Source organism: Bos mutus, chromosome 3, assembly GCF_027580195.1.
Source record: "Bos mutus isolate GX-2022 chromosome 3, NWIPB_WYAK_1.1, whole genome shotgun sequence".
Lineage (NCBI taxonomy): Eukaryota > Metazoa > Chordata > Mammalia > Artiodactyla > Bovidae > Bos > Bos mutus.
Window position 1 is genome coordinate 117,979,929 of NC_091619.1, and position 137,460 is coordinate 118,117,388.

General features: G+C 59.1%; 5 protein-coding genes across 11 annotated transcripts; 3 read left to right on the forward strand and 2 right to left on the reverse strand.

The window, feature by feature from the left end:
* The first annotated feature begins 2,091 nt into the window (after positions 1–2,091).
* D2HGDH (D-2-hydroxyglutarate dehydrogenase) lies at positions 2,092–28,562 on the forward strand. Of its 7 annotated transcripts, none has more exons than XM_070368687.1 (10): positions 2,092–2,273; positions 4,262–4,692; positions 9,704–9,761; positions 10,991–11,130; positions 11,808–12,001; positions 13,301–13,469; positions 15,449–15,592; positions 16,802–16,944; positions 18,685–18,850; positions 27,455–28,562. In XM_070368687.1, the coding sequence occupies exons 1-10, from the start codon at positions 2,200–2,202 to the stop codon at positions 27,712–27,714; spliced, it is 1,779 nt and encodes a 592-aa protein (XP_070224788.1). In that variant the 5' UTR covers positions 2,092–2,199; the 3' UTR covers positions 27,715–28,562. The 7 variants fall into 7 exon arrangements, with proteins under 7 accessions (XP_070224788.1, XP_070224789.1, XP_070224791.1 ...); XM_070368688.1 differs by having other exon boundaries at positions 2,093–2,273; positions 4,325–4,692; XM_070368690.1 differs by lacking the exon at positions 2,092–2,273 and adding an exon at positions 2,591–2,644 and having other exon boundaries at positions 4,325–4,692.
* Positions 28,563–37,482: 8,920 nt separating this feature from the next.
* Positions 37,483–58,861, forward strand: GAL3ST2 (galactose-3-O-sulfotransferase 2). Its single transcript, XM_070365592.1, is given in 5 exon segments — positions 37,483–37,581; positions 53,653–53,739; positions 54,832–55,096; positions 55,772–56,261; positions 56,264–58,861. Coding segments are annotated over 5 exon segments (1,197 nt in total). The 5' UTR covers positions 37,483–37,552; the 3' UTR covers positions 56,590–58,861.
* A 4,109-nt stretch (positions 58,862–62,970) lies between these two features.
* On the forward strand, positions 62,971–65,301 carry NEU4 (neuraminidase 4). Its single transcript, XM_070362595.1, has 3 exons — positions 62,971–63,171; positions 63,252–63,507; positions 64,334–65,301. The coding sequence occupies exons 1-3, from the start codon at positions 62,971–62,973 to the stop codon at positions 65,299–65,301; spliced, it is 1,425 nt and encodes a 474-aa protein (XP_070218696.1).
* An 8,327-nt stretch (positions 65,302–73,628) lies between these two features.
* PDCD1 (programmed cell death 1) lies at positions 73,629–86,430 on the reverse strand. Its single transcript, XM_070368693.1, is given in 6 exon segments — positions 73,629–76,566; positions 76,735–76,769; positions 77,378–77,539; positions 77,872–78,131; positions 78,133–78,229; positions 86,277–86,430. Coding segments are annotated over 6 exon segments (846 nt in total). The 5' UTR covers positions 86,353–86,430; the 3' UTR covers positions 73,629–76,350.
* A 33,055-nt stretch (positions 86,431–119,485) lies between these two features.
* Positions 119,486–132,624, reverse strand: FAM240C (family with sequence similarity 240 member C). Its single transcript, XM_070368694.1, has 8 exons — positions 132,382–132,624; positions 131,454–131,858; positions 131,130–131,233; positions 130,352–130,651; positions 125,099–125,242; positions 123,354–123,564; positions 121,752–121,900; positions 119,486–119,723 (listed from the first exon to the last, which is right to left on the reverse strand). Exons 7-8 carry the CDS (start codon positions 121,895–121,897, stop codon positions 119,594–119,596), a joined length of 276 nt encoding a protein of 91 aa, XP_070224795.1. The 5' UTR covers positions 121,898–121,900; positions 123,354–123,564; positions 125,099–125,242; positions 130,352–130,651; positions 131,130–131,233; positions 131,454–131,858; positions 132,382–132,624; the 3' UTR covers positions 119,486–119,593.
* Positions 132,625–137,460: the final 4,836 nt, after the last annotated feature.

The following is a 137,460-nucleotide window of genomic DNA, read 5'->3' on the forward strand; positions in this document are numbered from 1 at the left end:
AGAACTGTACAAAAAAGATCTTCATGACCCAGCTAATCACGATGGTGTGATCACTGACCTAGAGCCAGACATCCTGGAATGTGAAGTCAAGTGGGCCTTAGAAAGCATCACTACGAACAAAGCTAGTGGAGGTGATGGCATTCCAGTTGAGCTATTCCAAATCCTGAAAGATGATGCTGTGAAAGTGCTGCACTCAATATGCCAGCACATTTGGAAAACTCAGCAGTGGCCACAGGACTGGAAAAGGTCAGTTTTCATTCCAATCCCAAAGAAAGGCAATGCCAAAGAATGCTCAAACTACCGCACAATTGCACTCATCTCACACGCTAGTAAAGTAATGCTCAGAATTCTCCAAGCCAGGCTTCAGCAATATGTGAACTGTGAACCTCCTGATGTTCAAGCTGGATTTAGAAAAGGCAGAGGAACCAGAGATCAAATTGCCAACATCCACTGGATCATGGAAGAAGGAAGAGAGTTCCAGAAAAACATCTATTTCTGCTTTATTGACTATGCCAAAGCCTTTGTGTGAATCACAATAAACTGTGGAAAATTCTGAAAGAGATGGGAATACCAGACCACCTGACCTGCCTCTTGAGAAATCTGTATGCAGGTCAGGAAGCAACAGTTAGAACTGGACATGGAACAACAGACTGGTTCCAAATAGGAAAAGGAGTACGTCAAGGCTGTATATTGTCACCCTGCTTATTTAACTTCTATGCAGAGTACATCATGAGAAACGCTGGACTGGAAGAAACACAAGCTGGAATCAAGATTTCCGGGAGAAATATCAATCACCTCAGATATGCAGATGACACCACCCCTATGGCAGAAAGTGAAGAGGAACTAAAAAGCCTCTTGATGAAAGTGCAAGTGGAGAGTGAAAAAGTTGGCTTGAAGCTCAACATTCAGAAAACGAAGATCATGGCATCCAGTCCCATCACTTCATGGGAAATAGATGGGGAAACAGTGGAAACAGTGTCAGACTTTATTTTTCTGGGCTCCAAAATCACTGCAGATGGTGACTGCAGCCATGAAATTAAAAGACACTTATTCCTTGGAAGGAAAGTTATGACCAACCTAGATAGCATATTGAAAAGCAGAGACATTACTTTGCCAACAAAGGTCCGTCTAGTCAAGGCTATGGTTTTTCCTGTGGTCAGGTATGGATGTGAGAGTTGGACTGTGAAGAAGGCTGAGCGCCGAAGAATTGATGCTTTTGAACTGTGGTGTTGGAGAAGACTCTTGAGAGTGCCTTGGACTGCAAGGAGATCCAACCAGTCCATTCTGAAGGAGATCAACCCTGGGATTTCTTTGGAAGGAATGATGCTAAAGCTGAAACTGCAGTACTTTGGCCACCTCATGCGAAGAGTTGACTCATTGGAAAAGACTGATGCTGGTAGGGATTTGGGGCAGGAGGAGAAGGGGACGACAGAGGATGAGATGGCTGGAATGCATCACTGACTCGATGGACGTGAGTGGATTCTGGGTGAACTCTGGGAGTTGGTGATGGACAGGGAAGCCTGGCGTGCTGATTCATGGGGTCGCAAAGAGTCAGACACAACTTAGCAACTGAACTGACTGATGCAAGGGCTGAAGAAGCAAAAAGGGACATTGAGGTAGCAATAGTTGGAGGAAGCAAGTTGAGTCTGTGGATTTGACAGCTTGGAGGAGGTGGGCTGACTGGGATTCAGAGGAAGAGGAGGCCAGCTGGCTGCATGGTCACCTTGGGTACCTCAGTCCCAGGAGCCCTGGGAAGAGGAGCCCCACGGAGCTGGGGCTCAGATGTCTGCAGAGACCTGCTGCTCAGCCTCCGCTGGCACCCCCGGGGGAGGGGGAGGCGGCCGGGAGCTGGCCGCTGGGTGGCTGGGGCGGGGAACACCTGTCAGGCCGGGAGCCCCCCCAGCCTGGTGCCCTGGATGGCAGAGCCCAACGGGCCCACAGAGCAGATACCCTGGAGCCGTGGGTGGCAAACTGGCACCGAGCGGGCACAAACTGGAGGGGCTGGAGGAGGCGGCAGTCCCGAGAGGCGGACTCTGTGTCCTCCGGGGCGGGGCGGTGCTGGGGGGCGGGTCAGGGCCTTCCTGAAGTGGGATCGCCACCGAGCCCAGATCCTAGGCCCCCTCACTTGAGTCACTGGGGTTCTCAAGTGCTTCGGGGCGTCCTAGGGCTCTGCCTGCAGTGCATTCCTGACCCGCTGGGATGTCTGCCCTTCTGCCAGAGTTGGGGCCAGGGGACCCGGGCTCTGGGTGCCAGCGTTCCCCGAAGCTGAGAGGGTGAGTCACGGTCCTCTGGGGACCCCTTAGGAGGACAGAATTACGCTCTGGAGTGAGGCGGGATGTACACGTGGGCCAGTCCTCGTGGAAGGGGTGGGAGGGTGTGCAGGGGCCACGCTAGACGGTGCCAACGCGACTCAAGTCCAGCTGTCCTTGCGGGGGAAGCTGGGTGAAGCCGGACATCACGGGGAAAGGGGCGGGGCCGCTGATGGGCGGAGTCGGGCAGAGGGCGGGGCAGTGGGGTGGACGGAGCCAACAACAGGGGCCGGGCCTGGGTGGGCGGGGTCCCCGAGGGCTCCCGGCGCAAGCGCAGTCCCGCCAGCCCCGCCCACTTTCCGCGGCGGCGCGAAGCCTGCGGCGGGGACGCGGACGTGAGTGCGTGCGCGCGGCCGCTCGGGGTCTCGGTGGAGGGGCTGGGGGCGGCGGAGGCGCGCGGTCACGGGCGCCCATGGGGCCCTCGGATCCCACCGCCCGGGCCGATCCGGTCACGCGATCGCGCAGGCTGCGCGCCCCGGGCCCTCCGGGCGAGCCTGGGTCACTCTGCGTGCCTGGGGCGCCGGCGCTTGGTCGTCGGCCCCTGGCTGGGGCGGCCGCTCCTGGTTCCCCGTGGCCCCCGGTGGTCCCCTGACGGCCGTGACCCCAGGCGCCCGGCCCTCGGCGGGAGTCCGGCCCCGAGCTCGCTGCTTACCTGTCCTGCGCTGCCCTGAACAGGCGGGGTTGGCCTCCGCGCCTCCTTTAAGCCTCACCCCCACTGGTGCAGCGCCTGCTGCCTCCAGGCACCCAGGGGCTCTGATCGTGTCCTCAAGGTCATTCGGAGGTGTGACCCCGCCGAGGGCGCTGCCCCTCGAGCCCCCAGGTGGTCTGAGCGCCAGGTGAGCTGGAAGCAACCAGAACACCGGTGCGCGACACTGCTCCCCTCCCCGGGGGTTGCCTGGCGAGTTGCGCAGTCCCGGACCCCCAGGATGGGGGCCCAGAGGAGCTTCCCTCTGTCCCCCGGTTTTTGTGAACTTGTAGCATATCCACAAACATAAGACATATTATTTTAACCAGTTGTTCCCTGGTGGCTCTGTCTTAAAGATTCCACCTGTACATTCAGGAGACACTGGTTCACTCCGGGGGTCAGGAAGATTCCAGGGAGAAGGAAATGGCAACCCTCTGAAGTGTTCTTGCCTGGGCAATCCTAGGGACAGAGGAGCCTGGCTGGCTACAGTCATGGGGTCGCAGGGTCGGCGCCGCTGAGAGATTAAACCACCGTGTGTGTGTGTGTGTGTGTGTGTGTGTGTGTGTGTGTGTGTCTGTGTGTGTGTACAGTCATGGGGTCGCAGGGTCGGCGCCGCTGAGAGATTAAACCACCGTGTGTGTGTGTGTGTGTGTGTGTGTGTGTGTGTGTACGTACAGTCATGGGGTCGCAGGGTCGGGGCCACTGAGATTAAACCACCGTGTGTGTGTGTGTGTGTGTGTGTGCGCGCGCGCGCGCGCGCGCGCGCGCTCACTCGTGTCCGAGTCTGCGACCCCAGTCCATGAGCTGTATAGCCCACCGGGCTCTTCTGTCCAAGGAATTCCCCAGGCAAGAATACTGGAGCCAGTTGCCATTTCCTTCTCCAAAGGCTCTTCCTGACCCAGGGATTGAACCCACGTTTTTGCATCTCCTGCATTTGCAGGTGGGCTCTTTCCTAGCTGAGCCACCAGGGGAATGGCATCTGTCCCTCACAGCACCTTAACTGCTCGTTCCTTGTGAAGGAAGAGGGGCTGAGAGGGAGACATGGTTCTTGCAGATGTTAAAGCTAACACAGGTGGGGGTGGGGGTGGCCTCCGCCAGGGGTGTGCGTCTTGTGACTTCTCAGGGTGACTCCTGCCAGGGGCTGTGCTGCGGCAGCTGAAGGCCTCGTGTCCCTCGTGCCCACCTAGCCCGCTTCTTCCGGGTGGTCCAAACCTCACTGCCACCGCAGCCGTGGAAGCCACTGTGGGCCTGTCTCCCCACCCTGCAGGTGCTGCCTTTGTATCAGCTCCATGCTGTTCCAGAGTCATAGGTCCGACCACTTACTTTGTAGGGCAGGAATGATGATGCCCCGTCTGGTGCCCCGGTGGCCTGTGTGGCTTTTCTGCTGGCGGGCAGCCTGCATTCAGGGAGCCTCTGTGAGACAGAAGATGTGGGCAGGGCCGTCCAAGATCCCTGGGCTGGGCGGCCCGCGAGGGGCCTGGGGCACCAGCCCCCTGGTTCCACGAGGCAGCTGCTCAGCCTCCTCCCGCACTCCTGAGGTGACGCTGACCCCGGAGCGGTACCCTGTGCGGCGGCTGCCCTTCTCCGTGGTGTCTGAGGACGACCTGGCCGCCCTGGAGCGAGTCGTCCCTGGCAGGGTCATCACAGACCCGGAGGAGCTTGAGCCTCCCAACGTGGACTGGCTGAGGACAGTCCGAGGTGAGTGAGGGTCTGTTCACAGTTCATGCTTGGGGTGGGCAGGGTTGAGGAACAGCCTGGGATTCCATGTGGCCAGCGGTGAGCACTGGGTGCAGGAGCTCTGGGCGGCGTCACAGACGCTTTTCTGATGCAGGACATCTGCAAATTAAGATAAAACAGCTGACCGACCCCCTGACCCCCCAGCTGCTCTGAGGGCTGTGTGTGTGTTAACTACTACTCACTTCCTCGCAAGGCGTCAGTTCAGTTCAGTTCAGTCATGTCTGACTCTTTGCGACCCCATGGACTGCAGCACACCTGCCTCCCTGTCCATCACCAACTCCCAGAGTTTACTCAGACTTATGTCCGTTGAGTCGGTGATGCCATCCAACCATCTCATCCTCTGTCGTCCCCTTCTCTTCCCGCCTTCAATCTTTCCCAGCATCAGGGTCGTTTCCAATGAGTCAGTTCTTTGCATCAGGTGGCCAGAGTATCGGAGTTTCAGCTTCAGCATCAGTCCTTCCAATGAATATTCAGGACTGATCTCCTTTAGGATGGACTGGTTGATCTCCTTGCAGTTCAAGGGACTGTCAGGAGTCTTCTCCAACACCACAGTTCAAAAGCATCAATTCTTCTGTGCTCAGCTTTCTTTATAGTCCAACTTTCATATCCGTACATGACCACTGGAAAAACCATAGCCTTGACTAGACGGACCTTTGTTGGCAAAGTAATATTTGCTTTTTAATATGCTGTCTAGGTTGGTCATAGCTTTTCTCACAGGAAGCAAACGTCATTTAATTTCATGGCTGCAGCCCAACGCCTGGGCTAATATATAACAAAGAACCGCAAACTGGGCTCAATCGACTGGAGTGTCTGCTCTCTGTTCTCAGGTGTGGGTAGGGCTCCCTCTAGTGGAGGGTCCCTCCTGCCTCTTCCAGTTCCTGGGGCTCCAGGTGATCTTGGCTTGTGACAACATTTTCCAGTCCTTGTCCCTCCTCACACAGTCTCTCCCTGTGTTTCCCTCTCTGTTCTCTTATGAGGTCACCTGTCCTTGGATTGGGGTACCACCCTCATCAGGATGGTCTCAAGTTTAGATCCTTAATTACATCTGTAAGGACCCTTTCTCCAAGGAAGGTCACGTTCGTGGGTTCTGCAGGGTGGGGTGTCTATACGTCTTTTGGGGGGCCTGTTGTCCCCTCTGCAGCTCGCTTGGGCAGGATGTGGGCCCTGCAAGATGGCCTGGCTGCCCACACCCCCACAGCAGCTTGGAGATTCTCCTTCTGGACCCAGCTTGCCTTCCTGAGAGCAGGTTTCCTGAGGCCCTGTGTAGTCTTCCTGGTGCTCAGATGGTAAAGAATCTGCCTGCAATGCAGGAGACCCAGGTTCGATCCCTGGGTCAGGAAGATCCCCTGGAGAAGGGAATGGCAACCTACTCCAGTATTCTTGCCTGGAAAAGCCCATCATGGACAGAGGAGCCTGGCGGGCTACAGTCCATGGGGTCAGAAAGAGTCGGACACGACTGAGTGGCTAAGACTTTCAGTTTTGTGTTTTCTCTTGAAGTGATTTCAGAGGTAACATGACCTACTTAGTTATAAAAACCAACAGTGTCTTTGTTGCATATTAAGAAGATATGCAAAGAGTTCCATAAAAACATCTATTTCTGCTTTATTGACTATGCCAAAGCCTTTGACTGTGTGGATCACAATAAACTGTGGAAAATTCTGAAAGAGATGGGAATACCAGACCACCTGACCTGCCTCTTGAGAAACCTGTATGCAGGTCAGGAAGCAACATGGAACAGCAGACTGGTTCCAAATAGGAGAAGGAGTATGTCAAGGCTGTATATTGTCACCCTGCTTATTTAACTTATATGCTGAGTACATCATGAGAAACACTGGGCTGGAAGAAGCACAAGCTGGAATCAAGATTTCCGGGAGAAATATCAATCACCTCAGACATGCAGATGACACCACCCTTATGGCAGAAAGTGAAGAGGAACTAAAAAGCCTCTTGATGAAAGTGCAAGTGGAGAGTGAAAAAGTTGGCTTAAAGCTCAATATTCAGAAAACGAAGATCATGGCATCCGGTCCCATCACTTCATGGGAAATAGATGGGGAAACAGTGGAAATAGTGTCAGACTTTATTTTCTGGGCTCCAAAATCACTGCTGATGGTGAATGAAGCCATGAAATTAAAAGACGCTTACTCCTTGGAAGGAAAGTTATGACCAACCTAGATAGCATATTCAAAAGTAGAGACATTACTTTGCCAACAAAGGTCCGTCTAATTAAAGCTCTGGTTTTTCCTGTGGTCATGTATGGATGTGAGAGTTGGACTGTGAAGAAGGCTGAGCACCGAAGAATTGATGCTTTTGAACTGTGGTTTTGGAGAAGACTCTTGAGAGTCCCTTGGACTGCAAGGAGATCCAACCAGTCCATTCTGAAGGAGATCAGCCCTGGGATTTCTTTGGAAGGAATGATGCTGAAGCTGAAACTCCAGTACTTTGGCCACCTCATGTGAAGAGTTGACTCATTGGAAAAGACTCTGATGCTGGGAGGGATTGGGGGCAAGAGGAGAAGGGGACGACAGAGGATGAGATGGCTGGATGGCATCACTGACTCAATGGACGTGAGTCTGAGTGAACTCTGGGAGTTGGTGCTGGACAGGGAGGCCTGGCGTGCTGCAATTCATGGGGTTGCAAAGAGTCAGACACGACTGAGCAACTGAACTGAACTGAACTGAAGAAGATATGGAAGACAAGCTGTTTACAACATGATGACATGTTTAAGCCTGAAATGCCGGACACACTGTGTCCAGGTCCTCAGGCTGGGCCTGGAGCCAGCACAGTCCAGACTGAAGGCGAGCCCTGGAGGGTGTGCTGGGCTCTTGGCTCAGACACGGTGGGGGCCGTGCTGGTGGTAGGAAAGTTGAGTGAGGCTCCAGATCAGAGTGCAGCATCAGGAGCAAGTGGAATTGGGGCGTAGGCGCAGATAACTGGCCGGTCCTGACCTGTGGGGAGGGTGGAGGCGGTGGACGCCCTTCTGCTGGGCGTCTCTACCAGGTTGCCCTTGAGGAAGGTGCCCAGGCCTGTCCTGCCCTCAGAGGCAGCCCCGCCCCACCCAGAGCTCCCTGCCGAGCGCAAGGCAATGTGGTGTCTCTGATACCGAGATAGGAGGGAGGTCCCTGAGGAACGTGGGGGCCCACAGTCCCATGGGCAACGTGGATGCTGGGCACAGCTTGTTCTGCGGGCCACTTGGCTCGAGGAGGTGGCTCTGAGTCCTGGAGCAGAAAGTCTCTGTGGCCTGACCAGCAGGCTCCTGCCGAGGGCGGGGCAGGAGGTTTCAGCTCTGCAAGGTCCCGTGAAAGCAGACCCGAGGCCGTGTGTGCTGACCCTGAGGTGTGTGCGCTGACCCCGAGTGGTGTGTGCTGACCCCCAGGCGGTGTGCACTGACCCCGAGGCAGTGTGCGCTGACCCTGAGTGGTGTGTGCTGACCTTGAGATCTCTGGACATGGACTTGACTGGGGGACCAAGAGCCGGGAGCACTGCTGTGTTTGCGTGTGGGATGAGGGTGCCTGGATGAGGCACTGGGGTGAGGAGGGTGCCTCCCGTTCCTCAAGGCCAGAGGCGCCTTGAGTGAGAGAGGGGACTGCAGGGGAAGCAGAGCAGAGGCAGGAAGGCTCAGCAGCAGTGGGGGCAGCTGTTCCAGGGACAGTGGGCAGACGGTTGACAGAGAGGACAGGGGGCAGACAGCCTCGGGAGGGCCTGCAGGGGGAGGGTCCACTGAAGTTAGGCCCTTGGAGCCCTGGGGATGCTCCTGGCAGGTGGCGGGCAGGATGAGGAGGGCTGGATCAAGGGTGGCCCGCCTGTGAGCACAGCAGGGTGTTCAGAGGGGGAGGGAGGCTGCAGTGGGGGGTGATGGTGGCGGCGGTACCCCAACCCTGTGCGGCTGGCCCTTCTGCCTGTCCCCTTGCCAGCCTCTCCAGGCTGGACGTTCCTTCCCTCCCGTCCTGGGAGCTTCCCCAGAGTTGGCCTCTGATGACTTCTGCTCTGGGCTTTGCTCTCTTTGTAGCCTCCCCTTACTAACACACTGGACCATTTTCTTACCCTTTTCCCCATTAGAAAGGTGACTCCGCGGGGCGGGAGAACTTTGTTTTTCTCTCTGTGCCTGTGCCTGTACACACGGTGGGAGCTCAGGTGCTGAGAAACACGAGTGAATGAAACCGACAGGAGCCTCACGGGCGACCAGGGTCCCGGGACTGTGCTGCCCTGAAGGGCCTGGAGGCCTGACAGCCAACCGCCTGGCAGACACAGTTCATTTGATGAAAAGCAAGTGAGAAACGGCTTTCATAATAAGAAAATAAGCTAGAGACTACAGCCTGATCTCAGAGCACCGTAAAAGTCAGTGACGCAGCAGGAAGATGTGCGAGACAGCCTCCTGTCCTCCTGCAGCCTCTTAGCTGCTTAAAGCACTTTCCGCAAAACTGAGAGCGTAGAGAGAAACTTGATTGTCTTCGAGGCAGTGGTCAGGAATGCCAACAGATAAGGCTGTGACTGGGCATCAGATAACTTGTGATAACCAAGAACTGAGAGTGCACAGCCTGCACTGCTGTGGACAGATGGCCAAGATGATAAATACACGAGGTGGGGAAGGCCCCTTCCTGGAGCAGGAGATGGGTTCATGAGTGCGGGAGAATGCGTGCATTTGGAAGCATCCGCCCAGAGAACAGACTCGGGTGAGGATGATCCACAGACACTGAAGCTCATGGGCGTCGTCGGCTCGCAGGGCGCCAGATGTTCACGTGTCCTCAGGTGTCCCCACACGACACAGGTTCCTTCCCGGGGAAACCCAGTCACTTGCAGTGGAGAGGACTCCAGGCCCCTGCCGCTGAGGTCCCCGGGCCCAGCTCCAGCCCACGGGCTGCCCCGGGCGGGCCCTCCTCCTCAGGGAATCGGGCTCTAGGCCTGGAGGCTGGCGGGCTAGCTTCCTCGGGAGACGGGACGCCCCTCCTGGGTGACCGTGGCTTCTGTCCCACAGGTTCCAGCAAGGTGCTGCTGAGGCCGCGGACGACCCAGGAGGTGGCACACATCCTCAGGTAGGCGCCCTGCCCACCCCACTCCCTAGTCACCAGCGCGGGGCAGAGAGCACGAGGACCCCACGGCCACGCAGGAGGGCCCGGGAGGGCGGGCTGAGCAGGGGAGGGCGGGGCGACGGGAGGGAGGGCCGAGCGGGGGAGGGCGGGGCGACGGGAGGGCGGGCCGAGCAGGGGAGGGCGGGGCCGAGCAGGCTGAGCGGAGCCGCGGCCTCCAGGGGGCGCCGGGCAGCCTCGATGCCCACGGCAGCGGCGGGCACAGGCCTTTTCTTGAAAAACGCTTGCTTTGAGGTTTTCAATCCCTACACGCTCGTGTTTACTATAGAAAAATTGGAAAACATAGAAAGCCATAAAGAAGAAAAAATTGCAAAAGCAAAATTTTCCTCTCCAAGTGTAACCGCTGATGACATTTTGGTTTGTCAGCTCAGCGCTTTCCTGCATGTGTGTGGGTTGTTAAGCATCATCACATTATACCTCCCGCGTCACGGTCTTTCCCTTCCACGTGGCAATGCCCGCGGTCTGATTCCTATTCCACGCCACTGTCGATGCGTGGAAGGTGAGCGCCTGAGAGTGCTCTGTCCGCGCTGCCCTGTGGAGGTGTGTGCAGGGCCCCAGGAACCTGGCGCTGCTCCGTTTGAGCTTTGCTGGAGGCTGGCTGCCTGGCAGGTGGCTCACGTGACACAGGTGGGCAGCCTGCCCCTTGGGGTGGGCGCCCCAGCGTGCAGATCCTGACCCATCAGGGCTCGGTCCCTTCAGATCCTTGCTCGGTAGGAGGCTGGCTGGGGATGAGGTGCTGCTGGCGACTCTGACCTGGCTCTGAAGGGCAATGGGCAGGAGAGGGGTGGGCAGCCCAGGATAAGGGGGAGCAGAGACGTGGGGTGGGGGGCAGGAGGGGCCCTGAGTGCCCAGGGCTGCAGCTGTTGAGGTGAACAGGCAGGGCAGCAGTGGGCGCTCTGTCTGCGCTCGGAGGAGCAGCCTCGGGGTGGCCTTGGCCTCGTCCGTGACCTGGGAAGGCCATGGCCGCCTGCTCCCCCTGCGGTTTGTGGGGTCACTTGCCCCTCAGACTCCCGTCATGTGTGGGGATGGAGGGGACACCCCCTCGAGGCTGTGGCAGGAAGTGGCCTGGCTCAGTGGCGGGAGAGGCTGGGGTCTCACGGCCCTGATGGCGTCCCCCCAGGGTGCTGGCGTGGGAGTCGGAGAGGGCCCTGACCCTGGTCCTCGGTGTGTCCCAGGTACTGCCACGAGCGGAACCTGGCTGTGAACCCACAGGGGGGCAACACAGGCATGGTGGGCGGCAGCACACCCGTCTTCGACGAGATCATTCTGTCCACCGCCCTAATGAACCAGGTCCTCAGCTTTCATGACGTGTCGGGTAAGGCCGGCTGCCGCTGGGCTGGGCTGGGCTGGGGTGAGGGGGGCCTGGGTCCGGGGTGGGGGGACAAGCAGCCACCCCTCTGCCTTAGCCAGTCGCCCAGGCCCCTTGGCCCTTGGGGTGACTTACACCCTGGACTTGAGCTGTTCTGTGGCCCCTCCTGGCCACACCGACCCTTCCTGAGGCCTGCGGGGCATATAAGGGGCTCCACGGTTTTGAAGCTCCAGGCCCCACAACTGTGTAGGTGCCTCTCGGTCAGGACCCCTGGGCCGAGCATGCTCTCTGGCCAGGGCGCCTGGACACTGGGGGGGCTGGGCAGAGCCCCAGGCTCCACCCACTTGATGCCAGCAGCATCTCCAACCCAGATTGTCTCCAGACTTGTCACATGTCCCCTGGGGCAGAATCCCACCTGCACTTGAGGGCCCTAGCCTTGTAGGAGCCCCTCTTCACCGCTCCCTTTAGTGAGCCTGTGTGTGTGAGCCCTGTTCCCCCGACGTGGCCTCACTGGCCTTTCCTCTTTTCTCATAAAGGCATTTTCTGGGGGAGGGATGGGGCACACCCGTTTTCCTCCTCGCCCTGGTTCCTGGGCGGACGGATGCCCCTCTCGGGCTTTTTGGCCTGCTGGGCCCCCTGGGCTGAGCCTGAGGGCCCCTGCGGGGGCTCTGCTTGCTCGGCAGGGGTCCTGGTCTGCCAGGCGGGGTGTGTCTTGGAGGCGCTGAGCCGGTACGTGGAGGAGCGGGGCTTCATCATGCCTTTGGACCTCGGGGCGAAGGGCAGCTGCCACATCGGGGGGAATGTGGCCACCAACGCAGGCGGCCTGCGGCTCCTGCGATACGGCTCCCTGCGGGGGACGGTCCTGGGCCTGGAAGTGGTGAGCTGGGGACACTTGCCGCCGGGCGCTGGCCCTGCTTCCGGGGACCTGGCTGGACCTGCTCCGGTTCCTGGGTTGGTCCCAGGGGGCTGTCCTTTCCAATGGTCGTCATGCAAGGTCTCTGGTGAGACCCCCTGGCTCAGGGGTCAGGTGCACCCTTGCTGCCATGCACGGGCACCCGGGGTGCTGCAGGCCCAGCTCTGGTGCCACCCTCTTGGGCCTCAGGTGGGCAAGGAGGCCACCTCTGGGTGCGGCCTGGTCTCCACTGGGCCCCACCCGGGCCGTGGGGGTTACACGCAGCACCCCACTCTCCGGCTTTCCACGAGGCGATGACGCACCTCCTGCCCCCATGAAAGGCTGCTGTGGGAGCTGTGGCCCTGAGCAGGTTCCCGGACTGTGGCATTCCCCCTGCCAGCTTTCCTGGGGCTTGTGCCCAGAGGAGCCCGGTCAGGCCTCCGTCACGGCTCCAGGGGTTCTCTAAGGCCCAGACCCTATGTTTACCCAAGGAGGGGCCACTTCTGTCTGATGAATCGCACGGTTCCTGTGGCTTTGTTCTCTGGCTGCAGGTTGTTTTTTATTGCAAGTATCTTGCAGGCTTTTGCAAGTTGTTTCACTAAGCTTTTGACTAATTCACCAAACAAGAGTCAAACGGGATTAGAGAGCTTGACTGAGCTCCCTGGGGATGAGGAGTGCAGGGATGGGGACACTGGTGCACTGCCTTTCCCTGCCTTCCTGCGCCCCGGGTGCTCCCTGCTCCACCCAGGTGCTCTGTGCTCCACCTGAGGTGCTCTGGGCTCCGCCTGGGTGCTCCCTGCTCCACCCAGGTGCTCTGTGCTCCGCCTGGGTGCTCCCTGTTCCGCCCATGTGCTCCATGCTCCACCCTGGGTGCTCCCTGCTCCACCCAAGTGCTCTGTGTTCCACCCTGGGTGCTCCTGGCTCCACCCCAGGTGCTCCCTGCTCTACCTGAGGTGCTCTGTGCTCTGCTCAGGTGCTCCAGGCTCTACCCGAGGTGCTCCCCGCTCCATCTGGGTGTTCCCCACTCAACCCAAAGTGCTCCCCGCTCCACCCAAGGTGCTCCCCGCTCCTCAAGGTTCTCCCTGCTCCATCCCGGGTGCTCCCCACTCAACCCAGGTGTTCCCCCCTCTGTCCTGGGTGCTCCCTGCTCTGCCCTGGGTGCTCCCCACTCCACCCTGGGTGCTCCCTCATCCCCCTCCTCCGCCCTGGGGCTCGCTCTCAGGGTGCACAGGGTGGTTTGGCCTCCCCAGGGCAGCGTGGGGCCAGTGCTGATGCCGTCTCTAGGTGCTGGCCGACGGAACCGTCCTGAACTGCCTCACGTCTCTGCGAAAGGACAACACGGGCTACGACCTGAAGCAGCTCTTCATTGGGTCAGAGGGCACCCTGGGGGTCATCACGGCCGTGTCCATTCTGTGTCCGCCCAAGCCCAGCACTGTGAACGTGGCCTTCCTCGGTAGGCGCCCTCCACCAGCCTCCGGGGGAGTCTTGGGTGGCACTGCCTGCAGCCCCTCCCGTTCCTCCTGCCTCTCCCTCTCCCCATGGCCTGGGACCTGGCCTTGGTGCCAAGGTGGGGTCTGGGCTGGGCACACTTTATTCTGTAAAAGGACCGGGCTTCCTGTGTCTCATCCACCCGCTGTTTGTTATTCTTAAATAACAGCTTATGCTGTAGGGTAAAGACCAAAAGGAAGTAAAACCAAAAGAAGATAAATTAGGAGAGCCGGGTTTGATCCCTAGGTTGGGACGATCCGTTGGAGGAGGGCATGGCAACCCACTCCAGTGTTCTTGCCTGGAGGATCCCAGGGACAGAGGAGCCTGGCAGGCTGCAGTCCCTGGGGTCACACAGAGTTGGATGTGTGTGACTTTCAGTGAAAGACACTGAGTGACTTTCATTCCCTTTCACTCACTCATGCCGTAAGGTTCGCAGGGAAGCGGTGTTTGGTGCCAGGTCCAGGGCCGTGTCTGTTCATCTTGGGGCCGTTAGTCCACCTGGTGGGGCCAGCGGCTCGCCACCATCTCTGCAAGTGCGTCGGGGTCCCCTCCAGCTGCGTGGCTTCTCGGCTCCCCTGCCCCGGGGCACCCCGCCTCCAGCCGCTCAGCTTCTCGACTCCCCTGCCCCGGGGCCACCCCCTCCAGCGGCGCGGCTTCTCGACTCCCCTGCCCCAGGGCCACCCCTCCAGCCGCGTGGCTTCTCGACTCCCCTGCCCCAGGGCCCCCTCCCTCCAGCCGCTCGGCTGACTCCCCTGCCCCGAGGCCCGCATGCGTGCTCCCTGTGCCCCTCCTCCCCTGCCGCCGTCCACCCGCGCCAGGCTCTGGGCCCCGCAGCCTTGTCCTGATTCCGTCCTTCTGTCCCTTCCGTCGCGCTGGTCATCACTGTAATTCCACGTTTGCCCTCCTGCTTTGGGCTTTCCCGGCCCCGCGCTGTGAACACATCCTGGTTGCTCTGTCGTGGACGCCTGGGGCTGTGAGTCCCTGTTGAGTCCATGTGAGTCCATGCGAGTCTGTCTGGAACGTCTCCCTCCTCCCCTTTCCCGGAAGCTGGCCCCGGTGTCTGGTGTCTCCCATCCTGTGGGAGCGGCGCTCCTCACGGCTCCATGGTCACCGGTGGCGGGTTGGCGTCCCCTGCAGCCGCCATGAGCGGGTGTTTCTCTTTCTTTGGCCGACGTAGAGATTTCCTCTTTTCCTTTGGTCTTTTATGGGTCCCGGTGTGTCTCCTGTGAGAGTGCGTTTCTTTTTCTTTCTGAAACTTCCTAAACCCCTCACTTCCGGAAGCTTCCCTCCACCCCGTCCTCAGCAGCTGCCCAGCCCTCTCTCCCCCCAGCATGGTGGTCAGACACACGAGAGGACCTTTCAGGTGGTCGGTCTCCACGTGTCGTAACCGCGCGGGTTTCCCTCCAGTCCGGCTCTGTGTTGTGTTCTGGCAGCTTTCCTCCGATCTGTCGCCAGTTCGCTCAGCTCTCTTTGCTGGGGTTCACAGGCCACCCCCGGCTACTCCTTGGCCCCACAGAGTGGGTCCCACCCCATGACCCTCCTCCCTGCCCTCCCCGGGACCCCTCAGTGCCTCCTCATCCCTGCCGGGAAGGGCCGAGCACAACCCCGTGCCCACCAGGTCTTCTTGGCCTGCCCTGCCTGCCTGCACACCGACGTCCATGCTCCGCCTCAGGCGCCTGGCAGCCAGCCCCGGGTGCTGGGGCACCGTGGAGAGCTGGGGTCCGGGAAGTATGCCCTGAATGGCTTGCGGGGCCCAGGGTGTCATAGAGACACGGCCAAGTTGCTTCCCGAGGGGCCGGTTTCTGGCCACGTGTTTGTGACTTTCCAAGTGGCCGTTGGCTGGGCAGGTTGGTTTTGCTGCTTGAAGGGCGGGCTCGGGTGGCCTGTGGCGAGGCCTGGTGCCTGCATGCCAGTCTGCCTGTCCTCTCACCGCGCCCGTTGCAGGCTGTCCGGGCTTTGCTGAAGTTCTGCAGACCTTCCGCACCTGCAGGGCAATGCTGGGCGAGATCCTGTCTGCGTTTGAGTTCATGGACGCTGAGTGCATGAAGCTGGTCAGGCTCCACCTCGGTCTCTCCTGCCCCGTGCAAGGTACTGTCCCTGCCTGCCTGTGGGCAGCGCCCACCTCACCTTTGGCGCCGTTTGGCGTGTGGGCTGATGGAAGGTGCCAGGCCTCCAGCCCATCCGTGGAGTAGAGGTGGCAGGGAGTGCGGCGGTTCTGGTGTCCCCGTCGCTGTTGAGGGCAGGGTTCTCCCTGAGGGCCCTTCCCCTGCAGAGCTGGGTCAGATGCTGACAGTTGTGCTGGAGCCCCGGGGTCTCTGGAACAGCCAGACGCAGTCAGGACCCTCCACCGGCTCCTCAGCTGGGAGAAGTGTCCCCCTACAACGTGCCAGCCACCAGAGCTCAGCCAGCTTGTTCCGACTGAGCCGACGAGCTCGTCACACCTGGTTCTTGGGCCCGCACGCTGTGTGCATCTGTGTGAACCCGCACAGCTGCAGGTGCTGGCGCTCTCGCTCCTGAGACTGACCAGAGGAAGTGGGCCTGGTCTCCCCCCAGGCCGCCCCCACGGAGCCGCAGCCCTCGGCAAGGGCACCGATTTTCCCCTTTCTGGAGGCTGCAAGTCCAGGACCAGGGCTCCACGGGGGCTGGGTGCTGGTGAGGGCCCTACGTGGTGTCTTCTCTATGTGTGAGGGTCTGGAAAAGTGGAGGGTCCCTTGGGGTGGGGGTGGGGAGGCCCCTGGGTGGGTGGGGAGTCTCTAATGGGATGGAGGGCCCCTGGGGGGTGTGGAGGCCCCTGGGGGCGTGGAGGGCCCTGGTGGGGCATGGAGGGTCCCTGGAGGTATTGATGGCCCCTAGGGGGTATGGAGGGCCCCTGGGGGGCGTGGAGGGTCCCTGGATGGACAGAGGGCCCCAGGGGGCATGGAGGGCCCCTGGGGGGCATGGAGGGTCCCTGAGGGTATTGAGGGTCCCTGGGGGTGTTGAGGGCCCCTGGATGCACAGAGGGCCCCCTGGGAGTCATTGACCACGGCAGGCACCACACCTCCGCTCACCCTGCGGTTTGATGAGAGGAGCCCTGTCCTCCACTGCGCGATCCCAGCCCCAGCATTCCGGCTCTGCCGTGTCTCCGGGGGGCACTGTCTCTCTTAAGTGAAGGACCTGTCTTTTAGCCACAGTAGCCAGCGGCTGCTCTGTGGGTGACCCCAGTGCATCGGGAGGTGCTGGAGCCCCCTGGCCCCGGCTGTCCCGCCCTGGCCTTCCCCTGACCGCCGCCCCCTGTTCACCCTGCCTCTGCTCTTCCAGAAAGCCCCTTCTACGTCCTCATTGAGACGGCGGGCTCTGGGCCGGGGCACGATGCCGAAAAGCTGGGCTGCTTCCTGGAGCAGGTGCTGGATTCGGGGCTGGTGACCGATGGGACCCTGGGCAGCGACGAGAGGAGGATCAAGGTGGGTGATGCCCCGCCCCCACTGCTAAAGTGAGAGGGGCTGCAGCCGGGGACCTGCCTGCTGGCTGCCTCACTAAAACACACTTGGTGTCAGGGCCTGTGGATGGGGGGCGGCTGGGCAGGGCGTGGGGGGCTCCCTGGGAGGGGCTTCACCAGAGGGTGAGGAGAGTGGGCCTGGCATGGAGGAGGCCGCTGTCACCGTGCGGGCCTGGGAGCTGGGTAGCCACGGTCACCATCCAGGGACATGGGACCTTAGAGGCTGCAACCCATCCTGTTCCCACCTGGCCCTCTGGTCTGGGTTCCTGGGAGGCCCTCACCTCCTGACCCAGGATTTCAGTCCTGCTCCCCGTCCACCACCTTCCTGTCAGCCACTCTGTCCACTCCTTCCTGAGGCTGGGCTTGCTGGGCTGAGTCCTGGGGGGATGGGGAGATGGGGCCTGAGTCCCGGGGGGATGGGGCCTGTGTCCTGGGGGGATGGGGGCTGAGACCTGGGGGGATGGGGCCTGTGTCCTGGGGGGATGGGGCTGAGACCTGGGCTGCGTCCTCTCTCCATCAGGGCCCAGTACTGGGGCTTGCCTCCCACGCTTTCCTTGTTGCCCCTAAACGCACTCTGTCAGTTGCCTGGGAATGAGGAATCGTTGGGCCTCGGGCCTGAGAGCCGGGCCCTGCCCACTCCGGGCACACGGCCCGCGTCTTCTGATGGAGGGCCCGGCTCCAGCGGCCCGGGCTCCGTCTGGGTGCACCGAGCTCCAGGCTGCTGTGCGGGGCGGGCACGGCCAGAGCGGGGCTCCTGGGCCATCTGCCGGGGGAGGGGTCCCAGCCAGGGGCCACGCTGCCTGCCTCAGTGCCCTGTTCTCAAGCATTGGCGTCCAGGGGCCTGGCGGTGGCGCGGGGTGAGGGTCGGGGGCGCTTGGGCCTGGACGGGTTGGGGAGCAGCGTCAGCTGTGCAGGTGCACAGAGGGGTTGCAGACGGAACGTTCTAGAGAGGCTGGGTTTGGAGCAGTGGGCAAGGTGAGTGGATAAGGGGCCCGCAGCTCTGTGGCCGCGCCGGGACGTGAGGGCTTGAGGAGGCCGCACGGGGCAGGCAGGGCTGCCGGGCTCAGGCCAGGCATGTGGCCAGGCCCCGGGTACGGGAGGAGCATCAGGCCGGGGTGATGGTCAGGGAGCCCAGGCGCGGGAATGGCGCGACCCACAGTGCTGAGTGACTGGGGAAATGCACACACCCGCTGGGCGTCCCATGCTGGCGAGGAACTCAGGGGGGATTATTGCACCGTGGGCTTGTTTAAAAAGAAATGAAGAAAAGGATGTTTTCCCTTACCCAGAAAGCTGCCTCGCCTCGAGGTTTCCTGCGATGTGGAGGGGGGGATGGAGGATGGGGGGGACCAGACGGGACAAGCCTAGGGACGCCCTCCCGGGTTGTCTGTGACAGGACAGGACGTCATGGGGTGCTGGGAAGGGTGCGCAACCATGCTGAGGTCCCCGCCTGTGTCCCCGAGCTCCCCCGCCCGGCCAGTCCCAGGGTCACAGGGTCAGCGCTGATTGTCTCCGAGGGGCCCTGGGTGTCTGCCCTCAGGGGCCCGCCTGGCTACATCTGGGGCCCCCGTCCAGTGTGCGTTCTCAGACGGAAGCCCCGCCCTTGTCATGGCGTGGGACGTTTTTGTCACCCGGGGGTTTCCTCCTGACCCCGGGGTCATCCTGCAGCCCTGCCTGCTCTGGGTAACGGTGCCCGTCCCCCCTCCAGATGCTGTGGGCACTCAGGGAGAGGATCACTGAGGCCCTGAGCCGTGACGGCTACGTGTACAAGTACGACCTCTCGCTGCCCCTGGACCGGCTCTACGACCTCGTGGGCGACCTGCGTGCCCGGCTCGGCCCAAGCGCCAAGCACGTGGTGGGCTACGGCCACCTGGGTGAGCACAGCCCGCGGGGTGGGGGGCGTGCCTGGGGTGTCCCGGGAAGGCCCGCCCTGGGAGCGCGGGCTCGGGGCTTGGCAGGGGCGGGGGCCGGCCTGATCACGGGGGTCTCATGTTTGAGGATGAGCTCTGACCCTGCCCTCCCTCCAGATGAAAGGGTCTTAAAACCAGTTCCCGTCATTATTGTGTGCAGAAGAGTCACGCTTATAAGTTATTGACTCACATGAAGGAGCAATTTCATCCCCTTGATTTTCAGCAGCCTTTGGGACCGGGTGTCTCAAAGCCCCGTCTGTTCACAGGTGTGGGGGTGACCTCTGCCTGGGGCCTCCACTGTCCTTTTCATAAGGTGGGCTCAGTTCCACCTCCCGGGACTGTGTGGGGGGGCCCTGAACGCGTCACGTGGTGGAATTCCACTCTGGAAATTGAGCGTGATTGCTGATTTCTGAATGCTCTTTTTGCGTCTGCTCGGGTGCCGGGCTCCGGTTTCCCGTTGACCCCTGGGGCTCATCTCTCTGACCTGGGGGCGAGTGGGTCTGTGTGTCCGGGTCAGCCCAGCATGACGGGGACCCTTCTGTGTCTTGTCTGACCCCATTTACTGACCCCGCGGAGGAGCTCCTCTGTCCCGCCCTGTCTGGTTCCCTTTGTCTGTGCAGGCTGGAGGTTGGTCTCAGAGTCATAAAGCGACCTGGGGGTCATCTCTAGAAGCGTCTGGCAGGTTGGAATCACCTCCTCTTTGAACGTTTAGTAGCTTGCAGATGAAGGTGCTTGGGCCTGAAGTTTTCGTGGGTGATTTTTTTGAGGAGATTGACTACAACGCACTTTCTTTCGTAACTACAGGACTCTCCGGCTTGCCTTTTCTTCAGAATTGACTGCTCATCTTTTTCTGGCCTTTGTCTGTCTCTCCTAAGATCCTGAGTGTTCTGGCGTTGCGCTGTTCTTATCCTTCGTGCCGTGTCCAGCACTTGCGGAGGGGGACTGTCTAAGTCCGGATTCGGATTGTTTCTTATCTGTACAACCCGAAGGTTGTGAATTCAGTTTTATTTGGGACTGTACCGAGAGCTCTAGGTGGGGAGCGGGCTCTCGGACGGTGCAGAGGAGGGGAGGGGGCAGGGGAGCAGCCAGGATACGTCGGAGTGTCGTGCTGGGGCCAGAAAAGCCCGTGTGGTCAAACATCACAGTGTTGCTGCTCCTCACAAAGCCGGGCGTGCCAAGGCGGTGACCTCAGTGCTTTCTGTGCGCGGGGAGACGCGGGCACCTGGGCTGGAGATCATTCGTTCCGCGTGGCTCTTGCCGGTCCTGGGCCAGCGTGCGTCCTGGTTTCCGCGCAGGGCGGTGGGCGCAGGGGCTGACGGCCGGGTCCTCGTAACTGGAAGGGAGGGGACGGCCCCGTCCACACCTCCGTCTCTCTTGTTCAGGCGTTTATCGATTCCGCAGCCTCTCCAGAGAGTCAGCGCTGGGCTTGCTGGGCTTCTCCGTGTGGGTTTTCCGTTGGGCGCTTTTCTCGCTATTTCGTCTCCACCTTCCGGCATCACCGCTGCTCTTCTGACTTTATAATGAAGTACGTAGCTCACTGATTTTCAGCCTTTCTGCTCTTCTGTGTATTTAAGTTTCCCTCCGTGTAAGCACACAGGTGGTGTTTGCTGGTTTTAGAAAGTACCTGTTTCTTGCCTCCTCAGACTTGGCAGCATCCAGGAGCGCCCACAGGACTCACGAGGGCCAGACCCGGCTCCAGGCCCTTGTGTCCTGTGACCGAGGCGCTGGCCCTGCACGCCCGGTACTTCAGCTCGCTCTGGGCGTCTGCTGCCCTGGGCGCTCGATGCCACCCCTCTACAGAGGACTGGGTCGGGGACGGCCGGGTGCCTCCCTCTGTCCCGTCTCTGCCACTGCCCGGGTGCTTCCCGTGTCTGAGGGTGCTCTCGTCATCTTTAAGTTCTGAATGCTTTCTGATTTCCCTCATCATTGCTTCTTTGACCCGCGAGGTGGGCAGAACTGTGTATTTTAACTTCTAAACATGCAGGACTTTTCCATCCACTTGAAGGCCGTGGGCTTGCTGTTGACCATGCGGTGGATGGAGGACTGAGTGGAGCACGCCGCTGGTGGAAGTGTGGTCCCTGCCTGGGGCGCCGCCAGTCTCCCTAGCTGTTTGCCAGGTGCTGAGAGCAGACCCTCTGGATCCCGTCTGCCCTCTGTGCTGCCGGCGGCCCGAGTCCGCTTAACTGTCAGCTGCCGAGCGAGCCCCCACCCCTGCAGTAAGGGTGGGCCCCCTTCTCCTGGTGCCTTGGCTGCTTCTGAAGGTGGACACCTGGGTTGTCCGTTTGATGCCTAGAGCTCGGTCTCTGTGCGCCAATGCCAGATCAAATCTCAGAGGCAGAGTTTGGGGTGAAGGAATAAAAAGTAGATTTATTGCTTTGCCAGGCAGGGCTGACACAGTGGGCTCCTGCCCCCAGACTGTGTCCCACGCTGGGAGGGTCTGCTGAGGAGTTTATGGGGACGGTGCAGGGCAGGGTTGATGATTGATAAGGACCAGGGTGTGAGCCGGGCCTGCATTCCTTTAGCCTGGCGTCAGGTGTCTCCTGAGCTTCTCCAGATTAGCAAACTGGGATCCTCTGTGGAAGGAAGAACCTGACAGCTTCCACTTATAGGGGCGCTTAGTTCTGTAAAGCTCAAAGATACTGTCATATGCGTCCCTTGAGGTGCAGCTGAAACCACGTACCTCAGATTGGGACGTGAACCCATGTAGTGGGGGCAGGGACTCGAACCCAGTCAAAATCCATGGTCTTTTCTGTCTTGTTTTTTCAAGTTGTTTTCACGTGTGCTGTGTGACTTTTGGGTTTCCCCATTGGCTCAGCGGTAAAGAGCCCACCTGTAGTGCAGGAGCGGCAGGAGCCACAGGTTCGATCTCTGGGTCGGGAAGAGCCCCTGGAGGATGGCCTGGCAACCCACTCCAGTATTCTTGCCTGGAGAATCCCAGGGACAGAGGAGCAAACTAAATATAGTCCATGGAGTCACAAAGAGTCGGACCTGAGTGAGCAGCTAAGCGTGCAACATGCGTGTGATGTTTAAAAGCTATTGATTTACTTTGGGCTGTGCTAGGTCTTCACTGCCGTGTGGGCTTTCGCCAGGTGTGGGGAGTGGGCTGCTCACTGCAGTGGCTTCCTTGTTGCAGAGCACAGCTCCAAGGCTGCCTCTGGCGCGTACAGGCTCAGGAGCTGCGGCCCTTAGTTGCCCTGCGGTGTGCGGAGTCCTCTGGGACCGGGGACCAAGCCCACGTCCCCTGCGTTGGCAGGCAGAGTCTTAATCGCTGGAGCACCGGGAAGTCCACCTGTGGTCTTTTAATTAAGATCGCACACCTGGTCTCAGGACTTAATGACGCTCAGGTTCTTGATGCCTCGTTGCAGAAAGGATTCAGTGGGAGACAAAACGGTCGGTAAGAAGCGGGTTCATTTAGAGAGGGACACGCTGCAGTGTGGGCCACCTCAGAAGGGGAGAGCCAGTGTGTTTTAGGTGAGTAATTTCATAAGCTAACGAGTGGGAGGATTATTCCAGCTGTTTTGCGGGAGAGGCGGGTTTCCAGGAACTGGATCACGGCTGACCTGTTGGTCTCTGTGGGTCGCCCTTGGACCTGTTGTGCTGGTGGGCCAGTGCTGACGTGTTGCGATGACGTGTACTGAGGCCCAAGGTCAGGTGGAGGCTGACGCGTAGTCATTTTGGGCCCATCTGGCTCTGATCGTTCCAGGCCATCTCATTCTGTTAAAGGTCGTGCCCGCGCCCTGCCCCTGCCGCTCTATTGTTCTTGCCTGCTCCTCCCTGTCTCTGCACCCCTCCCCTCCCTGGTTAGCAACTGTTCCAGTCTTCCCTTTGGAGCTCAGGGAAGGTCATGGAGGCTGAACAGAGAGACCCCACAGGGTCCTGCTCAGTTTCAGGTAGTTAGACTTGTAGGGCATTTTAGCAAAGAACAGTACCTCTTTGGAGACAGCATGGATGAAGGAAGAGGATGGACGTTCAGGGGCAAAGCCTGGAGCTGTCCCGGGTGGCGACCCTGCCCTTGCCTGGGGCACCTTTACACGCTCTCGTCCTGCTTCCAGGTGGATGGAGGGCAGGGGGCTATTCTGTGTCTCTTTCTTCTCAGTTGCCTTCAGCTCAAAATAATCCTTATGCCAAAGTGGCCTGTTTTGAGGTGGCACGTTTTGCTGCCCTTCATTTATGGAGACTGTACAGTGACCTGGTTGGTCTCACTTTGGGCCTTCTATTTGTCCCCATTTCTTCTATTTTTTTTTACTCTGATTTGTTACCTTCTTTGCCAACAAAGGTCCATTTAATTAAAGCTATGGTTTTTCCAGTAGTCATGTATGGATGTGAAACTTGGAGTATAAAGAAAGCTGAGCACCAAAGAATTGATGCTTTTGAACTGTGATGCTGGAGAAGACTCTTACAAGTCCCTTGGACTGCAAGGAGATCCAACCAGTCCATCCTAAAGGAGACCAGTCCTGGGTGTTCTTTGGAAGGAATGATGCTAAAGCTGAAACTCCAGTACTTTGGCCACCTCATGCAAAGAGTTGACTCATTGGAAAAGACTCTGATGCTGGGAAAGACTGAGGGCAGGAGGAGAAGGGGACGACAGAGGATGAGATGGTTCGATGGTATCACCGACTCAATGGACATGAGTTTGAGTAAACTCTGGGAGTTGGTGAAGGACAGGGAGGCCTAGAGTTCTGCAGTCCATGGGATCGCAAAGAGTCGGACACGACTGAGCGACTGAACTGAACTGCTTTACCTTCTTTTGGTTGGTGTTTTATCTCATAGAGTTTGTTTCCATTTACTAACAGGAAACTGTGCCCCTCTGATCTCCCAGCAGTATCCCTAGAACTGTGTCTTTATCAGGGAGGTGGTGGTGCTGTTGTTGCTTAGTGGTGTCCGGCTCTTTGTGACCCCCTGGACTGTAGCATGCCAGACTTCTCTGTCCTCCACTGTTTTCTGGAGTTTGCTCAGATTTGTCGGGAGCCGCGTTAGGCGTTACTGACAAAATGGAGGCACGGCCCCACCCCCTCTCTTTGTCCCGCAGGCACGGACCCGGGATGAAGGAGTTAGGCCTTGTGATTCTGACTTGTCTTTTCCTCTCCTCGGCTGAGTTGACTGAAAAGAAGTACTAAGGTGCTTATTGTTCTTGAGAGGAGCATGAGAAGGCGCACACCGCCTTCTGCAGCTGTGCTCAGAAAATAATTCATTAAGTTAGTCATTGACATTTGTTTGAGGACTTTTACAAAAGAGTGTTCCAGGGTGAGCACGTAGGCCGCAGCTTGAGGCCACGGGAGGGATTGCTATCTGAAGCCTACTTGTGAGGAGAATGTTTATGGTAAAGGAGTTTACTGAATTTAGGGCTTAGAAATAATTACAATAGTTAGAAGTTAAAGATTTAAGGAATGTTGGAATGTTAGCATATTTTACTATAGCTTATAGAGGTTAGGAATTTTAGAGATACTATAGCTAGAAGCCTTTTTAAGAGATAGTGAGCTCGGGATGTTAGGGGCAAACAGGATTTAGAAAGATAAGAAATAAACTGAGGAATGTAGTATGAGTTACAATGTAATCACAAGTTAACTATAGGACACATTAGAGGATGTAGATAATAGATGGTAAAGCTGATTCCTAGAGAATCACTGAAGCAGGAACTCTGTTTGAAGGGCAACAATGATTTATGGAGATAATAAATCTGGGTGAGAGAGAACTGAAAATGTCAAACCTCTGACCTAATGTTTTTGTAAAAGTACAAAAGAGAATCTTAAACTTGAAATAAACAGGCAGTCCAAGAAAACCGAGAGGCTGTCTCATTTCTCACCAACACCACTCACTCCTTCAGGTTGAATCCCTGGCTGCTGGAGCTGGACTCCAGCACAAATTCATGTCGTTTGAGTTGGTGATGCTATCTAACCACCTCATCCTCTGTCGCCCCCTCTCCTCCTCAGTCTTTCCCAGCATCATAGTCTTTTCCAGTGAGTCAACTCTTCTCATTAGGTGGCCAAAGTATTGGAGTTTCAGCTTCAGCATCAGTCCTTCCAATGAATATTCAGGACTGATCTCCTTTAGGATGGACTGGTTGGATCTCCTTGCAGTCCCAGGGACTCGTAAGAGTCTTTTCCAGCAGCACAGCGTGAAAGCGTCAATTCTTCAGTGCTCTGTTTTCCTTATGGGCCAGCTCTGCCATGTGTACATGACGACGGGAAAAACCAGAGCTTTGACTATAGGGACATTTGTCAGCAAAGTGATCTCTGATCTCTAATACACTGTATTTGTCATAACTTTCCTCCAAGGAGCAAGCATCTTTTAATTTCATGGCTGCAGTCACCATCTGCAGTGATTTTGGAGCCCCCCAAAATAAAATCTGTCACTGTTTCTACGTTTTCCCCTCTATTGGCCATGAAGTGATGGGACTGGACGCCATGATCTTATTGAGTTTCAAGCCACTTTTTCAGTCTCCTCTTTGACCCTCATCAAGAGGCTCTTTAGTTCCTCTTCACTTTCTGCCATCAGAATGGTATCATCTATATATCTGAGGTTGTTGATATTTCTTCTGGCAAAGTTATCAGGGTGGTCCTACCTTAAAAGAGTTGGAGATTAATCAGTATCACTCTTGATAATCAGTATCAAGAGGGTCACTCTTCCCAAACAGTGTGGCAACCTGTGTGTCAGCCTGGCTGGGCTGTGTGCCCAGATGCTTGGTCAGACGTCAGTCTGGATATTGTTGTGAAGATAGTTTTAAGATGAGATTAGCATTTATCCACAGACCTTGAGTAAAGCAGGTCACCCTCCCATGTGGGAGGGTCTCGCCTGATCAGCTGAAGGCCCGGGCCATGGGACATGGACATCCCCCACGGAAGAGGCCTTTGGACTGGAGCTGCAGTCTCAGCTCGTCTCTGGGTGTCCACCTGCTGGTTGGCCCTGTGGATGCTGGGCTAACCATGTCCCCACAGTCATCTGGGCCAGTTCCTTACAGTCAGCTCTCTGTCCCCCACCCCTGGACACCACTGCTCCCCTGAGAGCCTGGCCAGTCCTCGGAGCAGGGAGCCTGGGGCCCTGTCCCTTGGGCGCCGTCACCCGCGCCGGGTCGCTGTGTCTGGAGCGTGCCCCAGTGCCGTGACATCCCAGCCCTGGTGGCGGTGCTGTTGTTACTGCCGTGTGAGCCCGTGTCTGAGCAGACTCACCCACACTGCGGGCCCGTCTTTGGCCTGGTGTCACAGCCCTGCCTTTAGAGAGTCCTGTGGTCTGGGAAGGCAGGTGGCCGCATGCCATGGGTTTTATGAGCCTGCTCTTCAGTGGTTTCTCCGCAGTGAACTCTGAGACTCTGGTCTGACAGCCCTGTTCTCTGCAGAGTGCAGGCGTCACTAACTGCTGTCGGCAGGTGGCCGGGGACCAGCGGGGCTCCACGGAGAGAAGTGCGCTTTAAGATCTGTCCTTTGTCCTGGAGTTCCTTGGCTTCTCTCAGCGTTGTCTGGGTGGGTCAGTGTCTGTCAGCTGGAGTCCGTGGGCTCTGCTTTCGGACACTGCTCCCCTGCTGTCCCTGTGGATACCATCTCCCTGCCCCCCAAGCATCCCCCGCAGGCTTACGGCGCGGCCTGTCTCTCCCATCCGCGGGCCCAGATCTCTGCGTGCTTGTCTGCTTTCCATTCTGCTACATCTCTCTCTGCTCGTTGACATTTCAGTGACCATCTTTTTCGTTTCTAGAAGATTGAACTGGATATTTAAAAGCTTTCTCTGGTCTGTGTTTTATATTTTTTGCTCATGTTTTTTTAAACACATGAACCATTTATTTTCTCTTTTTGGAAATCACTGGATCGCAGGTCTTCGTGGGTCTTGGTCATCATGGTTTCTCTTCTGTGTGTTTGTAATTTTTGTCTTAGACTTTGTGTGGTGTGTGTGTGTGTCTTAGGCTTTTATCTGTGGGGATTATTGGAGGCTGAGTTGGAGGTAATTTGCTTGCACAAGGAGTGGGGAGGGCCCTGGGGCCATGTGGATCCCCCAGGCCCCTGCAGGGGGTGTAGGTGAGTATCAAAGGAGCCCAGCTTCTCTCTCTGTAGTGCTTCGCTTGTTTTCAGAGCCTTCACCCCAGGTGTGCTGTGGGAACCACATTTGGTGGGAGAGGGGTCCCTGGTTTGCTCCCTACGTTTGACAGATGTGCATGGGGGAGGGGGCATAAGAAGTCCCAGGTCATAGGTTCAGTGGTCCAAGGTCACTGGGTCAGAGGCTGCAGGTCACCCGGTCAGAGGCGTCCTGGGTGCTGGGGGACCCGGGTCTGCGGCGGCCTCAGTGGTCCAGCTGGGCTCGCGCAGGTTGGGCGGATGTTTGTCCGTCTCAGGCGGGGGCCCTCGGGGAGGGGGGTCTGTGCGGGTGGGGTGGGGGGCTGGGGAGAACTCGGAGAGAAACGTGTGTGTGGCCAGGGGCGCTGCGACCCCCGGAGGAGGGGAGTGAACACTGCCAGGTCAGCGGCCAGTGGTGTGAAGGGCGGCGGGGTGGGGCTGGGGGCTCTTGGGAGTGGGGGCCTCGGGGAGGAGAGGGCCTCAAGGGGCAGAGGAGGCCCTGCTGACCTGCGCATCCCTGTCCCTCCAGGGGACGGGAACCTGCATCTCAACGTGACGTCTGAGGCCTTCAGCGCGTCCCTGCTGGGCGCCCTGGAGCCCTACGTGTACGAGTGGACAGCGGGGCAGCGGGGTAGCGTCAGCGCCGAGCACGGCCTGGGCTTCAAGAAGAAGGACGTCCTTGGCTACAGCAAGCCCCCTGAGGCGCTGCAGCTCATGAGGCAGCTCAAGGCCCTCCTGGACCCCAAGGGCATCCTGAACCCCTACAAGATGCTGCCCACCCACGCCTGATGGCCCCCTGCAGCCAGACTGGGGGCCTCCATCCGGTTTTGGTGTTGCCCATGGGGTGGGCCCACAGAGCCTCCAACCTGCAGAGCCTGCAGCAGGCTGGATGACTGACCGCTTGGTCCAGGGGGCTGGAGCTGGCCCCGTGAAGCCCAGGGCACGTGGCTCTCTTGGCAGGAGTCTTCTGGAGCCCTGCTGTTCTATTGGGTGGACAGAGAGCTGTCCGTCCACTATGACTGCCCACTGGACAGACACTCCACCCCTCCTCAGGTCCTGGATAGGCCAGGTGGGCGCACGGTTCTGCCCACTCAGGGTCGACCAGGTCACCCCTGCTTGCCTGTGGCCTGTGGGATCCTGCCTTGTGGGGTATGTCCCTGAGAGGGCGGTCATCCCACTGGCCCCCCACTTGGTACAAGCCTCTGAGGGGCCCTGGGCAGGGGGATGAACTCCATATGGGTAACGGGGCACCGAGGCGGGTCCATTTGCGCTCTGACCAGCAGAGCTGAGACATCGGGCACTTTCTGGATGACAGCTGGTCCCCTTTGAGCCGGAGGAACAGGCGTGCCCGCCCTGGGTACGTCGCGTCCCTGTTTGCTAGAAGGCCCGGCGGTTCAGAGGCCAGCCACCCGTTTCTCGCACTTGCTGTGACGCGTCCATGGAGATGTCTTTCCGGTTCTGCTCTGACCACAAAAGTCAGTAGTGCCAGGTGAGAAGCCCCGCCAGCCACAGGCATCCTGCCACCCCGAGCGGGCGCTCCCCCGGGGCAGCTGCTGGGGCTTGGAGACGGTCTGAGAGGCTGCAGTCGCCTTCTTTCTGGTGCCGTGAGCTTCCAATAAAAATGTAATTAACCAGCATCCTCTCCTCCCTTTTGTTCCTAGGAAAGTGGCCTCACAAACTGGGTGAAGGGCCCGTGTACTGCGTTCTTGAGCGCTGGAAATTCAGGGCCCTGGGGCCTGACCACCCGTGTGTGGGGGCGTCCCTGCACCGGCGCCTGGCCCCATGCCATGTCCGCCGTCCCCCACTGTGTGACTGGGAGGCCCGCCTCATCGGCCCCTGAGGTGTGGCCTCTCGTGGCTTCCTAACGTTGCCAGAGGCGGTCAGGTCCTGTTTGCAGTGTGCAGTGGGGGCCGTTGTGCAGAGACCTCCCATAAGAAGTGTTAGGACTCAGCAAGTTTATTTTAGAGAATTAAAGTAAAATGCATGAATTATTAGAAGGCTTAACACTTGGAGGCATTTTCTGCTACAGTAACAGCAGGGCTTTGAGAAGGTGGCTTAGTGACTGGGGGTGGGAGGCAGCAAATGGCAGGGGAAACCCCTGCTTCCTTGCAGGACAAAGCTGGCCCACTTGAATGTCAGAAAGTGAAGCGGCAACCTCTGGCCCTGCAGTTTGCCGCTGGGACTCACCCTGCAGCGTTGACCTGTGTACGTACACACGGCACATGAGCGCACGCGACACACGAGCACGCACTCGGCTCACGGGCACACGTGGCGGTGGGCTGTGCCCCCAGGCCATGCACGAAGCGCCGAGTGCAGCTGGGGTTAGTCAGCGGCTGGTCGCTGGCCGTGCGCCTGTTGAGGAGGAGGCGAGCGTGGCCCTTGAGGCCCTTGGGGAGAGGAGGGGACGGAGGGCAGCTCACTGCTGCTTCCAAGAAGGACGCAGACCCTTGGACGCCAGTTCCAACAGAACCTTCCTGCGTGGAGACCGTGGCGGGGCCTCACTTTGCAGAGGCTCTGGAGGTGGGGTCCGGAGTGGGGGAGATGTCGTTGTCTATACTTCGAGAGGCTTTGCCTTCTTTTTCTGCTAGGAGCAGGTGCAGTCGTATCAAACCTGGATGTCCCAGGCACAGGCTAACTCGGGTCCCGCAGCTCCACTGGGCTGGATGGCTGAGTCAGCCCTGGGCTGCAGCCTGCCCTCAGCTGGCTCCAAGGGCTACGAGCCCTGCCCCCAGTGCCACGGCTGGCTGGAGGCCCCCTGCTTGGCCAGGGCCCCCTGGCTGTGGAAGGGGTGCGTCCTTGGGGAGATGGGTGTTCTCCTTGGGGGGGTCTTGGCTCAGCAGGACTTCAAGGCACAGGCCAGGGGCCCGTCTCCAGGCCCCATGCCGGCCCGGGAGGGTGTCAGGTCACCTGTGAGAGCCTTCCTGGACTGGGGACTCTGGGCCGTCCGGGGGCTCTGGGGCCCTCCTGCCTCGCTGGCCCTGGTGGTGGGCTCCGTCCCCTTCCCGCCATCCTGGGCTCGGCACGTGGTCCTGTGGGGCTGCCTGAGCGCCTTGTGGCTGGTCTCTGGTTCCAAGCCTCCGAGGCCTGTGGGTGGCCCCTGCAGCTTGGCCTCTGACTCTGGAAGCCAGGCTGCAGGCTGGTGTTTCCCACCTGTTTCAGGGTTGGGATGGTGGTGGGGAGCGGGCAGCTGACCCCCCTAGCGAAGGAGGTGGCAGAGGCTGCGCCCTGGGAAGCAGGCTCGCATCAGGCGTTTCCTGCTGGGGCAACCCTGAGAGTGGGGGTGACCCCTAGGGTGAGGAGCGGTGACCTTGAGGGTGGGGTGACCCTGAGGATGGGGGGGTGACCCCGAGGGTGGGAGGCATGATGAAGGTGGGGGTGACCCCAAAGTTGGGTATGATGAAAGTGGGGTGTGATCCCGAGGGTGGGGGGCATGATGAAGGTGGGGGTGACCCCGAGGGTGGGGGTGGCAAGGGTGGGGGTCTTGCTCCTGGGCTCACAGCTGCTGGGGTGGGGGCTGCCGTCCTCTCTGCCCACCCCCCACTGGCTGGTGACGGTTCACATCTGCCTCTGAGCCCCCGACTCCTCTGTGCTTTGGAGTGTCTCAGTGGACAGTGTCTTGGAGTCAGTGAAACAAGAGAGGGGGTGCCAGGCAGGCTGGACTGCAAGAGACCCTCCTTCCAGACCAGACAGGAGCCCTGTGTCTGGAGCAGGGAGCAGGAGAGACCCCCAACACCTGTGATTTCCCCGGGATAATCCCCTGAGGTTCCTGGGAGGGCTTGAGAGCGTATTGTGTTTGGATTAGAAAAAGCTGATTTTCACCTTAAAACATCTAAGCTGCAACCTGAGAAGAGGTTATGTAAGAGTGCTGGAGGGGCCTGGGGTGTCGAGGAAGGGGCTGCAAGTGGCCCCCGGGCGGGAGGAAGCTGCAGGTGGGGTGAGAGCTGCTGGAGAGCCTGGGGGTGCGAGAACGTCCCATTGCTCAGCCCCTGGGATGGGGTGCGCCTGGGTGGGAGGCACCCTGCCCAGGCCTGCAGTGGGGCAGAGTCCCCATCCTGTAAGCTGGACTTGAGTTCTGGAGCCCAGAGGCTTGGGGGGAGACTGGTGGCCTCGTGGCCCTGCAGGTGGGCGACCTGAGCATGTCCATCAGGACGCTGACCCCAGAAGGGTGCAGGTGGCCCTGACCCCTGACCTCACTCACGCTAGATGCTGGCCCCAGCCTGCCCCCGCCCCCCGTCTCTTCCCTGACCTCCGCCAGGACCAGGGGTGGTGGCCCCACCAGCCCCACTGCTGCCTGGCCCACTGCCGGGGTCCAGCCCCGGTGGATCCAGGGGATTCGAAGCGGGGACGGCTTCGGCGAACTGGATACAATAGCTTTAATTAAATATTAATTAGAGATATAAAGAGTAATAGAATGAGGAATGCTCAGCAGGAAAATTCAGTGGAGAAAAGAGGCTGAATAACTTGGTTTACGTGGAAAGCTAATGAAATTCCAAGGCAAGGAATTTGCGTCACCTACATAGGCCGCAGGCGTCCTCCCGTTCTCCCGAAGGAGAGGAGACACTAAGGCCTCCCCAGTCAGATCTTAGAAGCCCAGCCATAATTAGTAGGCTTGACGAGCCTCCACTATCCAGATGGGAATTCAGCCAGAAGGTGAGAGAAAGAACGACATGCGGAGACCAAGCTCCGGTGAACAAGGCCTGCACTTTATTTTCCAAAGTAGTTTTTATACCTTAAGTTGTGCATAGAGGATAATGGGGGGAGGTCAGCAGTCCTTGATCCCTATCGAAGCCAGGTTTTCTTCCTGCAAACTTACCATATGCAAAAGTTTAGGTGATTTACATCATCTTCTGGCCAGGAGGCCTGTTAACATTTTATGACCCTTTCTTCAGAAAACTTATTTTTCTCTAAAGGTGATGATTCTAAAGTCAGGCGCCACCCTCCAAAAACATTAAAATTGCATTCCTATAGGGCAAAGGTGTGGTGGGCTATAACAAGAAAAGAATTAACTCAGGGGTCCAAGGTTACAAACATTAAAGCTACTACTCACATTCCTATACACCAGTTATATTAATCAATATACTCCCAGGGACACAGTAGGTAAGGGATATGGAAACTTAGCAGCAAACATTGGCTCAACAAGTGAAAAATCCTTCACCAATACAATTTCTAATCAATCTTATAACTGCTCAAAGGAATCTGTATTTAGACAGTTAAGAACATCTCATGCCTCTCACAGTTGGGAGGCTCTGAACAATCACATGTGGCCGGAAGGACCTGTTCAGGCAGGCTAGAGGACTTCCAAAGGAGTTTGTAGGTTGAAACACTCTTGTCATGCCCAGGAACTTTATTAACTGGAGCTGTAAGTTAACTCTTTTTCAGAGAGAGGTGGTGGGGGACAGCCCCCCGTAAAGTCAGAGGTGTAGGTGAGAGCACAAAGCAGTAAAGTAGGCAGACTCTGGTTTTGGGGGTAGGTGCTCGAGAATTTCCAGGGGGACTCCTGAGGCTCGATCCTGCCTTTGCATATGCCGAGCCTCCTTCCTCATGACCTTTGCCATGGGCGGAGTTCCTCACGCTGGCTCCCGGCATCCCACAGCCTGCCGTCCCAGGCTCCAGGCACCTCAGACCCCGCGGGCCAAGAGGATGGGCTGAGTTTCTTCCCGTTCACCGGCGGTGGGGACATGGCCCCTTCTGGGACAGTCACCCTGGTGAATGCACTCGGGACGGCCCTTGCTGGCTCCTGCTCCTCCAGGGAGCCTCAGCCCTCCTCGCCACGGGCCGGTCCATCCTGGCAGGCTTCCAGAGTGGTTCCTGCAGGGGCGTGTGAGAAAGCGGCTGTGGGCATCCCTGGCAGGCCTGTCTCCCTGGGCCCCTTCCCCTCTCCTCTCCCCCGAGGTGGTCTGGGCGTCCCGTGGGGCAGCCGCCATGGTCAGCTGTGTCCCTTTGTTTCTGGGCAGGGTAAGCAGCAGCCGGCTCCACAGCCGAGGCATCGGGGCAGTGAGGGAGCAGGGCAGGTGGACCCAGGGTAGCTGGCTGGCGGCTGCCGGGCCCTCCGCGGGCCCTGGACTCAGAGCCAGAGGGCGGGGCAGGGGTGAGGGGGCCGCCCTGCGTGTGACCCGCTCCCGGGGTTCACCAGCCCGAGCCCAGAGGGGCCGCAGGCGGTCAGCTGCCCGGCCCTGGGCTGGCGAGGGGGGTGCATCCGTGGCCTCTAAATGGGAGGCCCCCTTCTGCCGGCCCCCAGCCCCCGTTTAGGGTGGAGCCCAGGGGCGGAGCTGCGCTCTCAGGCTGCCCTCTTGCCCGGTCCCCGGTGCCGCCCATCCCGCAGGCCCTGTGCCTGCCGCCCAGTGAGAGTGCGGGCAGCCCTGGTGGGCAGAGCCCTGTAGGGTTAAACTGCCCCTCGCAGGAGGGAAGCGGACCCCGGGGCCGGGGCACGGCCTCAGCCCTCAGCCCAGAGACAACCACTGGCCCTCGGAGGCAGCTCTGCCGGCTGCACCACCGCACCTGCTCCCACGCTTTGCTGGAATCTTCTTGGAGTCCCATCGACCCCTGGGGCCCTGCCGGGGTGAGCAGGAGCCCCTAGACCCTGGCCTCACAGGGGCTTCCGTCGTGACTCCCGAGCCCAGGCAGCCCCTGCCTGTGTCCCCAGCCCCCCTGGGCTCTATGTCCTGTTCTGGGTGCCAGCCCAGATCTGAGCTGGGGCTGCAGCAATGGCCCCTGGGCTGCCCACCTTGACCTGCTCCTCTTACTCGGATCTGGGTGCTGGGACCCCAGCTGGGGTGCAAGGCAGCCTCCCCGCCCCCGGTCTGTGGGTGTAGGGGCAGGAGAGGGAGTGGGTGGGGAGAGAGCATTCCCCTGAAAGGTGGGGCCGGCCTGAGCCTTCAGGCGAGGAATGCTGAGGCTGCTGGCGTTTGAGTGGGAGACCCCCCCGCCAGCAGCACCGTGGCCTTGGAACGCGGGAGGAGGTGAGCAGGACAGAGGGGGGCCTCCGGGGCCGCTGGACACTCCGGGTGATGAGGGCTGTGGCCGCCGGGCCAAGGCCTCTGACGCCGGCAAGGCCAGGCCATGGGGACCCAGGGTGGCACGACTGTCCCCCATCCAGGCCTTGCAGAGTGGGCACTGGGGCCTGGGCAACAGCTCTGTCTGCAGGGTGACCTCCGGTTCCGCCCGCAGGGTCTCCGGCACAGGGCAGACAGCACGCGGAGATGCCCGCCTCTGCAGGGGCCCCTGTAGCCCCCGAACCAGAGCTCCCAAGTCCACAGGGCAGCCCAGGGCTGTGCTGCCCGGGGACCCCCATCCGGGCCCTGGAGGTCAGAGACAGGCAGTCTCAGGAGACTGAGAGCCCAGTCACGGGCAGGAGGTTCACAAGGCCCAAGATGGGCTCCTGATGACAGGAGGCCAGGAAGGGGGACACGGGGCTCCTAGCTGTCCTCTGGGACCCCGACCCTGAGGGGCTGTGATGGGGGTGGGGCACTCAGTGAAGGCCTGGGGGGAGTCCGCAGAAGCTGCGAGCGGGTGGGTTGGGGTGATGGAGGGTCTCTCTGGCGCAGACAGGCCACTCCCCACCCGTCGCTGTGGGGGCTCGGTTTGCTCCGGAGAAGGAGGCCCAAGTCCCCACTGCCCTGCAAAGCAAGCACCCAGCCCCCAGTTCCCCAGCCCCCAGCCCCCAAGGTCATCAACCAGCCCGAACTCCCCAAGGTCATCACCCACCCCCAGCCCCTCAAGGCTGTCCCCCATCCCCCAGCCCCCCAGGGCTGTCCACCCATCCCCCAGCCCCCAGCCCTCCCCCCACAGTGGCTGGGTCAGACTTGTGTGTGGCAGTGTCCTCTCCCTGCCCCATTCGGCTCCCCATCCAGGCTACTCGCAGGCATCTCCCCTCCCGGAGGCCCCTCCTGCTCCGACCCTCCTCGGGGCTCCTTTTGGCCCAGCGAGGGCCCTGAGAAAGTCAAGGAGCCCCGCAGGCCCGCACCATGGGGAAGACCAGCCGCCCAGCAAACTGGGGCCTCCTGTGCCAGGAGGGCACTGCCCCAGGGCCCCGGGGACAGAGGGTGGCTGCAGGCGGACGATGCCCTGCCTCCTGACCTTGGGCTGGGCTGTGTGGCTCCGTTGGCAGTGAGGTATGAGGGGCGGCGGTCTGTCAGGTGAGACGAGCCCATACCTGACCCCGTGAGTCCTGGCAGCCACGCCCTGGAGCCTTCAGGTGGTTTGTCTGGGTGCTGCAGGTGGGGCTCACCGGTGAGGTCGGGGCTGGGAGCACAGTGCTTCTGTCTCTTTTCATCCTCCACCGCCCTCCCCCCGCAGATACGAGGTACATGGTGTGGGCCCCAGCTCCCCCAAGGAAGGCCCTCCTGGAACCCCGGCTGGGCAGGGAGCAGGGCCCCAGCCTTCTCGCCACCCTTCCAGCTGAGCATCTCTTTTCCTCAGGTGCGGGCTCCCTGAACTCCGCCCCTGCCCCCCAAGCCCTGCTGTGTCCGAAGCACCATGGGAGAGAAAGTGAGTGTGCCAGCGAGGCCTCTCCAGCAGCTCGCCAGAAAGTCCTGGGAGGGTTCTGAGCGCACGTCTGCACGTCTGCCCTTCTGCCCATCCACCATGATGGGTCAGACCAGGCTGGGGAAGGGCCTGTGGACAGGCAGCCCCAAAGTGCCTGGCCACTGTGGCACCCCTGGCACCCACATGGCCAAAGACCCTGGGCTGGCTGGGGCTTGGTGCCGGGAGCCGGCGAGAGACATTCCACTCGTGACAAAGGTCGTGAGGAAGGAGGCTCGGCATACACAAAGGCGGGATCGAGCCTCAGGAATCCCCCTGGATATTCTGGAGCATCTACCCCCCAAAAACCAGAGTCTGCCTACTTTATTGCTTTGTGCTCTCACCTCTGACTTTACTGGGGGCTGTCCCCCACCACCATCTCGCTCTCTCTGTCAAAGAGTTAACTTACAGCTCCAATTCATAAAGTTCCTGGGCAATTAGGAGTGTTTAAATCCAAACCCCTCAGATGGCTCTCTAACTCGCCTGACAAGTTTACCCGGACTCCTGCAGCTATGCGTACGATTGTTTATAGTCTCCCAGCCTCGAGAGGCACGGGAAGCTTAAGATATTCAAATAGCTTAGAGCCTCTCAGAGAGTTAGAAACTGTCAGAATAAAACTAGTAAAAGATTTCATTGATGAGCCAATGCTTGTTGCCAAGTTTCACATCCCCTGTATTGTATCCTTGAATATGTATTAATTAATAGTTGGTATGTAGAAAAAATAAGTAGTGGCCTTGGTGTTAGTAACTTTAGACCCTTAAGGTAATAAATTCTTTCCTGTGTTGTAAACCCATTACACATCCGCCCTATAGGAATGCAATTTTATCTTCGGAAGATGGCGCCAAACCTTAATTACGCTTAGAGAAAATAAGTCTTATGGTTGATAAGTCTTTGTCAAGAGTCATAAAATGTTAATAGGCCTTCTGGCCAGAAGATGATGTAAATCACCTAAACCATTTGTATACGATACATTTGCAGGAAAGAAACCCTGGTTTTTGATAAGGATCAAAGACTGCTGACTTTGCATCCCCTATTATCCTCTGTGTGTAACTTAGGGTATATAAGCCCCTGTTAAAAATAAAGCTACGGGCCTTGTTCACCAGCGCTTGGTCTCCCCATGTCATTCTTCCCCTCAATTTCCAGCTGAGTCTCCATCTGGAGCGTGGATATCCTCTGCGACCACTTATTTGCCTGGGCTTCTAAGACCCACTCGAGAAGGTGTCTAAGGTGGGGCACCTTCTGCTATTCGAGAGGGCGCCTGCGGCCTCCGTGGTCAGAGCTAACGTGGTGTCACGGGTTATACTGATTTTCCGCGTAAACCAAGCTACTCAGCTTCTTTTCTCCACTGAATTTTCCTACTGAGCTATCCTCGTTCTATTACTCTTTATATCTTTGATAAATAAATGAATAGGTCGCCAAAGCCGTCTCTCCTTCGAATACCCTGGATCAGCCGGGGCTGGACCTCGGCAGCTGGGGTGCTTCACGGCGGAGTGAGGAATTTTGTCTTCCCTTATGGACCTAACATTTGGTTAAAATGCTGCAAGTATTTCTCTCGGTCTACTGTCTTTGAATTGTATTTATTTATTTCCAAAAGAAAGAAGTGTACTTACATGGAGTAAAATCTAGTAAATTTAAAATTTTCTACCGCAATGTCCTCTTTTGAAAGTTCTTTTCCAGCCCAAGGTGTAGATAACAGCTGAGTTTCCTCCCGGGGTGAAGCTTTTGAGGAGGAGGAGGAAAAGGAGAAAAGCTGCTGACTTTGGCTCCTGCTCTCTTCCTTGTCCTCAGAGCCACCCACTGACCCTCAGCAAGATCTGCATCTTGCCCTGAGTTCTGGACCCAGAGGCCTTGTCACTGCCCACAGCTCCCTGCAGGCCCCCTGGGCTGACCTACCCCGCACCGGGGCAGGGTGAGCGGGCGCAGGCTCACGGGCATGTGCCAGGTGCCAGCACTCAGGTGTGGGCGCAGAGGGCGCGGCCCCAGCCGGGGCTGGCAGGTGTGCTCCTCCAGTTCCTGCTCTGCCCAGTGTCACGCCCCGCCAGTGCCTGTGCCCTGCGCCCGCCCGCTCAAGTCAGGCAAGGGCCAGGCCAGATCGCCACCTGCCAGCATGCCGTCCTCTCTGGGGGGCTTGCAGAGGTAAGCGGGGGCTGTGCCACCACAGGGGCCAAATTCCTTCTTCAGTCCTGGGGGCCTGAGCGCCTGATGGACCAAGTTCTCCTGCGGCATCGCCCTGGACCAGGCATTCGCTCTGAGTTCACCCTTGTGGGCCTCATTTCAGGCAGTGGGGAGCCCCCCTCTCCTGCCTGGGCAGCCTTGTCCTGGGCCTGGTGGGCGGTTCGGGCAAGAGGGATGTGGGCAGAGGAGACAGGGATCTGGCGTCTGGGCTGGAGGCCTAGGTGGGCGGCTGCTGGGGGTCCGGCTATGCTGGCCTCAGTCCTGTGGTCACCTTCTGAGGGGCTGGCCGTGTCCCCCGCCCAGCTCCGGCACTTCAGCCCAATCACCCGTCTTTTGCAGGTTAGGGTGCTGGCCGGGCCCTGAGCCCTAGAGCCTGCCCGTGCAGTGGAGGTCAAGAGGGGAGGGGCGTGGCGTTTGCAAGCACCCCCGTCCTTTCCTGGCCCGTGGGGGGTGCTGTGCCTCTGCCACCGCTCCCCGAGGGCGGGGAAACATGACCAATCTCTTCCCGGGGCCTCCCTGGAGGGCCGGCTGGGGGGTGTCGCCCTGCTATCTGGGGTCCAGCCCGGGTCCTGCGGGCTGTGCCAGCTCTGGCGGAAGGGTGGGTCCCGTGGGGGCTGTTGGGACACACGGCCCGGCTGGCCGCTGTGTGTGTCCCAGGCTTGCGGGTGCAGCACAGACCTCGGGGAGAAGGGCAGTGTGTGGGCTCACACTCGGTGGGGAGAAGGGCAGTGTGCGGGCTCACACTCGGTGGCCCTGAAGGCCCAGAGCCTCGGGTCGGTTTTCTCTGACTTGTGGGAACGCCTGGGGCCCATGTTGCTAGGTCAGTGCCCTGGGCCTGTGGGCAGACAGGCCAGCTGCTGCCCAGGACAGGGCACCGGCAGGCTCGGCCTTGCAGCACGTCTGGGCACCACGGGAACCGAGGGGACAAGTGTGGGCTGGGGGCATCCAGGGGTCCACGGGGAGGAGGGGTGGGCATGGGCCAGGGGTGCCCAGGGGTCCACAGGGAGGAGGGGATGGGCATGGGCCAGGGAGCCAGGGGTCCACGGGGACGAGAGGGGACAGGCGTGGGCTGGGGGAGCCAGGGGTCCACGGGGACAGTGGGGATGGGCATGGGCCAGGGGCACCCAGGGATCCACGGGGAGGCGGGGACGGGCATGGGCCGGGGAGCCCAGGGTTCCATGGAGACGAGAGGGGATGGGCGTGGGCCAGAGAAGCCAGGGGTCCATGGGGACAGCGGGGACAGGGAGGAGGGGACGGGCGTGGTCCGGGGGAACCCAGTGGCTTGTTTGGTTATACGGGCCGCCTGGAGCAGAGACCAGACCTCTTCTGCTGGACAGGGTGAGGGGTCTGGGTGAGGCTGCTGGCCTGAGATGCTGCGGCATCAATCCCCCTGACCGTATGGGAGCTATTGGATGGTCCCTCAACTCTACGCCTTGGCTTCAGGTCTTTGGAAACTTGTGTTTCTGGTTATTTGAGGTCAGCTTCTCAGGACAAAAATCTCCTGGGGTGCTGGGACCAGGGAGTGGCTGTGGGGAGCCATGTGATCCCAGGGGGCTGTGTGACTCATAGAAGGCTGTGACCCAGTGGGGGCTGTGTCACCCCATGGGGGCTGGGTGACCCTGCGAGGGCTGTGTGACCCATAGAAGGCTGTGATTCCTTGGGGGTTGTGTGACCCCGTGGGGACATTGTGACCCCGTGGGGGCTGTGTGACTCCATGGGGACTGTGTGATCCCATGGGAGGCTCTGTGACCCCGTGGGGACAGTGTGACACTGTGGGGCTGTGTGACCCCATAGAAGCCTGTGACCCCATGGGAGCTGTGTGACCCCATGGGGGCTGTGTGACCCCATAGAAGGCTGTGACCCCATGGGGGCTGTGTGACCCCATGTGGGGGCTGTGTGACCCCGTGGGGACAGTGTGACCCCATGGGGACTGTGTGATCTGTGGGGGCAGTGTGACCTCACAGGGGCTGTGTGACCCCATGGGGACAGTGTGACCCCGTGGGGGCTGTGTGACCCCATGGGAACCGTGTAGCCTCATGGGGGCTGTGTGACCTCGTGGGGGCTGTGTGACACCCTGTGGGGGCAGTGTGACCCCATGTGGGGGCTGTGTGACCCTGTGGGGACAGTGTGACCCCATGTGGGGGCTGTGTGACCCTGTGGGGGCAGTGTGACCCCATGTGGGGGCTGTGTGACCCTGTAGGGGCTGTGTGACCCCATGTGGGGGCTGTGTGACCCTGTGGGGGCAGTGTGACCCCGTGGGGGCTGTGTGACCCCATGTGGGGGCTGTGTGATCTGTGGGGGACTGTGTGGACCCTGTGGGGGGCTGTGTGACTCTCCCAGCCTCAGGTGAGCTCTTAGGGTGGGTAAAGAGTACACGCGGGAGTGCAGGCGGGGAGGGGACAGGGCAGGGCGTCTGGCAACATTCTACCGGTGCACAGCTGTGGTGGCCACGTGTGGGCTGGATGGGGGCCGGAAAGAGTCCAGACGGGGGCCAGCCAGGACACTTGCAGTCTGCTTTTCAGCGGACAAGGGGACGCTTTGGCCTGAGCATGAGGTGACGGAGGCAGGATGGCAACTGAATGAGGAAGAGTAGACCTGTTTCCATGGTGCTCTGGGGGAAGACAGCACGCAGCATCGCTGTCTGGGACACACTGGAATCTCTGTGCTGTGTCTGTCTGAAACACGTCTCCCCGCAGCCACACTGCCTCCCACGTGCTCAGATACTGTCTAGTCTGCGTTTATTCTTTGCCCGTCTGTATCAGGTGGCGCAGTGGTAAAGAATCCGACTCCAGTGCAGGGGGGTCAAGAAACCTGGGTTTGATCCCTGGGTTGGGAAGATCCCCTGGAGGAGGAAATGGCAACCCACTCCAGTGTTCTTGCCTGGGAAATCCCAAGGACAGAGGAGCCTGGTGGGCGACCGTCCATGGGGTCACAAAGAGAGTCGGACACGACTTAGTGAGTAAACAAGTCTAAGTTTATTGACTGTATCTACATCGATTCTATTCTGTGCCTGTGCTTTTCTTTCTGTTCTATTTGTTTCTATTTCACACTATTCTCTAGGAGTGCTGGCTGCAACCTCCAGCCCTCAGAGTGTGACCCACTGAACTGACTTCAGGGCAAATGTGGTGCCACCCGGATGGGAGGAAACACCCCAGGTTGTAGAGCACGAAGCAGTCCCCTTTGGGGGAAGGACTCAGAGGGCCCCGTTGGGGTCGGTGGGGACATGCGCCACCCTGGGCTCTCCTCATATCAGCAATCTTGTAAGCAGCCCCAGAGACCTGGCTGCACCAGGCCATGCTGACCTATCTCTCGGGCTCAGTGTCCCCCCGGCGACACCCCGCCCCACCAGGGGCTGCGCCTAGCTGGACAGCTGCAGGGCTGGAAGGCCCTGGCTGCCTCTTGCTCCCGGGTCTCAGCTGCAGCATCTCGGTTCCCCTCCTGGAAAGTGGCACAGCACCTTCCTGGGGGTGCCATCTCAGGACAGTGTGGAGGGAAGTAGAAGCAGAAGTTGCAAGGTTCTTCCTGCCGGCCTCAGATCCCAGCCAAAGCAAGGCCGCATCACTCCCAATTCGGTGGGTGGTGACAGGTGGGGACAGGGGGGGAAGCGTCTTGGCCATGTTTCTTCTCTGTTGCACCCTGCAGGCAGCAACAGAGTGACTTTCCTTTCTGTTTTGGCAGGATCCCCTGGGTGGAGGGTGTCCCACTCTTTCCCTCTATTTAGGGGATGTTGAGTTTGGGCATCTGGGCCCTGTCCCTGCTTCTTCTTGGTTTGTACGGATGGCTGTGTGCCCTGGACTCACTGGACGACGGCCTCACCCACCCTGATCACAGGGTCCCCAGGCCAAGGAGACCTCCGGCAGCCCTGTGCCCGGCCCCCTGCTGGTGCATCTGGGGGTGGGGGTGGGGACCGGGGGCCAGCACCTCCTTGTTCTTCTCAAATAGCCGAGCCAGGGCAGGGGGGCAGGGCCTGGTTCCCGAGGATGCAGCCTTCCTGGCCAAGGGCTTATCTGTGAGGAGGGAGCCCTGAGTAACTGTTCAGTCTTGTCCTTGGCTGCTGCTCATTAAATGCTGCCACTGTACACACCCCCTTGGCTTGGCCCCACACCCAATAGGGCATTTGGGGCTAAACAAGAGCCAGTTGAAGGAGTGATGGATGGACAGACCAGAGGTGACCGCTGTGGGTGTGTTTACCTGGCCACTTTGGATCCTACTCAGGAGCCCTGGATTGGGCCCTGGGATCAGCTAAGGGAGATAAGCGCTTATCTTACAAAAGGTTTTCTGCTAGTCATGAGGAGCTGATGTCACCATGAAGGGATTTAGTGATTTCTCAAGATGAGGAGATGCAAGGCTTGGGCTCATAAAATCAGTTTCTGAAAATATCTATGTAAAGACCTATTCCACCAGTTTTCCTGGAGCACAGACTGTTTCATTTCAGGGAGTGTCAAAGGTCAACAGCTGCAGCTATACAAGATTCCATTCCCGAAGACAGATGGCAAATGCCCAGGACCCTGTCTCCCTGCCGGGCAGGACATCCCTCCTGTTGACAGCCCCAGTAGTGGCTCCCTGAGCACCGGTCCTGCTGGGCGGACCGCCTGGCCCATCCCACACGCACACCCTGCTGACCCCCCAGGTGATGGGACCAGACGGTGTTCTGCAAAGGAAGAGCCTCTCCTTAGAAATGAGGGGTTTCTCTGAAGACATTATTTTTCTTGGGCAGCTGTTGTTGCCACCAAAAACCTTAGATTCTCTGCCCAGTGAAGCCAAATAAAAAAAATATGGAGACAGTTTGGAGGAAATAGAAAGGTGGCTTTAATCCTCAACCGGCGAGGGGAGACAGAACAGAACAGGCTTGTGCCTCGAGGACTGTGCCTTCTTCCATGAGGAGTCGGGGGATCCTATAGATGAGGGCTCGCAGCTGGAGAGCTGATGAGGGACAAGGACATCAGGACCTTGTATTCTTCTTCCTCCCGCATTGTTTCGGAAGCAGTCATAGGCTGGTGTTGGGTAGTCGGGTCCATTGCCTTTTGTGTGCTGTACTGTGGCCTTCTTTCTGAATGGGAAAGAGGAGAAAACCTACAAGGGGTGGTCTGCAGAGGGAGAGTGCAGTAAAGGTGAGCACCAGGTATAGGATGTGCTGCTGCTGCTGCTGCTAAGTCGCTTCAGTCGTGTCCAACTCTGTGCGACCCCATAGACGGCAGCCCACCAGGCTCCCCCGTCCCTGGGATTCTCCAGGCAAGAACACTGGAGTGGGGTGCCATTGCCTTCTCCGATAGGATGTGTCACATAGAGTTAAAAGATAATAGGTGCAGAACTAGCTCATGCAGAGTCAGAGGGTGAAAAGCAAACTTAGTTACCGACTACAGATTGTTGCTGTTCAGTCACTCAGCCGTGTCTGACTCTTTGCGACCCCATGGACTGTACCACGCCAGGCCTCCCTGTCCTTTACCAACTCCCAGAGTTTACTCAAACTCATGTGCATTGAGTCACACGAGATGGCCATCCAGCCATCTCATCCTCTGTCGTCCCTTTCAATCTTTCCCAGGATCAGGGTCTTTTCCAGCAAGTCAGCTCTTCGCATCAGGTGGCCAAAGTATTGGAGCTCCAGCTTCAGTATTAGTCCTTCCGGTGAATATTCAGGACTGATTTCCTTTAGGATGGACTGGTTGGATCTCCTTGCAGTCCAAGGGACTCTCAAGAGTCTTCTCCAACACCACAGTTCAAAAGCATCAATTCTTTGATGCTCAGCTTTCTTTATGGTCCAACTCTCACATCCACACACAACTAATGGACAAACCATAGGTTTGACTATAAGGACCTTTGTTGGTAAAGTAATGACTCTGCTTTTTAATATACCGTCTAGGTTTGTCATAGCTTTTCTTCCAAGGAACAAAAATCTTTAATTTCATCACTATCCACAGTGAATTTAGAGCCCAAGAAAATGAAGTCTCTCCCTGTTGCCATTGTTTTCCCGTCTGTTTGCCATGAAGTGATGGGACCGGGTGCCATGGTCTTAGTTCTCTGAATGTTGCCTGCAGATTAGGAACGAAGTAAAAACTCGGCGTGATCAGCCCTGCTCACTATTCTCTGTATCTTTGTTCTCAGGGAAGGAAAGAAGAACTCATTCCTCTTTTCTCCTTTACACTGCAATTCTGTGGAGAACTTGTTCCCTTAAGGCCAAAGGGGTTGTTGTAAATGTGACAGCAGAAATTTCCAAGAAGTACTCAGTGCGGCTCCTCTGAAGGGGCCATCAAACACCCAGTGTTTGGTGAAGGGAGTTTTATGTGTCAGAACAAAGTCAGGCCGGGGGCAGACTGAGGGGAAAAGCCAGGCCCATTAACATCCCCAGAGGGCCTCATCTGGGCCCTCTATATGGGCCCAGACTATAACTATATGGGATGATAAAACTCTGTGTAAAGTAGATAGCCAGTGGGAACTTGCCATGTGACACAGGGAGCCTAAAGCCAGTGCTCCATGATGACCCGGAGGGGTGGGATGGGGAAGGGGGTGGCAGGGAGGTTCACGAGGGAGGGGACGTGTGTATCCCTGTGGTTGATTCATGTTGCTGTATGGCAAAACCAACATTGTAAAGCAATTATCCTCCAATTAAGAAAAAGGAACCAACTGCTCAGGCTCCAGTGACAAGCTGCCTTCCCTGGAGGGTCTCGTGAGCTCTGCAGATGTGACTCCACTGCAGTGTGGGAACCCCGTGACCACAGCGTGGCCTTCCAGAAGTGCACCCCTTTGGGGCTTGGGGAAAGTGTGCAGTGAGCAGACCCCGGGGCCCGGCCCCTGGGCTGCTGCACCGTCCCCCGCTGCATCTGCGGCCGCCCTCCTGGGGCCCACAGGCCGTGACTGCGGGCTGACACGGGCATCCTTTCCCAGCAGCCCTGCCCTGTGTGTGAGCATTCTACACTTGGTCCACTGTAGTCCTGAGCTTACAGAGACTCAGCCTGTCCACCTGCTGGTTCCTGGGAGTCTCTCTCAGGTGGATCTCAAGTCCTTCGTCAGGAGGACTTGAGGGAGCGTTAGGCAGCTGGGGGTTGGAGAAGCTCACATCATGTTTGAAAACCCAGGTATGGTAGCAGATACAAATGGTGGAGCAAGGGACTCCCCTGATGGTCCAGTGGTAAAGAATCCACCTTCCAAAGCAGGGGACGTGGGTTTGATCCCTGGATGGGGAACTAAGAATCCCATACACCATGACTAAAGATCTTGTGCAACACAGCTGCTGAGCCGTGCGCTCTGGAGCCCATGTGCTCTGTAACATAAGATCCCACATCCACAACTAAGACCTGATGAGGCCAAATCAGATCAGATTAGATCAGTCACTCAGTCGTGTCTGACTCTTTGCGACCCCATGAATCGCAGCACGCCAGGCCTCCCTGTCCATCACCAACTCCCAGAGTTCACTGAGACTCACATCCATTGAGTCAGTGATGCCATCCAGCCATCTCATCCTCTGTCCTCCCCTTCTCCTCCTACCTCCAATCCCTCCCAGCATCAGGGTCTTTTCCAGTGAGTCAACTCTTCACATGAGGTGGCCAAAGTATTGCAGTTTCAGCTTTAGCATCATTCCTTCCAAAGAAATCCCAGGGCTGATCTCCTTCAGAATGGACTGGTTGGATCTCCTTGCAGTCCAAGGGACTCTCAAGAGTCTTCTCCAACACCACAGTTCAAAAGCATCAATTCTTCCGTGCTCAGCCTTCTTCACCGTCCAACTCTCACATCCATACATGACCACTGGAAAAACCATAGCCTTGACTGGACGAACCTTTGTTGGCAAAGTAATGTCTCCGCTTTTCAATATGCTATCTAGGTTGGTCATCAGTTTCCTTCCAAGGAGTAAGCGTCTTTTAATTTCATGGCTGCAGTCACCATCAGCAGTGATTTTGGAGCCCAGAAAAATAAAGTCTGACACTGTTCCACTGTTTCCCCATCTATTTCCCATGAAGTGATGGGACCGGATGCCATGATCTTCGTTTTCTGAATGTTGAGCTTTAAGCCAACTTTTTCACTCTCCACTTTCACTGTCATCAAGAGGCTTTTTAGTTCCTCTTCACTTTCTGCCATAAGGGTGGTGTCATCTGCATGTCTGAGGTTATTGATATTTCTCCCGGCAATCTTGATTCCAGCTTGTGTTTCTTCCAGTCCAGCATTTCTCATGATGTACTCTGCATATAAGTACATGAGGCCAGACAAGTAAATATAAAAAGGGGTGGGCGGAAGGCAGGTCATGTGCCACAGTGGCTTGACCTTAAGGCGGTGTGTGTGGAGAGCAGAAAGTGATGGCAGGGGCTCAAATTCTCCCAGCTGTGTCTGAGACTAGGCTTCTGTCTGAGATAGGAAGCAGTAGGAAGAGGGTCACTGAGAAGCTGTGATCACTCACCTAGAGCCAGACATCCTAGAATGCAAAGTTAAGAGGGCCTTAGGAAGTATCACTACAAACAAAGCTTGTGTAGGTGATGGAATTCCAGCTGAGCTATTTCAAATCCTAAAAGATGATGCCGTTAAAGTGCTGCACTCAACATGCCAGCAAATTTGGACAACTCAGCAGTGGCCACAGGACTGGAAAAAGTCAGTTTTCATTCCAATCCCAAAGAAGGGCAATGCCAAAGAATGTTCAAACTACCGCACAATTGCACTCATCTCATACGCTAGCAACTAATGCTCAAAATTCTCCAAGCCAGGCTTCAACCATATGTGACCCATGAACTTACAGATGTTCAAGCTGTATTTGGAAAAGGCAGAGGCACCAGAGATCAATTTGCCAACATCTGTTGGATAATAGAAAAAGCAAGAGAATTCCAGAGAAATGTCTACTTCTGCTTTATTGACTATGTCAAAGCCTTTGACTATGTGAATCACAACAAACTGTGGAAAATTCTTCAAGAGATGAGAATACTAGACCACCTTACCCGCCTCCAGAGAAACCTGCTCAAAACTGGGAAAGGAGTGCGTCAAGGCTGTATATTGTCACTGTGTTTATTTAATTTATATGCAGGGTACATCATGCAAAACGTTGAACTGGATGAAGCACAAGCTGGAATCAAGATTGTTAGGAGAAATATCAATAACCTCAGATATGCAGATGATACCATTCTAATGGCAGAAAGTGAAGAGGATCTAAACAGCCTCTTGATGAAGGTGAGAGAGGAGAGTGAAAAAGCTGGCTTAATACTCATATTCAAAAAACTAAGATCATGGCATCTGGTCCCATCACTTCATGGCAAATAGATGGGGAAACAATGGAAACTGCCGGGGACCAGCCCCGGCTGATCCAGGGTATTCGAAGCGGGGACGGCGTCGGCGACCTATTTATTTAAAGATTTTATCAAAGATATAAAGAGTAATAGGATGAGGATAGCTCAGTAGGAAAATTCAGTGGAGAAAAGAGGCTGAGTAGCTTGGTTTACGGGAGACCAATAAAACTTCAAGACAAGAAGCTTGCACCACTTACGTAGGCCGCAGGCGTCCTTCCATTCTCCCGAAGGAGAGGAGACACTGAGGCCTCCCTGGTCTGATCTTAGAAGCCCAGGCATAATTAGCAAGCATGGCGGGTTCTGCGCTCCAGATGGAGACTCAGCCAGAATTTGGGAGAGAGAGCAACATGGGGAGACCAAGTTTCGTGAACAAGGCCCAGACTTTATTTTCCAAGTAGTTTTTATACCTTAAGTTGTGCATAGAGGATAATGGGGGAAGGGGTGGAGTCATGCAAGGACAGCAGTTCCTGGTCCTAATCGAAGCCAGGCTTTCAAACTAATCATATGCAAAAGTTCGGGTGAATTACATCATCTTCTGGCCAGGGGGCCTGTTAACATTTTAAGAAACTTACCTTTCTCTAAAGGTGATTATTCCAAAGTCAGGCACCAGCCTCCAAAAAAGCATTGGACAAAGCTGCATTCCTATAGGGCAAAGGTGAGGTGGGCTCAATCAAGAAAAGAATTAACTCAAGGGTCCAAGGTTACAAACATTGAGGCTACTACTTACATTTCTATACACCCATTATATCAGTCAATACACTGCCAAGGACACAGTAGGTAAGGAGTATGGAGACTTAGCAGCAAACATTGGCCCAATAAGTGAAACACGCTTCTCAATACAATTTCTAATCAATCTTTTAACTACTCAAAGGAATCTGTGTTTAGACAGTTTAGAACATCTCCTCCCTCTCACAGTTGGGAGGCTCTGAACAATCACATGTGGCCGAAAAAACCTATTCAGGCAGGCTAGAGGACTTCCAAAGGAGTTTGTAGGTTGAAACACTGTCACACCCAGGAATTATTAACTGGAGCTGTAAGCTAACTCTTTTTTCAGAGAGAGGTAGTGGGGGACAGCCCCCCGTAAAGTCAGAGGTGTAGGTGAGAGCACAAAGCAGAAAGTAGGCAGACTCTGGTTTTGGGGGTAGATGCTCGAGAATTTCCAGGGGGACTCCTGAGGCTTGATCCCGCCTTTGCGTATGCTGAGCCTCCTTCCTCATGACCTTTGCCACAGGCGGAGCTCGCTCCCGCAGGAAACAGTGACAGACTTTATTTTCTTGGGCTCCAACATCCTGTGGAGAGTGGCTGTGCCATAAAATTAAAAGATGCTTGCTCCTTGGAAGAAAATCTATGACAAACCTAGGCACCATATTAAAAAGCAGGGACATCACTTTGCCAACAAAAGTGTGTATAGTCAAAGCTATGGTTTTTCCAGTAGTCATGTACGGATGTGAAAGTTGGACCATAAAGGAGGCTGAGCACAGAATTCATGCTTTCAACTTGTGGTGCTGGAGAGTCCCTTGGACTGCAAGGAGATAAAACCAGTCCATCCTAAAGGAAATCAGTCCTGAATATTCATTGGAAGGACTCATGCTGAAGCTGAAGCTCTAATACTTTGGTCACCTGATGAGAAGAGTCTATTGAATAGAAAAGACCCTGATGCTGGGAAAGATTGAGGGCAGGAGGAGAAGGGGACGACAGAGGATGAGATGGCTGGATGGAGCCACCAACTCAACGGATATGAGTTTCAGCAAACTCCGGGAGACAGTGAAGGACAGGGAAGCCTGGCATGCTGCGGTCAATTGCTTCGCAGAGTTGGACATGACCGAGCGACTGAACACCCCCAAAGTGTGGCGTCAGAGTTGGCCGTGTGGGTGTGAACTCGGGGAGTTCCCAGCTGTGTCCACTGAGAGGACCCAGCAACTGACAACGTCCCAGAGCAGTGAGCACCCCCAGCCCCCAGGCTGTGGTCCCTAAAGACCATTTCTTTTCTTTACTTTTTTTTTAAGCCCATTTCTTTCCAACGAGACCCGGAGCGTCTTGGCGATGAGGCTGGTCACAGGCCAGCGGGCAGGCATACAGGGCGAGCGGGGCAGTGCCCCGTCACACCAGACGGCAGAATGCTAGTGTTCGGCTACAAGAGGCATGTACAGTGGCTGAAGGACTGGATACAAGGCACATTTTTTTTAAACAAAGCTTTTTCTACTCTAGTGATAAGGACCAAGAAATGAAATGTGAGTTCGTTTACAATGGCAATAAAATCTAGAGATTGAAATCAACACAAGGGTCACAGGACCAAGGTAATGAAAACGACAAGATGCTGTTGAGAGCCTGGAGAGAAAACAGCCCTGGGCGCACGGGTCCGGCACTTCCCCGGGGAAGGCGACGCTGGCCCAGGCCCACCCAGCGCCCCCTCCTGGAGCAGCCCCGGCTGCCCCCGCCCCTCCCTGCGAGGGGCTGCTGGTGTCCACGGCTCTGAGCAGTTTCCTCCGATGGACGGAGCTGGCTAGGAGTCCCATGCAGCGGCCTGTCCGTGGGTGGCCGGCCGCCCGCTGCCCCGGACGGAGGGCATCAGGCGCCCTCCCTGTCCTCGGGTCCCCTCCCTTCCTAGCGCCCGGCAGGCCCCTGCTGCCTGACACCGTTTAGAATTGTCCTGTTATTACCATATGACGTGCTTCCATGGGGAGTTGAGAACTAAATTCTGAGTTAGAAACTCTCTTTGGGGGAAGATGTGAAGCTTCAAGACTATTTGGTGTGGGGTCCGGCCGTCTCCTTGCCCCAGAGCAGAGTTGGGGGTGTGGACCTGCACCCTGCTTGCGGCCAGGGGGCCAGAGGGGTCTCACGGGGCGGCCCTGCAGCCAGTGTGAGTCCACTTCTGAGTTTCTGCCTGGGGGGGCGTCGAGAGGTTCCTGCGAGGCCGGGGTCTGGCCTCCCTGCTGTCGGGCATCACCCGCCCCGATGGAGCAGCCGTGCTCTGCCCTTTCCTCCCGGGCTCCTCCCCTGCGTGCCCCCTGCTCGTCACACTCCCCGTCCCTGCGAGCCCTGTGGAGAGGCCGCAGGCCATTCAGGAAGCTCCCTCCCGGCTCTGCTCCCTGTGCCAGGCTCCGAGTGCAGGTGCGCCATCCGGCCCCTCTCACCTGGGACTGACCGCCGCACTGAGCGGCCCCTCGTCCCCTCCAGCCCCGTCCGGCCCTCCGCTCCCCCCGGGAGGCCTTCCTGGTCCCAGCCACTGCCACTCCACGTCGCTGGAGCCCGAGGAACCAGCTGCCCTGGGGGCACAGGCTGTGTGGAGACGCAGGGCCCAGAGGTCCCAGGAGGGACCTTCTCCTCCTTCGGATGCAGGGACACCTGGAACTCACCCCCCACCTCAGATTTGCCCGAGGGGAGGCCTCGGAGCCGGCCCTGACACCAGCAGGGGGCGGGTGGTGAGGAGGGTGTCGGGGCGGGGGAAGGGGGAAGGGCCATGAGCCTCGGAACTGAAGGTCAGTCGTGAAGCCTCCCGGTGCCTGGGGGCAGGTGGTCGGCCTGGTCTGTCCTGGGGACGGTGTCTGGCTGGGCGGCTCCTCCCAGGAGCTCAGAGTAAGGCCGAGGGGAGCACACACAGGCCTGCCTGGGCGCCTTGCTCCCCGGAGAGGTCAGGATGCTGAGCCATCAGTGTCCCTCCCGTGCTGGGCTGGTCGGGCCGTGCGCCGGGTGTCCTGGGGGCAGGGGTCTCAGCAGAGGCCACAGAACCCCACCTCCCCGACTTGCTCCTGTCTGCAAGAAAGAAAGGTATGGGTGACGTGTAGGGGGTGGTGTTCCAGCCGAGTAAGGGGTCCCAGTGGTCCCCTGCCTGGCAGCACACAGGGGCCTGCCCGCTGGAAAATCAGGGCCAAAGCACCTGGATGCAAGCGGGTGCCCACACTCTACACACACTGCAGCGAACACCTGGAAACAGCCCAGGCCCCGGAGGCGGTGGCTTTGCCAACACCCTGCTGAGGCCACAGGAGGCAGGCAGGGCCAGGGCCGCCTGGCTGTGAATTCCATTTATTCGTCTAGGAAGAGCCTGCAGCCGGAGCATTAGGACTAAACAGGGGCCTGACTGGGGGGCTGTTCTTGCTGCAGGCTGGGCCCCCTGGATCCAGGGCCACGGCTGGGCTGCAGGGGAGAAGCTCACTTGTGTTTCAGAGATGTGCCTGCCTCCATGGGCAGACCTAGCTAGGCCCAGGTTGCAGCCCACCGTTCCCATGGATTCACACAAACGCAGCTGAGGCTGACAGCCACCACCTTCTTGTGCCCCCCCAGGTCAGAGGCTGTAAACACTAAATGAAGCTTTCTCAGCATTCCCTCGCAGTTGGGGGAAGGGGGACCTTGTGACCGCATTTCGGCCGAGAAGATGGACAAGGAGGTTTGTTAGAGGCTTCTAAAAGGCTTTTGCTTCCTTATTATGGCTGGTCCTGTCCCTTCTACTTTCTTGCTGATGCAAATGTTTATGTGATGTCTGGAGCTTAGCAGCCATATTGTGACTACCAGGCCACGAGCATGGGGAGAGAGATGTCGGTTTTTGCAGTGTGACGGGGCCGAGTCTGCCGGAGCCAGCAGCTTCCCTCCCAAGCCTCTAGGTTGGTGAGGGGAGTCTGCCATTGTTTTCTGATTCCTGCAGCTGAGGTTCCAAGTGACATGGGTTTTTACTGTTGCTGCTGTGCAGTTGCCCAGTTGTGTCTGACTCTTTGTGACCCTGTGGACTGCAGCATGCCAGGCCTTTTTATGCTGATGTGCGAGTGCATGTCCTGGCCCTGGCAACGCCTTGAGCCCCGGACTCCTTCAGCCACTGCTGGGCACCTGCTCTTGGTGTCTCAGGACGTTTCACACTCAACAGATTTGCTTCCGATCTCGCTCCCACCCCGTTGTTTCTCCTCCCTCCGCACCCCATGCTGACACAAAGCAGGAGGTCTGCGGTGGCGGGTGGGATGTGTGCTTGGCTTCACTCACTCACTCAGCACACATGCGCCGAGCACCGTGCACGTGCCAGCTGCCTTTCCAGAAACCGAGGAGCTTACCCGATGGTGGGCAGAGCTGTGCTGTGTGCTTACTTGCTCAGTCCTGTCCAACTCTTCGAGACCCCATGGAGTGTAGCCCGCCAGGCTCCTCTGTCCATGGGTATCCTCCAGGCAAGAACACTGGAGTGGGTTGAGGAAATGGCAAGTCACTCCAGTATTCTTGCCTGGAGAATTCCATGGACAAAGGAGAGACTATCACCTCCAGGGGATCTTCCCAACCCAGGGATCAAACCCAGGTCTCCCGTAATGTAGGAGGATTCTTGACCGTCTCAGCCACCAGAGAAGCCCAGTGGGCAGTACAGACTACAAAGGGACTGCTGCAACCGCGACGCCCTCAGGTGGCGGGGGTGAGCTGCAGGGAGGTCGGGAGACCCCCTGCCCACAGCCCGGAGAAGCGCGAGGCGGCTCTTGCAGAAAGACAGTCTGCTGCTGGAGCCTCTGAGTGAAGAGGTCCTGGGGCTGGGTGTTTGAGGAACAGGAGGAAGTGGAATGGCTGGAGGGTAGGGGTGGAGTGGGGGCCTGGGGACTGGCTGGGAAGACCTGCATTTTCCTGAAGGGTTTAGCACAGGAGGCTCTTCAATTATGGGATTTAATCAAGGGTTTGAGCTTGTTGAAAGAAAATGAAAGTGTTAGTCGCCCAGTTGTGTCCAACTCTTTGTGACTCCGTGGACTGTAGGCTCCTCTGTCCATGGGCTTCTCCAGGGAACACTGGAGTGGTTTGCCATGCCCTCCTCCAGGGGATCTTCCTGACCCGGGGATCGAACCTTCATTGCAGGTGGATTCTTTACCTTCTGAGACACCAAGGAAGACTTTGAGCACATTGGATTTTTTAATAAAAGGGTATTTTGGGCTGCTAGGGTGGAATGAACCACGGGGCAGGGACACAGGAGGGGGTAACCAGGCCACCAGGGTTCGGGAGCAGCGCGGATCAGGACAGAAGGTGGGGGGACGGAAACGGGACCAGAGCAGGTGAAGAAGCCACTGTCCCTGGGGGTGGGCTGGGTTTGGAGGGCAGCGTTGGAGCCAGTCTGGACCTTGGAGGCTGCGATCCCTGTGGACACCCCAGTGGGGGTTCGGGGCCAGCCCAGGCTGGGGTGTAAGTCTGGGGCGGCCTGCAGACGGTGACCAGAGCTGAGACTGGCTGGGCCTCCTCCCCCTTCTCAGTACAAAGTGGCCCTCCAGGTGGCGAAGCGCAGGGAGCCCTTCATGGCTGAGCTGCTGCAGCTTCTTTGTCCAGGGATGGCGGGACAGGGAGCCCCTGCCTGTCTCTCCTGATCTGCTCACTGCCTTTCCCTTGTGTGTTCTGGCCCAGGAGCCCTGCCCACACCACCTTCAGCTCCTGCACCCGGGCGGGCCCCCCTGCCCTCATGGGCCCTGGGCTGGAACTCAGGGGTCTCAGTCAGGCCCATCTCTAGGGGGCCCTGCTCAGGGTTGAGGGTCCACAGACATGTTTTCACCTCTGATTGCCCCCCCAGGGAGTGGATCCCCCTCTTGGCTTCTCCCAGCTTCTGAGTAGTGGGCAGTGCAGGGGGGCCACGTGGGGGTGGTGTCTGATGACTCAGGCCCATCCTGGGCTTTGCCCCCACCCTAGGGCCCCCATGGGCCAGCACACAGTAGGTGCTGGACACAAGTTGTCACATGGATGCCGGGGAGGTGGAGGAGGTAGGGAAGGGGGTGGGCAGCAGAGGCTCCTCCTGGGCCCCGGACTCAGTGCGGAAGAGGTCCTCTGCCCACAGGTGCTTCTGGGCCGTGCTCCTCCTCCTGGCCCTGGCTGTGCTCCTGCTGGGCTGCATCATGCACGTGGACATCGGGCTGCTAATGCCGTGAGTCCTCCACTGGGTGGCCTGAGGTCTGGGCACTGCCCCCTCCCCGAGCAGTACTGGGACCCCAGCGTGCCCCACTCCGGGTGGCACCCAGCCCTGCCTGTGACTGTGGTAGGCCACGCCTCCCTGCCAGGCCTCAGCCTCCCCTCTGCAATGGAGGAGGGGCTCTTCCTGTGGTCACCCAGCCTGGGGGCCTCCCAGTATCTCCCATGGGCAGTAAGCTGCCCAGAACTCCAGGCAGGGATACGGGAGGGTTGAATCTGGGCCAGGTTGGGGGTGCCCTGGGCAGAGTTGCTGTGTGCAGAGGGTGACTGGGAGGCAGGGCTGGGGTGGTTAGAACCCCCTAGTGGTCTGGATGTCAGGACCCCTGCTCCCCTGCTTGTTGGTGGTATGGCCTCTGTGAAGCTCAGGGTCCTCCCGATGGCTACCCTGCCCCAGTGGTTTAGCCTGGCTGGTGGGAGGGCCCTCCAGCCCCGGGCCTGGCTGATCTCCACTGGAGAGGGGGAGTGCTAAAGCTCCTGGGTATCCCTGCCTACCCCCCAGGCCTGGCACTAGCCTCTGGACCCTGTCCCCACCATCCTGGGTCACTCTCACCAGCCCTGTTTTGGGATCTTGTGTTGGGGCAGGGTGGGCACCTGTAGCTCCAGGCTGGTGTCCACAACTGGGTGGGTGCCACCCTGAGATCACAGGAGTGAGCACCAGCGTCCAGTCTTGCCCGGCAGTGAGTCAGCCCATCTCAGCATGAGGGGCCAACCAAGCACCGCTGGCCATATGGCCTGGGTCACAGGGCAGAGCGATGCTGGGCGCCCTCAGAGCCAGGCGGGAGGTTGGGAAGCAGAGGGGTGCAGGGCCTGCAGTTCATGGGGCAGGCGGTTGCGCCACTGGAAGAGGGCAGCCAGGGCGGGGTCTCAGGTGAGGGGCACAGTAGCGGGGCTGGGCTGGGGTGTTGCCAGCTCAGGGAGTGTGGGTCGGGGAAGCGTGCACGGGGCAGAGGCTTTGCGGGCCTCCAGGTTCAGGGCTCGCGGGGCTGGAATCTCTCCGGCTGGGCAAGCGCGAGGATTCCCGGCCCACGGCGCTGCGCTCTTCCCCCAGCCAACTCGGGGACCAGGCTGATGGGCCTCCCGTCACCAACGTCATGTTTCTTAAGACGCACAAGACGGCCAGCAGCACGGTGCTCAACATCCTCTACCGCTTCGCCGAGACGCACAACCTGTCGGCGGCGCTGCCCGCCGGCGGCCGCTTCCACCTCGGCTACCCCTGGCTCTTCTTGGCGCGCTACGTGGAGGGCGCAGAGCAGGGCGGGCCCGGGCGGCGCTTCAACATCATGTGCAACCACCTGAGGTTCAACCCGCCAGAGGTGCGTGGGGCGGGGCTTCCGGGGGCGAGCTCCTGGAGGCGGGTCTCCCGGGGCTGGGCTCCATGGGGGCGGGGATCTGGGGCGGGGCTTGCGGGGCCCCGGGGCGGGGCTCCTTGGAGGGCGGGGCTTCCCAGAGGGCAGAGTCTTCCGGGGGCGGGGCCCATGGAGGGCGGGGCTCCAGGGGGCGGGGCTCCCGGGCGGGGTCCCGGGGCTCCCGGGGGCGTTGCTCTCCCAGTCGGCAGCTGGCACCCGGCGTCTGCGGCCCTCTCCCTCTTCTTCGCCTCCTTCTGGGTCCAGACCCACCAGCTCGTCCCTCCGCAGGCCCTTTTCACGTGTTCACAGCTCCTTCTCTGGGTCATTCGGGTCTTAGCTTAGAGGGCATCTCCTCCCGGGGCTTCTCTGACCTCCTCCCCAAAGGCTCAGCGGGGGTGACGGCGAAGGGTAATGGGGGCCGGGACGTGGCCAGGGTTGTTCTGGATGCTGGTGCAGGGTGGCAGGCAGAGGAGCCAGGTGGCCTGGACTGGAGGCAGGAGACTGGGTTTCGGGGGCAGGGGACCGGGGGCAGGCTCAGGTGTGTTGCGGGGTGGGGGCAAGGGAAGAGGCACCACCTGGCCCCGGGACCACGCCCCGGGGAGCCAGAGGGTCACCAGCCCTTCCCGTGCTGTCTCCCGACAGGTGCAGAAAGTCATGCACAGCGACACCTTCTACTTTTCCATCCTCAGAAACCCTGTTTTCCAGCTGGAGTCCTCCTTCGTCTACTACAAGAGCCACGTCCCCGCCTTCAGGAACGTCTCCAGCCTGGATGCCTTCTTGGCCTCGCCGTGGACCTACTACAACCAGAGCCTGGGCCTGAGCAACGCCCACGCCCGGAACAGCATGTGGTTCGACCTGGGTTTCGACAATGGCGCGCCGCCCGAGGAGGGCTACGTGCGCGCGCGCCTGCTCGACGTGGAGCAGCGCTTTCAGCTGCTGCTCATTACCGAACATTTCAACGAGTCCATGGTGCTGCTCCGGCGCCTGCTGCGCTGGCGGCTGGACGACGTGGTGGCCTTCAGGCTCAACTCGCGCAGCCAGCACAGTGTCACCCCCTTGTCGCCCGCATGCCAGGAGCGCGCCAAGCACTGGTGTGCCCTGGACTGGCGCCTGTACCAGCATTTCAACCGCACCTCTGGGCCCGGCTGCGCGCAGAGCTGAGCCCGCGGCGTTTGCGCTCCGAGGTGGCTCGGCTGCGCGGGCGGCGGCGCGAGCTGGCCGCCATGTGTCTGCAGGACAGCGAGCCCAAGAACCAGTAGCAGATCACCGATTTCCGACTGCGCCCCTACCAGTCGGGCAGGGCCAACATCCTGGGCTACAACCTCAGGCCGGGCCTGGACAACCAGACGCTGCAGATGTGTCAGCGGATGGTTATGCCTGAGCTCCAGTACATGGCCCACCTGTACACCCTGCAGTTCCCCGACAAACCCCCCAAGAACATTGCCTTCCTGGGGGCCTAGAGGGATGGCACCGGGGACTCTGGCTGGGCCCTCTCCTGTTGTCCTTGGAAAGCCCTAGGTGCTGTCTCAGGCTCTGAGGGGTCTTCTGGGGGCACCTGGGGTACCCAGGCCCTGCCAGACCACCAGTCCTCAGGGTGAAGACACCAGTGAAGAGACCACCCGTGATCCATCCTCTCGGAGGTGACCTCTCCACTGAGGACCCGAAATATAGGACACCCGCGCACCTGGACTGAGGATGTGAGCCTGCTCATCAGATTCATCAGATGAAGCGTCTTATGAGGTGCGAAAGTGAGGGATCTTACATCAGAAGAAAGGAACCTGGAACTCAGAGCGGCTCCCCTACTTTGCCAGCCATGGGGACATGGCCCTGGTCACTGAGACACCCACACTGTCAGCACCCCACACTCTGGAGGTGGGCTTGGGGACCTGGGTTTGGAAGGGTCTGGAATGCTCAGTTTCCCATCTTTGGCTGTATGAGCCTTATTTCCAACTGAAGAACAGTTTTGGATTGAGAAATGTTACAACTGCTTACAAGGCAAATGGTTTAGCCGGAGCACAGGTTGAAGGCCTGTACTGCAGCTCTGAGCTGCAACAGACCGCCCCCAAAAGATGAGTGGAGGAGGAGACCTGCCGGAGAGCTGGGAGGGGACTGCTCTACCCTTGGTTGCCGTGGAGACGGCACTGGATAAAGCCCGAGGAGGGTGGCTTCCAGGCCCCCCTTCTTGTGGTTTGTGTGGAGGGAGTGAGGATGCCTGCCTGGCAGAACATGATCCCTGGCTGCTTGGGGGCCCAGTGGTTAGTGGGGTGCACACACCCAGAACCATGTGCCCTCTGCCTGAGAAAAGTGGGCTACCTGGAGCACCCAAGAAACAGAGCTGCTCTTTCACACTCAGCTGAGATGCTCAGCCTGGCCTGTCTGTCTGGCTCTGGGGTCCCCTTCCTTCCACGTGGGGCCCTCAGCCTTGAGGACCCCGGCACCTGCTCAGGTGCTCCTGGGTCCAGACATGTCCACACTTTTCAGGGGAATCAGCACTTCAAAGAGAAGGGGAACACTCACCCTCAGAACAGGCAGCAGCTCACTTGGACACAATTTAATGGAGAGACTTTATGAAGAATGAATTTTCAGTAAGAATATGGGATATACTGCAGCAAATTTGAGAATAAATGACAATATTTAGAAACAGAAAAAAACGAACAGAGTCCATGCAGGATGGACGGAGATCCAGGTTGGCAGGAGACGCCCCCCACCCTCCCCCGCCCCCTGGGAGGTTCCTGCATCCTCCATCCAGAGGAAAATGCAAAGAGGGAAATTGCAAGGGAGAGAGGAGACAGGGAATCAGGTCCCAGATGAGCCAACCTGACAGGAGTCCGGGAGGGGTGTATGAGCCATGGACGAGAGTCGATAGCCAAACGAAGAGTGGGGGATGAGCCGGATCTAAAGAAAGCCTCGAGCTTCCCTGGTACTCCACTGGTGAAACCTGCCGATTTAGGAGATGCGGCTTCGATCCCTGACCCAGGAGGGTCCCGCGTGCCACAGGACAACTAAACCCGGGCACTGCAACTACCAAGCCTGTGCTCTAGAGCCTGAGGCTGCAACGACAGAGCTTCCGAGCCCCGGCCACTAAAGCCTGCAGGTCCCCACACCTGTGCTCTGCAACCAGCAGAGCCACTGCGATGGGAAACCCGTGCACTGCAATTAGAGAGTAGCTCGTGCGGCAGTGAAGACCCAGCACAGACAAACATAAATAAATAATAAATAAAAATAGACATTAAAAAAGATCCAGTGCAGCCAAAATTACATAAACGAAAATAAAAATAAAGACTCAAATCCCATCACTGCCCTGAGCCTCAGGCGAATCTGCCAACCGCCAGAGAAAACACGATGCCTGCTCAGCTGATGTGAGGAAGCGAGTGGATCCAGGATGAGCAGGAAGCGTGGAGGCCTCTTTATACCGAGTGAGCGGGCTGTCTCTGCGAGCCGGTGTCAGACCGTCACTGCTGCCCACAGGGCTGGGACCGTGCAAGTGGGCTGTTCTCAGCTGCATGGTAACCAAGAGCGCGAAACTGCCATGGAGATTCAGTGGCGGTTACTCTGGTCTTTGAGGTTGGCAGGAGCGTCAACCGGCACTGTCTTTTTGGAGGGAAAATTGGGGATATTTATCACAAGGTAAAGTGCATGTGGTTCGTAACAGACAACTTTGAAAACAATCCATCTGCTTGTCCGTCCAGAAGAGAGTTTAACGTGCGGAGTCCGATGCGGCCAATAAAGCTGGAGGCCCGGACTCTGTGGGTCTCCTTTCCTGAGGGGCTCTAGCCGCGTGTTGTTGGAGGTGGGGTTGGTAGGCGGGGCTGCGGCTGACTGGGGTGGGTGTGCAGGGGAAGCTGGGGAGAGAAAGTGGTTTTTCAAGGGAAGCAGGTTCTTATGCAAGATCTCCATGTTTTAAAAAAGCGGGCATCTAACTAAAACATTACAGTGTCTGAGAGAGGGACCAGGGTGTGTGTGTGTGTGCGCGCGCGCGTGTGTGTGTATGTGGGGGGGCCTCCTTTCATGGCCCCCAGGTGCCCTGCCCCGTGGGGCTGCCCGATGGGCATCGCAGAGGCTTGGAGGCCCGTGTCCCTGAGCCTGGGTTCTCTGAGGGAGCTGGTGAGCCACGACTGGTGGGGCTGGCGGACAGGGACAGAGCTGGGCCCTCCCTTCTAGTTCAGATGGGCTCGAGAGACTCCTGGCCGTGCTAACCCTTCCTTCACACCTGTCTTCCCCTTTCCGCTCACCGCAGACCCTTGGGCTTTTATGTGGGCGCCGGCTGCCCGCTGGGGACATCCCGGGGCCCCCGGAGCAGGCAGAGCGATGTGGGCCAGGTCTCAGCCTGCTCTGTGGAGGGGCCCCTCCTCGGGCCGCAGGGGCCCGGCTCTGGTGCGCCGCTGTGGCCGTGGGGGGGAGAAAGCAGCCCAGACGTGCGGCAGGACGGGGGGCTGCAGCCCAGTGAGGGCCAAAGGGCCGGGCACCCTGGGGGCCGGGGGCGGGGGTGAAGGACCACAGAGCACTCACTCGCCTCCTCGTGGGAGGCGTCTCTGGGCCGTCACACCGAGCCCCCCAGGGAGGTCAGCCATGGCCCCGCACGGCCTTGTTGGAGGATGAGCACCCGGGGGGAGGCTGGTCAGTCAGCAGAGGGGAGCCCCGGGCGTCCTTGTCCTGACGCGTCCCCTCCCGCGGGCCTTTCGCCCCCCACCCTGTCTCTGCCGTGCCAAAGCCACGCAGCTGGTGGGACGGTTCTGGGCCCTGACGCAGCCCTGGGCCGCGGCCAGCACCCGGCTCCTGGCCACACAGTGGGCTCTGTCTCCCTGGGAGCGGGTCGGAGAGGCAGGCGCTCCTGCGGCCACCCCACAGCTGGTCTGCTGTCCTGGTGAGTCCCTCTCCGCTCACCTATACCCCGGGCCTGGGGCTCGGGACCTGCCCCTCTTTGGGGTGGGGGCGATGGGCTTGTGGACAAGGGTCCCCTCCTCCATGGGACGACTTCCTGAAGGGCCCCCGGGTAGGTTTAGAGGATGGGATGGGTGTTACCTGCCTGTTGGGGCCCAGCGAGCACTGCTGCTCACATGGCCTGGAGGCGACACTCCAGCAGGCAGGAGTGTCTGTAATTGAGGCCTCGCCCTGGACAGGGCACGGGACACCTGGGTTAGGCCGGAGACCCATCCTGAGGGGCAGCCAGGTCTGCCTGTCTTGAGTGCAAAGGGCCTGTGACCTTCTCCTGTGAGTGTGTCATTGCAGGCAGGCCACAGGACCAGTGTGCTGGCCTGGAGGGTGTGGGCAGGGGTCCGGGCTGGCTCGAGCTCCAGGGTGGGGCCCAGGCAGGACTGGCTGCGGGACTGCAGGGCGGGTCCTGCCTGGACACAGTGACCCCCAGGGGCTCCCAGACTGTCTTGGAGGTCGCTTCTCCTCCCCAGGCCTTGTCTCCCGCTCTGTGATGCATCCCCCCTGGGGAGGTCCACGCTGGGGAGGGTGGATGGGCGCTGTTTCCCCTGAACGCTGGGGCGCAGCAATCCTGGTGGAGCCAAATGCCTGGAGCCTGCTGCACTGGCCCAACCGGGCTGGGCCGTGAGCTGGCGGGCCTGATCCTCTGCCTAGATTGAGGGGCCCCCCAAGACTCGGGCTCTGCAGGGACCCAGGGCCTGGCCCGGACGCTGGGGCCCTGGGTGCCCTGCAGCACCTCCTGCTCTGTGCAGGGGGCGCACTGGCCAGCGGGCCTTTGGACCCTCCATTCCCGCTGCCTGGGCCCGCAGCGGGGGCGGGGCCCGCGCCTCCTGCTTCTGCTGGCATCGGCTCCGCGGGGTCCCCAGGGGAGAGAATGTCCCCTTGTGTCCATGCAGCCTGCGGGGCACGCGGCACCGGCACCTGCTTCCTGCTGGGGCACAATCGCCCTTTGGATGCAGAACGGGGTGGCCCGTGGCTTCCAGGACGCAGGAAGCCGATCCTCTGGCACCGCCCCCAGGCGGGGGGTGGGCAGGCCTGGAGTGAGGCGGGGTCCACAGGGCTGAGTGGGGGCGGAGTCTGCAGGGCTCAGTGAGGCGGGGCCTGCAGGGCTCAGTGGGGGCGGGGTCTGCAGGGCTCAGTGGGGGCGGGGCGGGGCCGGCTGCCCGTGAGCCTCCCAGGGGCAGGCGGTCCTGGGCAGAGGTGGAACGGAGTGGAAGTGTATATCTGCCTGGGGGACCTCAGGCATGAAAGTGTGTGCGTTCGTCCTGGTCGCCCCATTCTCCATCCCGACTGTGTCCTTGGATGCGCCGGCCTCGCTGTGCCGGGACTACCTCGCCTCAGCACCCGGTCTGGTCACCGCTGCGTGTCTGGCCCTCAGGCCTCCACTGCTCAGACACCCCTCGCTCCCGTCGCCGACCCGGGACCCCTCTGTGCTGCGGGGAGGGGAGCGGACTCAGTCCTGTTCCTGGATGCAGCCGGGGCCCCCCAACTCTGTGCAGGAAGCCAGATCCCATGTGGCGCAGGGCAGCCCACCCGAGGCCCCGCCCTCGCGAGCCTCCTTCAGGTGCATCCTCCTGGGAGCGGGGCAGCCCCCGCAAAGGCTGCCCAGGCCACGCTGTCACTCCTGCAGGAGCCTGGCCTGTGGGCGAGCGGGGCTGGGAGACCAGCCAAGGTTTAGGGATTCAGGCTTCGTGGGGCTAGGGGCCCAGGGCAGGGGCCGGTGGGGCCTGGGCTGCGGTCAGACAGCCTTGCGGAAGGGGCCCTCTGCATGGTGGCTGAACCCAGAGATGCTCCCTCCTGTTGGGGGTGGCCAATGCCTGGGGCAGCAGTCTCCCCTGTGCCTCCCCTCTGGGCTTCAGAGGCCCCCCTTTCTTCACCGCACCCCTAGCCTGGCTTCTCCCCTGAGTGTGCTCCCTTTTCTGGGGACCCGTCAAGGAGGGCACGGATCTTCCTCCATCCTTGTGTGGGAGCCGCGGCTCTTCAAGTTCAAAGCCCTGCCCCTGAGAGCAGACCATCAACCCCACCTCGATTCCTTTCTGCATGGAGCGGGCAGGGCAGGGCCGCAGCGTGGTGACCTCTCTGGCCTCCTTGGGGTCCCTCTCACTACCCCGCTAGCCTGTACCGCCCCTGGCTCTCTTGCGGATAAACGTGTGAGCTATTTGGGGGTGCCTATTGGTAGGGGCATCTCTGCTGGGCCTCCCGCACCCCCAGCCTTGCTCAGGAGCCTTAGGGGCAGGGTGGCGGGTCCCCTCCCCTGCTGGGGCCTGGAGTGCGGGAACTTCATGTGCAGGAGACCAGCTAGGGCCCCTTCTTGGGTCAGCAGGCTGCCCCTACCTCTCTTGGCCACTCCCCCGAGTCCCCTGGCCCTGCGGAACCCAGTCTGAGAGCAGCAGCCTGGCTGTCTTCCTCCAGAAAGCCTCCAGAAAGCAGGTGTGTGGGGCAGATGAGCGAGCTTCATGTCCCTCCGCAGCCTCTTCTGCATGTGGTGTCTGCAGGGCTCCTGTGGTCAAGGGACCTCTGTCTGGGGACGCTGAGCCCCTCTTTATCCCAAAGCCTGGGGCCTGACTGTCCCCTTAGCAGCCTCCTGCTGGGCGGGCGCTGTCATGGAGGCAAGCACGTGGGTGGGCAGGGTCCAGGGGCTCTGACACCAACCAGCTCCCTCTCCCTGGGTGATGCTGAGGAGAGGAAGACATTTGAGCTGCAGTGTCGTCAGGGAGTGGTTGTCCTGGACCGGAGGGGGGCACGTGAGGGGCCTGGGACAGGGTGGTCTCTGGGGTGGGCACGGGAAGGTGGGTGGGACACCGGCACCAGCAGAAAACCCTTGCCCATCTGGAGGGACCAGCAGGGAGCCTGGAGGACTGCCCCGCCGCTGACCCGCTGACCCAGGGTCCTCGCCCCACCCGCAGAGCATGGGGACCCCGCGTGTCCCCGCGCGGACCGTCCTTTTCCAGCGCGAGCGGACGGGCCTGACCTACCGCGTGCCCGCGCTGCTCTTCGCGCCCCCGGGGCCCATCCTGCTGGCCTTCGCGGAGCAGAGGCTCAGCCCCGACGACGCCCACGCCCACCGTCTGGTGCAGAGGACCGGCACGCTAGCCGGGGGCTCCGTGCGGGTGAGCGCGCTGGGGGGCGGGTTCGGGAACCGCGCGGACGGATGTGAGACGCGGGACTGAGGCTCGGCCCCTCCCCGCAGTGGGGCGCCCCGCGCGTGCTGGGGACGGCGGCCCTGGACGAGCACCGCTCCATGAACCCCTGCCCCGTGCACGATGAGCGCACGGCCACGGTCTTCCTCTTCTTCATCGCCGTGCGTGGCCGCACCTCCGAGGCCGCGCAGATCGCCTCGGGCAGGAACGCCGCGCGCCTCTGCTGCGTTACCAGCCGGGACGCGGGGCGCAGCTGGGGCGGCGCGCGGGACCTCACGGCGGAGGCGGTGGGCAGCGCTGAGCAGGGTAGGTGGGCGCGGCCGGGCCTGCGAAGGGGCGAGGGGCGGGGTGTGCACCCGGGGCTGGTGGGGGTGTCGGGCTGGAGGATCCGCCTCGCCCAGCTCCCAGCCCCAGCGCCGCCCACACCACCTGCCCCGCCGTCTGGCCCTGTGCCTGGGACCCTCAGCCCAGCGGGCTCGTCGCATTCCTGAGCCTCTGCGCCAGCCTGCTGGCCCCAAGCCTCGGACAGCCACTCTTTTACCCCTTCCTCCTCGGCCTCGCCCCCCACCCCGCCCGCCTAGGGTTGCAGCTGGGCAGGTTGGCTTGACCCCAGAGCTTTCCTGTTTTCTTGCTGTCGGTTCCCTGAGGGCTGACCACCCATTGCCCTCTAGGGCCACCCTGCCCCTGGCTTGTGGGTGATGACCCAGGGGTCACTCACACTCTGGCAGGTGGGAGCTCTCTGCTGGTGTGGACCCCACCCCAGGGGACTCGATCTCATTGCTAGGAGGGGCTGCCTAGACCTTTCAACCCTCAGCTGCCCCTCTGCCTGGGCACACTGGGTCACCGGGCACCACCAGTGGCCATACATCCATGCTTGGGGACCGGCCACCTGCTGACCCTCTGAGAGCCCAGCCCAGGGCCGTCTAGGCTCGCAGCTCCTGCTGATGACCCGAGAGGCTTATCCAGCCTGGGGGAGGGGCCCAGAGGAGCGGAGGGTGGGGGCTTCCTCCCGAGCTGTCCCCTAATGAGAGGCCCTGGCCCCCCATCCTCCCCATCCCCCGGGGTGGTGGTGCTGCCTGCCTGCGGCCACAGCCGCCCCCTCCTGGGGTGACTGGGCCCCTCCTTCCTGCAGACTGGGCCACGTTTGCCGTGGGGCCTGGCCACGGCGTGCAGTTGCGCTCTGGCCGCCTGCTGGTGCCGGCCTACACCTACCACGTGGTCCGGCGGGAGTGCTTCGGCCGGATCTGCAGGACCCGCCCCCAGTCCTTCGCGTTCTACAGTGATGACCACGGCCGCACCTGGCAGCGCGGGGGCCTCGTGCCCAGCCTGCGCTCGGGCGAGTGCCAGCTGGCCGCGGTGGACGGCGGGCGGGCCGGTGGCGTCCTCTACTGCAATGCTCGGAGCCCCCTGGGCAGCCGCGTGCAGGCCCTCAGCGTGGACGAGGGCACCTCCTTCCTGCCCGGGGAGCTGGTGCCTGCCCTGGCTGAGACCGCCCGGGGCTGCCAGGGCAGCATCGTGGGCTTCCCGGCCCCGCCCGCCAGCGGGTGGAAGGATGAGGGGTGGTCCGCGGGCACCAGCAACCCCCTCCGCCTTCCGCACCTCTGTCCTGGGGCCAGGGAGGCCCCAGAGGAGGGCACTGGAGACACCCGTGGGGGCGGGGGGCTGGGTGGGATGGAGGGCTGTGGCAACGGCCCCAGGGAGCCTGGTGAGAACTGGGGCTCCTGGGCCTCAGTGCTCCCGGGACCTCTTGCAGCCTTGTCGCAGAGCCCCACGTGGTTGCTGTACTCCCACCCAGTGGGGCGCAGGGCTCGGCTCCACATGGGTGTCCGCCTGAGCCGGTCCCCGCTGGACCCCCACAGCTGGATGGAGCCCTGGGTCATCCACCAGGGCCCCAGTGGCTACTCGGACCTGGCATCCATCGGGCCTGCCCCTGGGGGCGTCCCGACCTTCGCCTGTCTGCTCGAGAGTGGGGCCAGGGTCTCCTGTGAGGACACCTCCTTCTGCATGTTTGCCCTGCAGGAGGTCCTGGAGAACGTGAGGCTAGGGGGACTGCACCCCGGCCCTGGAGACAAGCCTGCGGGGCGCTGCCAGCCCTCCTGATGGGTCCCTGTCTGGGCCCGGCCCTGGTGCCCAGCAGGGGCAGGGCGGGGGACGGGGTGGTGGGCGCTGGGAGGCGGGAGTAGAGGTCCAGTGGGCAGGGGGCTGCCCCCAGGTGGCCCGCGCCAGCCTCTTCCCAAGGCTGACCGCGGGCTGGGGGCCTGGGGTGGGAGGGGGCACGGGGACTCTTAGTGGAGCACACGGGGCTCAGTTGTCAGTGCGGCCTTCCTCTTTAACCTTGCTTGGCTCACGACTTTCTGGCTTATGGACGAGAAATAAAGGGGTCCTCCGTGTCTGTCCAGGGGCGTCTCTCCTCAGTTCTTTCTACTTCGAAGCCTGGGGAGAGTCCCCAGGGCTCTAGACACCCCGGATCCCATTTGCAAAGTCTGCCCGCCTTCGCCAAACTCCGTGAGGCCAGAGGAGGAAACGCCCCAGAGCCGCCTGCAGGGGCGGGGGCGGGGGAGGGGCGGGGGCAGCTGCCCGCCCTGGCTGGGTCCCCGCCCCAGAGCTGCCTGCAGGGGCGGGGGCGGGGGAGGGGCGGGGGCAGCTGCCCACCCTGGCTGGGTCCCCGCCCAGCACCTTTCTGTTTGCGCTTCTTTGTAACATCTGCCTTTCCGGTTATAGAAATAAAATACACTCCTAGAAAACTTGGGAAACAAAAAAGTGATGCACACAGATTCCCTTGCTCACCCCACAACTATGATTATCTCTTTGGCATTTCTTTCTTGAAGAAATTCTTTTTGCAAAGCGTGACTTCACTTTAGCTTGCCGTTCACTGCCCTCCCCGTTGGCCGCGTTTCGGGCCCCGACGCCCCGTGTGGAGGGCCCTGCAGGGACCTTCTGGGCTGCTCGGTTTCCCTGGTGGCCAGTCGCACACGGTGAGCACCTCTGGGGCGTCCTTTACCTCCTTAGGCTGGCTTCTGGGCAGCATGAATGTCTTGCACTCTCTTCCCAACACTGGGGGTGTCCAGGAGACCTCGGAGCAGCAGAGGGCCCAAGGGTCCCCAAGGAACTCAGGACAGCCAGTCTCTTGGGAGCCAGGAGGCGCCCCCCCCCCCATTGCTGCCTTCACTGTCAGCCCCCTGCAGGGGCCGCCCCCTTTCTGGGGTCACCCCTAGGCTCCAGGCAGCGGTGGGATGGGGGTCTGGGGCCCCTCAGAGCCCTGAGCGTGTGCACCCAGTGACCCCCCACCCCCGAGCAGCCTCAGCCCCCTGGAAGAACACCCCTTCTACCTGCTGCCTTGGGGCAGTGGCTTGAGGCCACTTTTCCGTTTTCAGGTTTAAGCCCCAGAAACCAGCATGGAGGGCAGGTGGGGCTCTCCGGAGGCCCAGAGGTCACAGGTGCATGTGGCTGGTGTCCTGCACTGATTCATGCCCCCGCAGCCCCCAGAACCTCAGCTTGTGACTTGTTTGGCAGCAGGGGTGGGTGTGTGCAGACGCAGCTGAGATCAGGACTGAGAGGGGGCCAGCAGGAGCGAGCGTCTTCACGGAGGGAGACGACAGTCGGGGGAGCACCCTCACAGTGGGAGAGGACGGTCGGGGAGCACCCTCACGGGAGGGAGGACAATCGGGAGAGCACCTTCACGGGGGGAGAGGACAGTCAGGGGAGCACCCTCACGTGGTGAGAGGATGGTCGGGGAGCACCCTCAGAGGAGGAGAGGACAGTCAGGCGAACATCCTCACGGGGGGAGAGGACAGTCGGGGGAACACCGTCATGGGGGGAGAGGACAGTTGGGGAGCATCCTCACAGAGGGAGAGGACGGTTGGGGAGCACCCTCAGAAGGGGAGAGGATGGTCGGGGGAGCACCCTTGGGGGAGAGGACGGTCGGGGAGCACCGTCACAGAGGGAGAGTACGGTTGGGGTAGCCTCCTCACAGGGGAGAGGATGGTCGGAGGAGCACCCTCGGTGGGGAGAGGACGGTTGGGGGAGCACACTCACGGGGGAGAGGATGGTCAGGGGAGCCTCCTCCCAGCGGGAGAGGACGGTCGGGGGAGCACCCTCGGGGGAGAGGATGGTTGGGGAGCACCCTCACGGAGGGAGAAGATGGTCAGGGGAGCCTCCTCACAGGGGGAGAGGACGGTTGGGGAGCACCCTCGAGGAGGGGGAGAGGACGGTCAGGGGATCTTCCTCATGGAGGGGGAGGGGACGGTCAGGAGAGCACCCTCATGGTGGGGAGGATGGTCGAAGGAGCACCCTCACGTGGGGGAGGATGGTTGGGGAGCACCCTTGGGGGGGAGAGGACGTTCAGGGGAACACCCTCACGGAGGGAGAGTACGGTCGGGGGAGCACCCTCAGGGGGGCAGAGGACAGTCGGGGGAGCACCCTCAGGGCGGGAGAGGATGGTCGGGGGAGCACCCTCATGGGGGAGAGGACGGTTGGGGGAGCCCTGTGTGGATGAGACCGGGACTGAAGCAGCCTGGTGCACGGCGCTTGGATGCCCAGAGCCCCCAGTGGTGGGCGGCAGGGGGACCTTCCCTGGAGCCTCAAGAAGGAGCACATCTCTGGGCCACCTGACGGGGGGCTTCCGGCTCCAGAACTGGGGTGACTGATACCTGCTGCTCGTGTGAAACTGCTGCTATCCCGCCAGGGTGCTCTGGGCCAGCCCCGACCATCATGCCTCTGAGTCCTGGCCCAGTGTCCCAGCTGGTCCCGCAGGCACATGGCCAGCCTTCTTCTGGGTGAGCCCTCCACCTACGCAGGCCAGCCAGAGCAAGAGTCCTCTCAAGCCGGCAGAGCTGGCCCTACTGACCCGGCCGTCCTGGAGCTGTGGCTCCCTTTGCTGGCCCCGTCCTGGCTCTCTGCTGTCCAAGCTGTTGCTGCGGGCCTGGGTTAGGGAATGACACCCTCGGGCAGGGAGACAGGCCATGGGGAGCGTCCCTGGGCTCAGGACGGCCGGGCCCCCCAAAGCTTTCTCTGCACTGAGGCTGCACCGCCTGAGCCCGGTCTGTCTGGTGCCGGGGGCTCAAGGCCCCTGTTGTCAGGGGGCTCATCTGGGCCAGGCTCGCCCTGATCTCTGGGCCTGGGTCCCGCTGTTGGCTTGCAGGGGGTCACGTGGGGCCTTGGCCCTGCTCGCGGATCCAGGTGACTGTCCTGGGTGAGTGCCCCGCTCCCCGTTCCCCAGGGCCCCCAGTCCTCAGGAGTTGCCCCTTTGCTCCCTGCCTGCCGAGGTCCAGCCCCGGCTGATCCAGGGTATTCGAAGGGGAGACGGCGTCGGCGACCTATTCAAATGGTAATTAGAGATATAAAGAGTAATAGAATGAGGATAGCTCAGTAGGAAAATTCAGTGGAGAAAAGAAGCTGAGTAGCTTGGTTTACGCGGAAAATCAATATAACCCGTGACACCAGGTTAGCTCTGACCACGGAGGCCGCAGGCACCCTCTCAAATAGCGGAAGGTGCCCCACCTTAGACACCTTCTCGAGTGGGTCTTAGAAGCCCAGGCAAATAAGTGGTCTCAGAGGATATCCACGCTCCACATGGAGACTCAGCCGGAAGTTAAGGAGAAGAATGACATGGGGAGACCAAGCGTTGGTGAGCAAGGCCCGTAGCTTTATTTTCAACAGGGGCTTTTATACCCTAAGTTACACATAGAGGATAATAGGGGATGCAAAGTCAGCAGTCTTTGATTCTTATCAAAAACCAGGGTTTCTTTCCTGCAAATTTATCGTATACAAATGGTTTAGGTGATTTACATCATCTTCTGGCCAGAAGGCCTACTAACATTTTATGACTCTTGACAAGGACTTATCAACAAAGACTTATTTTCTCTAAGAGTAATTATTTTAAGGTTTGGCGCCATCTTCCAAAGATAAAATTGCATTCCTATAGGGTGGATGTGTAATGGGTTTACAACAAAGGAAAGAATTCATTACCTTAAGGGTCTAAAGTTACTAACACCAAGGCCACTACTTATTTTTTCTACATACCAACTATATTAATTAATACACATTCAAGGATACAATTCAGGGGATGTGAAAACTTGGCAACAAGCATTGGTTCATCAATGAAATCCTTTACTAGTCTTATTCTGACAGTTTCTAACTCTCTGAGAGGCTCTAAGCTATTTGAATATCTTAAGCTTCCCGTGCCTCTGGAGGCTGGGAGACTGTAAACAATCGTATGCATAGCTGTAGGAGTCCAGGTAAACTTGTCAGGCGAGTTAGAGAGCCATCTGAGGGGTTTGGATTTAAACACTCCTACTTGCCCAGGAACTTTATGAATTGGAGCTGTAAGTTAACTCTTTGACAGAGAGAGCGAGATGGTGGTGGGGGACAGCCCCCAGTAAAGTCAGAGGTGAGAGCACAAAGCAATAAAGTAGGCAGACTCTGGTTTTTTGGGGGGTAGATGCTCGAGAATATCCGGGGGACTCCTGAGGCTCGATCCCGCCTTTGTGTATGCCGAGCCTCCTTCCTCATGACCTTTGTCACGAGTGGAATGCCTCACCAGCTCCCGGCACCTGCCCGCTTCCCTGCACCCCCAGGCTGCTCTGACCCAGGCCTCTCAGGATGGCCCTGCGCTCTGCTGGCCGCCTCCTTCCTCTACCGGACTCTACGGACCAGCCCTTGGGCCATCCCCAGCTCCGTCATGGCCGCAGTGTGGCCCCCAGGTGGGTCGGGCCTCCCTGGGCTTCTGGTGCAGACTGTCTGTTTTGTCATTTTCTCCCGGTGTTATTCCTTCCGTTTCCCTTCCTGATCTCAATGGACCAGCAGGACCTCCATCCTGAAATAGGCATAAGGTCCAGTAGACAGGATCCGGGCTCCCCCAGCCGTCAGTGTCCTCATCCCGGAATCTGTGAGCTCTGTGACAAAGGGACCCCACGACCGAGACTAAGGGCCTTGAGATGGGGATTACCCTGGGTTGATGGGCGGGCTGGCTGTTACCCCAGGGCTCTGAGAAGCAGGGTGGGGGTCAGAGGGGCAGCAGGTCTGTGGCGCTGGGTCTGCAGAAGGAGGCTGGCTGTGAAGCCAGGGCTGCAGTGGCCCCTGGGACCTGGGAAAAGCCACGAGCAGATTTCCTCCTGGGGCCTCAGGAAGGATGGACGGAGGACGCTCCGTCTCTGCCCAGCGGGGCCCAGAGCTGTGCCGTTGTGACTTCCTCCCAGCAGCCACAGGAAACCAGGACAGTCACTGGCTGGGTGCCTGGTTCCGTTGCAGCGCTTCTGGGGCCCACGGGCCTGAATGCTGCCCTGCTCGCGGACGCGTCTGACTCTCTCCTGTGTGTGTTTCCATCATTTACTGTCTCTGTGCTTCATTCTGGTTAGTTTCTCTTAACTTTTCTTCCAGCTCACTAGTTGTGTCTCTGCTGGGATTAACTGGCTGGAAGCTACTGCCTCCTGCCCCTTTGGTTGGGCTTCCCTGGTGGCTCAGATGATAATGAATCCGCCTGCCGTGCAGGAGACCCAGGTTCGATCGCTGGCTTGGGAAGATTCTCTGGAGAAGGGAAAGGCTACCCACTCCTGTATTCTTGCCACGGACAGAGGAGCCTGGCGGGTCGCAGAGTCGGGCCCAGCAGAACGACTAACAGCCGTGTGTCTGTCTTCTCTCCTCCCTCCCCCCCCCCGTCTGTCTCTCTCTCCTTCTCTGTCTCCTCTCTCCTCTCTCTCTCTCCCTCTGTCTTCCTGGACTCCAGTGCTGTGCTCCTTTTCCGTATGTGCACAGAGGGGAAAGGAGAAAAGATCTGCAAGGTTTCCCGTGTGTTACATGCTTTGTATGTTCCGTTCCACTTAATAAAATTAACCCCCCTGTGAAGTGGGTATTATTTCCATTTTCCAGATGTGGAAATTGAAGCTCAGCGGCTTGTGATGACCTCACAGGTTGGGGTAGAAACCAGCTTGCCATCCATTTGGTGGTTCCCACATGGTTCTTTTTTGAATGTTTTCCACTGCGTGTGATTAAAGCAATTTCAATGGCCACAAGTGCTTGTTTTAATCAGTCAACTCAGAGTCTCTCCCCACCCCTTTCTGCCCTTAAGATGACAGCGGCCCGCTCCCCTCCTGGGGCTCGCAAAGGAGGGAGTAGCCTGGAAGATCACAGAGGTGCTTCTCTTTGTGCCCGACTGGAGCGGTTGCGTGTCTGTGGCCCGGTAGCTGGCGGCCCTCGCGAGGACGTGCTGGGCTGGGCCTGCCCCTGCGGTCTGGGGCTAGCGCGGGGCCACTTCCCTCACTAGACCTCCATCCTGCGTCCGTTTCCTGTGGAGCCCAGACAGCAGCACAGACTCACATCCTGGCTTCTGCCTTCTCATTGCTGGCTCTACAGGTTCAAGAGCAGGGCCGTGCCCTGGGCCAGCCTGTTTCCTGCTGGGCACATGCAGAGGGGGACAATCACATGTTGTTGTGATTATTATTGCTGCTGCAGACAAAGCTGCAGTGCGCCCCTCTGAACGTCTATCTTTACAAACCGAGACTCTCCTTTCTGCAGGATGGGTTCTCAACTGTGGGGGTGATTGAGCAAAAATCTCCGTAGTTTTTTATTTTAATAGATGATAGCAGACTATTTTCTTAAAAGGAGCGGTAGTTCACATGCTGTGCCTGCAAATGAGAAGGCTGCTGTCTGGCACACTCTTTTCCTTGTTCCCGTTTGGTGGGCACACAGTGGCCCACCCTGCCCTTCCCAGGCGACCGTGACCTTGCGCGTGCCCTTGTCCCTGCGTGGATCCATGGGGGAGGGGAGCGTGTGCCTTCCCTTCCGTGTCCTCTGCAGGCCCCCCTCCACCAAGCCTGGTGGAGGCGGGGAAGCAGTCTCTGCCAGGGCCCCCAGCCTTTGCATCTTTCTAAACCGAGACCGTCCCCCCTGGACACTAACTCCCCCGCTTCGTCCCCACCTGTTGGCACCTGCCAGTCTGCTTTCGGTCTTTACGGTTGGCTGCTCTGAGCACTGCAGGTAAGCAGGCGGCAGGTGTCCATCCCCTTCTGTCTGGCCCATGTCACTGAGCACTGTGTCCTCAAGGTCCATCCACAGTTAGCACGGCTCAGAACTTCCTCCCTGTTTTCTCTGTCGTGTGGACGGGCCGCACTCTGTTTATCCCTCGTCAGTCGGGACACCCGGGTGGCTTCCATCCTGTGGCTACTGCAAACAATGCTGCTGTGAATGTGGGTGGACAGAATTTAAAATTAATTTAGGTTTTAAGTGACTAAATAATAGAATTTGATAGTTGGTTTTTGGAATTCGGACTGATATAAAAGCATAAAAACAGAAGACGATTGTGGATTTTGCCACTGTGGGTTGGGGGAACAGTAGTCCAGCTGCACCTAAGGCAGGGACCCCAAAGGGGACCCCCTCCCGCTCCCAGATCACGCCCTCAGGTCAGCCACGCTTTGCCCGAAGGAACAGTAGGAGCTGAGTCTAGGGGAGCTGGGACCCTGGCTGGGTTGAGTTAAGGGACCTGGGGAGGCTGGTGTGTGGCTCCCGTGGCCAGTGGCCAGGCCACCAGGGGCTGGCATCTCCAGGGCAGTTGGGAGGCTGGGGCCACCTGCCTGGATGTGTGCTCAGAGCCACTGGGGCCTCTTCCTGCCCGAGGAGCAGGCGGCTGAGAGCCTCCTGATGCTCAGATGACCGGGCCTGAGGTGCGGGGCTGAGGGGGTGACACGTCAGAGGCGGCCTTGACCTGTGGTGGGCGCAGTGTGCCCCAGACCACAGTGGGGGGCTCAGGGATTACCGACATGGGCCCCCCGTCAGCAATGGGGCAGACCATCTGGGTGGAGGTACAGGGCCGCAGGGAGGCTCCCCCGACCTCTGTGTCTGCCTTCAGGAGGGTCCCCACATTCTGAAGCCTCCAAACACGTAGGTACCTCACCCAGACCGCAGGCACCTCCCTCCATCCACAGGGGACCGCAGACCGCAGGGGCCTCCCTCAGTCCACACAGGACCGCAGGCCCTAGAGGCCGTCGTCCACGAGGGCTGAGGGCCCAGGCCCCGCCCCTACGGCAGCCCCGCCTCAGTGGCCTAAGCTGGGTTCCCTTGGAGACCCTCGGCCACAGCCCCACCCTCCGCCAGCAGTCCCGGGGGACCTGGGGCCCCTCTGCCGAGGTATCTGGCGGCCCCCACAGCCCAGCAGACTGGGTCAGGAGGGCGCAGGTCGGGGGGGGGGTGCTGAGGAGGGGCGGGGGGGTGGGTGTCCTGCCGGGAGTTCTCCAGCGGGGGGCGAGGTGGGGGATGTCCTGCTGGGCAGAGGGGCTCCAGGGTGGGCTCGGCTGGCCGCGCCGGGAGGTCTCCAGCGAGGGGCGGGGAGCCCCGAGGCCCCCGCCCCCCTTCCCCCACCCGGCGGCTCTGGAGCCGCGCAGACGCTGCTGCAGGGACAGGCCCGATGGGCCGCGTGGGTGGGGGTGGGCGCGGTGCCGGGCGCCGGGGCGAGCGGGGACGGAAAAAGTGAGTGGGGCGCGGGGCCGCGTTACGGGAAGGCGGATGCTCAGCGCTGAGCGCCGCTCTCGGTCTCGCTGAGCTGGGCGAGGCTGCCAGGCGCCGGCTCTGCCCGCCCGCGGCCGGGCCACTTCCGGCCCCCTGCTGCCCGCTCTTTTGTCTTTGAAATCTTTCTAGTATCAGTATGAACGCGAGGTCTTTAATCCTGCTCAGAGTGTGTGAATCAGGGAGATGTTCAGTGTTCACTGTGGCGTCTCTGACGCTCGAGCGGCCCCCACGGCTCCTGACCGGGCTCCAGCCTGCAATGCACCGTGGGCTGGGTACCCCTGCACACGGTGGCCCAGAGCCAGTTCGCCCAGAGTCCAGGCCTGGGGGCCTCTGCCTCCCCGGGCCGCCCCACTGTCTGCCCTCAGCACGGTGAACCCCTGGGACTTCCGTCCCTGTCAGCCCACCCCCTGCCCCTTCTGGTGTCGAGGTTCTTCACCCGTGACACCAGGGCCTCTTCCCGGCATAGTCGCCTGGGGTGTGAGCAAGCTCTCCGCGTTGGCTGGTTCACAGGTGTGGCTGTGACCTGCAGTTTTCTGATTTTGAGTGAACACCAGCATCCTTTCCCTGTGTGCACATGTGTACATGCGACACGTGGCTGGCGTGTGCGTGTCATTTGCTCCCCTACTTCCCCCCTGTATCTGTGACCTTGCTGTCTCCTGTAACTGGAGTATCAGCCTCCTGCGTGATATTTAAATACTGTCCCCAGTGTGCTGGTGAGGATTTTTCTCCCACGCTGCAGGGTTTCCCCCAATTCACACTTGAATTTCCCCATCCTCTCTTCCCGGCACCTTGGGAAGCCATCTCCATCCTCCCTGTGAGGCTCTGGCCGGTTTTCCTCCTGCGTCCAACGGGGCTGGGACTGATGGAAGCCAGGGCGAGCAAGACCGGTCCCCCTTAAAACTTCCTAAACCACCTGAAAGAGCTCCCCGCGGGCCCTGTTCCTGGCTTTTCATGTGCTAACGCCACTGCTTTAAGGACCCCGAGTTTCAGATCTGATGACGCTGCTTTTCTTTCACTTTCCTTTCCTGGTTTTCTTGGCTGTTACTCGCCTGTTTGTTTTTCCAAGTGAACCTTACAGTTGCAGAAATGTGGGTTTTACTGGGATCGTGTTAAATTCAGAGGAACTGACGTCTCGGACAGTGCCACGCCTGTGCTCCGCGCTGCCCTTGCGGCTTCTCGCTGTTCTCCTGAGAGCTACGCCTGGGTGCTGTCGTCGGCGGAATATTCTCTATCACTTTTTCTTCAGAGTGGTTCTTGCTGGGTGTATGAAAGCCGTTTATTTCTGGATGTTAACGTCACAGTTGCCACGGACTGGGTTCTACTGTTGCCGGAGCTGTTTCCCCACAGAACCTGCCGGGTTTTCCAGGCAAAGCTTCCCAGGCAGTGTTCCCGCTGGGATCCCGGCCCGGTTTCTTTCCCCTGGCCCGGGGCAGTCCGGGGGTGGCAGGCACAGGTGTGGGCTCGAGGGGCCTCTGTGCTCCGGGCCCAGGGTTGGGGTGTCTGTCCTGTTGGTCAGGGGCATCCCCCGCCATATGGAACAGACTGGAACCTGCTGCTGGCTTCACGCGGGGCCTGTGGGGCTGCAGCAGCACATTCAGGCCCGGCAGCTTGGTTGGGGGCGTGCAGGGGGCAGGCTGATGGCATAAGGTCGGGGTAGGGCACTGGAGGCTGGACGGGGTCCTGGGGAAGGGCTTTCAGCTCCTGCGCGGTGTGAGTGTGGGGGTCGGGCCTGGGAGGCCAGTGTGCTCCTGGGTAGCGAGGGGGCGGTGCTGTGTCCTCCACTGTCTGCAGCCCTGCCCAGCCCCTCCCTGCTCCTCCCCCAACAGCGAGCAGGGAAACTCCGGGCCTTTCCTGGAGTGTTCTCACTCTTTAATTACAGTGTAACAGAGTAGGGCAGGGCATGTGGACCCCTGCATGGGATACATGCCCCCCACCCAGGCCGAGCTGACCCTAGCCACACGGTCGGAGTGCGTGTGCAGGCCTCGGGAGGGGACCTGCCCAGCACCCTGGGGGGAGCCTGGCTGAGACCCCTCTGAGTAGCACCGTGAATGGGAGTCCAGGAGACGTGCAGATGCATGGAGACCCCGCGCCCCCAGGAGGGTTTCAGCGGCTGACTGCAGCTCTGCCAGCTCCCTCCTTTGCCTGTTTCCTGGGCTGCACGAAGGCCTGGTGTGTTTGCAGGCAGAGGGCCCACCGCTGTCCTGGCTCTCTCCGGGCCTGAGGGGGCCAGAGGCCATGGGGAACCCTGACCTCGTGCACGTCCCCATGCGCCCCTCGAGGAACCCGAGTGCTGGGTCTACCGGCCTGCGCCACGGCACAGTCTCCAGGTCCCAGGCTCCCTTGGGAGGCAGTGGGTGTGTATAAGGGTGGCTCCAGGCAGCTCAGTCCAGGGCTGGGCCCGGGGTCCTGGGCGAGGCTCCCTCCCTTGCCCCTAGGGACAATGACGCTTCCTGCCCCCGGATTGCTGCAAGCCTTGAAACGGGAGCCAGGCACGGCTGGCAGGTGCTGGCAGGTACCGGGAGGTCCCCTGTGGGCCGGCCTCAAGCCCTCGGTGGCCCACCCATCTCTCCACCGCGTGCCTCTCCAGGGAACGCGGTCAGCCCTGGCTCTGGGCGGAGGGTCTGAAGGACTCTGCCCAGCCTGTGAAGCCAGTCAGAGGGGCCAGGAGCAGTGTCCATCCTCGGTCCTCAGTGGCCAGGGCCCCTGCGGGCTGTCGGCGGACGCCCTGCGGCCTGGGAAGACGATGGTGGCGTACTCTGTCTGCTCCGGGACGCAGGGAGCCGCGGGCTCGGGGGTCTTCTCCCGCCACTGGAAGTCCAGCTCCCCGTAGTCCACTGTGACAGCTGGCACAGAGGGGCAGCCCTCCTTCTAGGGGAGAGAGGGAGGGATGGTCACCGGTCTCCGCGCGTGCCTGCGAGCGCACACACACACACCCCTCCTGGAACAGGCAGTGATGCTGGGCGAGGGGCGTGGCTGTTCTGAGGCGGCTCCGCCCGGTTGACCGGTTGACTGTGGTGGGAAGGGAAGGACACTCACCGGAGGCTGGTCTTGGCTCCTGCGGGCGCAGCCCCCTGCAGGGAAGTACTCGAGTCAGGGAGCCCCAAGGCCCTGCAGTCGTGAGCTGGGGCTTCGGGAGTCCCTGGGCCCCAGAAAGGCGCCAGGTCTTCTGGCCTCCCCACCAGCCCCCAGAGCCCTCTTGGGACCTGAGCTGTCTGAGCCCCAGGGCCCGGCGGGCTCCTGGGCGTCCTGTGCGGCCCAGCCCAGCGGCCCTCCACCAGCCGCCGCGGCTGTGCACCGTCAGTGGTCCATGCACGTCCCCTCACACATCTGAGGGAGGGAGGCGCGGTCCCCTGGCGAGACGACACCCACGCGGGCGTGTCACTGCGGCTGTCACCTCGGGTGCCCGGCAGTTAGAAGAGCTCAGTGCCTTGGCTGAGGTCCAGCCAGGGTGACGGCCGTGGTGGGGGCTGCCTTCCCTCCCCTCCTTCCCAAGAGCAGGCCCCGGGGAGGGCCAGCATCCAGTAGGCCCAGCGGAGGGGTTTCCGAAGGGATCCCCGGCCCTGGAGGCCCAGTCCAGCCTCTCCCTGATGGGGAACACAGAGGGGATAGGATTGGGGCAGGAGGCGAGGGAGGGGGCAGGGGGCAGAGGCGGGGAGCAGTGCCTTTGGGGACCCGTCACCTCGAGTGGCCCTGAGGAAGACCGCGGCCAGGACCCAGATCAGCGGCGGCAGCAGCAGGACCCCCAGAAGGACGCTTGTGACGCCGATGACCAGGCTCTGCATCTGGCCCTCAGGCCTGGGCTGGGGGCTGGGGGGCTCCGTTGGCGGCTCCAGGACCGCCTCTGCAGGGCCGGAGGACAGGGATCAGAGCTGGGCACCCAGCGGTCCTCTCCTCCAAGTCCTAGGCCCACACATGCGGTCTCCAAGCCTGGCCTTGGGCAGGGCTTCCAAGCACAAGGTCACTCTCAGAGGCCTCCCTGCCAGCCCCCTTCCTCAAGGACAGTGGATCTGGGGGGTGCTTCCAGCCGTGGAGAGCGAGGACGGGGGTCACTGCGGTCTTGGGAGTGGGATGCAGGCCCTGCACGAAGCCTGGAGACCCCAAGACCACCCTGCCCTGGCGGCTCCCACCCCAGCCCTGGGGCCTGCACCGCGCTAGGGTCTCTGGCGCCCACACCTGTCACCGTGAGCTCTGCGCTGTGGCTCTCGTTGATCTGCGTCCGGGGTGGCAGGTAGATGGCCCCGCAGAAGTAGACGCCGCTGTCATTGCGCTGGGCCGCCACGATGCTCATGTTAAACTGCTGCCCATCGGGCAGCGGCGTGACGCGGAAGCGCCGGTCTCGGCTGGGCTGGCTGCGGTCCTCAGGGAAGGCGGCCAGTTTGTCCATCTGGTTGCTGGGGCTCTTGCGGTACCAGTTGAGAACGGCGCTCCGGCTTACTGGAGAAGCTGCAGGTGAAGGTGGCATTCGCTCCCTCGGGCACGACCAGCCGGGGGGGAGAGAAGGTGAGGGCGCTCCAGGGCCTGCTGGAGGCCTCTGTGGGGAGAGCGGGCGTGAGGTGGGCAGGGACAGCCCCCGGCCCCGGCCCCTCACCTTCCCTCAGCCCCACCAATGAGGAGGTTCTGCCGCGTGCTTCTGCCCCCGAGCCCTGCTCGCCCCCGGGGCAGGACGCTCACCCCCGGGGACAGGGCGCTCGCCCCCCCCCCCCCCGCGGACAGCGCGATCGCCCCTGGGAACAGGACGCTCGCCCCAATCACTGGACGCTCCCCCCGGGGCAGGACGCTCGCCCCTGCGGACAGATCACTTCCCCCCTGGGACAGCGTGCTCTCCCCAGGGACAGCGTGCTCGTCCCCGGGGACAGGACGCTTGCCCCAAGGGAGAGGACGCTCGGCCCCGGGGCAGGATGCTCGGCCCCGGGGACAGCGTGCTCGCCCCCGCGGACAGCGTGCTTGCCCCCGCGGACAGCGTGCTCGCCCCCGTGGACAGGACGCTAGCCCCGGGGGACGGGACACTCGGCCCCGGGACAGGACGCTCACCCCCAGGGACAGGGTGCTCGCCCCCGGGGACAGCGTGCTCGCCCCTAGGGACAGGACGCTAGCCCCGGGGGACGGGACACTCGGCCCCGGGACAGGACGCTCGGCCCCGGGACAGGACGCTCACCCCCAGGGACAGGGTGCTCGCCCCCGGGGACAGCGTGCTCGCCCCTAGGGACAGGGTGCTCGCCCCAGGGACAAGGGTGCTCGCCCCCGCGGACAGCGCACTCGCCCCCGGGGACAGGTCGCTTGCCCCCTGGGACAGCGTGCTCGCCCCAGGGACAGCGTGCTAGCCTCCGGGGACAGCGTGCTCGTCCCCGGGGACAGGACGCTCAGCCCGGGGAACAGGACGCTCGGTCCCGGGACAGGACGCTCACCTCTCACAGACAGCTCCATGGTGGGACTCTGTCCTCTGACTGTACTGACCTGGGGCCTGCTCTGATCTCCAGGCCCTCATTTCTGCCCCCTGCCCCAGGTGGTAAGGGCCTCCACCCTCTCCCTTGCTGAATCCTAGTTGCCAGTCCCTGCAGGTCCGAGCCCCACGGTCCCAGCTCCAGCACCCTGGGTCCTGCCTGCTCTGAGCGGGGGAGGGGGTGGGTAACCCCTGGGGGCGTCCCGTGGAGGGGGACAAGCTCCATCTCAGGACAGGGTCATTGTTGGAACCCCCCACCTCACGGCGGGCACTGCTGACCAGGCGGTGAGCGAGAGACCCTCTGTATGTACTGCCACAACTCGGAGACTGGCGCTCAGAGGCCAGCGGGGCCATCGCTCATCTGAGGGTGGGTCTGAGCTCTGCCTGCACGCCCCCAACCAGGCCTGCCACGGCCTGCCAAGGCCCACCGGGGGCCGCCCCATCACGTTCAGGGACCTGCTCGCTGACACACGCACACATGCACGTTCCCACACGCCCGCGTGGGTGTACACGCCCTCACCCACCCGCTGGCTGGGTGGGGGGATGACACCCCTCCTAGGAGATGTCCGTCACATCCCCCTCGGAGTCGAGGCCGATGTGGTGCCCCCTTCGCAAGGAGGCGCCCTGTGGCTGGAGGGTGCAGGGTGGCTCCTGATTTGTACATGGGACCCTGAGAACCATGGCAGGGAGTGGCAGGCCTGTGGCTGCCCGGTCTGGACCCAGCTCTTGGTCTGCGGACAGCTGCCCCAGCGCCCCTCCCCCACAATGCTCCTCCAGGCCTGGGGTCTCCCAGCCCCTGTGGAGGGCGGCTCCTGGCTTCTGTGGAGGACCTCCCAACCCTGCCCTGCTGCTTTACGTGCAAGCTGAGCACAGATTCGGTCAAAGCTGTGCGGTGGTGGTGGTGTACCGAGCTGAGAACACTGGCTCTGGTTCCACTGACCCAGCCCAGCCCTGCTGTGCACATGGCCCTTGGTCGGTGCTCCCTGACTCCCACCTGCGGCGAGCCTGAGTCTGGGGCTTCACAGACACCCTAGACTGGCCCTCCCAGACTGTGCCCCCACCCGCCACACCCACGCCACCTCTTGTCCCACCTGCCGAGGCCTTGAGTGAGCCCACTCTTGCGTGGCACCCCCAGCAGGGCCCCTGCTCTGAACCCCTGCGTGGACATTTGCTGGCGGGCCGCGTGTCTGGGGAGGGGGGCCTGCCCGCCTTCAGGTCAGGCCCTCAGCAGTCCCCCCGGCCGGAATCGGTGACCATCTGTGACGTTTTGTGGGGCCTCATGGAGTCGGAACTGGATGAGCTGGACCCTGGGCTGCCAGCCTTGTCTCTACACAGCTGCCCTCGGCCTGCTCAGGCCCTGGGACGGCAGGTCCCTGCTGGTGGCCGACAAGGCCCTGCTCCGTCCGGACCCTGCGAACCCCCGCTGCCTCTCAGCCCCTCCTCCAGCACAGCGCTGCCTCCTCCCAGATGCCCACCCCACCCCTACCGGGCCTCACCCTGTGGCTGGAGGCCGGGGCTGGAGGCCGCCGGGCCTGAGGCCCAGTCAAGGGTGGTGCCTGCGGGGCAGTGATTGTGGGCGGCCCGTCCCCTCTGGGTGCTCAGGACCCAGCTCCGACGGGGCACTCGCCTCCCAGGGCCTTGGCTGTCAGGGGCCCCGGGGGCCGGGCTGGGGTGTGGGGTCACAGAGCGGACCCTCATGGGGTACCTGGCGGCCCCCAGAGGGAGAAAAATGGGCTCCTCTGAGCAAGAGTCCAGAAAAAGCGCAGAGCAGACGGAGGACGGGGCGGGAGCCCGGGGCGGCGGACAGCTGGGGGCCCTGGGTCCCGTGATGCACGTGTCCCCCTGTTCAGCCTTGGCGTGGGAGGCGGTGCCGAGCTTCTTCCCGAGTCCGGGGCGGGGCCTCACTTTATCTCTGCGGTAGGAACACCTATGAAGTCGGCTCTTATCATTTATGAATTGAGCGTTTAAATGTTGGCTATTTCTGTAACAGTAGAATGTCAACGATGGGCCCCCAGGCCTTTTTTCCTCTTTGAGAAGAGGGTTGAGGAGAAAGCTGAGCCCTAGCAGGGTCAGCGGGGAGAGAGCCTGGGGGAGGACTGGGTGTGATGGGCTGTGAGCCTTGAGGAGGGCTCAGCGTGCCCTCAGAGACCGCATCTCACAGCTGCTGTCTGATGCTTGATGTGGGCAACACCCACCTGCGGTGCTGAAAGCACTGCTCATGGATTGTGAGGTCCCTGCCTTGGGTCTCCAATTCATCCCAAAGGGAAAGGTGCGCCTTCCTCTCCTTTGCAGTGGACCCGGAGGGAGTGACCCCATCATGGGGTCCCCAACAGGTGCCCCAAGAAGGGCCAGCATGTCTGTGACCTCCTACAAGTGAATGACAGTCACGCCCTACCTGGGTCCTTCAGAAATGCCCATACCTGCAGCACAACCCAAGATAGGCGCGCAGGGCTGCGTCAGACAGAGTGCCCGCTCAGCAAAGGACACCATCAAAATCGGACCAAAGGGCGCCTGCTCAGCAAAGGACACCGTCAAAATCGGACCAAAGGGCGCCTGCTCAGCAAAGGACACCGTCAAAATTGGACCAAAGGGTCAAAATCGGACCAAAGGGCGCCCCCGGACACCAGCAAAAGGACGGGCCCGTCAAAATCGGACGGACCGGGCGCCCGCTCAGCAAAGGACACCGTCAAATTGGACTGAAGGGCACCCGCTCAGCAAAGGACACCGTCAAATCGGTGGACTGAAGGGCACCCACCAGCGCTCAGCACACCGACACCGTCAAAATCAGACCAAAGAGCACCCGCTCAGCAAAGGACACCATCAAAATCAGACCAAAGAGCACCCGCTCAGCAAAGGACACCATCAAAATCAGACCAAAGGGTCAAAATCGGAGCAAAGGGCGCCCGCTCAGCAAAGGACACCTTCAAAATCGGACCAAAGGGCACCCGCTCAGCAAAGGACACTGTCAAAATCGGACCAAAGGGCGCCTGCTCAGCAAAGGACACCGTCAAAATCGGACCAAAGGGTCAAAATCGGACCAAAGGGCGCCCGCTCAGCAAAGGACACCGTCAAAATTGGACCAAAGGGTCAAAATCGGACCAAAGGGCGCCCGCTCAGCAAAGGACACCGTCAAAATCGGACCAAAGGCGCCCGCTCAGCAAAGGACACTGTCAAAATCGGACCGAAGGGCGCCCGCTCAGCAAAGGACACCGTCAAAATCGGACCGAAGGGCGCCCGCTCAGCAAAGGACACCGTCAAAATTGGACTGAAGGGCACCCGCTCAGCAAAGGACACCGTCAAAATCAGACCAAAGAGCACCCGCTCAGCAAAGGACACCATCAAAATCAGACCAAAGGGTCAAAATCGGAGCAAAGGGCGCCCGCTCAGCAAAGGACACCTTCAAAATCGGACCAAAGGGCACCCGCTCAGCAAAGGACACTGTCAAAATCGGACCAAAGGGCGCCCGCTCAGCAAAGGACACCGTCAAAATCGGACCAAAGGGTCAAAATCGGACCAAAGGGCGCCCGCTCAGCAAAGGACACCGTCAAAATAGGACCAAAGGGCGCCCGCTCAGCAAAGGACACCGTCAAAATAGGACCAAAGGGCGCCTGCTCAGCAAAGGACACCATCAAAAGCTGAAGAGGCAGCCGAGCGAATGGGAGAACGTACTTGCAAATCATACATCTGCTAAGGGGTTAATACCCAGAGCATATAAAAAATTCTGAAAACAATAGCAAAAAGTCAAACAATCTGATTAAAAAATGGGCAGAGGACCTGAGGAGACATTTTCCCCAAGAAGATGTGCAGGTGGGCCACAGGGACATGGAAGGCGCTCAGCATCGGTGGCGAGCAGGAGTCGGGACGCACACAGAAACCACAGCGAGCCGGCCCCTCGCAGCTGCCGAACGGCCGTCATCCAAGAGACTAGAGGTAACAAGTGGCGGAGAGGATGTGGAGAAAACTGGAAACTGGTGCGAGGTATGAAGGTTCCTGAAAAACTAAAAATAGAACTACCACACGATCCACCAATTTCACTCGGTTTTCATGTGAAGGAAACCGAAGCACTCACTTGGAAGATACACACACCTCCATGTTCATAGCAGCATGGTTTACAACAGCCAAGATGTGGACACAAGCCGAGTGCCCATGGACAGAGGAACGGATAAAGAAGATATGGTCCATTTATACAGTGGAGCACCGCTGCTGGTGCTGCCAAGTCGCTTCAGTCGTGTCCGACTCTGCGACCCCATAGACGGCAGCCCACCAGGCTCCCCCGTCCCTGGGATTCTCCAGGCAAGAACACTGGAGTGGGTTACTCAGCCACAAAAAAGGATGAAATCTTGTCACTTGCGACAACATGGATGGAGCTGGAGAATATTATACTTAGTGAAGTAAGTTGCACAGAGAAAGACAAATGCTGTTTGATTTTACTTATATGTGGAATCTAAAAAACTAAGAAACAAAAAAAACCCAAAACAAAGCAAGATAAAAATCGAAGCTCGTGGGTACGAAGAACAGACTGAAATTTGCCAGAGGTGCATACTCAGTTGCTTCAGGCATGTCTGACTCCATGCGCCCCACGGACTGTAGCCCGCCAGGCTCCTCTGTCCGTGGGATTTCCCAGGCAGGAATACTGGAGTGGGTTGCCATTTCCTCCTCCAGAGGATTTTCCCCACCCAGGGATGGAACCAGCGTCTCCTGTGTCTCCTGTGTTGGTAGGTGGGTCCTTTACCACCGAGCCACCAGGGACGATCATTGCTGGAGGTTGAGGTGGGCGAATGGGTGAAGGCGGCCAAAATGTACCCACTTCCAGGTATAAATAAGTCCTTGGGGTGTGATCTGCAGCATGGGGGCTAGGGTTAATAACATGTGCTGCATATTTGAAAGTACCTAGGAGAGTAGATCTTGAAAGTCCTCCTTATAAGAGAAAACTGGTACCTGTATATGGTGATGATATTAGCCAGACCCACTCTGATGATCGTTTTGGAATATATACAAGTGTGAAATCATTACATGGTATACCTGAAATGAATATGATGAGGCATGCCAGTTTTACCTCAAAACATCCTAATTCTAAGGATTTCCATATCGGAAATGAAATAGAGATTTGATTACAAAAAGAAGAGAAGAATGCTGGGCCCAACAGAGCCAGGGAGAGGGACGCCTGCTGAGGTCCGAGGAGGCGGGGTCCTTGACTCAGCTCATCCGGGAAGGGGCCAGGCAGAGGGCAGGCTCGCGACGCAGGGGCGTCTGAACGGTGGGCCTGCCGCGAGGCCTCCGCCCTGGGCCCTAGGGACTCTGTGACTGCTGTGTGTGCACCAAGAGGGCTGTGGGCTGTGCGGCCCCAGACCCAGGCGTTTAGCAGCCCCCAGATTGCGGCCCTATGGGAAACGGGGTCTTTGCTGGCAGGATCGGGTGAGATGAGGAGTTGGTCTGCGGCCCCTGACGCGCCGCTCCTGTGTCCTTCCTGGGGAGAAGACATGGACAGACCTGCACACGGAGCACGCCGTGTGACACGGAGCAGAGCTGGGGTGATGTGTCCACAGGCCCAGAGACACCCGGGATCCCTACCGCTGCCCGGGGCTGGGAGGGGCCTCGGGCAGAGAGAGCCCTGAGACCCTGAGGCCCCTCTGACTTCCCACCTCCAGAGCCACCAGCCCACAGGCTTCTGAGGTCCACGTGGCCAGCCTGGGGTGGGGGTCGCCACGGCAGCCCCAGCACACTGACCCAGGGTCGGTGGTTGGCCGCTGGGTGCAGGGTGTTCATCGCTGTGTTTCTGTACTTTTTTGTATCTTTCAAATAGTTTTCAAGATTGTAAGTTGAAAAAAATAAAGAATCTGACTTAGAAAAAGTATGTCACAGGCAGAGCCAGACAGCTCTTACAAGACGGAGTTCTCATGACACTGTACAGTGGCATTTTATCCCCAAGCTGCGGTGGGAAAATTTCTGCTCAAAGCAGTTAAGGGATCTGTCCCAAGCTCCCCAGTGCCGACCCCTTTAACATTCTGATCCTTCCTTTCTTTGGGAAGGGACCCTGGAGGGGAGCAAGTCACGGGAGGCAAGTCACCCCTACCCGAGCCTCGGCCCTTCTTCCTGGGCGACACGCACCCAGTCTCCACCCCTCCCCACGCCGTGCCTGGACCCCCAGGGCTCCCCACGGGGCACCTTGTGACCACAGGCTTCTGGACCACTGACCACAGCCTTGAGTTTTGCTCTGTCCACGGTGAGCAAGTCCAGGGGAGGAAGGAGAGCAGGGAGGTCCAGCTGTCCCACTCTGTTGGCCAGGCCCAGGCCTGGCACAGACACCTGAAGGGCTCTGGGCACTGGAGTCCAGGACAGGTGGCCAGGGGGTCAGGGCTGCCACCCCTCCCTGTGACCTTTCCAAGGCCCTGGCCCCGGAGCCCAGTGAGGTCCAGAGGAACAGCCCTAGGCCGACTGGGAGCCCCCTTCCCTGGTGTCCCCTCCGGCAGGGCTTGGCACAGCGGCTGAGGGCAAGGGGAGCCAGGAGGGGCGCCTCCCTGACCACGAGGCTCTGGCTGTGGGCCTGCAGGGCCTCCTGGGGAACAGCCTGTACAGGGCGCTGGGGCCAGGCCCCTTCTGGAAGCCCTGCAGACGCTCCTGGCCCTGTGCCCCAGGGCGCCTGTCACAGACCCAGTGGGGCACGGCCCAGGCCCACGAGGGGATGGGGGCTGAATGGGTGTTACTGGAGCTGGGACCCCGCTGACATAATTGCAGAAACACCATCAGGCCGTCCAGCCTGTGCCCTCAAGGAAACGGCCAGTCCGTTTTCCCGCAGGAAAACACTGGTGGGCCCGGGGTCTGGACTCTGGCAGACCAGCGCTGTCATCCTACAGGGAGGGCGCGAGTCCGCCCGTCCCTCAGGCCTCCCGGCAAGAGCGGGGCCCTCCTGCCTGCTCCCCAGGGGGATGGGGCCCACCCCTCGGCGAGGACAGGGCCCACCCCAGGCAAGGACGGCAGGTGAGCAGTCGGAGCCCAGAGAGGGCCCCTCACCGGTCCAAGGCCACGTAGCACCCTGCCGGGGGCCGTGCTGGGCCTCGGGGGCCCGGTCGCACCGGCCGGAGACTGCGAAGGGGAGGCTCTGCCCTGACCCCGCGCCACCCAGCCCCGGCCCACCTACCTAGGAGCCATCCTGGCCAGCAGCCCAGCTGCAGCACGGCCCAGACGAGTGGCCACAGCGCCCGCGGGGTCCCCATGCCCAGGGCGCCTGCCCGCCGGCATGCCGCTCACAGCCTCCACTGCCGCAGGAGAGGAGAGGAAGCTGTCCCGGGCGGGCGGAGGGCCCCGCCCCCAGCCCACCCCCTCTTCCTGGTGGGAGAGACACCCTGCACCGAGACAGACAGAGGGGGAGAGGAGCGAGACACGGGCCGGAGGAGGAGGAGGTGGGTCTGCCCCCCTGGCCCGGGGAGGCTCTCGGCTCCTTCTGTGTTGCTGCCCCTTCCTGAAGCCAGGACCCCCCTGGGCGGGAGGAGGGTCTTCTGTCCCCCTCCCCCGGCCAGTCCTGCCCTCTCTGGGCCCAGGTCCCAGCGCCACTGTGCTTGAACCATGGACTGCCGGAGCCCGCTCTGCTGGGGGCAGCGAGTGCTGGGCGGACCCCTGCCTTGCCAGACCTCCCTCATGGCGGTGGGCAACCTCCCCAATGGAGGTGGGCGGCGAGGCTCTGGGCTCTTTCCTCCAGGCCCTCCTGCGACCCGTGCCTCCTGTCCTACCCAGGGCGCTGGGCCCCTCCCCACGCCCTCGGTGGTCCCTCTGGCCTTAAGTGGATGGGGGGCTTCTGGGGGCCGGCTCTCAGGAGGACCCTGGCAGTGGCGGGGGGGCAGCCTCACTTCCACCTCTTTCCTCCTGCAGAAGCTTCCCAAGCCCATCGGTGCTGGGGGTGGTCCTGGGGTTTCCAGGAGCCCGGCCTGGCCGCCCAGCCCCGACGTTTGTTAAGTCACTGGGTCATTCACCACATTTCGCTCTAAGCATGTTGTTCTAATGAATGGAAAACAGGAAAAACGAAACTGCTGATATTAGCCGTGCGGTGCGTAGGTCTCGTCAGCTAAGATGACAGAGACAGAAACTGCCTGACAGCTGGCGCTCAGCCCCGGCTCTGACACCGGGGTTTGCTGTGAAGGGAAAACATTAAAGAAAACTGAAACGGTGGAAAAAGAGCATCAAAGACACTATCTCCGGCGAAGCAAGGCACTGGGCGGAGGAGGCTCCGTGGTGAATAGGGGGCCACTCCCAGGCGCCAGCCCCCGAGGAGGCTGCAGGGGCAGCGTGGAGGGCGGGAGGGGTCCCTGCTGACCCTGGCCCTGGGGGGCACGTGGGCGCTCACAGAGGCCCGAAGCTCTGTGTGTGGGGTGCTGTGTCCCCTGAGGACCAGGCTGCAGTGGGGTGTGCGGGGAGCACTCTGTCCCCTGAGGACCGGGCTGCAGTGGGCTGTGCGGGGAGCACTCTGTCCCCTGAGGACCGGGCTGCAGTGGGGTGTGCAAGGAGTGGGGTGCTGTCAGACCCTGGGGCCTCCTCACCACCCTCGCCTCCGTTCCACCTGTGAGAGCCCGGACAGTGCCTCCTTCCCTGTCGCCCCCCTTCCCTTCCTACCCCCTCCTGGTGGTCCTTCCCTCCCAGCCTCTTGACCCCCACTCTCACTGATGCCCCAGGGCGGTGGGCTGGGCGGGTGGCCCAGACTCGGCAGGCTGAAAGGGGCCCTTGACTGCAGGAGGGTTGGGGTGGGAGGGCACCGAGGGAGGAAGGGGACACAGACACTGGAGGCAGAGAGAGGGTACCTGGAGCCTGGGGAGGGCAAGACCAGCAGGACAACTGGGCCAGAGCCTGGGGAGGGGCCCTGGGAAGTGAGGGAAGGGGTGGGAATCCCAGGGCCTCTGGGTGCCGTCCCCACAGGCCAGCTCCCGCTGCGTATCAACAAGCTGTCCCCACACACACCCCGTCCCCCACCATTTCCCCCACCGTCCACCTGTAGGGCTCCCCGCACCATCCTGTCCCCAACAGTGTCCCCCGACACACCATCCCCACAGACTGTCCCCCCACACAGCGTCCCCACAGACTGTCCCCCCGCACAGTGTCCCCTGACACAGCGTCCCCACACACCATCCCCACACAGCGTCCCCCCACACACTGTCCCTACACACACCCTCCCCACACAGCGTCCCCACACAGCGTCCCCCCACACACTGTCCCCATACACACCGTCCCCACACACACACTGTCCCCACACACACTGTCCCCACACACACTGTCCTCACACACACCTTCCTTACACAGCGTCCCCACACGCACCATCCCCCCACACACTGTCCCCACACACACCATCCCCACACACACACCGTCCCCACACACACTGTCCCCACACACACCGTCCCCGCACACGGTCCCTCACACAGCCTCCCCCCTGTCCCCACCCTTCACTGGGACAGGTCAGGCTCCCTGGGTGGAGGGAGTGACGGTCAGGCCCCATCTGCCCCTCCCTGCATCCTGCCGGCTGGGCTGTCCTCTGGGCCCTGTGACCTGGTCTCAACCCTTCAGGTTTGGGACATTTCAGTCGGGCTCACTGCGGGGCTGACCGTCTGACCCCACATGTGACCCTCTCACAAGCCCAGGCGTGGGGCTGGGACCGTCAGGCCACACGGGGCCCCCAGTGCAGCGGGGCCTCCGGGGAGGCGGTCACTGCGGAGCGCTCCAGGCGTGACGGTGGCGGGCCGGCATCCCGCACGGCCGCCTGCTGGCACACCGGGGCTGCCGTGGCTGCGGCCCACCGAGGGGTGCGGCGCATGCGTTTGGTGCTGTATGGCGTGCCCGTGACGGCCTGCCCCCTGCCCCCGAGGTGCCGCCAGCTCTCATCCCTCGGCCCCCTGCACCTCTGAGGCCACTGCCAGCTCCCTGCCCTCTCACCCTGCACCCAAGCGTCCACCCTGCAGCGTCTGCTGTGTCTCCACAAGGTACACAGTGGGGCGGCCCCTGCGGCAGGACCCCATGCACGGTGGTCCACGCGCCCACGTGTCCCCTCTGAGCTCCTCACTGTGCCCCGTGGTGGTGGGCACACTTGGCTCTTCTCTGCTGAGGCCCACCTGGGCGGATCCAGCTGGGGGTCTGGCAGGGAGGAGCCGGTGGGCAGGGCCTACTGAGCAGCCCTGGTCCCCGCAGCCTCTGGTGCCGTGGGGTGTGTGCTGCGTTGGCAGGTCTGTCTGGCTGCCGGCTGCTTCCTGCGGGACCGACCGCAGAAGCCCAGGGGCCAGCAGTGAAGGAAGTGAAAGGGCCCGCAGGGTTCTCAGCTAGGCGGGCACTGGGCTCCCATCTTTCAGCCTTGAGAGGGGACCTAGGGTTTCCAAGGTGCACCTGGCCTGGCTGAGGTGACCCTGGAGGAGGACAGGGGTGGAGAGAAAGTGGGGAAGAGGGGATCCCCGAGCTCCTGAGAGGCCGCTGGCGTTGGAGGGACGTTTCCATTGTGGTGGGGGGAAGCACAGGAAGCGGGGGGTCACCCGAAACTGCTTCTGAGGGGCCAGAAGATGGTGATGTCAGCGACCCCTGACCCACACTTGGAGGGCGAAATGATGCCCCAAACCGGGAGGGTGGTGAGTTCACAGCCAGTCTGAGGTTGGAACAGGAAATGGTTAATAGTGTTTGCAAATAAAAACTTTCTGCTCTATCCTGTTTTTGAAGCATTTCCCAGAAGTTAAAAAAGAATACCGAATTTATCTGCCCAATTTAAGAACCAAATTAAAAAATGAAGATGAAATATTTTCATCATTTATTACGCACAAGAGTAAAGACAGCTGGTTGTTTGCTCATGCGGTGGGGCCCCTCATTTCTGAAATTGCCAGAATGCTGTTAGGAGTTTAAATGCAGATTTATATTTAAAATTTCCCAGGACGTGTATTTGCGTGTATGTGTTCATGTTTTCGTACGTGTGTGGGCATGCATGTGTTCACAGGCAGGTGTGTGTGGTGTCTGTTTGCGTGTGTGCAGGTGTTCACACGAATGTGTGTGTGGTGTGTGTTTGTGTGTGCACAGGTGTTCACACGAATGTGTTTGTGTGTGGTGTGTGCTTGCGTGTGCACAGGTGTTCACACGAATGTGTTTGTGTGTGGTGCGTGTTTGCGTGTGCGCAGGTGTTCACACGAATGTGTTTGTGTGTGGTGCGTGTTTGCATGTGCGCAGGTGTTCACACGAATGTGTTTGTGTGTGGTGTGTGCTTGCGTGTGCACAGGTGTTCACACGAATGTGTTTGTGTGTGGTGCATGTTTGCGTGTGTGCAGGTGTTCACACGAATGTGTTTGTGTGTGGTGCGTGTTTGCATGTGTGCAGGTGTTCACACGAATGTGTTTGTGTGTGGTGTGTGCTTGCGTGTGCACAGGTGTTCACACGAATGTGTGTGTGGTGTGTGCTTGTGTGTGCACAGGTGTTCACACGAATGTGTTTGTGTGTGGTGCGTGTTTGCGTGTGCACATGTGTTCACACGAATGTGTGTGTGTGGTGTGTTTGTGTGCAGGCTCGTGTTCATATGTGGGTCAGGATGTGCAGGTGCATGTGGTGTGTTTGCGTGTATGTGTGCAGAGTACAGGTATGTGTGTGTTGCGTGTTTATGGGTGTGTGTGTGCAGTGCTCACATGCGTGTGTGTGCCTGTGTGTGCACTTCTGGCCTCTCTCACTGGCCAGCTGCCCAGGCAGCTGAGGGGCAGCCCGCCAGGTTCTGGAGGCAGACCGGCCAGGGCGGAGGAGGAGGAGGCGCCACCCCCTGGATGGGCCGACCTTGCCTCCGAGGGCCGGGGTGCTGTCAGAGGTGCCCCGCCTGCTGCCCCGGGTCCCTTGTCCGTCTCCTCTGCTGCTCAATGTCCTGGCTCCTGTGGGGTCTGGGGGAGGTGCCAGCCCCTTGCTTGGCAGCAGCTGGGCTGGATGCTGAGACTTGGACGTTGGGAAACACCGTAGGGATGGAACAGCTGGATGGGGCTGTGGTGCCTGCTGCCGGCTGGACCCCGCCTGCCGCCTGCAGCCCCGTGTGTGCAGCTTGGCTGCATGCGGGGCTCGGGCCCTCGGGTGGGCCGTAGGGCCCAGGATTCGGGGGTGCACCCCTCTGAGAGTCTGAGACAGACTCTGCCCCCAGCTCTCTTCTTGGTTGTCTGTCTGTCCTAACTTGTCTGCTGCCCACGCCCGAGGTTGGTGGAGCAAAGCATCAGCTGGGTGGCCTCGGGCGGACCCTGTAACCCCCGACCCTGAGCTGGTGGCCAGGTCTGTTGCCTCCCTGCTGGGCTGTCTTGCCGCCTCCACTCCCACCCCTGCCCAAAGTGGGCTGCTGTCTGGCCCAGGCTCGGGGTGGGGGCTTCCGGGACCCAGCCGGGTCCAGGTGGGGGCAGACGGGGGCTCACCTGGCCTGCAGGAGGTCTACGTTCCTACGCTCCACCGGAGGCCCCGCGTGGGGGCTGCCCCGCGCCCTGGCTGGGGGGCGAGTGTAGCTGAGGAGGAGGCCAGAGCGTGTCCACCGGGAGAGCAGCCCTTGCTGCTTCCCTTGGGGGGTGATCGTGTGGAAACGGGACCTGGTTTCTTGGCACTTCTCTCCATCCCCCATCCGAGCTGATCTGGAGTCATCAGTGCCTCAGGGAGGCTGGTCCTAGGGCAGAGGGTGGAGGGTGGAGGGCGGAGGGCGGAGGGCAGAGGGAGTGGCCGCTGACCCTGCTGTGGGAGCCTGTCCTTCAGCGGAAGGGCCTCTCTGACCCCTCCTCCAGGCTGGACTCACACAGACCCCGGCTCCAGAACACGCCTCCCATGCGGGGTGGTGCTGCCTTCTGCCTCGCCTCTCATTTCTCTGCCAAGAGGAGGAGGTGTTTATGGCTGATGGATCTGTTAGCAGACCCTGTAAGCAGCTTTCGTGGGGGGCTGGGCTCGTGGGTTTGGGGGGAAGATAAATGGGCAGCCAGATAAAAGGGTGTGAAGGCTGACCTCCCCACCTTCTGCACCTCTGGGATAGGCTGAGGGGGTCCTGAGTGAAAGGTCGGAGGTGACTGGCTCCTTGCATCACCACCCAAAGGTTATTTTCCGGGACAATATGGTGAGTCACGATTGCTAGACTCTCCCCCAGAGTCAGAGACAGCTGGCGGTCTCTGGAGAGGAGGGGCCTGTGGGTGGCCTGGGGTGGTCTGGTCTTGGCAGCGTGAGGGGCCCACGCCCAGCACAGGGCAGGCACAGCCGGGGCCACTGTGCCTGGAGGGGCCACCGGGAGGGGGAGAGCTTGTGCACAGCACAGCCCAGACTGACCAGCAAAACGAAGAATCTTAGAATTGCAATGATTGGCTGCGTGATAACCAAAAATTTCCCAGGAAAAGCTGCCCTAAGGTAACTGATAGAGTTTTGCCAAGAAAATGCACTGGTCATAACAAACAACCGCTTCCAACAACACAAGAGAAGACTCTATACATGGACATCACCAGATGGTCAACACCGAAATCAGATTGATTATATTCTTTGCAGCCAAAGATGGAGAAGCTCTATACAGTCAGCAAAAACAAGACTAGGAGCTGACTGTGGCTCAGACCATGAACTCCTTATTGCCAAATTCAGACTTAAATTGAAGAAAGTAGGGAAAACCACTAGACCATTCAGGTATGACCTAAATCAAATCCCTTATGATTATACAGTGGAAGTGAGAAATAGATTTAAGGGCCTAGATCTGATAGATAGAGTACCTGATGAACTATGGAATGAGGTTCGTGACATTGTACAGGAGACAGGGATCAAGACCATCCCCATGGAAAAGAAATGCAAAAAAGCCAAATGGCTGTCTGGGGAGGCCTTACAAATAGCTGTGAAAAGAAGAGAAGCGAAAAGCAAAGGAGAAAAGGAAAGATATAAACATCTGAATGCAGAGTTCCAAAGAATAGCAAGAAGAGATAAGAAAGCTTTCTTTAGCAATCAATGCAAAGAAATAGAGGAAAACAACAGAATGGGAAAGACTAGGGATCTCTTCAAGAAAATCAGAGATACTAAAGGAACATTTCATGCATAGATGAGCTCGATAAAGGACAGAAATGGTATGGACCTAACAGAAGCAGAAGATATTAAGAAGACATGGCAAGAATACACAGAAGAACTGTACAAAAAAGATCTTCATGACCCAGCTAATCACGATGGTGTGATCACTGACCTAGAGCCAGACATCCTGGAATGTGAAGTCAAGTGGGCCTTAGAAAGCATCACTACGAACAAAGCTAGTGGAGGTGATGGAATTCCAGTTGAGCTATTTCAAATCCTGAAAGATGATGCTGTGAAAGTGCTGCACTCAATATGCCAGCAAATTTGGAAAACTCAGCAGTGGCCACAGGACTGGAAAAGGTCAGTTTTCATTCTAATCCCAAAGAAAGGCAATGCCAGAGAATGCTCAAACTACCACACAATTGCACTCATCTCACACGCTAGTAAAGTAATGCTCAAAATGCTCCAAGCCAGGCTTCAGCAATATGTGAACCATGAACTTCCAGATGTTCAAGCTGGTTTTAGAAAAGGCAGAGGAACCAGAGATCAAATTGCCAACATCCGCTGGATCATGGAAAAAGCAAGAGAGTTCCAGAAAAACATCTATTTCTGCTTTATTGACTATGCCAAAGACTTTGACTGTGTGGATCACAATAAACTGGAAAATTCTGAAAGAGATGGGAATACCAGAACACCTGATCTGCCTCTTGAGAAATCTGTATGCAGGTCAGGAAGCAACAGTTAGAACTGGACATGGGACAACAGACTGGTTCCAAATAGGAAAAGGAGTTTGTCAAGGTTGTATATTGTCACCCTGTTTATTTAACTTATATGCAGAGTACATCATGAGAAACGCTGGACTGGAAGAAACACAAGCTGGAATCAAGATTGCTGGGAGAAATATCAATAACCTCAGATATGCAGATGACACCACCCTTATGGCAGAAAGTGAAGAGGAACTCAAGAGCCTCTTGATGAAAGTGAAAGAGGAGAGTGAAAAAGTGGGCTTAAAGCTCCACATTCAGAAAATGAAGATCATGGCATCCGGTCCCATCACTTCATGGGAAATAGATGGGGAACCAGTGGACACAGTGTCAGACTTTATTTTTCTGGGCTCCAAAATCACTGCAGATGGTGATTGCAGTCATGAAATTAAAAGACGCTTACTCCTTGGAAGGAAAGTTATGACCAACCTAGATAGCATATTGAAAAGCAGAGACATTACTTTGCCAACAAAGGTCCGTCTAGTCAAGGCTATGGTTTTTCCTGTGGTCATGTATGGATGTGAGAGTTGGACAGTGAAGAAGGCTGAGTGCCAAAGAATTGATGCTTTTGAACTGTGGTGTTGGAGAAGACTCTTGAGAGTCCCTTGGACTGCAAGGAGATCCAACCAGTCCATTCTGAAGGAGATCAGCCCTGGGATTTCTTTGGAAGGAAGGATGGTAAAGCTGAAACTCCAGTATTTTGGCCACCTCATGCGAAGAGTTGACTCATTGGAAAAGACTCTGATGCTGGTAGGGATTGGGGGCAGGAGGAGAAGGGGACGACAGAGGATGAGATGGCTGGATGGCGTCACTGACTCGATGGACATGAGTCTGAGTGAACTCCGGGAGTTGGTGATGGACAGGGAGGCCTGGTGTGCTACGATTCATGGGGTCACAAAGAGTCGGACACGACTGAGCGACTGATCTGATGTCATCTGAAGGTAACATATACAGATGACACCACCCTAATGGCAGAGAGCGAAGAGGAACTAAAGAGTCTCTTGATGAGGGTGAAAGAAGAGAGTGAAGAAGCTGGCTTAAAACTCAATATTCAAAAAACTAAGATCATGGCATCCATTCCCATCACTTCACGGCAAATAGATGGGGAAAAAGTGGAAACAGTGACAGATTTTGTTTTCTTGGGCTTCAAAATCACTGTGGACGGTGACTGCAGCCAGGAAATTAGAAGATGCTTTCTCCTTGGAAGAAAAGCTACGACAAACCTATACCCCATATTAAAAAGCAGACATAAAACTTTGCAGACAAATGTCTGTATAATTAAAGCTATGGTTTTTCGAGTAGTCTTGTATGGATGTGAGAGTTGGACTATAAAGAAAGCTGTGCACTGAAGGATTGATGCTTTTTAACTATGGTATTGGAGAAGACACTCGAGAGTCCCTTGGACTGCAAGGAAATCCAACCAGTCCATCTTAAAGGACATCAGTCCTGAGTGTTCATTAGAAGGGCTGATGCTGAAGCTGAAGCCCCAACACTTTGGTCACCTGATGCAAAGAACCAACTCATTAGCAAAGCCCCTGAAGCTGGGAAAGATTGAAGGCAGGAGAAGGGGACGGGAGAGGATCAGATGGTTGGATGGCATCACCAACTTGATGGACGTGAGTTTGAGCAAGCTCTGGGAGATCGAGAAGGACAGGGAAGCCTGGAGTGCTGCAGTCCCTGGGGTCACAAAGAGTTGGACATGAGTTAGTGACTGAACGACAACAAAGATAACAGTGACTACAAGAAGTTCATTTCTCTCTTAAAGAAGAAACCCAGGGTTACGTGACCCTGAAGTGGTATCAGGACTCCAGCTGCCCTCAAGGATCAGGGTGTCTCCTTGCTTCTTCCTCAGCAGTGGCTTCTATCTGCAAGGTCACCTTGTCGTCTAAGGTGGCTGCAGGAGTGCCAGCCACCATCTCATGTCATCATCTCTGCTTTGGTGAGCGGAGAAGGTGAAAGTGGAATGGGAGAAGTAGGACTCTTCCTGGTTACCTGGTCCAGTATTATGGAACCTTCCCTGAGGCACCTCCCAATACTTTCCTGCTCTATCTCACTCTCACACTTAGCTGAGAGGCAGACAGAGGTCACCCAATTGAAAGAGTTTGTTGAGAAACAAGCCACTTGACAGGGTCAGCTGTGGGCTGGACACAGATGAGGGAGAACAATGGGAAGCAACTGCTCTGCACGCGGGGTAGAGGCCAAGTTGCGGGCGGGAGGCCCCGTGGAGCTGAGCGGGCCTCACGCAGAGCACTCCCCGGTCAAAGGGCACATCAGGTTTGCCCCCGTGGAGCTGAGCGGGCCTCATGCAGAGCACTCCCCAAAGGGCACATCAGGTTTGCACGCTGGAATTTCTGGGTGGCTCGGGGAGTGGACAGAAATGGCCAGCCCATGAGGCTCGCTCCCAGCAGAGGGGGTGCAGAGACTCCGGAGCCTGGAGACAGCTGTCAGGCAGGTGACGTGGCCCTCAGGGCAGGGCGGCACAGAGCAGGAGGCCTGTCTGTGTGGACAGGCCCAGGGCGGAGGGGGCCAGCGGCCCAGGCGCAGAGCCCAGGACCTCATTCCGGGAGGGGCCTGTGGAGGAGGCCAGCTCTGTGCCAGGAGCTGCCACAGCCTGGGGGAGTGTCTCTTCCTGTTGCCTGTGGGCACTGGGGGCTCACTGGCTGCTGAGCATGGGCCCTCCCAGCCGACGACCCTGTCTCCCTCGCTTGGCCGGAGCCTTTTCATCTTGTCAACACGAGCTCCTGTGTCAGGGCCTTGGGCCCGCGGAGGAGGCTGCTCCCTTGGCTTTCTGGGTGCAGGCCCCTCCCCACCCTGCCTGACCAGCGGTGGTTCTGTCCTTGAGCCTGGCCACTGTTGCACCGTCACCAAGCCCTGACCTGCTGTGATGAGGTCTGCACACAGGACAGGGACACAGCTCACGGGCCGTGGGCTCCTCTTCCAGGAGGTTCCCTGGTGTCCCCGATGGGCTGCCCTGGCGGGAAAGGGCGGGCTCTGGGGACTGGGGGCACGCGGACACTTATGGGGCCCTGGCTCCTTCAGTGCTGAGCTAAGAGCTTAGAGGCATTTGTGAAGCTGTGCATTGACTGTGTTTAAGGTATTTTAACACGAAGGTGATTTTCTAGCAAATAAAGAGTTCGGAGAAAAGTAATGGGACAATTCACAACGATACATGTTCAGTAAAGTTCCTCACAGCTTTGCTCGTGACAGCAGACTTGGCATCGAGTTCAGGGATCGAGGCCGGGTAGGCAGACTGCACCCCAGCTGCGGGCCGGGCGACGCCAGACGTTCAGAAGCACGGGTCCCGCGGCGTGCTGTGGGAGAGGAGCAGGCCCGCGATTCCCTTCAGGCACCGGAGACGCGTGGACGTTGGCCCCACAGTGGGGACGACGGGCGACCTTTATCATCGTGTGTGTCGTCCTGTTTATTTACCTGTTTCCAATTTTTCCTAAAACGAAAATCCACTGCTTGCGTAATAAAAAATACTCAAAGGGATCAGAAAAAGAGTCCCATTGCTCATTTCCCTGAGACAAACCCGGTTGCCATGGAGACCCGGTGGTTGTCAAGGCAGCGATTGGCCAGTGCTGGAGGCGGGTGGGTGCTCGCCTGGAGCCCAAGCCGGTGCAGCCCTCAGACCGCACTGCGGACCCGAACAGCATGGACGGGGCGGACGTGTGGGCCAAGACTTTGGTGCAGCTGATGGCCCAGACGAAGCCCAAGGACATCTGGGAGCTGGTCCCCCAGGAGAACCTGGCCTCAGGGCACCTGGACAGCAGCGGTTTCCAGTACCAGCTTCGGGGGCTCTCGAGGTGCGGCTGGGGGGCCTCCTGTGGGGTCCCTGGAGGTGGGGTGGGGGGGGGCGAGTTTGCCTCGCCACCAGCCAGTGCTGGATGTGGCCTGGGCCTTGAGGGAGGCAGGAGCAGCGTGTGTCTGCCTGGCCTTGGCACCCAACAGGTGGGTGGGCGGGCCGGGAGCTCCCCGTCCCTTCTGGGCAGTGGGGGTGTTGGGGGAGCTGTGTGTCCGTTACCTGCAGCGCAGGCGAGCTGAGTCCCTGCCTGCTGGGCACCTCCAGGCCAGTCTGGGGGCCCAGCCCAGGGGCAGCTGGTGGGAGGGGGGATGGCTGCCCGCCTGTGGCAGACTTTGTTCACCGCAGCATCTCCTCGTTTCCATGGCAGCGCTAACAGCTGGAGCAGGGTGGGTCTCTGCCCTGCCCTGCAGAGGGCCTGAGCGGATGGACCCTCATGGAGGGCTTGGGCCCAAGAAGGAAGAGGCAGTCCTGGCCTGGGCTGTGGCCGAGCAGGGGCCACGTCGGGAGCCCCGGGGACCGTGGGTCCCCACGTGAGCCGTGCCCTCCCAGCGTCAGACAAGCAGCCACAGGCGACCGGCCGAGGGTCTCCCAGGGGCCAGCTGGGAGGGCGCTGGCGGGAGAGGGGGCTGTGTGGACCCCGTGGGCAGCTGTCCTTTGACACGGATGCCCCCGCTCCTCCGTGTCTGAAGCGCCGGGAGTCAGGAGTGCGGTGAGAGGCTGGCTTTCCCAGGTGTCAGGAAGTGACAGCATCGGAGGCTCCTTCCCACCCGTGACTGTCCCGGGAGGAGCCGCTGCTCACGGGCTGGACAAGCAGCCTGAGCACTGGTCGGTGTGTGGTTTTCACAGGCACAGACGCGCCAGCTGGTGGGACGGTCACTAGTGCAGACCCACGTCTCCACGTCCAGCCATGACGTGCCACGTAATTAACAAATAAAGGAGGAAGTTCAGTACCAAGGACACCACATGTGTCCAGGTGCTCCCCAGCCATGCGTGGCAGGAGGCTGCAGGTGGGGGTGTGGGGGGTGGAAAGCCCACCATCAGGGGAAGGCCCGGTGGATCAGCCCGAGGGTTACTCAGCCGGAGAGACGGGGACACAGGGCCTTGGCCCCCGGAGCAGCGCCGTTGCACGTGAGGGGTGGGCACGCAGTCCCGGTGCGCTGGCCCAGGGCCACAGGGCCACCCAGCCTCCCAGCCACCCCCCACGCCCAGTTCTCCCTGCACCCCTCATGGCCCCTCTCCCGGGGGACGGGCTCCCCAGGCCCTTTGTGCAGCCCCCTGCCCTATCCCCTGGGCACCACAGATGGCCCTCCCTCCCGCGGGGTCCTGGTGGTGTCTCCTAGGGGCGCTGAGACCCACGCCGCCGGGACAGAGCAGCAGCAGATGTAGCGCTGAGCCCAGAGGGGCCCAGGCAGCGTGCTTGGCCACCCGGGGCATGCTGGGGCCAAAGGATGGAAGGCGTCTGCTTGGGCTCCTCAGGCTGGGAGGCCGCGGGGGCGCACACACGTGGGGGGTACGCGCGGGCTGGAGCCTCAAGGGCGTCTGTGGGGGTGTGGGGTCTCAGGAGCCACAGGTGGGGTCTGGGGGTCTTGGGGCGCACGAGCTGTGGGGTCTCGGGGGCACGCACGGGCTGTGGGGCTTCAGGGGTGCTCACGGGCGGGGCCTCAGGGTGCGCGGGCTGTGGGCCTCGGGGCGTGAGTGGGGTCTCAGGGGCGCACACGAGCTGTGGGGTCTCGGGCACACGAGCACGGGACGGGCGAGCTGTGGGGTCGGATGCGCCACGGGCTCAGGGCGGGCGCGGCAGACGGGCTGTGGGGTCTGCAGCACGGGCTGTGGGGGTCTCAGCGCCACGAGCTGTGGGGTCTCAGGGGCGCCGGGCTGTGGGGTCTCGGGGGCACGAGCTGTGGGGTCTCGGGCACGCCACGGGGGGCTCGGGGCAGCCGGGCTGTGGGGTCTCGGGGGCACGCACGGGCTGTGGGGCTTCAGGGGTGCTCACGGGCGGGGGCCTCGAGGGCGCGCACGGGCTGTGGGGTCTCAGGGGCGCACACGAGCTGTGGGGTCTCAGGGGCGCACACGAGCTGTGGGGTCTCGGGGGCGCACACGAGCTGTGGGGTCGGCGAGCTGTGGGGTCTCGGGGCCTCCTGTGGGGCTTCAGGGGCGCCAGTGCGGCGGCGCTGCCGGGGGCAGGGCAGGCTCGCCGAGCCCGCCCGCCGCCTCTCCTCCGCAGGCTCCAGTGCGGTCGCTGCCCGGGGGGCTGGGCCTCGGCCCACGTGCACGTGCTCTCCCACCTGTGGTGGGACGAGGCAGGCCGGCGCGGGCTGGTCAAGATGCGGGTCTGGGGCCAGCGGTGCCGGCTGTGCCCGCCCGGCGGGGCCGAGTGCCGCGTCAGCCTGCTGAGCGTGCGGCTCTTCCTGGGCAAGCTGGTGCGGTTCATCGAGCGCAAGTGCTACGCGGAGGGTCCCGGCTCCGACCAGGGCCCCGAGGTCTGCTTCGGCGAACGCTGTGAGGCCTGCGACCTGGGAGTCTGCTTCTTCCAGCAGCCGCCTGACCCCGCCTGGGGGCCCGAGGGCAGGAGCTCCGGCAGCATCAAGGGCAGGTTCACCCTGTACTCCAGCGGCGACGAGGCTGCCCCCGCCACCAGCAGGCAGCTGCGTACGCTGGGCCGCGGGCTGCTGGTCGACCGCCCACGGGGCTGCACCCCTGACGCCATCGCCGTCCCCTTGTACGCAGCCGACTTCATCAGGAGCCCCATCGCCGAGGGCAGGGACTTCTGCGGCCAGGCCGAGGAGGTCGTCACCATCCCCTTCTCCCTCGGGCACAGGGCCCAGGGGCTGGCGGGTGAGTCAGCAGGCCGGCAGCACATCATCGGCAGGGGCTCCCTCTACCTGCCCGCCAACTCCAAGGCCACGTCCAAGGGTAGACGCTTCCCGGTGAACATCAAAGCCCCCGTCTTCCACGGCAAGGGGCTCCTGCTCAGCGGCGCGAAGGCAACCACAGGCTTCATCTACCAAGGGCTCGGCTGTGTCTCTGAACCCGACGAGGACGGGGATGAGGGCGAGGGCGAGGACGAGGGTGCCGACTGGGGCGCCCCGTCCAGCAGCACCAGGCTTGTCCCGGTTGGAGGCAGCCCGCGGCCCATGACCTACATCGTCGGCCTCATGGACAACGGGGAGGGCTCGGTCACCTTCCCCTCCTCCTTGACCGACGTGCTCCTGGAAGACGCCGACGCGTTCGACCTGGTGTACGGCTCCCTCACCTTCCCTTTCATGTTCGCCTACGAGGGCAGAGTGGCGGCCTCCTCTGCCGGTGGCCCCGAAGGCAAAGGGCAGGTGGCTGGCGGCGGCGGCCCCCCTGCCGAGGGCCGTGAGCGCCTCCCGGGGACCGACGTGGGCGGCTGGGTGCCCCTCGGCGAGGGCTCCGTCACCGTCCCCTTCTCTGTCTTCAGCATCATCCAAAGCAAGAGCTCCGGGCGCAAGGCCAGGGGCCCTCAAGGCGATGGCCTGGCGCCCCGGGGCTCGTCCAAGAAGCGGAAGCAGCCAGGACCCCGTGCGTCCAGGTTCCGCCCCCCGCCCCCCGGGGACGAGGGCTTCTGCTGGGCTGAGGGCTTCTGCTTTGACCCTTACGAAGAGGTCTGGATCTGGGTCTCGCTGGCCGTCTGCGTCCTCTGGATAATGTACCTGTGCAAGTTCAGCCCCGACCGCTCCCCGTGGGTATGAAGGGCGGTGCCTCCCGTCTCTCCCCTGGGGACCCCCTCCAGGGGGGCTGCCCGGGCGCCTGGTGAGCAGAGACCCCTGCCCCCGGCCACCCCGACAGTACTGCTTCCATGCTGCATCTCCGCAGTGAGTCCTGGTGTCATGGAAACTCATGCCATGGCCACCCCCCGAGCTGACCGCGTGTGTCCCAGGCACTCTGTATGTGTGTTACACTTCAATAAAACAAGAGTTAAGAGGCAGCAGCCACATAGTGTCCCGCTGAGCTGAGGGTGTGCAGGGGAGGGTGGTGGAGCACAGGGGCCAGCCGACCCCTGGGGTCCTGGTCCCCCCAGTGACCCTTTCCTGCGGTGCCATTAGATCTCTGGACGTGACGCTCGGGCTGGTTCAGCACAAGCTGCGGAGGGTGGGAGACCAACACCACCTCCTCGGGAAGATGAAAGCCCCTCTGGGTGTGGTTGGAGACCACCCGCTCCCCAGGGCCCCAGGAGCTGAGGAGGCACCTTCCCCGAGGGAGGGGCAGAGGACCACCTAGCATTTTACCAGATTTTGTTCATGGTTCCTGGAACATTTTCATCCACAGCGCTTTTCAAGAAGCGCCATCTGCTTGAGGTTCCCTGTGTCTACACCCTGGATTCCCATCTTCATAGCCCAGGATCCAGTTCTAAGGGGCAGGGGTGTTGGGCCATGTGGGTCCCAGGCATCAGGGGATGACCACGGGCAGCTGGGCGGGGTCACCCTGTCCCTCCCCTCACACAGATTGGCCCCAGGGCCCTGGGGTCCGAGACTTGGGTCCCCGGTCGGATGGGAGGTTTGGGAAGACTTGCCTCATGGGGAGGGGTAGGTGGCCAGACTCTTTGCTGCAGGGCCCTCTGTCCACAGGGCCAGGGTGGATCTGGGAGATTAGACCTCAGGCTGACTCCAGGTGAGGAAGAAGGATGGGGAGGGGTCCCCACAGAGGGGCTGCCTGGATGGAGGGACAGGGGTGGGCTTTGACGTCAGCATCCTGCCCAACGGAACCCCACATGACACCAGGGCGCAGAAGGCTCTGGGCCTCGAGGCTTGACACACAGCCGAGCAGAGCCAGCCAGAGCACTGCGGCCAGGCTCCCCCTTTTCTGATACACTAACCACTGGATCAGGACACAACTCCAGAGTTCTGTCTACACCGGGTGAGACCTCACTCCTAGGGCAGGGCCCGCCCTTCCACCCTGAGTGTTCTGTCTACACCAGGTGAGACCTCACTCTTAGGGCAGTACCTGCCCTCCCACTCTGGGTGTTATGTCTACACTGGGTGAGATCTCACTCCTAGGATATGACCCGCCCTCCCACCTTGAGTGTTCTGTCTACACTGGTGAGACCCCTCTCCTAGGGCAGGATGCACCGCCCTCCTCCCTGGGAAGCAGCTGTTGGGGGGCTGTGGTGCCCATAGCGGTACCCTCTGTCTTCAGACCTGTGGTCTCCCTTGGGGCAGCCCCCATTGAAGTGCTGGTCACCGCATGATTTCCAGCTTCTAGATAAATAGAAATTGCTTCTGAGATGCAAAGCTGTCCCTGGATGGCTCAGACCGACCAGACAGGGCCGCAGTAGAGAACTTCAGGGCTGGCCACCGTCCCTGCGGACTCAACAAGCTTCCCTCTGGGCGCCTGACTTAGAGGCTCGAGGCCCAGTCAGCCTTGGTCCTGAGGGTCTGTGGCCGCTGCCTCTGGACCACCCCCTCCAGAGCAGGGGGCTCACACCGGCGCCCGTTTTCTGGGGTCTCCCGATGGTCATCCAGGCCCCCAGGCCAGCAGGGACCTGCCCACCCCGACACCACTGGCCCGCGCTGTCCTCACGGTCCTGGGCCTGCTGGACCCACAGTGACGCGTGTGCCCCCCCGCCCTGCGGCCGCACGGGGACCTCCGCTCTGCCCTTCCCGCGGCTGCCGCCCAGGGGGGTGCAGAGAAGGGGGTGTGGTCCCCTTACAGCCCCTGGGCCTTCAGCGCCTCTCGCCCTGGGAACCAGCCAAGAGGGGTGTCCCCTCGGGCGTGACCGCTCAGGAGGACCGGAGCCGAGAGCGCGGGGACCCCAGGGCCCTCCAGCGGGGTTGGGGGGACGCAGCATCACGGAAGGCGGGGACCCAGCCCGCGCCGAGGTCCTCCGCATCCGCGGGCTCTCTGCAGCGCTCCGGCCCCTCCCCAAGCCCGGGCGCCCCACCCCCGCCTTCTGCCCCCAGCGCCAGCCCCTCCCCCAGCGCCGGGCCCTCTCCCAGGTCAGCCGCCCCGCAAGCCCGGCCGCCGCGCGGTCCTGCGCGCCCTCGTGTGGCCGCTGGCGGGAAGCGCAGCCCTGTGATGCCGGGAAGGTACTTGTTCAGTCGTGTCTGACTCTGCGATCCCACGGACTGCAGCACGCCAGGCCTCCCTGTCCATCGCCACCTCCCGGAGTCCACCCAAACCCATGTCCCTTGAGTCGGTGATGCCATCCAACCATCTCATCTTCTGTCGTCCCCTTCTCCTCCTGTCCTCAATCTTTCCCAGCATCAGGGTCTTTTCCAATGAGTCAGTTCTTCGCAACAGGTGGCCAAAGTATTGGAGCTTCAGCTTCAACATCAGTCCTTCCAATGAATATTCAGGGTTGATTTCCTATAGGATGGACTGGTTAGATCTCCTTACAGTCCAAGGAACTCTCAAGAGTCCTCTCCAACACCACAGTTCAAAAGCATCCATTCCTTGGCGCCCAACTTTCTTTATAGTCCAACTCTCACATCCATACATGACAACTGGAAAAATCATAGCCTTGACAAGATGGACCTTTGTTGGCAAAGTAATGTCTCTGGTTTTTAGTATGCTGTCTAGGCTGGTCATAGCTTTTTTCCAAGGAGCAAGTGTCTTTTAATTTCATGGCTGCAGTTATCATCTGCAGTGATTTTGGAGCCCAGAAAAATAGTCTGTCACTGTTTCCACCTCCCCCCCTTCTATTTCCCATGAATGATGGGACCGGATGCCATCATCTTAGTTTTTTGAATGTTGAGTTTTAAGCCAGCTTTTTCATTCTCTTCTTTCAACCTCATCAAGGTGAGTTCCACTATTCCTCTTTACTTTCTGCCATAAAGGTGGTTTCATCTGCATAACTGAGGTTATTGATATTTCTCCAAGCAGTCTTGATTCCAGCTTGTGCTTCATCCAGCTTGGAATTTCACATGATGTCCTCTGCATATACATTAAATAAGCAGAGTGACAATACACAGCCTTGATGCGCTCCTTTTCCTATTTGGAAGCAGTGTGTTGTTCCACGTCTGATTCTAACTGTTGCTTTGTGACCCACACACAGGTTTCTCAGGAGGCAGGCAAGATGGCCTGGTATTCCCGTCTCTTTAAGACTTTTCACAGTTTGCTGTGATCCACAGTGAAAGGCTTTAGTGTAGTCAATGACGCAGAAATAGATCTTTTTCTGGAATTCCCTTGCTTTCTCTGTGATCCAGTGGATGTTGGCAATATGATCTCTGTTTCCTCTGCCTTTTCTAAACCCAGCTTGTACATCTCGAAGTTCTTGGTTCACATACTGCTGAAGCCTAGATTGAAGGATTTTAAGCATTACCTTGCTAGCATGTGAAATGAGTGCAATTGTAAGGTAGCTTGAACATTCTTTGGGGTTGACCTCCTTTGGGAATGTGATGAAAACTGACCTTTTCCAGTCCTGTGGCCACTGCTGAGTTTTCCAAATTTGCTGGCATATTGAGTGCAGCATTTTAACAGCATCAACTTTTAGGATTTGGAGTAACTCAACTGGAATTCCAGAAGGCACTGCTGGTACTTGACTGTTCACTGTTCAGTCAGCAGGTTCCTTAAAACCCAACAAACTCCACCCATTGTTGGTATCACCAGCATTAATTTTCATGAATAATATTGTTTTTTAGTTACATCTGACTCTTGTGACCCTGTGGATTGAAACCTGCAGGCTCTCAGCAAGAATACTGGAGTGGGTCGCCGTTTCCTCCTCCAGGGGATCTTCCCGACCCAGGGATTGAACCCGTGTCTCCTGCCTGGCAGGGGGATTTTTTACCACTGAACAAACAGGTAAGCCCTCATGAATAATTAAATTTCAGTTAAGTATTTAATAATTCATTCAGAATTCACTCCACTACTCTTGCCTGGAAAATCCCATGGACGGAGGAGCCTGGTGGGCTGCAGTCCATGGGGTTGCTGAGGGTCGGGCACGACTGAGCGACTTCCCTTTCACTTTTCACTTTCATGCACTGGAGAAGGAAATGGCAACCCATTCCAGTGTTCTTGCCTGGAGAATCCCAGGGATGGCGGAGCCTGGTGGGCTGCCGTCTCTGGGGTCCCACAGAGTCGGACACGACTGAAGCGACTCAGCAGCAGCAGGGAGAGGTCACAGGACACAGCAAGGGCACACAGAGCCCTCCTCTCCTCAGGCTGTGTGGGCAGGTTTGGAGGCCACACCCAGGCAGGGGGCTTGACCCGGCCGGCCCTGGTTAGCTGGTGACCAGGAGTGTCTGTGCCCCTCCCGAGGACGGGATTGGGTGGAGAGTGTGGGAGATCCTCCCATAGATGAGGGCTGGGGAGGGTGATCTGGGAGATCTCCTGTCTCAGGACCTGCCCTGCAGGTACCCGGTGGGTGGCTGGGCCCCACTGGCCGCTGGAAGATTAGACAGACTTTGTGTCTGGGCCCCACCCCCTTAGCGTGTGCAGAGCAGCTGCATGAGCTCGCCCTCCTCAGGAGAGCCTTCCTTCCTGGGCCGATGGGCCACGAGGACCCTGACTCACTTCACGTGTGCGGACCTGGATGTGTAAACTCACCAACGTGTGATAGGATGCGCCGCTCTGTCTCAAAAACATTTGTGCATGAGCTTTGACTTCTAATATCGTAACCGTCCTCAGAGCTTCTGGAAGGTCTGTCTCTGGGGTTATAATCCTGAGCTTGGCTAGAATGACTTTTTCTCTTTCTTTCTTGGATTAACTATGGATTAATTTTCATCGACAGTTAGGAACACGTCTGTTTCATCGTCCACACGTTCTCATCAGCCAGGCAGTCTGGCACTGCTTTCTAGAAAGTCTAACAGCTCTGGTCAGAACTGAGCTGGTGAGCGTGGGGTCCCCTGCCACGCGGCCTTGAGTGGACTGGGCGGGACAGATGGCCTTTCCCAGGAAATAAGAGAAATTTTCTAGCCTCTGAGGGCTGGGCTTGCTCCCGGGGCCCTCACAAGAACCGCACGCTCGGTGCACGCGATTTGAACTGATCCGTCCCTTTTCACTACGAAAGTAACATGAATGACCCTAACTCCCAGGAAGGAGGGCTCAGAACCGCTTCCGCCGTGCACTCCCGGGCGCCGCTGGGGCATCTGCCGTTTTTATCCTCAGTCTCTTCTCTGGGTTATCATGCAGTATGCTTACCTCTAGATAAAACAAAATGGGATTTGGGGCGTAGTCTTGGAGATATTGGGGGTGCAGTTCCAGACACTGCGATAAAGTGGATCACATGAATTTTGTGGTTTGCTAGTGCAAATAAAAAGTGTGTGTACACCATAGTGTTGTCTAGTAAGTGTGCAATAACATTGTGCCTAAAAAAATGTACATACCTTAATTAAAAAGCACTTTTTTGCTAAAAAATGCTAACCAGCGTCTGAGCCTGGTGGAGGGTCTGGCCTTGATGTTGCTGGCTGCCGACTGATCAGGGTGGTGCTTGCTGAAGCCTGGGCTTTAGAACTGGACGGCAGTCAGCATTGCCTCCCTGACACCAATGCTTCCTCTGTAGAAAGAGAAACCGTTGTAACCGCTGACCCGCAGGAGAACTTCTTCCATGACTGGAGTCCATCCTCTCCAATCCCTGCTGTTCTGTCTGCAGAGCACAGGCACAGCAGATTTTCCGTAATCCTTGAGGCCCTAGGATTTCCAGGTGGCAAATGAGCACTGGCTTCAACTTCCCGTCACGAGCTGTATTAGCCCCTAACGAGAGGCCGCCTGTCCTTTGAAGGCTGAAGCCAGGCCTCGTCTTCTCCTCACTGTGAGAGTCCTAGATGGTGTCTTCGTCCAGTGGAAGGCTGTTGCCGCCACATTAAAAATCTGTCGTTCACGTGCCGCCCTCCCGAAGTCTCAGCTGGAGCTTCCGGAGAACACGCTGCAGTCCCTACGGCTGCGCTCGCTGCTTGCCTTTCCCTTCTCTGTCATGGAGACGCTTCTTTCCTTTCACCTCGTGAACCAGCTTCTGCTGCTTCACACTTCCCTCCTGCAGCTTCCTCGCGTCTCTCAGCTCTCGCAGACTCGAGGAGAGCTGGGGCCTTCTCGAGATTAGGCTTTGGTCAAGGGTGCTGCCGTCCAGGAGGGTGCAAAGACTTGGCGACCGAACAGCAACAGAGCGAACGCTGTGGCTGGTCCGACCTGTCCAGACCGCCGCACCTTCCTCCAGACGCTCGCCTGCTCGCGCAGCAGCGCTTTCGGTTGCCTCTGTGCTCACAGCACGGCCACCCCTCTGGTGCAGGACGCCTCATTCTCACCATGTCTCGGGTTTCCATGTGCCTTCCTCACTGAGCCTCTCCGTGTCCAAGTTCCGATGTGAAGTGGAGAATTGTGACTCCCTTTCAGTTAAGCACGTGGAGGTTTTTCGGGCTGGTTGATTGGCCTGGTTTCAATATTGTTTGGTCTCAGGGGAAAGGGAATCCCAGGGAGGGGGAGAGAGCGGGGGATGGCCGGGTTGGGGAGTCAGAGCATACGCAGTTTGTGGACTGAGGTCGCCTCTGATACGGATGCAGTTTGTAACGGAATTATGTTACTATTACAAACAACTAAAATACTGATAGGAAGGATCCCGGTCCCAGACCACCATGACTGGTGTAACAGGGACGAAGCAGGCACACTCGCAAGGATGACCGAAATGCGACGCACACAGAGTGAGCCCATGCTGCTGGCAAATGGCCCCGACAGACTTGCTGGGTGCAGGGTCCCCACAAACCCTCACTCTGTAAAAACTGCAACACCTGTGAAGCACAGAAAGTGAACTCTGCCACTTACTCTCAAGAGGACACGTCTGTTCACCAAGTAGCCGAGTCTGCCTGCCTGGTCTCCTGGGGTTTTTCACTCCCATCCCAGCACGAGCCCCACCTGGAGCCCGGCTGGCTGCAGGGGACATAGAGGAGGAGGGCATGTGTGTCCTTCAAGCCCAAGTAAACCAGGAGCGAGACCCCCGAGATGCTTACTTTAGGAGAGGAGGAGAGCAGGGAGCACACGGAGGGAAGCTGGCGCCGGGACCCCTGGCGCCGCCACAGCCCCGGTACTTCAGCGCCTCCTCCCTTTCTCCTCCCGTGCCCACCCTGGGCAATGCTCCAGGGAGCAGACCACCCTCTTGAGGGTCCCCCGGGACTCAAGGACATGTGAGCCCTGGGGAGCCTGTGCACATGGCCCGCGGGACCCAGGGAGGCTCTGCTGGGCTAGGTCCCTCTCCTTGCCGGGTGTGTAGGGTGGGAGCTCCCTCCACACGGGACGTGGGGGCCTGACGTTCCTGGGGCTCTGCCTGCCCTCAGGCCCCCTGTGGGGGTTGGTGGGGGGCTTGGGGCCCGCACACCACACATCTGGCTGCTGCAGCTCCGTCCCCTGACCTCAGTGGAGGGTCCACTGGCGCTGCCCGCCTCCTGGGGTCCAGGTGGGCAGACTGCCAACCTAGCCTGAGGCCACAGCTGAGCCTGTGGAGGGGTCCTGGGGGCCCGGGGCAGGAGCTGGAGCTGGAGAAGGGGGCAGGTGGCAGGCGGGGAGATCCTGTGATCTCTGCGCTGTGGCCGCAGCCCCCAGAGGCGCCCTGGCCCCCCCACTCCCAGGGCGTCGCCTGCAGAGGCCCCGGCAGCCCTGGCCTCGCCCTTGCCGGCCGCAGGCCCCTGCTCGGGGTAGGAGGGCGGGGGCGGGGAGAGCCGCGGCCGAGCCCCTGGGGGTCAGGAGCAGACGCAGCTGCTGCCCCCGTGGGGTGGACTCGGGGAGGGCCACCAGGGGGCGGCCTCGGCCTGCGTTGAGCCGCCGGGGCGGGGCTCGGCGACGCCCCCTCCCCTCAGTGTGTCCCTGGGCCGGGGGTGTGGGCTGCTCCCGCTCGGGGCGCGGGGCGGGCCCACTCCTGAGAGGCTGGGGTCTCTGACTGCCGGGCCCTCGGCCGCCCCGGGCGCACCTCACGGGGGTCGGGGGTCGGCGGGGAGACTGGGCAGCGACTGGCGGCCGCAGGCCCCGCCCACCCCGCCCGGCTTCCAGCTCCTTGCTGTGGACCCGGGCTCCCCGCCCCAGCCCGGCAGGAATCACTCACGGCGGCTGCCAGAACTTCCCAGGTTTGGGCAGTGCCAGGCTCTTTATTTCTGCTAATTTTCCTTTAGTTTTTGAAAGGAGTCTCGTCCAACCAAAACAGGGCGCCGCTTAACCACCGGAAGCCGTTGCACTGTCTTGATTGCGCGGCCCGGGGGCCCTGGACCCCTCGCCTTGTCATTTATCTCTGTTGGCCTTCTGGCTGTTCCTCGCCGGGTGATTCTGTAGGCAGTTATTCACGGCGTGTCTTAAGCCTCTGTCAGTTGCCGTCTCACAAAGGTCAGAGCCTCGCGGCAGCCTGACTCCCAGTGTGTGTCCCGGCAGCACAAGGCCCTCCCGGAAGCAGATGCTGGGAGGAGTTTGGGGGGCTCGGGGGAGGGGAGGCTCAGGATTTGTTGGGGACACACCTGGAGAGGGCTCGAGACAGCAGAGTTGGGCAGGAGGGGGGCCCTGGGGCTGCCTCGGAAAGGCACCTCTCGCTCCAGAGCCACGGGCTCGTCTCTGCCCGCGTGCTCACTGCCCTCCGCCTCGCGGCGCCTTGTCGGACAAGCCCCTCAGGGTTTTTCCAGGTGGTAGCCGGGGCTTAGGCGTTCTCTTCCGTTATTCTGCCCTCTGTTCCACGGTGGGATGATTCCAATTCCTCTCCCTTCTGGCTCTCTTGCCTTTATCTGAAGTTAAGCCCATCACTGAAGTTTTTATTTCAGACGGTGTGCTGTTTCCGCGGCGACCTTCCTTGTGTCTGGCTCTGCTGGGGCCTTTGGAGGTTGCCTCCGTCCACTGTCTTCTTGGGGGCGCAGAGGCGTAAGGCCCCTCCCGTCAGGATGAGGCTCTGCTAACAGAACCCGGGGAGGCACGAGACACCCTTGGTGGGGACCCTGCGACAGCGCCTGCGGCCTCAGGATGACCTGGGCCGGCTCTGGGGGCCTCTCCAGCGATGCCCTGCTTTTTAAGGCATCATTCTGCGAGTGTCTTTCAAAGCTGCTGCCGTGAGAAGCCCAGCCTGCACACATTGGCTGGGAGGGATTGGAGAAGACATGGCTGCTGGTGGGGGACTTGGGGGGGGGCCGGGCTGAAGCCTCAGCGCAGGGGGGGCCTCAGCGCAGGGAGAGCCTCAGCGCAGGGGGAGCCTCAGCACAGTGGGGACCTTAGTGCAGGGCTGGGCCTGGGGCAAATTGCAGTGCTGGATTCACACACGCTGGCGTTGGCCGACTAGATCCTCTGAGGGCGAGGGCGATGCACCCACGTGGGCCTGAGAAGCAGAGTCAGCCCCTCCCATGGGGTCTGTGAAGGCCTGTCCGTCCCATGGCAGCCGGGGGTCCTGACCGGGCCGCTGCCCCTCATCCCGGCCACTCTGCTCTCTGCCTTCTTGTCACAGACGGTGCTGCACCGAGTGGGGCTCCTTTGCTAGAGGCCCCTGAGCTCCCCACCGTGTAGCACCCCGGTTCCCCCACCCTAGTCGAAACTAACCTGAGAGAGTCCTGGCGGGGAGGGCAGGGCTTTGTTCTGGGGTCCGTGAGCAGGGAGGTGGGCTGTGTCTTTACACAGACATCCCCACACCTGGTGTTCGGAGTCTCAGCCCTGTTTGATCAAGTTCCAGCCTCTCTGCTCTTCCCTGTCTCCGGTCCTCAGGTCCCCCGTGAAGGGCTCTGTTGCATCTCTTGGCGGGTGGGGGGCAGGCAGGCCCTCGAGACAGGGGAGGAGGGGTCTGTGCAGGTGGAGAGGGGTCCCCTGTGCTCGTGCTGCGGGAGGGGGCTGGGCTGAACCCGAGGGGTGGGTGCGGGGGGCTTGCCCGCCTGCCTGAGGGTCTCTGGCCCGTTGTATCCTCTCCCGTTTGTGTGTAGGAATAATCACTGTTGTTTATGGATTTTATGAAGTGAAGTGAAAGTTGCTCAGTCGTGTCTGACTCTTTGCAACCCCATGGACTAGTCCATGGAATTCTCCAGGTCAGAATACTGGAGTGGGTAGTCTCTCCCTTCTCCAGGGCATCTTCCCGACCCAGGAATGGAACCCAGGTCTCCCTCATTGCAGGCGGATTCTTTACCAGCTGAGCCACCAGGGAAGCCCAGGGGTTTTCTGAGACGTGCTTCTAATCGATTGCCCGTGAAGGGTGAAGTGTGGTGACACAGGCCCTGCCACCACTGTGCCCGCAGCCCTGTGGCCTCCGGGAGGGGTGTCCAGGAGCTGAATCAGACTGGCACTGCCTCCCCTGTGTCCTGGGCAGGCATGCGCACCTGCGGGCGGCCCCACGGCCCTGCTCAGCCGCCCTCGGTGACCGCCCAGGTGGGCGATCCCAGCCCGCCCACCCTCCTGGCCTCACGCCCGGGCCTCCCCTGCTCCTCGGGGCCTCTGCAGCCACATTCAGGAAATTCTGTCCCAGTCATTTCCACCCTGTGTTCTAACGGGTTTCCCCACCTGAGGCTACAGAGGATACGGCTAGTTGGTACAGCTGTTTCTGTAACAATCAGCACATACTTAAAGACTTTAAAGAGCTCAGGTGAACTTCCTTCCAGCTCTGGAGTGGGTCTGCAGCTGAAATTGAGGTGTCCTCAGGGCCGTTTCCAGATTCCAGGGGCCATGAACCCTTTGCTGTGGTCCCTCTGGTCTGTTTCCAACTCTCATCTTCTCTGACTCTGACCTTCCCACGTCTGAGAGGGGGTTAGCAGTCAGGTAGGAAGGCCAGAGGTCCCAAGCAGCAGGAGGAAATAAACTGCAAGGGGAAGACTCTTTTCTTTCCCTCCTCTATACAGAATTAAAGAAGGCTTCTTTTAATTCTGTGTTGTCATGACAACAGTTGATTCTGCCGGAACTTAGCCTTGAGCTGCTAATGCCTCAGTAAACCAATGCATTTTTCTTGTATATGTCTGTTAGTTGCTCAATCGTGTTTGACTTTTTGCCCGCCAGGGTCCTGTCTATGGAATTTCCCAGGCAAGAATAGTGGAGTGGATTGTCATTTCCTTCTCCAGGGGATCTTCCTGACCCAGGAATTGAACCCGGCTCTCCTGCATTGCAGGCAGATGCTTTACCTTCTGCGCCTAAGCTATGTTAGTGAGACTATGTATTTGCTTTGGAATCTGCCTTTAATCAAATCGATTCTGCCTAAGACTAACCTTTTTCTCAAGCCTTGAGTTGATAGTGGCTCAGCAAACCAATGCGTGTTACTCATGGAAATGTTAAACGATGTTAATGGAACTAAGTATTTGCTTGGAAATCCGCCTTTCTTCAAGACACATGTCAGTTGTCTTATGGCTGAAGGTGACTCTGCTTGTGCCGTTCTATCTCAAAATGCACGTTGTGGGAGACGGACCCGGGGCAACTGTTTCAGTATTGAGCTGTTTCATGTATCTGACTAGCAGCTTGCTGCTGTTGCTGCTGCTAAGTCGCTTCAGTCGTGGCCGACTCTCTGCAACCCCATAGACGGCAGCCCACCAGGCTTCCCCGTCCCTGGGATTCTCCAGACAAGAACACTGGAGTGGGTTGCCATGCCTTGCTAAAAACTAGCAAGGGGGCACTCTTTCTGTCCCCTTCTGATGACTATCTCAGAAGCTGTCTCTTTTATACTTCAACAAAACTTTGCTACACAAAAGCTCCGAGTTATGAAACCTTGTCTCTGGCCCCAGATCCAAACCGTCTTCTCTGGAGGTCACCAGTCCTGGCTCAGCTCATGGCTCGTGGCCGCAACCTTTCACCTCCCACTTTTTCCCAGCTTTCAGTTCAGTTCAGTTCAGTCGCTCAGTCGTGTCGGACTCTTTGCAACCCCATGAATCGCAGCACGCCAGGCTTCCCTGTCCATCACCAACTCCCAGAGTTCACTCAGACTCACGTCCATCGAGTCAGTGATGCCATCCAGCCATCTCATCCTCTTTCGTCCCCTTCTCCTCCTGCCCCCAATCCCTCCCAGCATCAGAGTCTTTTCCAATGAGCTTTATTGAGATATAATTAATATAACAGGTTGTGTAAGCTTGCGGTGGTGATTTGATGCATGCACATGTCATGAAATGATTCCACAATAAGGTTAGCGACCATCTCCATCACCTCACATAGGTACCTTTTTTTTTTTTTTTTTGTGGGGATAACATTTAAGACCCACTCTCTCCACAGCTTCCAAGCACATGGTGCCGTCCTGTAACTAGAGCCCCCAGGTTCTGAACTTAGAGCCAGAATTTGTCCTTGACCAGCATGTCCCTGCTCCCCCGCCCCCAGCAGCGGGTAACCATCAAGTCTCTGCACCCTTTCCCACCCTGCCCACGTGTCAGTGAGGCCACAGGGCTTCCGTCTTTCTCTAGCTGGCTTTGTTGTAGTTGTGCAGTCACTCAGTTGCGTCCGACTCTTTGCGACCCCATGGACGGCAGCACTGCAGGCCTCCCTGTCCCTCACCGTCTCCTGGAGTTTGCTGAGACTCGTGTGCACTGCGTCGGTGGTGCTGTCCAATCATCTCTCCCTCTGTCTGGCTTGTTTCAGTTTGATGTTGTCAAGGCCCAGCCCTGTCATCACAAACGGCAGGGTTTCCTGCTCACGGCTGACGAGTTTGTACGTATATATGCCGCGTCCTTGCTGCCCATCCATCCGTCTGCAGACCCTTCGCTGTTTTGTGATGATGCTGCGGTGCACACAGGCACCGGCGTCCCTCTGAACCAGTCAGCTGCCTCCTCCTACAAGGACCTGGCTGCTGACGCTGGTCCTTCCGGAATGATGCCCCGTCTCAAGACCCCTAACTTAACTCCCTCTGAGAAGTCACTGGGTATGAAGGTCACAGGCTCACACGTTCTGGGATCAGGAGGTGGACACTGAGGAGGGCAGCGTCTCGCTGACCACGGTACGGGTCAGGTGGCCCCGAGCACTCTGCACAAAGTCTCTGTCTCCCCGGGAGGAGAAAAGTCTGCTTACAGTGCTGGGTTGCATCCTAGACCACGGCCTGCTCTCTGCGGGGACCACTCGGCTGCAGCCCAGTCTTGTCACTCACTGCTCCCTGAGTGGGGCCAGGGGGGGGCTGACTCCCCGCCCCGACCCCGCAGACTCTCGTCCTCTGCACAAGGGTGGGGCCTGCGTCTTCCTCACCCGGACGTGTCCACAGATGCCCCTCGGGGCCTGGCCAATCCGTAACCCCCCTCCCACGTCTCCCCTGCCCAGTCCTGCCAACCTCTTGCCTTCTAGGGCCCCATGGCAAGCACCCTGGACCCCACTCTGATGGCCCCCCGTCTGCCCCTGGGGCCTGCTGCCAAGGCCCTGGGACCCATTCCCTCCCAGGAGTGGGGGCCCCACAAGGGCTCCCCCTGGACTGGGATCCAAGAGGGAGTGCTGGCGGGGGAGGGCCACGTGGGTTGGTGGCTGCTGTGGGTTCGGGGTGGCTGGATGGAGCCCATCAGTCAGAGGCCGACCTCCCTCCTCCGGCCTGGGCGGAGGGGCCCACGGACCGCTCAACTGTGCCAAGCGTGGGTCAGGGTCCCCCAGGGAGGAGAGGGACAGCAGACCCCAGTGGACAACACTCGAGACTGGGGACCCCAGAACCTTGGGTGGGAGAAGTCTGTTGCCCCCACCAGGACCCAGCATGCACCTCCCTGGGGGCAGCGTGTCCCTTCAGACGGGCAGCCTCCCTGCCCTAAGCCTTTTCTATTGGGATGAAATTCATGTTCAGTAAAGTGCGCACCCCCAGGGCCCAGCTGAGGACCGTGTGTCGTGTAACCTCCACCCAAACAAGACCTGGAGTGTCCCCACCCCATGTGGCCCCCAGGCTTCTTGGTGCTGGGTCCCTGCCCAGAGGGGACCAGGGTCCCACTTCCGCCAGGAATGGCTGTGCCCCTTCTGGGATGTCACCAATGGCACCTTCAGGATGGGCACGTCTTCGTCACCTCCCTGCCTCCTTTCACCACACCTGCTGGTTTCGAGGCTCACCTGCATTGATACACATATGAACAGCTTGGTCTTTGTTATCTCTACTATTTTACTATCGGATGTACCACGACTTGTTTATCCATCTTCTGTTCTGGGGCAGCTCTGGTGATACCAGTTCAGGACCTTTTGTTGTTCCAGAAAGCCAGGGACATTTCAAAGATTAATGGAGTTCCATCAAAAAGAAGCTGGTTTGAAAAGGATCTCACTGGTCAAATCTGTGAGAATTTGAGCATCCGGAAGAGGGATGCTCAGGGTTGATTGACTGCACGCAGTTTATGTAAATCCACGAATCTGTGGTGATACTCAAACGAGAGAAAGCGTGAGAAGGCATATAGTGCAGAAGTGAAGCCAACTCTTTCTTTTGATTACTGGTGTCATAAGGGACAATGTAACACTGCCCTGCTTTCTGCTCCCACTAGAGTCAGTCTAAGTAAATCACTCCAGTCATGAGGAAGGCCCACTTGGAAAAGGGACGCTGTCTAATGAACATGGAAGGGGGACAGATTAGCAAGTCCCCAGTGTCAGGTGCTGGAAGTGAGCCCTGGGACAAGGTAGGGGTTTGTGATCGGACCCTCAGAGGGGTGAGTACTGGGGACCTGCGCTCCAGGCATTGTGAGGGGTGTGTCTCCTGGACGCTGGCGGGTGTAGGCTCAGTCTCACTCAGAGGGCGCCCAGGTGCTGGTTTTGGTGGCAGGCCATCCAGCCTCTGTGTTTAGGTCAAGCCCCTTGCTCCCTTAGAGACAGTTTCTGTCTTTGAGGAATGAGACAGGACGGGCGAGCAGAGCAGTGAGTGCACTCGGCCAGGGTACTGTCCCCAGGGCTGGTTTTCCCGAGAGCTGCGGGAGGGGACCTATTTGATGTGAGTCTCGGTCACACAAACCTGCTCTTACAGGAACCGGGGACAGTCGAAAAGGGACTTGGCATTAGCTGGTGTTCAAGAGTCTTTATACTTTTCTGTTAAGTACAGTAACTTAATTTTGGCTAGTCTGGGAAATGCTCTTATTTTTAAAGATGAATGCTGAGGAAAGAGGCATGGTAAGCACCGGCCACCTCTGGGAGGCCTTCCTCCTGTAATTGGCCCTGCTCTTGGTTTGCCAGGTCCCAGCATCACCGCCCCATCCAGGGGACCCTCCTCCAGGAAGCCCCCAGGGTGCCACCCAGGGATCTAAAAGTCAAAGACCAGCCCCGTGTGAGTGCTTCTCTTCCCAAGTCGACAGCCCCTCAAACCCTCACCCGCATTCCCGGGTCCCAACAGCTCTGAAAAGCACAAGTTTTCTTTGTAACTCACATGGCAGCAAGACCCTGTCATGTTCTACTGAGAGGAAGTGGTAGAAAGATGACCATGTTATCAGGGGGTTTCTGGGCTGAGGGTTGTGGTCCTGCCAGAACAGGGTATGCTCCGAGTCCCCCCCCAGGCCAGGCAAGGAGCCCAGGGACGAGGGCCAAACCCAGGGACGAGGACCAGCCCAGCGGAGGGAGGCCCCAGCCCCGGAGCTGTGCCTGGCAGTCCCTCAGCTCCTGGACCCAACTCAGCTCTGGAGGACGAGCAGCCGTGGACTCAGGGCCACAGTGACTATTCAGAGTGTGTGGTTCTGCTCAACGTAGTTGAATCCGGCAAACCCTTCCATGGTTTAGCAGACCAAAGCTCAGTTAGCTAGAGGGCCTTGTCCCGTTGTGTTCAGATAAGTCAGAGCCGAGCAGCCATGCTGCTTTGGAGAGCTGACCGCCCAGTGCAGGGGCCCGGCTCTCTGAGGGTGGCAGGAACTGCACAGAACCCCTGCAGCGGGCGTCGGCCCCCACACGATGGCAGACGAGCCCTCACTCCGGGCCACCCCCGCAGTCCAGGCAGCCCAGGGGACCCCCAGCCCTTGGGCCGCATGGCCTTCCTCAGCTGCTCCAGGTCCTGGGGGAGGGAGAGGCCTTGTGGACGGAAGAGACTCTCTGTGTCTCCTCCAGGCTCTGCTCCCATTTTTCTGTGTCTCAAAATCTCCTCCAGAAAAAAAAGAGTAGGTGTTTGAAATCCAGCCCCTAAATATGCTCAGCACACATGGAAAATTGCAAAAGGGCAGGGCGAGAGGAGGGCTCGGTCCAGAGCGCCCAGGTGCGGCCCCGCCCCCTTCCTCGGTCGCCGCCCCCTTCCTCCGTCGCCGCCCCCTTCCTCCGTCGCCGCCCCCTTCTTCCGTCCCCTGCATGAAGCACCGTCTGGTCTCGGGTGTAGCTCAGCTTTGGGGACAAAGATCAGTGGCGGAGAGGCTGCGGCTGGTGAAGAGCCTTGTCTCCATGCCACCCTGGCTTCTGCCACGAGGAGGAAGGTCAGCGGGTCACTGCAGCGGGGCGGGCCCTGAGGACGGGGTTCCGCGCCAACACGCCGGTCCCCCAGACGGTCCAAGCAGACGTCTCTGTTTATCCGTGTTGACAGCGCGGAGCTCTAAGCACATCATCAGATGAAATTACCCTGGAGCAGCTTGGGGCTTTTCACGTCTTAGTGACGGGCTTCTATTCTCCAGCTATTTTTAGGGCCATTAATCACCACATTCCCCGCGTGTTCATCAGTGGAATGTCCTGAGTCACGAGCTCTGATGGACAGCTTGCAGAGTGGCCCAGGAACGTGCGTCTGCAGGTTGGTGTTGCGCCGGGCCTTCTGTGGGCCCTCTCCACGGCCATTTGGCTGAGTCACGCACCTGTATTTGTGTCCGATTCCGGACCTTTTCTGCTGGATATCCACTTGTGGTCCAGTCTACTGAGGACAGCTCTGGAAATGCCGTGGATGTCACGTGGCCATTTGTGTTGGCGTTTTTTCCTTTGGTTAAGTCTCTGGAGAAGCTCCGACAACCCCTCCCTGTCCTTGCCAACTGGATCGGGGGTCAGAACAAAACAGAACCCAAACCCAACTGTTGTAGAGTCCAAATCTGTACTGTTCACTACACAACAGCCCAATAATTGGGGAGATGAGTTGTGGCACAGAACAGAGACTTTACTCAGAAAGCCAGCAGACGGAGACAAGGTGGACCAGAGTCCCCAAGAGCGTCTCGGCGGACTTAGAATTCAGGACCCTTTTATTCTGAAAGGGGAGGGCATTTGGCTGCTTGTGGTGGGCTTCTTGCTATGGGACTCCTTTGTTCTCGCAGCTGCCCACATAGGTCAGGTCACGATGTTCTTGTAAACCTCCAACAGGAAGATGTTATCCTCTGTTCTGCAACTCTTTATCTCTGTATGAATGAGAAAGTATTATGCCTGTAAAGGTCGGAGGCTTGAGAGTGGGCTGACCTGTGTATTTCAAGCTGTGGCCAACATTGCTAACTCATAGCGAAGGCGCCGGAACACAAAGGTTAAAGACCTGAGGTGGAGTCGGATCTGTCCTCCCCGTTATATTATCTGCAGAGACAGCACAGCCGGGCCCCAGCCCCCTCCCGGGAGTCCTGCCCTGCCAGCGAGGTGCCCTGGTGGCTCCCACTGTGGGCATCCGGTTGGCTCCCGGTCCTCCTGTCTCAGCCTGGCCTCTGCTGCGGGCTCAAGCCCCCTTCTCATCCGGGGTTCCGGGGAAGTCACAGCCCCCGCTGGGGGGACAGGCAGGGGTGACACTGAAACACTGAGTCCCAGCCCTACCGGCCTCTGCGGCCTCCGGAGACTGTGCCTCCAAACCCAAGTGAGGAAGAGGCTGTGTCGCTTCCTGAGATGATGTGGTGGTGAGTGAGGACTTTGAAGGGACTTGGGGAGCACACGGCTTTACACAGCTTCACATCGGGCACTGTCCTTAGGCTGAGCTTTTGCAGACATTTTGATCAAAGATGAATTAAATTGTGTTCAAATTTGCCGAAGTCCCCACAGTCCGGAGATTTCTTTCTAACTTACTGGAAGTTAGTAGCATCATGTTCACTTTTAGTGTGTGTACATTTTACAGGTATGAATAAAAATGGTCACAAAACATCCACTCATCTGAGATTTTATTGGGCACTTACATCATGCTAGAGACACAAAACCACGTGGGGGCTGGGCGGCCACAAGGGCGGTGCGGGGCCGCAGGGAGCTGTGCTCTCAGGCCGCCAGCTGGTCCCCGGTGCGCAGGGCGGGGGTGCCCAGCGGGGCTGGCCGCGGGGGCGCCTCCTGGGAGCTCTGCAGCATCTGGTTCCTTCTCTCCAGCTGCCGAGCCCACTCGTCGCGGAGCCTGGGGGAGGCCGTTTGGGCTCAGTGAGGACCCAGCACACCGGGCTGCCCGAGGCCCGTGCCCGGTGCCGGCCCCGTCTCATCTCCTAGGGCCACGCCTGCCCACCAGGAAGGGCCCCGTAGGCTCCTCCCAGAAGGGAAAGTGCAGCCGGGGGCAGGCAGGCCCCTGCAGGACCAGAGGCCAGGACGCAGTGCCCTGACTGGCCTGCCCCACCCAGCACCACAGGTGGGCCCTCAGGAGCTCGCTTCCCAGGTCAGGGGTCTGTGGTTGGGACCACAGCACGACTCCCAGTGGTGACCCGGGGGAGACAGGCCCGCCGAGGGGTCAGGCCCCCGTAGACTGAACATGCCCTTGGGCCCCATGTGAGCAAGGGGTTTGGGTTGGAGGGAGCGGGCTGGGATGGGAGCCTGGCCTGGACCCGCCTCCGGGACTGCGGGGCAAACTGGTGGGAAGCACCCACACAGGGAGGAGGGCGCCTCCCCCGAGCCAGTGGAGAGGCCAGGACAGCCCTGACCGCCTGGGGATGAGGGCGGAGCTGCTGCTGCCCAGGGGCGGGGCTGGGGGTGGGCTGAGGCCATGTCACCAGCACGTCTCCCCTGACAGGTGAGGCTGTCAGCCCCGCCCAGGGCCTCAGTGACCGGCGAGGCAGTGCTGACCCGCAGCCTGCTCCTGGGACCTTCCCTCATGGGCTGAGACCCAGAATGTCCTGGGCCTGATGGCACATGAAGGACAGGGAGGAGGCCACGGAGACCCAGCAGGGATCCTGGGCCAGGAGCCCTTCAAATGAGGGTTCTGTGCCAGGACCTCCCCCCCAGGAGGCCAGGGGAGGACAGTGGCCAGCTCTGGGGGCCACACGGTGTGGACAGGAGGCGCCGCAGCCGCACATCTGTGCCGAGTGGCCAGAAGCACTGGATGGGGGGGCAGCATGGCAACCAGACCTCTGGCCCCTGGCAGGGTCAGTACCCAGGCTGAGCCCTCCACAGTAGCCAAGAATCCGCCTTTCTAGCCTAGCTCGCAGGGCAGCAGCTGCTGGTGCTATTTGGGGACTAAGGTTGGGGCCACTTTGGAGGTTTCTGGCCATCTGAGACTTTGTCTTGGTGCAAATTATGTGCTAACATTCCCTCTTAACTGTCCACTTCGCAGGGTCACCCAGGACACTCCCCTTAGCACCCACGGGCCCCTGCGTCCACTCAGGAAGAAGGTGGGGTTGGCTTTGAGTCTGTAAGTCAAGCACGTGTGTGACAAGGAGCAGGATGGACTTGCTGATTGGTTGCATCCAGCGGGAGCAAATGTCAGAAAACAGATGAAATCAGATGAACTCTGCAGGGCAACTTCCTACAGGGCCCTCAGGAGATTGGGAATGAAGGGATGGGGTGATGGAGGGATGGGTGATAGAGGGAGGGGGTGATGGAAGGAAGGGGTGATGGAGGGATAAGGTGACGGAGGGATAAGGTGATGGAGGGAAGGGGTAATGGAGGGAAGGGGTGATGGAGGGATAAGGGGACGGAGGGAAGGGGTGATGGAGGGAAGGGATGATGGAGGGAAGGGGTGATGGAGGGAAGGGATGATGGAGGGAAGGGGTGATGGAAGGATATGTTGATGGAGGGATGGGGTGATGGAGGGAAGGGGTGATGGAGGGAAGGGATGATGGAGGGAAGGGTTGATGGAGGGAAGGGATGATGGAGGGAAGGGGTGATGGAAGGATATGTTGATGGAGGGATGGGGTGATGGAGGGAAGGGGTGATGGAGGGATAAGGTGACGGACGGATGGGGTGATGGAGGGATAAGGTGATGGAGGGATGGGCGAGGGATGGATGGGGTGTTCTTCTCTACCACTACTGAACAGTGATGTGATGCTGAAGCTGAGTTGGCATGGCTGATGTTCAGTGGTTCATACCCACTCCTCAGGTGACACTGATCTGAGGGTGGGAAGTGGGTGGTGGCGGGGTCTCTAGACTGCATCCTGAAGGCTGGCAGCCCCGGTACAGGTGTGTCTCTGTGCCCTCAGGTTGCTGGCACCGAGCTCACCTGTCCAGGGCGCTCCTGCGGATCCTCATGTCCTCCTTTTGCAGTTGTTCCGTGTGAAGCTTGATTTTTTTCTCCCAAAACATCTTTAGCACGTCGGCATCATAGGTTACCCTTCCGTGGTACTTCATGGTGTAGCTTTTGCTCATGTTCTGGATAAAGGAGAATGTGCAGATCTGTCATGCTGTGCTGTGCTGGTTTGAGAGCTTACCGATAAGAAGGCGGCTCCACCCCAGACGTTTCCCTCACCCCCTTGCACCTTCCTGGGGGTCAGACTGTCAGGGGGCTCACAGAGCATTCAGACCAGTGGGCTTGCCGCCTTCTGGACTGGTTTCCTAGATTAGGGGAAGTAGCAGTTGATGGTAAATCCCATTTGGGGCCTTTGGGCATTTGGAAACTTAAGTGACAGCAACTCTTCTCTGCTTCTCATGTGGGTGATCCCAGGTGGAGATGGCTGGGGGGTGTGTGGTGCCCACACAGCAGCGGCCCTGCCTGAGCCCCGAGTGGCTGCTCTGTGCGTCTGACCCCAGGACGGCAAAGCACGACGGAAGTGACTAAGGCTAAGTGAGGTCACCAGGGGCCCTGACCCGGAGGACCGGTGTCCCTACAGGGGGGTGGTCGGGACACAGACCACAGAGGGACACCCCGCGAGGACCTGGGACCCGCCAACGGGTGAGGCCTCAAGGGAAGCCGCCCTGCCCACACCGGGTCTTGAGTTTCGCCTCCAGGATGGCACACGTCACCTTCTGTTCCAAGTCTGTGGTGCCTCCCAGCTCGTCACTGTGCTCACCGTGTCTCCAGCGTCCTGACGTCCGCCCTGCACACCCACCCCTACATGCCTTGTTCTGACGCCCTGGTGCTGGGTCTGGGCCTCCTGGTGCACTTTTGAAATACACACTGAACAATGCGGGACCCTCACCCTCTCCTTGGGGAACCCACGCTCTGGGCCACAATCCACCTGCCCTCCTCACCCAGGACGGGGTGCCAGACAGCCAGGGACGGCCCTGCACCTCGGGACCCCTGGAATCCCACAGGCCTGCCCACCCTCCGCCTGCCTCCCCTGGGCCTTCCCACGGAAACCACGCTCCCTCTGCCCTGCCGCCCTCCCCTGGGGACGGTGAGGGACAGACTGTCCGACGAGTCACAGCCTCATGTGCTGGACTTGCTGCATCACGTGCTTCCTATCAAGGCCCCTCATTCCAGGATGCAAGGTGGACACTGGTCCAAAGAAGCCTCACGGGAGATTCCAGACCCCCTGTGGACCCCTGAGACCAGGCAAGGTCATTCCAAAGGCACCCCTGGCATAATTAGGAACTGAGATCCAGGTAAGATCCCGGGGACAGAAAGCGAGGTTTTTCATCTGGAACTGGCTGTTGTTAAAACCTCCGACCGTGGGGACTGCAGGACCAACCAGGCTCCCTCCCAGCAGAGGAGGAGCAGGTCGGGGGCAGCAGTGGATGAAGCCCCCCCACCCAATGGTGGCTTCTCTGCTACTCCGTGCTTCTAACCACGCCATGAAGAAGGGGCCCAGTGCGGCCTGCCTCTGCAGCTCAACTCTTAAGGCACGTGTGGGCTTTCAAACCCCCGAAGCTGGTCAGACTTGACCTTGAGAATTCAGTCTCAAGCACAGGTGTTTGTCCTGAGCTGGCGTTCGTGGTGTGGGTTGTATGGTTCCCGTGGTTGGCGTGGCTGGGAGAATCCGCCCCCAGCAGGACCCTGACCCTGCTGAACCGGCTGCCGTTTGTCACGGGGTTTCTCGAGGGGCCAGAAGGAAACTGTCACCCTGGGCTCAGGCCCACATGCCAGATGCTCTTGTCTGAAAGGATGGAGAGACGACTTTGGTTAGAGAAAGTCTGCATCTGCGTTTGGTGGGAAGATGGTGAGATGCACAATCTGGGACCTTTGTTAGAAGCTGTGGGTACAGGATGCCTGGCCTCTGGTCCTCCAGGCAGGCAGGTCATTTGTCTGCGTCCGGGTGAGGGGTCGGCTGAGCAGAGCTGTGTAAGTGCTCGGCTCCTCGAGGCCAAGGGCCAGGCCACGTGTGGGACTGAGGCCACGGGTGTGGAGACTAGTGGAGCCCCTGTGCAGAAGAGCCTCCCTGAGCCCCCAGTAGCCTCAGAGTACAGGGTCGGGTTTCAGCACCATGCCCGGGCAGCCTGAGGTGCGAAAGGAGCTCCCGTGTGTGTTGCACGCTGCATGTGTGTGTGTGGGTGTGAGGGCCGGGGAGCCACCTCTGGGGCCTGCACACTGGCTGACCCTTGGGACACAGGGCTGGCTGTGGGCACAGCTGTGGGCAGCTGCAGCCAGAGCCGGGAATCTGAAGGCCACGAGCCCTGGAGGAAGACCAGCCCAGGCCCACGTGTGCACAGCGGGAGCCAGGGGAGGCTGGCTCAATGCCTGAAGATCTTCCTGTGGAAGCAGGTAGGGGCCGAGTTCCCTGTGACCTGGGGGCCGGGGCGCAGGGCAGGAGCAGGGGTGCCGGCGCGGGAACCAGGAGAAGAGAGGGAAACGACCCGCCACCCGCTTCGGGGTCCAAGAGCGCTCGGGAGACCAGCCCTCTGCACTCAGGCACAGGGGGCTTATGAGAACTAAAGGAGAAGCTGCAGGCTGGCCGCAGACCCGTTAGAAACAGCTCTAAGGCTCTGGAGCTGCCTGCTTGCTGGATCGGCGTTTGCAAGGCCGTGTGACTAACCCCAGTGCCCCGAGCCCAAGCCTGCACCTGCTGGGGTGTGATGGAGGAGCAGGGAGACATTCGCAGGCGAGAAGGGCAGGGGGCGGAGCCGGCAGGGTCGAGGGCTGGGAGGGCGGCCGTCCCGACCCGCGGGGGACGGGGTGGGGGACAGGCTAGATTTGGGGGCAAGAGCAGCCCAGCCGGGGCCAGGCTCCACTGTGACGGTGAAACTGCAGGATGCCCTGGGCCCCAGGGGAGACCCCTCCTCACTCACGGACTCCGTGTGGCCACCCCCCTCGGCCTGGGGGCAGCCCCTTCCGAGCCCCCAGGGATGAGCCCTGCTCCGCAGTCAGGTCTGCACCGTGAGGACCCCACCCCTTCTGACCGCCCAGCAGGGCCGGTGTCCCTGCAGGAGGTTGGAGGCTGCGCACGTGTGAGCTGTGTGGGAGGCGGCAGTAACAGCTCCGAAACCAGCAGTGCTGGGGGCCCAGATGGTGGAGCAGGAGGACCCTGAGCTCACCTCCTCCCACAGACACTCAGAGCAACATCAGTGAGAGTGGCCAGAAAACTAGCAGAAAGGGGGACCCAGGACTGAAGACATAACAGACCCACAGCCAGACAGGCAGCCGTGGGGGGGACACAGCGTATGGAGAGCTGCAGCCTGAGGCCAGCAACTCACCAGTGGGCTGGAGTTCACAGTCGCAGAGGTTCCCCCAAGGAGCAGGTTGGTCTGAGCCCCTCGTCGAGCTCCTCAGCTTGGGGTTCCTGCAGCAGGAAGGCGAGCTCCCAGAATGTCTGGCTTCCTTTCAGGAGAGCTGGAGGGCTGCGGGAACAGACTCTGCTTGCCAGGCTGGGGAGACCCGGGGTCGGGTGGCAGTCTGCAGGAGCCAGGGTCAGACCCCCGGCTGATCCTGGGGTGCCTCTGGGGAGGCGGGGCCCCGTGGACAGCCCTGGGGCACAGATGCTGGCAGCAGCCCCTGTGGGAGGCTTGTGCTGCCAAGTGGGCACCAGCGCTGGCCGGCACCGCGTTGGAGCCCTCTCCTGGCCTCCGATGCCAGCGGCTTAGCCAGCACGAGCTGTCCGCACCCGTCCTCTCCTGCCCACCACTGGCTGGGCACCATGCGCTTGGGGAGCTAGCCCTGCCCACAGCAAGTCCAGGGGCCAGCGCCAGCCCTGGGGGCTCCTCTGCCCCCACATGTGGCTGCTCTCGGTCCATCCTGAGTGCCCCCAGGTCAGCACGTGGGGGGCTGGCCTTGGCCGCCAGTGGGCCGGCCACTGTCCCATGCCCCACTGGGGCCACACAGCTCACTGCTCAGGAGGCCTGCCCTGCCCTTCAGGGAGTCTGCCGCAGTCAGCCCCCCATGACAGGAGGGTCCTTGCAGCCCACAGAGGGGCCCTCCAGCAGCATGGAGCTCTGGGGACTGGATGGGGCATGCCGTGGGCCCCCAAGGACATCTCTCACCTAAGGCCTCTCATCCAAGACTGGGAAGAGTAACCAAATAGCCCAACACATAGAAACGAACACAGAGAGTTAGGCAAAAGCAGGGCGCAGAGGACCTCAGGGAAAGAACTAAACAAGGTAAGGGTCAGCTGTCTACCTAGTAAGGAGCTCATGGTTACGCTCACAAAGATGCTCATGGACGCAGAAGAAGGATAAACAGTGAGAACTTCAACAGGGAGATGATGTAAAGAGGAACCAAACAGAGCTGAAGAAAACAGTTGCTGAAAAAACCACCAACACGAGAAGGAATCAACCGATTCGATCATTCCAACAGCAGAGGAAGGGGTCTGTGATCTGGAAGACGGAGTGGTGGAATCATTGGAGCTGAACAGAAAAAGGAAAAAAAGAGTAAAAAATGAGGCTAGTTTAAGAGACTTCTATAACAACATCACATACAGGGGTCCCAGAATGAGAAAAGAGGGGAAAAGGAGCAGAAAACTTCTTTGAAGAAATAGTTGCTGAAAACTTCCCTGACTTGGGGAAGGAAAAGGACAGCCAGGTCCAGGAAGCACAGAGAGCCCTAAACAAGGACAACTCAAAGAGGCTGGCATCAGCACATTATAATTAAAGTGGCCAAACTAAAGATAAAGATAGAATCTTAAAAGCGGCAAGAGAAAACCAGCTAGTTACCTACAAGGAAATGCCCATAAGACCATTAGCTGACCTTTCAGCAGAAACTTTGCCAGAAAGAAGTGATGCTATATATACTAAGTGATGAAGAAGTGATGCTATATATATTAAGTGATGAAGAAGTGACACTATATATACTAAGTGATGGAGAAGTGACGCTATATATACTAAGTGATGAAGAAGTGACGCTATACATACTAAGTGATGGAGAAGTGACGCTATACATACTAAGTGATGGAGAAGTGACGCTATACATACTAAGTGATGGAGAAGTGACGCTATACATACTAAGTGATGGAGAAGTGACGCTATACATACTAAGTGATGGAGAAGTGACGCTATACATACTAAGTGATGGAGAAGTGACGCTATACATACTAAGTGATGGAGAAGTGACGCTATACATACTAAGTGATGGAGAGTGTGACGCTATACATACTAAGTGATGGAGAAGTGACGCTATACATACTAAGTGATGGAGAAGTGACGCTGCACATACTAAGTGATGGAGAAGTGACGCTGATATATAGTGATGCTGCACATGATGGAGAAGTGATGCTGTACATACTAAGTGATGGAGAAGTGATGCTATACATACTAAGTGATGAAGAAGTGATGCTGTACATACTAAGTGATGAAGAAGTGATGCTGTACATACTAAGTGATGAAGAAGTGATGCTGCACATACTAAGTGATGAAGAAGTGATGCTGCACATACTAAGTGATGAAGAAGTGATGCTGCACATACTAAGTGATGAAGAAGTGATGCTGCACATACTAAGTGATGAAGAAGTGATGCTGCACATACTAAGTGATGAAGAAGTGATGCTGCACATACTAAGTGATGAAGAAGTGATGCTGCACATACTAAGTGATGAAGAAGTGATGCTGCACATACTAAGTGATGAAGAAGTGACGCTATATATACTAAGTGATGAAAGGGAGCCTAAACCAAGATTACTCGAGCCGGCGAGGCCATCGCTCAGATCTGAAGGGCAGAGAAAAAGCTTTACAGACGAACAAAAGCCGAAAGATTTCAGCACCACTAAACTGGCCTTACAAGAAATGTTAAAGGGACTTCTCCCTTTAAGTATGAAAGAAAAAGAAAAAAGACTCAGTGGTAAAGGCAAACATCGAGTGAGAGTAATGGAACAGCAACTTATAAATCTAGTAGGAAGTTTAAAGACAAAAGTGTTAATGTCATCTATGTCCATCATAAGTGGTTATGGTGTAAAATGAGATGTCAGCAAGCTAAACGTGTGGGGGGTAATAACGTAGGGTGGTTAGAATGCATTTGAACTTGAGGTCATCAAATTAAGTAGTCACGTATTTCTACCGGTTGTTATATATGAACCTCATGATAACCACACATCAAAAGCCTGTAACAGACACACAAAGAAGAGAAAGGAATTCAAACATGACATTAAATAGTCATGAGGTCACAAGGGAAGGAAGCAAAAGAAGCAGCAGCAAAAAGAACTGCAAAAGCTATCGGAAAACAACTAACAAAATGGCAATAAGCACATACCTATCAATAGTCACTTTAAATGTCAGTGAACTAAATGCTCCAGACATAGAGTGGCTGAATGGATGGAAAAATAAGACCCACGTATGCCGCCTGCCAGATGCTCACTTGCGCTATAAAGACACACACAGACTAAAGGTGAGGGGATGGGGAAAGGTATTGCGTGCAGACGGAAATGAAAGGAAATCTATTATATCAGACAAAACAGACCTTAAAGCAAAAACTGCAACAAGGCATGGAGAAGGCAATGGCACCCCACTCCAGTGTTCTTGCCCGGAGAATCCCATGGACGGAGGAGCCTGGTAGGCTGAAGTCCATGGGGTCGTGAACAGTCGGACACGACTGAGCGACTTCACTTTCACTTTTCACTTTTCACTTTCATGCATTGGAGAAGGAAATGGCAACCCACTCCAGTGTTCTTGCCTGGAGAATCCCAGGGTCGGGGGAGCCTGGTGGGCTGCCGTCTATAGGGTCCCACAGAGTTGGACACAACGGAAGCGACTTAGCAGCAGCAGCAACAAAACATAAAAAAAGTATATTACATGATGAAGGGGCCAATCCAGTAAGAAGTTATAACAATTGTAAATATGTTTGCACCCAACATGCTGTTGCTGCTGCTAAGTTGCTTCAGTCGTGTCCGACTCTGTGCACCAATAAAATGGATAGCTTAGAAGAAATGGGTAAATTCATAGTGTTAATAACATACAATCTCCCAAGACTGAATCAGGAAGAATTAGATCAGGCTGACTACCGGTAATGAAATGGAATCAGCAGCAATAACAAACAAACCAACCACAAAAACTGCTGACAAATGAAAGTCCAGGGCCAGATGGCTTTACAGATAAATTCTACAAAACATTGAAGAGTTGACACCTGTATGTCTCAAACTAGTCCAGAAGATTAAAGAGGCAAGAATGCTTCTTAATTCATAATATGATGAAGTCAGCCTCACCCTGATACTAAACAGACCCCACACAAAAGAAATGGGTCAATATCCCCTCTGGGAATGGTGAGGACTCCGAGGAGAGCATGGCCCATGGCCAGCCTGCCCGCCACTGCCCTGGGGCCTCAGTCTCTCCTGGTCGCAGCCCAGCTGCACACACGAGCGTGGCCCTGGGCCTCTGCAGGAGTGACTTCCACACGTTCACGTCCAGGGTAAGCAGAGCCTCGGCCTGCCTGGATGCAGGGCCACTTCATCAGCCTGGCCTTTTCCTTTCGCCGGCCTGCTGACCTGAGTCCAGAGGGAGTGGGCTTGGTGGAGGAACCGCTCCTTGTGAAGGCTGGCCTGGGCTCCAGCAGGCTGCAGGAGGAGGGGGCCGCCTTCCATTGTGAAGGCCCTTGGTCTCTGGATGTGGGCACGCCTGGTGTGCATCTCCCCGAGCCCTGCGCTGCCCTGGGAATGCCGGCCGTCTTGGGGCTCAGGGAGCAAACAACGGGGCTGTCTCCCCTCCCGGGACAGCCCTCCACTCTTGAAGTTTAGCCTGTGAGCCTTTGCCTAGCCCCCCTCAAAGATGCATCACCCTGCTGGGGGCTCCAGAAGGTTCTGGAACCAGGCCCAGGCAGCCAAGGACAGGGACCAGGAGCATCTTCCAAGTGCTTCTTGTGACGTCACAGGGGTATTGCTGCCGCTCGGGAGGCAGGAGCGAGGCCAGCCTGTGAGGGCCGTAGAGGTGGGATCTGAGGGGGCGGGCGGGTGACCACTTTGTGGGGGCCCTGTAGACCAAAGAGGCTTAGAGAGGCAGCAGTTTGTCCCCAAGGGCCGAGTCCTCCAGAGTCAGGGCAGCCAGTGATTACGTGGCAAAAGCTTGGGCTGACGACATGGGAGGGCTGGGGGTGCTGAGCGCGGGGGCATCCACTCCACAGATGGCCTCTCCTCCGGGAGGACGGGGCTGGGCGCTGCGCTCATTCAGACCCGGGGGGAACCTGGCACTTTAAGGGGAGCTCGGCTGCTCCTCTCTCTGGGGCTTCCCAGAGACATGGGGTCTCAGAGCTCTCACCCCAGGGAAGCCCAGCTCAGCAGGGCAGCCCTCCAAGTTCTCACAGAGCAGGAATGCAAGCAGACGGACAGACAGACAGACAGAAAGAAGAGGCCACCAGAAAGCAGCGGGTGGTGGACACAGACCCACCGCAGTCGGCCCTGGGGTGGGAAGCAGGGTTAGGGAGGCCGGGGACGGGGTGTCCGGAATTCTGAGTGGGAAAGGCTGCGGACGAAGGTAAATAGACCCCAGCAGACGCACATGTGACCCAGCTCCCACACGTGCCCACGGCGGGCTCACCCGCATCAGCCGGGGCTTCCTCTGCGGTCCTTCCCGGCTGCTCAGGCTACTCCTGCGGGCGGGCGTCCTCCTGTGTCCCCAGCGCCCGGGCTGAGTCTGCCCCTCCCCTTTATACCGGCGCGGTGACCCGGGGCCTGGCGCTCGCTCAGCACTGGGAAAGACGAGCTGCCTTCCGTCCGGTGGCCCCTGGAGGCGCGATGGGCCCCGAGGGCAGTGGGGAGTGTGCCCGCACTGGCTCCTGCAGGGATCGAGTCAGCACCGCTTTCTCCTCTGGTGGCCTGCTCCTGGGACCCCTGGAGGCTGAGGTTTAAAAGAAACAGCTGTCATCAAACCCCCTTTATCCTAAGATGTGTGAGCGAAAGTCTCCAAACAGTACAGGATTAGCTCTTAGTAAAGCAGCCAGGCGTAAGTAGCATTTTTCTTTTTTAAAACACTTTTGTTTTATATTGGAATATAGTTGATTTATAGCTGTGATAGTTATTTGTAGTTTCTGCTGTATAGCAAAGTGATTCAGTTATACACATACATATATCCATTCTTTCTCAGATTTTTTTCCCATGTAGGTTAGATCAGAATATTGAGTAGAGTTCCCTGTGCTTTACGGTAGGTTGTGTCTAACGGAGTGTATCTGCTAATCCACAATTTCTAATTTATCCTCCCTTCCCCCAGCTCTCCCCTTTGATAAACATAAGTTTGTTTTCTATGTCTGTCAATCTGTTGCTGTTTTGTAAATAAATTCGTTTGGATCACTTTAAAAGATTCCACATATAAGTGATACCATATTCGTCTTTCTGTATTTGACTTCCTTCATTTAAGGTGATAATCTCTAGGTCCATGATGTTGCTGCGAATGGCATTATTTCATTCTCTTTGGATCCACTTTCTAGAGTAATGAAAATAAAAACAAAAACAAATAAATGGGACCAATTATACTTAAAAGCTTCTGCACAGCAAAGGAAACCATAAACAGAATGAAACAGCAGGATGGGAGAAAGTATTTGCAAATGATGCGACTGAAAAGGGATTAGTCTCCAAAGCACACAGCAGCTCAGGCAAGCGCAACATCAAAAAACCGAACAACCCACAACAAATGGGCGGAGAACCTGAATGGACACTTCTCCAAAGCCCGGGTCTGGGCGGAGGTGGCAGTGGCGGAGGGCCCCCCAGACCTGTATATGTTTTCTGTTTTGAAAGGACCCTGTTTGAAGGTAGAAAATGACTGCAGTCAGCCGTGTCATGTGGTTTGAATTAATGTAACACAGGGAGCTTTTCCAGGTGGCGGTGGAAGCGTCGCGGATGCGCAGAACAGAGTCTGCATCCTGGGCAAGCAGACATCTCCTCCTCCTCATTTTCCACCCGAAACTGGCCCGTCCTCTGACGGGTGTGTCTGCCTGCTCTGAAGGGCACAGGCTGTTCTTCAGAGATCGCCGCTGCCGCATTTCCGAAGCCTGCTGTTCCACAGTCAGTGTTAGCCATGGAAGGAGCCTCCGTGGAAGGGGAAGCTTCCTCTGTTAAGCAAGATTGCAAAGAGAGATGCAATACTAAGCACCTGTTTTCCTACAGATTCCCCGTGGTGCCTTTGAAAATCTGAAGGAAGAACCATCTAATCCAGGGCGGGAGGAAGCCCTGGACTCAGGACTTGCTGGCGAGGGTGAGACCTGAGCACTCTGGAGCGGCTTCACCCTGTGTCCCTGAGGGTCACTGTGACCCCACGCATTCGTGGCTGAGTCACAGGAGCCTCACCTGTGGACGTCATGGTTGCCAGCCGCTGGGGTACAGTGCAGATTCCTGCACAAAGGTAGCCGGAGTGTTCTGCGTGGTCCTTTGGCATCTGGACCCTCGCCCGTGTCTGAATGCCCCAGAGGCAGAAATGCCCCACAGCACATTCCCCCACAGCAGGAATGTGGCAGCAAACCCGTCCTGGGGATGGACAGGGTTCCAAGTCCCCTTCTTTCTACCTCTCCCCAAAACCTGGAGTGGAAAAATCCCATCCCTTCTTAAAAAAGTGGAATTCAAAAAACAAAGCCTTACCTGCTGCTTAAATTCTCTGGGTGATTGCTTTTTTTCTGCTTGTAATTCCAAGCTAGACCCCAAATATTTCTTTGTAAGATGAGATCATTTCAACCTGCACATGCTGATGAGACCTGTCTGCTCCTGGCCAGGGTGACAAGGAATTCGTGGTGGAGCAGGGGCTTGGCCATGTCCTAAAACACGTCTGTCCTAAGGCCACATCTTCACCTGAGTTTTCAACAAGACTCAGTACCGGTCGCTAAGGCTCTGCTTCCTCCTGGGTCCTGGCAGCCACGGCCCACCCCTGAGCCAGCAGCTGACCCTAACCCTCCACGCACACTGCCTTGGCGACGGTGGGGGCAGGGCGTTCACTGTCTTAGTTGGGAAGTTTCCTGGCGCACGTGTGTCAAAAGCTAACAAGCTGTACACTTTAAACGTGGGCTACTTATGTCAACAGTATCCCAAGAAACCTGTTAGAAAACAACAGAAAACGTCCATGGGAGCGGATCCAAGAGGTAAGTGGATGAGTGGAAGCCTGAGCCCAGCATCGATGGGCACGGCGGGGGCTTCTGAGTTCATAGGGAAGAGAGAGAGGGGCAGAAAGAGAGAGAGGCAGGCAGACAGACGGCTCACGCACAGGGACTTTCACACACTCTAATGACCAAACCCAGTTCCCCTGGAAAATGAACAAGATTACTGTCTTTATTATTATTTCACTTTCGAAGTCTACTGGTTTTGTAATTTTCCATTCCACTTCATTAAAAGGCGTTACGTGATAAAAGGCTGGGAAACCCCAGCTCCCCAGGCTGAATCAGACTTGAGGCAGGACTGTGTTCAGACGGGAGTCCTTTCTCTAAGCTGGCCGCAACCCACACTTATGAGAGGGCGGGCAGGCGCGGGGCGCTCGGGTTTGTGGGTCCACTGCGGGCGCCCAGGGCCTGGGTCCGGCTTCTCCAGAGGTGACTGGACTGCAACCACCTTCTCCCGAGCCAGCCTCCCCGAGTAGCCGCTGTCCACGCTGGAGCAAGGACCCCAATGGTCTGACCCTGGGGCAGGGACCTCAGCATCCCAGCCTGGTCTACAAGCCGAAGGCGAAGGGAGGGCCTGGGTCACAGACTGAGGGGAGAGGGGCTGGGGGCAGAGCTTACCTGCTGAGCGTCCCCGGGCAGGGGAGCCAGGTCTCCACTCACCTGGGTTGCTATTTGAGGACGAGCAGGGCCCAGACCACAGGGTACCACTGCTCCAGGTCCCTGGAGAGGGCCTGCCCCTGCCTCAGCTTGCTGGACGCTGGTGATGTCCAGCAAGCGTCCTGACGACAGGGGGTCACGGGGGTGACTTACGGTGGCACACTGGGGAGGCAGGTGCTTTCCTGCCAGCTCACAGGGCCCAGCAGTGAAAGGACGGGAGCCGGGAACCACTTCACCGTGGACCTGCATTTCACCTGTTAGAGCAGGTGAGCCGACTGCTCAAACTGCATGGGCTCCCCAGGAGCCGGTTAACGGGGCGGGGCGGGGGCGCACACCTGGCCTTGTTTTTCACCAGCCACGCGGAGCTGCACTAGTTTTGTTTTTCAGGTGAAATTTCATTTTTTAAAATGTACTTTATTGAAGTATAGTTGATTTATAATGTTGTATTAATTTCTGCTGTACAGCAGTGACTCAGTTGTATACATAAACATTCTTTTTCATATTCTTTTCCATTATGGTTTAATCACAGGATGTTGAATGTCATTCCCTATGCTACACAGTAGGACCTGGTTGCCAACTCATTCATTATGTATATAATTGCATCTACTAATTCCACACTCCCACTGCGTCCCTCCGCAGCACCACCATGGGCGGCTGCGAGTCTGCTCTTCATGTCCAACAGTCCGTGTCCATTTCACAGACCAGTTCATCTGTGTCATGTCTTAGATTCCACCATCAGCTCAGTTCAGTCCAGTTCAGGCGCTCAGTCATGTCCGACTCTTTGCAGCACCATGGACGGCAGCACACCAGGCCTCCCTGTCCATCAGCAACTCCTGGAGTTCACTCAGACTCACGTCCATTGAGTTGGTGATGCCATCCAGCCATCTCATCCTCTGTCGTCCCCTTCTCCTCCTGCCCCCGATCCCTCCCAGCATCAGGGTCTTTTCCAATGAGTCAGTTCTTTGCATCAGTTAGCCAAAATATTGGAGCTTCAGCTTCGGCATCAGCCCTTCCAATGAATATTCAGGACTGATCTCCTTTAGGATGGACTGGTTGGATCTCCTTGCAGTCCAAGGGACTCTCAAGAGTCTTCTCCAACACCACAGTTCAAAAGCATCAATTCTTCAATGCTCAGCCTTCTTTATGGTCCAACTCTCACATCCATACGTGACTACTAGAAAAACCGTAGATTTGATTATATGGACCTTTGTTGGAAAGTAATGTCTCTACTTTTCAATATGCTGTCTAGGTTTGTCATAGCTTTTCTTCCAAGGAGCAAGCGTCTTTTAATTTCATGGCTGCAGTCACCATCTTCAGTGATTTCGGACCCCAAGAAAATAGTCTCCCACTGTTTGCATTGCTTCACCATCTATTTGCCATGAAATGATGGGACCAGATGCCATGATCTTAGCTTTTTTGAATGTTGAGTTTTAAGCCAGTGTTTTCACTCTCCTCTTTCACTTTCATCAAGAGGCTCTTTAGTTCCTCTTCACTTTCTGCCACAAGGGTAGTGTCATCTTCATATCTGAGGTTATATATATTTCTCCCAGCAGTCTTGATTCCAGCGTGGGCTTCATGAAGCCTGGCATTTCGCGTGATGTACTCTCCATGTAAGTTAAATAAGCAGGGTGGCGATACGCAGCCTTGACGTCCATGTCCTGGCTGCTGTAAGCAGCCCTGCAGTGAGCATTGGGGTGCGTGTGTCTTTCTGAATCATGGTTTTGTCTGGGTATGCGCCCGGGGGTGGCACTGCTGGGTCATACGGCAGCTCTACTTTTACTTTTCTGAGGAACCTCCATACCGTTTCCATAGTGACCACACCAGTTTAGAAGCTGCGTTAGCTAAGTGACAGAATGTTACCCTCTCTCCCTGATTTGTGTTCAGTGGTCCTGAAAACAGACACAGACACACGTGTACACTTGAAGGGGGCCCTCGTCACAGGCTTTTGGGACTAGAAGGGCTTGTAGGACCAGAGCGCCCTCACTCACCAAGGTTTTCACGAGCCTTCTTACAGCGTGGATCTGATTTGGGCCTGAGGGTCTGCATTTCTGAGGCCCTGGGGGTGCTGCTGCTGGGGTCACAGTTTGAGGATGGAGACTGTAACTGACTCCTCCATGCTGGTACGGGCTTTCACAAAGGCAGAGCACTCGTGGGCAAGGGGCTCTCACGAGGAATCGTGGGCTCCTGGGTTCACCTGGGCAGAGGTGGACAGGCTGGGCAGCCCATCCCGTGGGGCTGGAGTCAGTCCAGCCCCTCCCTTCTGTGGTAGAAGCACCTGCATGGGTGGTAGGGGTTGGCCACCATCCAGCCCCAGTGGCCTCTGTGACAAGGGCGCTCTCCCACTTTTCAAGCTCAGGGTCCTGCCGGCAAAATTGTCATCATGTCTGAACCCGGGTCCATGGTCCAGATGTCTGTGGCCCCCAGATTCCTGTGTTGAAATCCTTACCCCAAGGGCAACAGTGTCAGGAGGAGGGCCCTCCAGGAGGAGGTGGGATCTTAGGTGGAGCCTCATATTGGGATCAGTGAGAAGGCAATGGCACCCCACTCCAGGACTCTTGCCTGGAAAATCCCATGGACGGAGGAGCCTGGAGGGCTGCAGTCCATGGGGTTGCTGAGGGTCGGACACGACTGAGCGACCTCACTTTCACTTTTCACTTTCATGCATTGGAGAAGGAAATGGAAACCCACTCCAGTGTTCTTGCCTGCAGAATCCCAGGGACGGGGGAGCCTGGTGGGCTGCCATCTCTGGGGTCGCACAGAGTCAGACATGACTGAAGCGACTTAGCAGCAGTAGCCCCATAGCAGAGACCCCTCCAGGGAGCTCCCTCCTCCCTTACGTGAGGAACCAGTGGAGGCTGACGGTCCTCAACCAGGAGGTGGTAGCAGAGACCCCTCCAGGGAGCTCCCTCCTCCCTCACGTGAGGAACCAATGGAGGCTGACGGTCCTCAAGCAGGAGGTGGTAGCAGAGACCCCTCCAGGGAGCTCCCCCCTCCCTCACGTGAGGAACCCGTGGCGGCTGACGGTCCTCAAGCAGGAGGTGGGCTGGCACTTGGTCTTGGACTTGGTCTGTGGTGCTTTCATTACTGCAGCTCCCAAGGACCAGGACCCTGAGTGGCACATGGGCAGTCTCTGCAGATGGAGAGGATCAACAGGCTCGTTATCATGTTGCTACACTGAGCACTGGGCTCCACAATCACCACAGGTGGTGGCTGCAGCCGTGAAATTAAAAGACGCTCACTCCTTGGAAGAAAAGTTATGACCAACCTAGATAGCATATTCAAAAGCAGGGAAATTACTTTGCCAACAAAGGTCCATCTAGTCATGGCTATGGTTTTCCCAGTAGTCATGTATGGATGTGAGAGTTGGACTATAAAGAAAGCTGAGTGCTGAAGAATGGATGCTTTTGAACTGTGGTGTTGGAGAAGACTCTTGAGAGTCCCTTGGACTGCAAGGAGATCCAACCTGTCCATCCTAAAGGAGATCGTCCTGAATATTCATTGGAAGGACTGATGCTGAAGCTCCAATACTTTAGCCACCTGATGTGAAGACCTGACTCATTGGAAAAGACCCTGATGCTGGGAAAGATTGAGGACAGGAGGAGAAGGGGATGACAGAGGATGAGATGGTTGGATGGCATCACCAACTCAATGGACATGAGTTTGGGTAAACTCTGAGAGTTGGTGATGGACAGGGAGGCCTGGCGTGCTGCAGTCCGTGGGGTCACAAAGACTCGGACACAACTGAGTGACTGAACTGCACTGAACACCGAGTACAGACAAACTAGAGGGGTGCTGAACGATGGAAACCAGTGCTGATCAGACCCTCAAAATCAACCCGTTTCAAACTAACAGCCCTACTTTAAAGGCATGGATGATGTTCTGCTGAAACTAAATTCTGATGTTGAGTTTAATC

What these genes read in the sequence shown, in the direction of transcription:
- NEU4 (XM_070362595.1), top strand. Translation starts at nt 62,971, where the DNA reads ATGGGGACCCCGCGTGTCCCCGCGCGGACCGTCCTTTTCCAGCGCGAG. An exon ending in TAGCCGGGGGCTCCGTGCGG is followed by an intron (nt 63,172 to 63,251) that starts GTGAGCGCGCTG and finishes CCCTCCCCGCAG; the next exon opens with TGGGGCGCCCCGCGCGTGCT. An exon ending in GGTGGGCAGCGCTGAGCAGG is followed by an intron (nt 63,508 to 64,333) that starts GTAGGTGGGCGC and finishes TCCTTCCTGCAG; the next exon opens with ACTGGGCCACGTTTGCCGTG.
- D2HGDH (XM_070368687.1), top strand. Translation starts at nt 2,200, where the DNA reads ATGTCTGCCCTTCTGCCAGAGTTGGGGCCAGGGGACCCGGGCTCTGGG. An exon ending in CGTTCCCCGAAGCTGAGAGG is followed by an intron (nt 2,274 to 4,261) that starts GTGAGTCACGGT and finishes CCCACCCTGCAG; the next exon opens with GTGCTGCCTTTGTATCAGCT. An exon ending in GCGACGAGAGGAGGATCAAG is followed by an intron (nt 16,945 to 18,684) that starts GTGGGTGATGCC and finishes TCCCCCCTCCAG; the next exon opens with ATGCTGTGGGCACTCAGGGA.
- FAM240C (XM_070368694.1), bottom strand. Translation starts at nt 121,897, where the DNA reads ATGAGCAAAAGCTACACCATGAAGTACCACGGAAGGGTAACCTATGAT. An exon ending in CGCAGGAGCGCCCTGGACAG is followed by an intron (nt 119,724 to 121,751) that starts GTGAGCTCGGTG and finishes GGCCTCCCCCAG; the next exon opens with GCTCCGCGACGAGTGGGCTC.